Here is a 135,009-nt window from a genome sequence, read left to right on the forward strand (position 1 = left end):
GTTTTGCCTCGCGGTTGTACTATATGCCTCTATCAAGTTGCAGTTTACAGCCACGCCTGTTCAAAATGCCATCACTTCATCATTTTATCCTGAAATTGTCATGATTAGCACGTGAATTGTTGCGTTATTTGCTGAAAAAACATGTTTTATGAGGTCCCGTTAAACCTTTGAACACCAAAATCTATCAAACGTGAGGTAAAGGTGCTCGTTCCCGAGATGTTGCATTCACGAGAATGGGAATGACGTGAGGTCACTGTTCTTGAGGACCAAATTCGAATCAGTTCATCCTTAAGGGGAAGCGGATGTTTGTGCCAAATTTGAAAAAGTTCCCTCCAGGTGTTCCTGAGATTATCATGCTAATGAGAATGGACCAGATGGACAACCCCAAAAACACAATACCTCTGGCGGATACTGAAAGCTGTATACTACTCAAAGAAACGTTCAGCTTCTGCAACTCCAAGGTAGTAGTATAAATACAAACTTGACCAACCTTTACACTGAGTTTACTGCAACAATTTCCAGTTTGAAACCAATTGAAGGGAGCACGTTTGGGCTGTGGGGCTACATCTACCAAAAAGGGTCGGGAACCATTGGCTCAAACCATGCTCGGCTACTACAGAGCATATACACAGCTTGTCAGTAACCTGCTTGTGACCAAATTCCCTGAATAAAATAGAGTAAGGGAGTATTTTTTCTCTGACAGCAGCTTTTCATGACTGACAAAGCAGGCGGGACCTCCTGGGGTTTCATTTCTCAACATGAAAAGGCCACTTCTCGCTGCCTTTTAACAGGGCCCGGTTTCATTCCGATGTGCAGCCGTGTTTAGGATTCCACAACCACTTCAATATATTTAGCTAACGGCAGATCCACGCTGGAGATAAAGGGCTCTCATTACCGCACGTGAGGAAATATGAACAAGCTCCTGGCCCTTTTGCGCCGAACAATTTCCGAGCCCTCCGTATAAAAGATTTGCGGGAAAGTCAATCGCTATGAGAGAGGCTGTGAGTCTTTCCTGATTAGAAATTGATCAGGTCATTCAAATTCCACCCTGGAGGGGAGCAAAGAGGATTGGAGTTAAGACTGAGAAAGACTACGCTGCAAACACAGCGTCGCTGTTGATTTCATTCTCCTTATCAGAGCAGACAAACAAACCGTGCAGCCGCTTATCAGCAGCACTGACACAGCCCGGTGCACAGGGAGGCTTACGAGGGATCCCGGCTGCCGCTCGCATAGCCGTAATTCTCGCGGCGGATTTGCATGCAGACCCGAGGTTGGTAATTGTCTCAGGCAGCAAGGTTGACAAGTATACCTGGGGGCACTTATAAGAGACACTTCAATGAATAGGCCCACTTCTCTGCAGAAGGCTGTTGACTCAATCAGTTTGAGGCCCCCCCTCTTGGTATTCAGGGTTCAGGTGAGGGCGAGCAGAATGTGTCCTCGAACAGGTGGCGACTCCCCACTTTTTGACACGCGGCGGCCGTCATCTCGTATCCCGCGACCTTGTCCGAGTGAAGGCTGGCAACCCTCTCGCTGATCAAAAGTTCGCTAAGCTGAGACAGCAAAGCGTGTGTTCACACTTCAAAGGGGGGAGGAAGAGAGGGGGTGGCGAGCAGCAGTGTGTGAAGCTGTGATTTTCACCCTAATCTTCAGTTTTGAGAAGTCATCAACTTTGCAGGGTGTAGTTACAGTGAGGCTTTTTTTTTTTTTTTCTTCTTCTCCTGTTGTGTGGAAATTGTTTTTTCTGCTCGGCTTAGGTGTGCTTCTTGTGAGCAATTTAAGAAATAACATTCTGCAGTTTTGAAGACTCCTATGTAACCGCATTATACACTTAAATAAAAAGTTATCTCTGCCGAGCCGAGAGAGCATGCTCTCTGAGGAAATAACGCCGACACTTGACACAAACATGCCCCTCAGTGCATGCAAACATACATACGTGTGACGGCGATTCAAACATGTCAGCGTCACGTCAGAGTCATTTTCGCTTAAAAGTCACGACGGCTGCAGAAAGGTAAAACATGCACAGAGAGAAACTCTAGAACACTATATTAAAGTCCCAATTATCATCTATATACTAAAATCACTAATGCACCACAGAGCACATGGAGTGAGCACATTTTAAGTTGAGGAGGATGATATTTCCATGGTGGATGGGTCTATGCAAAAGATTGTTCCCTTGTGGAAAGCAAAAGAGGTAAAAACAGAGAACAAAAAGGTAAAAAGAGACCTTGCATGACTAATAATCAGACCAACTGTCTTCCCCCTTTTTACTTAAATGGTCATTCGTGGATGAATTTTGGAATATCAAGAAAGATACTTTACATACAGCATGTGAGCAAACGAGAGTCCCAGTTTAAAGTCAAGCCAAGGCTTGTGCACTGGTGTACTTTATTAAATAGACTGCGAAATGTAAAAAGAAAAGAAGAAGAAAAAAGACATCACCAAACACATGAAGCCAGACATGTTAAATATTCTGCGTCAACAAAATTGCTTTAGAAACCATTAATGTCAAAATAAAAGGAAAATTAACGGTCCTCTTTCTTAACATGAAGATAATAATGTCAAAGAATCTCTTTCATCGTCAACATTCAAGAGCTGAGACTGCACCAGACGGGATGAATAAGGAAGAGATGTTAAAGGGAACGCAGACGAAATCCAGAGGGATTTTCTGTGAAATTTCCGCTCCATAACTAAAAATATCACTCGGGGAATAAAAAATGAAAAAGCTCCAGATTTCACATTCGATGGCATCACATCTGTGAGTGTTCGTGCTCTGGTCTCTGGCTTTGACGGAGGGTAATTCATTTTCACAGATATTGACTTTCAGTTCTTGCTCGAGCACATAAAGAGGATTCGAGGCTCATTGAGAGATTGAAAGATGGGCGAGGTCTTCTTCTCACAAGATTTTAATACATGGAGGAATGAATTTCTCAAGTCAGTTCACAGACAATACCAGGTCAGTCCTTAGATGTAGTTCATCAAACTAAAGGTGGATTATATGAAGAAGAAAAAACAAGCGTTATAACCACCAGGACTTTTTGTGCTCTTAAAAATTGACTGCAAAAGAAAATCCCAACAAACTTCAGACATTTGATTTTTATGCTTTTTTTTATGAGGGACAAAATAGGAGATGCAGAGTGGTCACATTTGAAATGCGGCTGTTTCTCTGTGTCCTGACATTTCAAAGGTGAAAGGGTTCATTTTTCCCCGGCAGCAATGTGTTATTTATATGTTTCTTAAAAAAAAAAAAAATGGCATGCTGTGCTTTTTTAGCTATTGATGTTTATACATTCTGATTTGAGTATGTGACCGGCATCCTCACACAGGTCATCCCGAGAGAACAAACTGCCCGATCATCAAAAACAACGACTTTACAAAAGGGACCTTTAGCTTTTGTTGTGATTGACATGAAGGCTGGAAACCACTGCAGGCACTCTCACGCTCTATTTGTGGAAGAGTAAGATATTTTTCTTATTGTCAATAAATCCCCTGAGAAGACCAAACAGCAGTATTGTCTAGATTTAAGCTGCATGCTAACGCTCGCTTGCAACATGCTGATAATGACAATGAGTCAATACAGTAAGGTCAATAAGACATGTTCATTCGTTATGATGAATATACACATTATATAATTTATGATTTGTAATATAATTGATGGTCCATTTTCAAGGTGTATGTCTGTAATATGGGTATTGAGAGACCCATTTCAGAAGAAAAAAAAGTCTGATTACTCCATTTCCACACAAAAAACGTTAACACGGAGCTGATTTAAAAGCAGCTCTTTATGCAGGAAAAAAAATAAACAGTTACAGGAGAGTAGGTAGGTAATTGCGGCTGTAATTAATAGGGTGGGAGTGAAAGATGACCCACATTTGTGCTCCGGACAGGATTCAAATCACTGACCAGCGCGGATAACGTCATAATCAGCCCACCTTCCCTATCCAGTTCGAATGAAGCCCTCAAGCACAGCGCTACACTCTGAGCTCAACGCTAGCATGCTAACATGCAGATGCTAAGAAGGTGTAATGTTTACCACGCACACCATCTTCACAAAAGTCATTAAAATTCATCACTATGGGGAACTTGAACGTGTGTGTCATTTGGATGTCATGATTTCAAATCATGCGTGGCCGTAGCATGTGTTAGACATGCAATCTCCTGTGGATCTTTGATGAAGTTAGTATGCTATGTTAGCATGCTAGTGCACGGCAACATGTGTGGGGGAAGAAATGCTCTCCGCGTCCTCGTTCCTTCCTATTTATGACAGATTTTCTTTCCACGTACATCGTCTCCTGCCTCTTTTATGCACTTGTTGCTGTTAGCTGTTCTGTTATGAACATAGCTCTAATGGACCTTTACTGATTTGCCCCGGCTCAGCAGCTTATTATCTATAACTTTGTTATTGCTAAATTGTATTATCCACCCACTTAGACGTTCGCTCATCATACTTCCACTGATTACTGCAGACTCCTATTCGTCACGTCTGTCAAACCCATCCTTGTACACGTTGTTGCCGGGAGCAATAAAGTGTAACTCCCCCGCAAGGCGGCTTATTCACTTCAGGCTGGAGTCCCTGAATGCGAGCAGAGAGCCCTGCAGTCTGAGATGAACCTTCACAATACGGTGCCGAACAATCCCCCCCCAGCTCTGACTCACTATCAAATCAAAAGGGATCAAAGTGAACAAAGCTACAGGGCCAGATGGGATGTGTGGAAGGACATTAGGAGACTATGCTGATGATCTGAGTGATGCATTTCAAAGACTATTCCAGCTCTCCTTAGACTCTGAGGAAGAATTTTAACATCATTCCAATACCAAAGATCAGTACAGTAAAATCCTCAATGACTCGCGGCCCATTGCGTTAACATCACCAGTAATGAAAACTCTGCGTAAAATAGTTAAATCAAAAATGATGGATGTAACCGAAACCAGTTCTCACAATTTGCGTATCAGCTATTTCATTTTGAACTTTGTACAAAACAGCACACTTGCAGGATTACTTTTTGTTGCCTTCTGATCAGCATTTAATTCAATGCAACCTCTCATGCAAAGATCTTATTTCCATTTAGATTATCAACTCATCAGAATGATGGATTAGTATATTTATCACTAGCAGAACTCAGACAGGAGTAATAAATAGTTGAGCATCTGAATACATTTGTAGTTCTGGCTCATTGCAGGAGAATATTTTCTCTAAGAATCAACACATTGTAAAATTATTAGCTTGTCATGTCTCTTCTCAGTCATTCTTGCAGCCATAATGCAAGAATTTGAGTAAATTTTTGGATGTGCATGTACAGTATGATAGCAATGGCGATGATCTCACTCATTCATAGCACAGATTGAAATTCAGTGCAAAATACAGATGTCATCGTGAAGATAAGCAGGTAGCTCGGCAGTTGAGGAGTGTAAATGTTGGAAACTCCGAGTTAAACTTTCAGCACGTCGCATCGCTGTTTCAAGCTTATCACCCTGAACGCTTCGTGGTGCAGTTTGTCTGCAGAGCTGTCAAACGTGTCATTAGGTACTTTTATTATGGAGGAAACCGTTGCTCCCATCTCATATTTTATGGCTGTGTGATACTATGTTTTTTTTAGGGGTTGGAAAAATTCATCTTACAGTGATAAGAGGATTTTTTACCCAACAGCTGGTTATGCTGTGCAATGATCCATACATATATACTATAAACGTATACTCTATAAGCACTACACTTTCCTCTCTTTTAATTATTCTCTCTGTTTAACGCTAATGTTCATTATCATTACTGTTAACAGTTATGTGTTTTTGTTATTGCCGGTACTGTTATCATATTTCTTTTTATATTACAGGAGCTCAAAAGACTAAGAGAGGGGCGGTTCATGATTGGAACAGTCGTACACTGTTCACTGTGAAGTTTCATGATGATTCGTCAAATATAACATAGGTTTATTAAAAATAAAAAAATATATGATTTTGTCGTCAGCCAGATATCAAAGCATTTTAGACGCGAGTTACTTTCTTAATAAATATAACACCACTTCTGGTTGTCATGTTATATATGAATATTACTGAGTATACCCCTAATGATATATATTTAAGGTGACCTAATTTGGTTAATTAAAAATTAAATGGCGAGTTTTCCATGCAATATATTTAATCTGAAGAAGAGCTTGTGATAATATTTGGTTAAAATCATATCATGCTCAATACAATGCTGACTACAACTACAGGCCTAAATCATAAAAAATTTAAAGTGAAAAGGCAAGATCCGGCCCGAGAAGAAAAAATCAAAGTTAGATATTTTCCTTAAATTGTTTTGGTCTACAGCAAAAAAAAACATAAAAAACATGAATATGGTAATGAAAGCAACAGGCATGCATCAAGGAAAACGGCACAGTTTGCACAAGCCAATTGCTCTTCCCAGCTCCGTCTCAGATTTCCAGATAGGTAACGTCCCTGATGTAATACAACCAAACTAAAGGTAGCTGCGGCTCCGGCCTCCCCTGGAAATTGGTTTTGATGTTTACTTTCCGAATGAAAAAACCTCCGCCCATTCTGCATGAAGTCAAATGTTTTTTTTCTCTCCCTGCATTTGCACGGATAGCAAGGTGAACAGAATGTTAAGCAGCTCTGATTATTGATGTGTGTTGTCGGGCACGTTCCCCGTCCAAAATGAGACGTCTGTCCCATCAATCATTAACAAAAGCGGAAGATGCCTCCGAAGAAATGAAATGGGGAAGTCCATCTGGGCATTCGTCAACAGAGAATACATGTTTCCACGATGCCGGCGATTCAATTTGTCTCTTCGGTTTCTTATGTCTTTGTCTCCATTTTTTGATAAGGTCATTTTCCATGCAGACGAATCTTTTTTTCCTGCACTTCCACTGATAGCTAGATGTAGCCAGGAAGGGAATGTAAAACAGGTCTTATAGTATTAATGTGTTTTGTCGGGGAAGTTTTCCATCCAAAAGGCAGAGTCGGTCCCATTAATCACGAGGTGGTGAGAAGCCGCGAATGAAATAAAACCTCCCATTAGCATTTTGTCGACATAAATATGTCTACCGTGATGCCGATGCTTCTTTACGTTCAGTTTTTTTTGCAGCAGTTTTTACACCTGAGCGACACGTGAAAATATGAGCCACGAATGGAGATCAGAGGGCAAGGCAGCGAGAAAAATGAAGGTTGACTACACGTGGCAACGAAATGTCCTTCAGTGGAAAAAGAATCCTCCGAGGATTTCAGATATTTGGCACACAGCGAGAAGACAGAGACGTTTCCTTGAGCAAGCGGTCCTATTCAACTGCACGACGTAAGGACACTCTCTTTGTTTAATTTCTGACAATCTTTATGCAGACATCAGCCGGCATGGCGGATCTGTCACTACAGCACATCATTCTTTCTGCTGCGCTGAATGAATTTCCCACAAATGTCAGACAGATCCACCGAGGAGTTCAGTCTCTATCTGATCTTGTTCCAGATCCACTTCTGCATTTGAAAAAGAAAGAAAACCCCATACTTCTGTCAAGTAGAACATGAAAAGCACACTGTCCTCTCCCGAGAGCGCCGGCATTGGTTGTTTGTTCCAACTTAAAAAGGACCTGTGTTTACATGCAGTGCTGCGCCGCAGCAGGAAGTGGTGCGATGTCCTTAAAGTGGAAGGATAATTAAGCGTGTCTGGATCTCGGCGGATGGTACAAAGTGTTTAACTCTGACTCAGAACACCGCAATTTGCATCAAGTCTTGTCCAAAACGCGCATTAATGGCGTCCTTGAACCGTGACCAGGACGTTTTGGTTTCCTAAACGTAGCCAAAGCCGAACTGCACGGACAGCAGATCAGAAGGAAAAAGACTATTTTGTTGTCTGTACAAGCTTATTAGAAAGCCAAACTCGAAACGCTTCACCTGACAGTTACAGATACAATCGGCCCCTCGGACTATAATATCTGCAGGGTATTGATATCTTCGCTGATCGATACCAATGACTGGACAACGCTGACATTTCTGGCTTTCGCTGCTGACTTTCTTCGAGCGTGTGCTCTGTTCTGGAACAAAGACTCCCTGCCCCCCGATGAACCCAATCTTCTCTCCCGACCCGCACGCATCTCCGCAGTGGAAGACGGTGGCAGAAGTGAGCAACGCATCGGGAGCCGTAATGGTGAAAGATCTACCTTTTATATTGATATTGAATCATGCAATGTGAAAGGGTTGCTAATACCACTGAACCCAATTACCCAGCTCCAATCTGCGCCTCTGCAGCTTTCAGCCACGCTTTCGACCTTTGATTTGTTATTTTTCCCAGCCCCGCTAGAGGTGTGGCTCTGGGGCGGCCGAGCCGTAGGTCGGTCCACCTCGTTGATCCAGACTGAAATATTGACTATTATGTGCTTGAGGAAATACAGGCTGGCCGAGTATAAACGTTGGTGATTAAATAAGGGAATAAATGACATCTATTGCGCTTCTGCCCATCCTGGAGAGCAGATCCTGAGGTGTCTTTCCACCCTCCACTCCCTATGTTAACATACTTTTCGGGGAGTTTTTCCTCACCCAATGTAGAGGATGTCGTACGTTGACAGATTATGAAGCCCTCTGAGGCAAATTTGTGATTTGTGATTATCGGGCTGTTCGAATAAAATGGAAAATTGACACTGAAAGCTGCATTTGCGTTTTAACACGCAATGTTTTGCCTCATGAATTCCAATTTTGCCATAATGTATCAATGTCTAGCTGCAACGCTTCCTGCGGGTATTTCACAACAAAAGACCAGGGAAAGCATTCTAACAGCTGAACAGATTTTAATGTGAAACAGATGAGTTTGCATTAGCGACAACATTGTCAAATTAAAGTGCATTAAAAGGCCAGTTTCTCAAGAATGCGTTGGTTTTGGTGAACATCCACAAGTTCACATGTAGCGAGCTGCTTCTGAACATCACTGACTTCCTTGTTACTTATGGATTTGTAGAAGTGTAGAAATATAGATGTGTCTCTTAAAAAACAAAAATGCAAATGCCATCACAGTCGCAGTACTTTGCATGCTGTTGGCTAGAACTTTCGGCCCGTTAACTGGCGTTTCCTCATCTCCGTAATGAAAATGCGACATGTGTGCCAGCAGCAGAGGAGGGAGGGATGGGGGAGACAGTGGAGAGGCTTGTGTGGGAGGAGATATTTACAATCAGTGCTGGTACCCAAGAGAAATTGATAAGAAAAAAAGAAAAAGAAAAACATACAATGCCAATTAAGATATACTATATGTCTTGAGAAATCACGTCCTTGCTTATTCTCTAAAGAGGCACACTTTTCACTCTCCCCTTCAAAATGACCTCAATAGCGTTTTTAAAAGTTCCAGAACTTAACACATTGAAAAAGTATAAGAAGTATATGTGTGTAGGGAGCAGATGGACTTTTTTGGCCGACTTCACGGTGAGAGTGTGTGGGATTAAGACAGGCTGCATTAAATAACGTGAGCCTCCTCTGCAAGAACAGCCATCACTGGCCAGTCTAATCTATCGCTGCAGTGTTATCGGACCGCTGCAGGTTGTTAATAATGTGAACAGTAGTCGTGGCCGGGGCCACCATGTGGACTGTTGGACGGACTCGGAGCCGTCTGGCGCTGTCTGAAATGAACCAACAGCTAGTTTGTTTCAGAGCCGGCATGGCGGCGGTGCTGCTGGGAGCAGTAAGTGGTGGGATCTGTCTGCGTCAGTAAAGTAATACAGTCTGCTAGTCGGGATGTGATGAACAATGCATTAACATCCAGTGTGACGTTTTTATCGACCAGTTCAAATCACAGTAACAATATTATATCTTACCCCCCCCTTTGGTTTGAGGAGGAAGCAAACAAGCTGGCATTATTGTTGCAGTGGCATTTCACTGTTACAGCACTGTGATGTGTGCAAAGGATTGAACTTTTAACGTCAATAAATGTGTCTAGATAATAAGATGTCAAGAATGTTGTATAAACACTTCATATTTCCTACCTCGTATGTGCAATAAAAAAAGAAAAAGAAACTAGTTACACGTTCCTAGTTACTTCTGAAAATTGTAACTAGATTATTTTACTAGTTACTGCATTTGAAAAGTAACTTCACTACTAGTTACTTCACTTTCCATTTTTTTTAAGCAAATGTCCAAATGAACTGCAAAGATACATGGACAAACATCATGGCCCTTTCATCACTTTATTTTCAATTTTCAATAATAATTTATTATTATTAATTAATATAGCAGCGCTAGCTAGCAGCTTGTTGCTATTGTTCATGCAGGAAGTGTCGTGTGACTCGCGCGCCACTAAAAGTCTTTTACTTTTTGGACTGGTAAAAATGGCTTGGGTAACGCAGGAAAGCGCGTTCCTGAGGTCTAGTAAAGTAGTGTAGTTACCAATATTTTGAGTGTAATCCGTTACTTTGTAACTCGTTACCCCCAACACTGGCAATAATGTGTATTCTACCACTCAGTCTGATTATATTGTATTTGAGTTTTTGTTGTTTTTAACTGTGTAAGGACATTTGATTATTATTATACTTTTAAAATTATGTTTTAATACGTTTTTGTTTTGTTTTCGACTGATGTCTGTTGTTGCATTATCCACTTTGCTGCTGTAATCCTGCAAATATCCTCACTGTGGGACTAATAAAGGATTATCTCATTTTATCTGATGTTGATAATGTAGCCATTGGAATAAAAGGTAATCTGAAAAATAAAAATCTCCAATATATATATATAAATAAAAAAACTACAAAAACTCCTGGATTTCGTTGACATACTAATATAATATATAAACAGATCATACACAGCGACAAATGATACCCATTGAAAATGTCGAGGAAAACACAATGAAGTTAAAGGATAATTTATTTCTGTTGTGTTCCGCTAATTCATTCTAACGCCACAGCACTTTCACATCTGCACTATTTATTTCTCCCCCGAGGCCTGCGTGATAACTCATTTCACACTAATGTGAGTCTGACGTACTTCCACATTCACATACCTGTCAGAGGGGGGAAGCCAAACATCTCTGCTTTCTGAGTAAAACAATGCTTATTTTTCCACAGCAGTAATGGTGATACATGCATTACCTGGCAGATCAGTCTATAAAAATAACCTGTTGATATTAATCAATAAATGTAATAACCCACAACAGACATGTTATGTTCATTGTATACTATAGAGGAGCGCATAGGTAAACACTGGACGGTGAATGATCGGAAAGATTTATCATCAGTGGCTTATGCTACAGGCACTTGCATGTAAATGCTAATGTTTTCTTATTATTGCTATCAAGAATTTCACGTGTTATTAATAAAGATATGAGCAACAAACAAATCTCGACACTGGCACTTGCAGAATGTACTGGAATAGCCTTCATTGATTTGCACATTGCAAAATACAAGACGACACTCCAAACTCACCTCTCTTCACCTCAGCTGAAAACCATTTTGTGCTCACAAATATGAAATTCATAAAGGCTCACCAGGTATTTGGCAATCAAACTCAAAATTCTGACACATCAAAAATGTCCTCAAATGGATACAATAAAAAGTGATTCTGCCTGCGAACCACAGTTACAGTACAATTAGATTTGATTGGATTATTTGCTGTTAAGGGAGGACCTGTTGCAACATGTGTAATAAGTGCGTTAATTATTACTCTGCTGCATGTGTAAGACTAAAAGATTAAAGTGGATAATGAGCATGATTTCCTCTGTGGGTTGGGTACATGTTGAAGCTGACCTGCAGACGCATCTTTTAACTACTAGCTCTTTAACTCGGACCGGGGGGGGGTAATTACTAAGCCTGTCAGAAATGACCCTGAGTGGCTTCTGTGTCTCTACAATTTTACAAAAGCCGGAGGGCTATTAAATAAGACCTGATGCCGGGCTGCGTCAGACACTTGTTGCACACAAAATAACATTGCTGCTGAACTTGGAATATTGGTTGGAATGATTAATTTAAAGTGCCTACTGTGCACAGGCCCAGGGGCCCGTGGGGTTAGTGGGTCACTGGGCTGTTGAACAGTTGTTGAAGGAAAGAGCTCAGTTAAAAAGCTAAAACAGACCCCAAAGAGACCACTGAGATTTGAAAAAGATGTGAAACGCCTGCAAAGACACGGGAAACAAACACAAAGAGACACAACACTAACAAAAAGGGAAAGAAAAAAAAACGTCAAGAAGAAACAGCTGATAAACCGACAAAAAAACGGTGATGCAAAAATATAACACAAAAGGTACACACAACACATACAAAGAGAAAGAAAACAATCACAACGAGAAATAAAACAACCACAAAGGTACACACAACAACCACAAAGGTACACACAACAACCACAAAGGTACACACAACAACCACAAAGGTACACACAACAACCACAAAGGTACACACAACAACTACAAAGGTAAAGAAAACAACTACAAAGAGAAACAAAACTCATACAAAGAGAAATCAAACATCTAAAAAGGGACACAAAACAACCACAAAAGGTAAAAAAAAAACAACCACAAAGAAAAAAATAAGACACAAGAAGACATCTTAAAAAGAGACTCAAGACACATGGGGAAAAAACAAACACACAAAGAGAAACAAAACAACAAAACTGGAACTGCAAGTCTGTATTGATCCTGAAGGCGATACTGAAACGTTTAAACTCCCCTGACGAGATTATTGCTGTTCGCAGGTATTATTGCTGCATCAATCATAACGTATTGGACTCCAGCATGAGGTCACTGATGGAGAAGTAAAGTCATGTGAAGATAACACATCTTAGTTTGTGTTGTGTGAACGGAGGGCTTTTATAAAGCAACTTAATGGTATGAAACATTTTGTATTTGCTGCAGTGTTCTTTATTGCCACTTTATTCACTATTGCTTTCTCCCTCCACGTACATCTGATACAACTGCAGATTCTACACCTGCTTTCGTAAAATTGGCTGAAAACACTCTGATACATTTACCCACTGTTGATATGTTGTGCCTCTGAATAAGAATGCCTCAAAATATATATCGGAAGCGCAGTTTTCGATGCCGAAAAACCTCCCTGTGGTCCTCAAGTAAATAAGGACAAATGCAATTTGATGCTTCATTGGCCACAAAAAAGGGCATCAGATTCAAAGTAAATACTCCCCTATGTATGCACGTCAGGCTGGAGCTGTGACATCCTCTGTCTGTTGCTTACAATGCTGCTTCTAGGCAACTCAAATATTTGAGGAAGAAGTCACTTCAAACATGTTCTCATTCATTCGGAGACGTGGTGCTAAATGCAGAGGATTCCCACCTGACGCCAGCCTTTAAGACGCCAGTCAAACAATTAATTCCCGCTTCACCGGATTGGTTTAAACTTGACATCTTGACAAACCTGGATGGTTAATATGAATCAACACAGATGTCACTTAAAGCCACCCGGTGTTCTCGTCACTGTCGAATCCTGTCTGTGAGGCTTCACCGGAGTCTGCCTTTTAAGGTGGGACGAGCAGATAAGAAGACAAAAAAGAGAGACAGCGGCCCTTGGAACGGTGCCAACCGTTGGCAAGCTAGCCTGTAATTCAGCTCACCGCAGGAACATCCGCCTGCATCGCCCACGGCTTGGTGCCGTTCGAGGCACAGGGAGAAATAGAAATGATCCGTGCGGCGCTATCACAGTCATCGTAATGGGAGGAAGACCTGTGGAGCAACTGGGCGATGGCATCATTCGCCGGGGGGGACGAGCCTGGAAGGCCACCTGACGGGAGGGGGGGGGGGGGGGGGGGGGAGTCCCAGAGAAATGCACCACTATTCTACAGTCACTGAGTGGATTTTCACACACACTCAAATAATCAATGCTAACCAGATGAAGGAAACGCAGCAATGCTATATGTCGATGTCTTCAACTGATTAGCTTCATTAGAGAAAGGATTCCATTATAATTAGAGATGTGCCGATACCGCTATCAGATCAAAAAACTGACTCATATAGCTGGATCGGGTACAGGTGATAATCGGTCTATCTGGTTCCAGATACCATCACTTAAATAAATAACCATTCAGTGCATGTATGTCTATGCATTTGTAAGATTTTGTTTCAACAAAGTAAAGAAAGTAGGACGCTGGTATTGGCACACTGTGTAGGCTCAGGTATCTGTAAAGTCATATTGATGCATCCCTAATTATATTCACACATCAATGCAATATTTTTTCTTATTATTTGATTTATACAACTCTATAACAACACTATACGAACAACACAAATAGTGTGGCGTCATCTGCTCACACAAGGATCCGATACACATTTGTGATAAAAGAAGATGAAGTCCCTGGAAAGCTGCTTCAGCTGCTTCGTCCTTTTACATCAATTACATGAACGCATTAGAGAACCAAGTCAATGGATTACAAAATCTCATTGATCACACTGATTACCACTAATCCAATGCTGTGTTTGTATAAATCCAGTGAAGGACTCCATGCAGCTCTCTGGCACATTGTTGCATATCTCTGTTTACATCACAAAGGTTCACAACCATTAAGTCTCCTGGACTTTTTTATTTTGTTCCAATACATTGATGTTTCATTCCCCAGCTTTCCCTCTGTACAGCTTTGCAATTGAGATAAATTATAGCTCCTTTTCCACTTCAGGAACCTGCACGTGGAGCCACTTTCCACGTGTATTATTGGTACTATAAAGCAGAAACATCCCATAATTCAACCCGTACGACTGGTACTATAAAAGTAGAAACATCCCATAATTGTGAGTGATGTCGGATAGTAGAAAAAGGTATTGGGGTGCTTCCCATGGGAGATCCCTCCCCACACGGCTCATGCATCAACCACAAGGTGCTAGCAACCTTATGCATGAGTGGTTCTCTACTGTGCGTAAAGAACATGGACCAGAAGATCAGAGGGAGCGGCAACATTTTCGTTTTTGTCCTCAGTTGGTGTAGTTTAGCTTGCCTGCTGCTGCCAGAATTAGCTTGTACAGCGCCATGCAAAGTCACCCCAGGAGCAAAGAGAAGGCCCAGGTCTGCTCTTTGCTTCTGGGGTGACCCACACGGCTCATGCATCAACCACAAGGTGCTAGCAACCTTGTGGTTGATGAGTGGTTCTCTACTGTGCGTAAAAAACATGGACCAGACGATCAGAGGGAGTGGCAGCATTTTCTGTGTTTGTTTCTATGGTTTTCCACTCGCCTTGGAGACGGGTTCCAGGACCTACAGTCAGCTCTCGGTATTTTCACTGGCTACCTGCACTGCTGTGCATCCTCAAGCTCATGCATTGTCATCACAAAGACAGCTACAACACACACATGTTGAGAGCTGAACCTACAAATTCAAAAGGATTCAAAATCGATGAAACTCATTACTGGATATTGCAGGTGGGCGTGGCAGAGGGTCATCAGGAGAGTGGGAACACCTGGGTTAATTAGCAGCACTGGCAACACATGGGGCTTGTTAACAGGCCCTCTGGTCTCAGCTGGTCTGAGACACCCACTTGGCTCTTTGGTAAAGATTATGGTTTGTCTCTACACTATACAACATTACATACACACCTCCACTACTGAACGTACCCACGCCACTATTAGACTAAGTTGTGTTTTATACCTAAGTTAAATAAACCCTTGCTTGTGTGTATCCCCCTTTTTTTGTCATGACCGTGCGGCCCGGTTCGAGATAAATAAGCGACAATAAGAAATGTCACACTTTTTAATGAACACATACAAAATTCGCAAATCTAAAAAAAGGAGCCGGTGTGACATTTCATATCAGGAAAAGGTGGAAGCAATTCTGGTACTACGAAGCACTTATCAATAACTATCGATTAGAAGAATAACCGCTAAGTGCCACAAAGTGAGACTCCTTCTCCCATGTGGAGAGGAGGAATATTTCTGCCTTCACTTTTCTCAAAAATTTCCTAAAAAACACCAGTCAGCTCAGATGGACTATTTTGCATAAATGTCAAACCAAAAGTCAAATAAATGTATTTCATTCAGCAGCACAAAGAAATGTGCAAACGGAAGACTTTTTTTTCGCGGCTGAGTATGTGGGACTGAAAGAGGAGGTTACAGGATACATTTACACTCGTTTGATTTCTCCAGAGCTCTTTTTTATTTTGGCATATGCATCTCTCCTAAAATGGGAGATCAGGACAGGGCTGATGCATTAAAAAAAAGGGGCAGTCATTTAAATTTTTCATGTGCTGAAGACCAGCGTGCTTTTTACACACTCCTGTCCAACACACTCCTTTTTACTTATTTCACAAATGTCCCATTACTTTGGCTCACAAAATTATTCATGACGCACAGGCGAGTTTGCTTGCGTCACCTGGTTTTGACTAAGTAATATACGTCTGCTTTTATATAAATGTCCTGGATTCTCTTTACTCGTTCTTTCACATTTTAAAGTGCAGAGTTTTATGATGACACTGTACTTTTTACTCAAAGGAAGAAGAAAAAATCTTCCATCCAGATGTCAGGGTGTTCTGTTCTGTATGCTTATTAAAGTGGAGAAATAATTGGGAAAGGTTATAAATCCACTGCATATTCAAATTGTGCTAATAATAAAAGTATTGAATTGCTATGATGAACTTGCTAATACTGGACTGGCTGTAAATGTCAATCAAAATCCATCAATCAACACCCTTTTACATCTATAAACAGGCACATTTCTGCCATCCAAACATGACAACCACTTGTAAAAGCCAACAAACAAGCACGTACATAAATAAATTACACGTGTCTGTTATTTACAATAACTACAATACTGCCTTCAATCCCCATGTCTTATCAAAAAGACAAATAAGCACGGCTCTAGTCCCTCTGGATAATTACCTTCTTGTGCTCCAAATTCTGTGGACATGTTGTCCTCGTCAACTTGGATTGTGTGCATGTGTGGAACGCATTCATGACAGCAGTGTTGACCTCACATGGCAGTTTTTATTTAGCTTTTCCTCCAGCCCCAGATATCAAACAATACTCCTGTGAATACTAGCTGTGCATTAGTACAGCCTCACAGACCCAAACTGTAAAATGTCCCACATGATCTTGGAGACCAAATAAACCAATGCAAGGAAACCGGATCATCACATGTCTTGTGTTACTGTAAAAGAAGAAGAATGAATATCAGCCAATGTATCATTATTGGAGTTAGCTTAAAAAAATATAGCATCAAACATAAACTTCAGATAAATCGTGTACTGGAGCCCGATGTCACATCTAGTTTTAAATGGTTGAACATTGGTATATGTCTTACATTGTGATGTAGTAAACCTATGGCTAGCTATGAGCTAAACGCTAATGTCAGTATGCTAACATGCTATTGCCGTGTTATCGCGCCGCGTCCACCATGGCAGTTTACTCGCGAGTGAAACGAGGGTGTTCACACCAAACACGAAAAAACGCGGTGCGAAGGGGGCGTGGCTTAGCTTCATCGCTTGTCTCTGTGAGAGACAAGCGACGAAGCTTTAATTTCCGCTATCGACCATGGAATAAATAACCACTAGTTCTGCTTTATATTTGTTGTGGAAGTCCCAAACATGTCGGAACATGAAACGCCCTCGTATTTGGGTTCAAAACATCATCCGTAGCCGCACACAGCTCGGTGAATTTCACCGACTCCTCCAGGAACTGCGTCTTGCGTATCTCCGTAAAACGATACCGATAATGCCATCCACCATGGAAATAACCACCAGTTCTGCTTTATACTTTTTGTGTAAACTCCACATATGTCGGAACATCAAACTCCATGGTGTCTGGGTTCACAATATTATCCGTAGTCCCACAACAGCGTCTCAATGAAGCCGCTGTCAGCGCTGGTTCTGGCGGAGCAACAGCAGATTCATTCAGGAACGTCAGGACGGAGGTGGTGACGGGCGGAGCTTCTCAACACTGATTGGCTGCCGCAACTTTGCGTCACACGATTTCTCCGCCGGAGTTGGGAGAATTCAACTCACGCGAATTCGCGCCGCGTCCCTCGCTTTGTTCGCCCCAGGTCAAACGTTCTAATTAGCAGTTAACACAAATTACAGTAGATTACAGTAGTAAATTATTTTGAATAATTTTTTGCATGTACTTGACCTTATGTTGCAACATGAAAAGTTAATTTTTTTCAAAGTTTTATGATGACCTTGCACGTCTACATGTAAAACAAACAAGTTCGTAAAGTATATAAACAGGCTAGACTAATTGCACAATTAGAGGCTGGTAATTGATGGCAGGTGTGGATAATCAAAGAGGCGGGAAACACACAAAGATCGGAAGTAAAAAACACGAGGAGTGAAGCTACAAAATAAAACAGGAAATGGACTTAACATAAATGAATAACATGATAAAAGGAAGAAAAAAACCCACAACAAACAGATAAACCCAAACAAAACTCTAGATAACTGATAACATAAAAAACAAAGACAGATAAAAACCACTAAAAGATGATAATGCCTGATAGTCGTAAAGTCTGAGGGCTCTAAACATAGTTAGAAAGTGAAGCCGGGGGACAAGCAGACGAACGCGCCAAGAGATTGTCAGCTGCTGCATCCTGTCCTTGAGATAAATGTAGAGCACAGAGTGGGAGGCGGTCTTTGTTTTGATTCGTCAGTCTGTGCCGTGCCTGCAGGGGGTGCTGTTCTACATGAATATTATATAATATACCTTTGAGCTGAACAGTGGAATTTCTGGGGATTTCTTTTTTCCCCGCGACAAAAATATCAGCTCCAGATGCAGGTCTCGCCCTCTGGAGAAGAAAGTTTTAATATTTACCAGGAAGTGTATTCATTTTCTGTTCGGCAATCTCTGTTCGGCATACCCGTACCTTCCTGGAGCTCATATTCTGAGTCAACGGACCCCTCGGCGTACTCTAAATAAGTATACAGTGCTTTTAGGGCACTTCAAAGGTTTTCTTGGGGGCCTCTGAAGGTTCCAACAGGAACTCTCTGAGGCTCCAGTTTTTTGAAGAATATTCTGCCTCTCAGCTTACCTTTCCACTCGCATTAACTTTTAACACAGCTCCAAAAGTCTACTGTTTGTTTGTGTGTGTATAGGTTTTCACCCTCGGCTTCACAGTGACACATGCTGGTGTGAAGAAGTCAAACATAAAATATGTACCTTGTCAGAAATAATGTCCTCCTAAAATATTAACCGCGATGACGTTTCCTGTGATTTCACATTGGGAATCAGCAACAGCACTGCTGCCACTCGCACACACGGCACTTCAACCCACTCTGTGTGTGCAGCCATGCACATCCCGTACCGCTGATCAATAAGTAGACACGGGGCCAAAGGGAGCATTTGACAGGCTTTGATCCCGATGCGATGTTTGTGGTCATGCCTCGCGCGTGGGAAAATAGAGGATCAAAACGGCGGTGCGTCTCTGCCTTGCGAGCAGCGGCGACGGGAACATTTGAGACGTTCTGATGGATGAATGCACCGTTCATTAGTTAGACACGCTGTAGTAATGAGAATGTGTAGAAGCAATTTATTATCTGGCCAAGTAAGTTAATCAATTATATTTTAGTTCTCCAACATCAAGGATGAAGAGGTTGAATCTTGATGAGTGCTTCTCGCTCTCGCCTGAACAACCACTTGATGTGCTTGTTTTAAATTACACACTATGCATTTTAGCATTGAAAACAAAGAAAACACAACCTCTGTGCAGGCGCTTTTATTCGTCTTATACATGAGACAATTTGGTGATATTCTATATATAAAAGGCACAAAAAATTAAAACTATTTATGGGTGCTACTAACAAGTATTGTGTGTGCATCCAAAACCTTATTCCTGTGCCAGAGCAACATTTTTGCCCCAAAACTTTTACAATGAGCGACAATAATAATAATACAATAATTACCATGAACACACAGCCCTATGTAGTATATTCAGTATATATGTCGAGCTGGTTTAGTACATAAAGACACCCAATATATATTTGTGAATATATGCTGGGTGGGAAACAATGGGCTTTGGACCGAGAGCCAAAGGCATGCTGGGAGAGTCAGGCAAGTATTGGCAAAAAAGACAATGTTAGTTTTTGTTGTTGTGTAGTAATGATGAAATATGAAATGAATGAATATTGCCAGCCTCATCATTTGACTCTCATTACACGTTTCTGCAAGGGGAAACTATGATAATTATTCTTGCTTGTATTGTACTGATCGACGTACACATGGAACTACTGATTTTGTGCATTGATTATTCAACAAAAAAACACTGTTGAGACAGAGAAGAGCACTGACATCCTATTATGGACGGAATCCTAAAGGGAAAAAGACAACTATGGACCTAAAAGAAGTTGGACAGACACAGAGGATGAAGTCCATTCTGCAGCCAGTCTAGTTGTATTTGTATCACAGCATGTCAGTCTGAACATGTGTAAGGACGCATGTGAAATCCAATGATATTCATAGGAGCTCAGTGGTTTATCATGCGCATCATGCACATCTATCTTTTTTACGCTGACGTCCCACCAAGTTATGGATTTATTTTAAAGATTTTGTTTTCACATACAGAGGAAACTGTCTCTGACCTGCTGGATCCATAAATCACCAGCAGGTCACTTCGGGCTTCCCGGTCGAGCCTCGAGAGCTCAACTGGAAATGAAACGTGCCTTTGAAGTGGTGGCTCCGACACTGTGGAACGCTTTCTAGAGACATTCGATATGCGGCCTCACTTTTTAAAGCTGGCCTTTGCGTCGGGTTTGCTGCGTGTTTTCATGGGCTGTTGTTGCTTATGTGTTATTGTTTGCTTCTTTAACTGTTTTACGGTCGGCTCCTTTTCATCCCCGGTGTCTGAGGGAGAGGCGCCGTCCTTCCTCCCTGCTGCTGCTGTCAGACTACACAACAAACTGAGCTAAACACTAAACACTAAAATCACTTTTTGGTCACTTGAACCATTTTAACTGGTGCAGTATAAATATATATATATATATATATATATATATATATATATATATATATATATATATATATATATATATATTGTATTCTGTCTGTAAATATAATAGTGCTATTGTGGATTATTTTTTACTGTTGTATTACATTTATACTGCTAACTATTATATTTATTGCGTGTTTCTTGTTTTACTACTATCTCTGCTGTAATCCTGCAATTTCCCCACTAATAAAGTATTATCACTTTTGGATCTGGCTCTACGAAAGGTGCTATACTTAATTAACTTTACTTACTCACTTACAACCATCTGGCAAGACGAAAACGTTGGCTAAGGCATGGCAATTAGAGTCATTAAGATAAATACAGTTTGGCAACTAGAACCCCTGATTAAGGGAATAATGTGGCTACAATTCAAAATAACAGTGGCCATGTGGCAAATCATATTGCACAACTACTCAGACTTCAGGACAGCTGACCCAAATATCTGACCTTGACTTTGAAATTCCTGCCCCTCGAACGCACCAGGGTCCGACAAATATCTGCCTCCAATGACTCTCATGCAATTGTTTTAGATTTTTGTTTCCAGTAATTAGATGATATTGATGCAGGAAGTGCAGTTAGTGACAGTGTGGGCACAGCGGAGAGGCGGGGCTTAGCCAAGGGTCAATTCTTTGTCCAAACCTTTCTTGCCAGTGTCTAAACATACTGTATGATCAATGCTGTTTTTCTTTACTAGTGAGGGACAGCTTAGTTTTGTATTAGCTTTGCATATTGTTTTGATAGTAAAGATTACAATCAGCATTTTAGGAGTCAATCACAGAAAGGGGATTAATCAAATGTGGGGAATTTAAGATTTAAAAGAGGGGAACCCTGATGGGAGCAGAAGATAATAGAATATAAGCACACATGTCGTAGAGACTTTTATTTATCCACTATCACTGTGCGAGTAAAATACGTCCCACTTTTCAAGGATTTTTAATCTGCAATGAACTCAAGAAATTCCAGTCTTTTCAAGCCTCATACATCTTCTGCATGTCCATGCGGGACTGCTTCCATCAAGGTCAATGGATTAATTGTCACAGTTATTATTTATATAAATATATATATCATGAAACAGCAACTCACCCTCAGGTCACATTGAAATGGAAGACAATCTTTCACGAGGGGGAGTTGGGAATATCAGCGCTGACCGACTGGTAATTTCTATTTTGCTTACTTTCATCACAAATCACTCTGGTTGACACGCACTGAATATTTTGTCTCCACAGTGTCTTTTGATGGACTCGGGAGGCAATAATAACAATAATATAAATTCAACTGCAGAGAAGGAAAACGTCAATGACGGTGGCATTATCCCGTAAAGAGATTATAGCCCCTATGAGATGGCGAGGCCTAATCTGACATAGGGTTTGTGTGTTTACTTGAATGATGACAACATGATGTGTATAATTCACATCTTTACTGGATGCAACAGCAAAGAAACGGTTTTCTCTCCAAAGGGCTCGGGTCATTCGATTACCTGGAGGTGAGGACGTGTCTGTTTCATTTCCTTCACTCTGTGTTCTCGTCGGCAGCGCCGCTTTGATAGCTACATCTGTGACACGAGCTTCACGCACATCTAGCTGTTTGATCAATGAAAATGAAAACTAGTCTGAAAGGCACTTTTTTGCTTCCATTTGTTAGAAACGAGATGAAGTCCTTCGCGCCGGGAAGCTCAGTGGACGAGTCTGGCGCAAACGGGCGAATCAAAGGTGGAGGAACGCCACCAGCTGCACATTGAACTCTTCACTCGCTGGATTCAGGTTTTATGGTGAAAACCGGACTTCCAACAGGCTTCTCAATCTCCACACATCGAGCCTTGGGTTTAAAAAGAGACGTGGTTGCATTATGCAAAACCTCTCTCCGAGTATTGATTCCACATCTGATTCTGATTTCCTGTGAGCAACTTAAATGCTCAGCAGAGTCTTTGGAACGGACTTCATTTGTTTGTGTCCAGAACAAATAAATAAAATGTCGATTGTTTCTGGGGAAATATTTGCACCACTATGAACCACAATATCGACTAAAGCAAGTCCTGCGTAATTACCTAATGCTTTGTCTGTAAATTACCGTGTGCCGGAATATTGGAGTTATGAAAGGGGACTTTAATACACATTGTTCTGTTTAAGGTGGGGGGTCAGAAGTGGGCCAACAGTGCCTTTGGCGTCCTGTGTAGAACCGGACAGAGCGCTGAAGCTGCTACTCTTTAGCTAACGTGCTGCTTTCAGTTTACGCTAGCTGTGTCGACATTGAGTGAAAGGGCAACTCCTTCTCACTCCCAACCCATCAAAACCTTGTGTTCTGAGAATCCCCACAGCGTCAGGCTGGCGGTTGGTTGATTTGCGCCCAGCTGGATATAATTAAGGGTCTGTGTTTGCTTCTTGCCTCAGACGCTTCGGTACCAAACGTTCAGGAAGTCTCAAGATTTCCTTCATGGTGAAGCTCATTGTGCTGCATTTCTTGTGTGAAAGGTGCAATAGAACGAAAGTTCTTGATTATTATCAGTATTATTAAAAACGGCTCTTGGTCAGCACCCCTTGGTGGAGGATCGGTCAAACAAACGCAAGACCTTTGTGTCTAAAAGTCAACCTTAGTCACGTGACTCGTTAAATTGAGGTAAAGTCAAATATATTCAAATCAAGACCTGGTTCTTAGGCAAGTTAGGGAAGGTGAGGTAAATAATTGGCACGCAGTATTTCAGACTGCAGTACTTCCCAATCTTATACCCCAAAACTACATTATTGTACAATTAAATATATTTAAAACATTAAAGCAGTAGCCAAGGCTTCATGTTGTGTTCCCTGTAAACGTTACTCTAGTCATTTAGCAGGTACCCTGCGCAAAGAAAAGCACAATTGCTATTTTATTGTGATTATATGGTCGGTATCTGGGGATGAGAAACATTTTATAGGTCTCTCTTATTCACCCAGGTACTGATAGTGTCATGTACCTCTAAATGCACTGTATCTCTTCTTTGCTTTTATCTAAATGTTTTTTTACTGGGGCTCATCAGTAATCTTTAAAGTACACCAAAACTACACTGTAATTTGTGGTTCTTGATATAAACTGTTGGACCTACATACGTGAATCAAGTATAGCCGTCATACATCTTAAATATTCTACTATTTAAAAGGCTGAGCTTGAAAGAAGAAAATAAGAAGATTCCCAGTCAGTTAAGCCTGAAACCCAATGAACACTATAATCACACACTGGAGGTGATACAGCAGCAGGATCTCAGCAGGATCAGGAGGTTGGTGTGAGATGAATGACTGCAGAGAGCGGCTCATCGGGGAAGCAAAGAGGCCGGCAGCAATATTAACAACCGCAGTACGCGCTGCCTGCTGGAGTCCTCCCGCCTCTGTGGATATAGAAGCTCATTTATATGTTTGCATGGCTTCTGGGCTGTGCGGTCAGGTGGAAAACCAGACACCACATTCCCTACAAATAAAATCCACTTCATCTTAATTATGAAAGAAGGTGCACTCGGCGTCTCGAAATGACGAGGAGAGGCGCGTCAGGGTCGGACATGTTTGAACTTTTTGCTCTTAATTATGAAGGATTTGATATGGAGCGAATATTGCGATTTTTCTATATTATACTGTATAATTCTAATACTATTATTATATTAAACTTGTCCATTGTTTGTTGTATACATAGTATGAGTATAAGATACTTTATTATATATTGATATTTCGCACCATGCAAAATGCAGCAGCCGGCTTGCTTAGCTTAGCATAAAGACTGGAAAGAGTTAGCCTGGTTCTGTCGCAAGGCAACGCACATATTATAAATAATAGAGCTTATGCTGCACAATTAGCTGTTTTTGGTTATGTTTTGTCATCTCACATAATTCATGTTAATTGACTTTGTCTGCACACATTTACAAGTGACGGTGAAATCAACAGTTGTTGTTTAAAGCTTTCATTTTCTACAGGTTGTTGTGACACTATTGGCTTTTTAATGATGACAGTCAACATTAAAATAGCTGCTTTTCAAATCCAGATTTTTATAGAAATGCAATTTATTGCTCAGCCCTAGGGCAGAAGCTACTGCATAATGAAAAATGAGGAAATGTTTAAACAAGAACACACAATGACACACACACACACACACACACACACACACACACACACACACACACACTCGGCACAGCTCAGCAGCGCTGCACGGAGGAGCTGAGTGAGTGTGGCATGAAGACGTTTCAATGCCTAATGGCCCCCGAGGACACACTCATAGCAGAGCGACTGAATAGGTGGATTGGCAAACAAATGAACGGTTATATGCCGAACTACTAGACATTCTCAAATAGCATGCATTATCGGGGGTAATAAAAGTCACCAGCAATCGATCAATAGCTGTAAATTACACTGGTTTTGCTTTAAGCGTGCCGGTGCTGTGTCATGCTGGGCAGGTGAGGATAGCGGGCAAGACAAATGGCTTCAAATACCAAGATATTTTGGGGAAAAAATCCACTGCCCTCTGGAGTAAAAACACAATGTTCAAGTCAAAGAAGAATTCCAATCTTTCAACTTGACAGCAAACCGAAGCCCACGGCCGAATCAACCAGCAGCTGAGTCGAAGGTTTATCCTGCAGATGTTCTGATACTATTCTTTCCTTCCCGATATCGATTTCAATAGCTGAATTTGTGCAATGAAAACAAAAATAAAATATTTGACCTCATTGTAATGTGGCCTGGCTAAGGTTAAAAACCCTTTGCAAAACATGAACAAATAGATACAGAGAATGAATGCCTTTGAACTTTCTTTTCACCTAAATTGCCAGATTGCTGACATTTTGCTGACGTTGCACTTTCCGCTAACAGCTTCCCGATCAGCACTGCGCACGTGCAACCGCCTCGCTTCTTATCTCGTGTCTGTCGAGAGTTGCACGTGTGCAGTAGCGATCGGGGCTGGATGAAATAATCTGGTGACACATGTTGTTCCTGTGCAGCAATGAGCAGACACATGACAAGATAACGTGATATCAGATCGGCGCATGCATTGACTCGTGTAATCGCCCACACCCGGTATTTTAGAACGTATTGGAGGTATTTCCAGATACTGGTGTTGGTATCTGAACAATTCTACTTTATCCTGGACTTTTACATGAGTCCAAACTCTGTGCATTGATTCCAGGAGAAGTGTGCCTAGACAGATCCTAGATCCAGATGTACTCGTAGAAAAGTTATCCAATGAGGTCACAGATGTCACCGAAGCAGAACGCGAGGGGAGTTTTTTTGTTTTTGAATTTTAATACATTGTCGGAAATTAGCGCGCTTGTCATTTTTACCTTTTGCTCATTACTTTGGCATATCCAAATGAAAATGAAAAAAATAATTGTTTTAATCAGCTTTGATTTAATAGGTTTTCATTTCAGCCTTCAAGGCAATAAAAAGTAGAAAATTAGACGGAGCCTGCAGACTTCTGATACTGGTGGTGTCTCCACACAGAGACGACCAGCCAGATGTACTTCCAATGCTGATTACAGAATTACTGAAGACAGTAATTATTCATAACCATTATGGAAGCCAGCGAGCATGTGTGTGTAGCGCTGATGAAGACGTACGTGCGTTCTGATGAGAGACAGAAACACTGTGCAGCGAACTCAGAGGATCCAGTGTAGTAGTTCAGAGCAGCAATTAATTAACAGTATTATAATCACCTGGGAATGCGTCTTCGGGAAATATGTTATATCCTTTTTTTTTTTCTAAGAATGAAATGAAAAAACTCAAAAACCGTGGAAACAGTGGATCGCATCACAGTTCCTCTCAGCTCCACTGAGCATTATAGCTTCTTTCAGCTCACTGATTTGGTTTTATTTCTCTTAACTTGGTTCATTCTCACAAGTTAAGGAGTTAAGAAGTTACAAACGGAGCAGCCTTATAAAGTTATTTAACACAATTCATTTTATTTGTTTAATTGTTTAATCTGTTTTTTTTTATTATTGTGATTCTACCCTGCAAGTTGCTGGTTACAATCAGTAAGCAACGGTAGTGTATTTTTGTTGTATAGCCATCTTCATACAGTCGTTAGTATAACTGTGTATGAGTCAACATTGACTTCTGGTTTCACACGGGACTGTGATCAGCATTAAGGAAGCAGTGCAGTCACTATCTCACCAAAACATTCCTCCAAAGCATAACTCACTCTGAAACCACAAGTTGTCAGTTTTATTTGACGGTTCATGTCAGTTACAAGATACAACGTGGCCATTTAACTGTCCATTTTAGAGAAGTTCACTTTAGAAGCAAAGGGGCAACAGCGTACTTGACAACATATGAGAAAAAAACTATTTAAAACTATGGTAATTCCAATTCTTTTGAACTTAACTCTTGACTCTCCACCTCGGGGTAACCTGTTTGCTTCCTGCCGGCCACCCGAGGCTGTTTCCTCATGCACATCGAGATCATGGAGACCTGGACGCTGCCAGAAAATGAGCCAACGAGATGCAGCAGCGAAAACTTGGCCGTTCCTCAGACTACCTCGGGTCGTCTCCTCAAACAGTGGGAAACAGTCACGGCTGCTTGTGGAAGGAAAACAAAGGTGCGAAGGCAAAAAAACAAAACAGCGGTTGGAGTCGACCTCAAGCTGATTGATAAAGGCCGGTCATGTAATGTCCTCTTAACTGGGCTCTATGTGGGTAACAATAAGAGTCATTTGAAAACCTTTTGAAACAGTCCACAAAGTCAGGAAATGGCGAATCTGTCCGATACATGTATATCCATGTAATACAGGTTCAAGTTTTTTTTTATTTGCCATTTGTGCATTGGCCAACAGTCCAGAATAACAGAAAAAGTCGGAATAATACATCTACATATCTCAAGGTAATATGCATGAGAAATAGAGAAAAAGAAAAGATAGAAAAGTGATGCGCTTATAGCGATCAACCCGGTAAGCGGCTTCCGTCGTAGTTCAGAAAAAATGAAATTATCTTTTTAACTGGTAAGCCGATTTAGGTTTCCGAACTTGTTGGAATTTCCCCCAAAAAGCTAAATTGAAGGCAACATTTAGCAAGAACTCTCTCATAAAAGAGAATAAATGTTTTCTTTCGACAAAGCTATACCAGCCTCTCCCGTCCCCCCCCCCGTTCCCGCTCATATGAAAATAAGCAGCTCATTATGTGGCTGCATCTCATATTCGGCTTGTCTAAGCAGTTGAGCAAAGAGGAGTATTTACATTTCGCCCGCTCATTATTCCTGCAATGACCTCCAGAGCAAAATTAAGCTACACTCCTTGGGTCCAGTCAAGGAGAAGTCCTCTTCACAGAGCGGAGCTGCTGTTTTCCATACTATATTTAATTAATGAACTGTTATTAACGATGGTAGTGTAGCAGTGGCGCATTAGGGAAAGTAATGATTCTACTGTCAGTAATTATAGCCGTGATAGGTCTGTTTATTATGATTAGTCTGTAAAAGACAGTTCATTTTGTTGTTTTTCCTCTGGGCCTCTCTATTGTTCCGTATATTTCTCAATTGTCATTTGCAAATTGGTTATTACTTATCGTCGCTGCTGCCGATTTGCTTTGCTCTGCCGCAACACATTGTGCCCGAGGCCCTGAACACAACACTGGTACGCAGCGTTTTAAAGCGCTCCGATCTGCTCTACCCATCCAGACGTAGTACAGTCTGAACCCGCGTTACATTTTTAAATATCCCATTGTTGATTAGACAACAAAATGGACGACACATTTGGGACTCGGTGTGAACTTTACATGCTGGAGCGGGCGAGACACAACAACCCTGAAGACGGTTGTTTGTGCCTTTTAACACGGCCCAAAACATTTTGATTCCCATGCTCTCGGTCCATATTTACGAGGGCCACGGGTGAATTTGTAGACACAACAGGACCCGTAATCACGTACGTGTGGAAGAATCTCACACTGTTCAGGTTACTCCCGGCGTAGTGAAAAGCAGCTGCGCTATCTCTTGATTAAATCACTGCCTTTTCTCTCACTGCACTGCAGAACAGACTTAATGTGGATTTTGTTTTAGGGGGGGAAAACATTTAGTTTAAAAAAAAAAATCCATTTTAACATTCACGAACGGCAAAACAGACTTGACGTGATTGTCCCATCATCCTTCATTATCCTCGTATTGGCAGATGCTGAAAGAAGCACTAAAAGCCTTTTTTGATACCGTTCCTAGTCCATGCCCTAAAACCTATTTCCACCCCACAACACACAGGTAAACAAACCCGCCACCACACATCCCCCGAGGTAATACAACTCTGAGACAAAGAGGCGTGATGTGCGGTGACGTGCGTTTCAAAAGATTACACTAATTTCCCAGAACCTTTTTTTTCATTCTTATTTTGTTTACGCCTGCTTCAAAAAGACTTGTTCGCCTACAAAGCATGAAATAACCTTAAACTGTTGTTTTGCAGCTCCGCCATTCGAGCAAAATTGGCCGGCACACGTTGCGTCTTTTCTTCTATTTTCCTACCGCTGGCTCCCTCTCGCCGTCTGTCTTCTTTTATGAGGCCGTACTCACAAAATGCCAAGGCCGGCGTTTTTTTTGTGTGTTTTTTTGTTGTTGTGGTGGTTTTGTCGCTGGGAGGGAGCACCTGGTGAGTTAAAGGCTAGGCCAGGTGGCACACAGCTTTGACTGCCAATTAGAGCGGTGACCATGTGAGAGCTGCCCAAGATAACTTCTAATTAACAATGGACCTCCGAAGCATAACAATTAGCCTTTCCTTCAAATAAACCCACATGTCAAACCTACTGACAACACATTTTTTTCCTCCTTTTTTGAGTCTGCAAATAATACAGAGAGGAAGTAACACTAATCCTCAGCAAAGCATTGTAGAGTGATAGCCTATGTACAGCATACATAATGTATAGGTGAGTCTCTACATGGAATGAAGACGTTTCTCCTGACAAGGTCGTATATGCTGCCAGCTTGTCAACAGGAATATAAGCAGAATGAAAGATTTAGAAGGCACTTTACATTGATGATGACTGAGGGAGCGATGCACACACACACACACACACACACACACACACATTCTCGGCCTAACTGATTGCACCGGGAAACAAATGGGACAGCGAGGGAGCGGCGGCTCGGCTTCACAGCGACTCGCCTGTCCATCGAAATGCAAACAAAAAGAGTGGAAGCTCGCGCGTTATTTAGATGTGTGGTCGTGTAGCCGAGCTAGCCACCAAGAGGAGGAAACATCTGCTGCACAGTACAGTATGGTTTTACATAATGCATCTATCCCTCTTGAAAAAGCACCAGCTGTGGACTCCCTTCCCCTGCTCCTCCAAAAGGCACCTGCCAATAAGCATTATCAAGCCGGCAGTCGCGGATCAAAAAAGCCACGCGGTAATTTGACGAGCCTAATTGCAGGAGTGATGTGTCGCCTCCGAGCGCTGATTGCGGGCAATCACAGGACGCCTTTTTTTGTTGTCGCGGAAGCGATGTCGTTTTGTGACGATCGTCTCCGATAACCTCGCGCCAGTGGGTGAAACGCAGCGAGGTGTCACATGGAGTGACCGCCATGTTATTCGCCACGTGTGTTCAGTGTGTGAGAAGTCTGCTCGTGCTTTAGAGAAAGAGAGGGGGGGGGGGGGGGGGGGGAAAACGAATGGTGCTGAGGTGTTTTTTGGAAAACAGCCAGGACTGTTAAGTGGAAACAGAGGGCAAATCAAAAAGCAAAAGGAGAAGTCCAAGGGGAAAACTGTGAAGGGAAAAAGACAGTCTGTGACGGAGCCCAGAGGCCTGAACAAAAGACACTAAGTATTAGTGAAATGTACTTGTACATGCTGCAGACGCATGCCGACCGCCACCCGAGGGACTGGAAACATTTCTGCTGCTGCTGCTGCTGCTGCTGCGGTCTCGGTCCCAGACCTTGTTGTAGAGCAGTGTGCACTTAAAGGGTCTGATTGGGTCTGTGGCGAGCCACGGGGACTCCTCTGTCTGGAGCTGGGAGTCTGAATGCCGGAGCAGAATAACTGATTGCCACGGCGGCTAAAAACCGGGGGGGGAAATACCTCGCAGGAGAGATCTTAAAAACCCAAAGTTGGATTCGTTAGAAGGAACTTGCACAAACTTTTGAGCGAGAAGTTGTGGCTGCGATACGTTTCCGTTCACCGTGACTGCAGTTTCCTCGAGACTTTTCCTTGCAGCGTGTCTTCATCTGGCTCCCAGCTGGTGAGAGTTGCCGGGATTCAGGGTGACTCATTGCTTGCTCCATTGTGAAAAAGGAGCCCACGATGGAGTTCCTCTCACAGGAATCACACGGACCTTTTTAAATGGCAATGTATACACGGATGAGGAAGTTTAGCCGTGAAGACTGACTGAAGTGCACATTATTGGGATGACACATTTCTATCAACCTCCTCTCTCTTTTACAGAGCAACAAACAGCAATCGCTTACGGCAACTGCAATTCCCAGATGTAATTGGGTTCCTTCGTAATGGACCCCATCTCTCCCAGCCTCCTCTCTAAATGCTTGCAGACCGGTCCCCCCCCCCAAGGTCACGCCATCCAATCAAGATCGGAGACGTGACGAGGGACCGGCTGCGCTAATGTGTCCCATTTTCTTATTATTTATAATGGTCGAAGAGAGGTTTCAGTGGGGAAATTAACCAGCGGCGCCGCAAGACGCCTTCATTAGTGAGTGAGGTGTGTTTCTCGTGCAAAAAAATACACAACAGAGGGCGATCATTACAGAATGCGTGACCCATAAACCTGGAGTTTACTCACGATGAGGTGTTACGGTGACAGTGGAACACACAGTGATGAATGTTTACAACTAATTAAAAGGATTTCTGTCAGACGGAAGTGTTGTTTTGTTTAATGAGGCCCTGCTTCCTGGACACCAAACACACCTACTAATGTGTACAGCACATATCTCTCCTCTGCATATCTGATGTGTGTTCAACAGTTGCTTTAAGTCCACACAGTGGACGGAACAGAGTCTTGCAGCCCACCAGCACCACATAAGCCAATAAAGCCAAGAAATGAGAAACCAGCTCCTCAGAAAGAAGAAGTTGCTTTTTTTTTCTCATTATGACTACATCATGTTATGGGTCATCGCAGACAATAAAGAGACATGCGCACAAACATGCTGATAACGAGACCTGGAAAGCAGGGGGTATGAATTATGGAATGAAATATGACCACGCATAACTATTCTCGTGAATCTGAAGCTGTTTAAAAAAAAAAGCTGTCGCTTTTCTATTAGACGCGATAGTATTTTTTGTACATTTCTTTGGCAGGAGAAAGTTCCAGTGCAACACCTGGTCAGCGGCACTTTAATAATACTTTAATCCTTCACGCGCGCTGCTGCGTTCACGGCACACTCGCGATTATAGCATCTTTAAATTAGAACACACCGGCGCGGTTAAGAAGCATGCATTGTGTCTCCACACTCACCCAAAGTGGAGCCGGGGGCTGCGAGCGGAGGAGTCCCGTTATGTCCGTGCGGTGTGGCGGCAAGCAGCTCCGCGGAAAGCCGAAAGAAACGCGAGCAGAGCGCCAGTCAACGCTCGGAGGGTCCAATTTAAAGGGTCGGTGGGGGTAAGACGCTCCAAACTGGCAACCTCACACCGTTACCTTCTTTTTTTTTCTTTTTTTTTATTATCAGAAAGCACAGGGAGGTTTTTGACTCTCCTCCTTGCACATGCACGCTCGTGCGTTATTCTGCGAAGGAGGAGGATGCGAACAGTCTACTGTTACTCGCTCCATGGATATGAGAAGCATGCATTTTAATTCCTGCGCGCTGACCATGAGGGGCTTCAACACTGCTACGCCCCTCACAGCATCCACACACACACACACACACACACACACACACACACACACACACACACACACACACACACACACACACACACACACAATCTTTTTTGGCATGCGTGATCAGGTCCTGCTGTTATCCTCCAGCTTATTGCTGCAGGATTGACCGATACGCTTACAAATAAAGCATCCATCCACCTCTGCCTCTTTAGCGTAATTGCAGATGGTCACATATCATTACACATTAATAAGGGACTGTTACTAATTGATCAAGTCTTAATATTCTCCATGCATTATCACCGTGGGTAAAATGTCCCATCGTTGGATCCATACAATGACTATATATGTGCAGACTGGCCTTCTAAATTTACTTCCAGGATCACTTCAGCTTGTTGCCATAAGTGCAGCACACTAATAGGATGATGGAGGTGACTGCTATAGATTAACTGCAGTGAGTCTATAAGCACCCACGCTGAAGTCCTATCTGCCATAATAGCCTGCGGCCTGCAGAGACCTGTTGGTCAGATCTATTCCATCAGTGAGGTGACTATTTACTCCCCTTACACTAAAACCCCAGACAGCCATTGATTTAAAATGTCTGTGAATAATCATTTATGTCAGCTTGTCATCCTTGGAAAAAAAGCAGACCAAATGGCTGTTAAAGGGGTTTAAACGGCTTTGTCGCTGAGTGTAAAGAACAGACGTATTCTTGTGTCTTTACACAGCTGGAGTCTATGTGAGTGAAGTTGACTGGCAAATTAAAAAAAATTAAAAAAAACACACACCAAACATGACATGCAGTTCCTTCAATAAACAAACAAACCTGCAGCGAGAGATATTTTCTGACTGCACGCAGGAACAAAATAGATTAACCCCTGTTAGTCATTTAAATCTATTACCATAATAAAAAAAAACATTCTGCTGTTGGATGAAAATAGCAATACATTAAGTTGAAAGGAAGTGCATAGTTTCTCTTTACCAAGGGCAAGGCTGCATCTTGCATCAGCGCTAAGCTACTTTGCATTGCAGGGGAGATGCACACACATGCATTTTTTTGCAGCATGCCCCAGGGCCCCGGACCCCCAGAGGCCCCTGAGAGCCGCTCTTTGCATGCAGATAAATTCATCGTTTGATAGAACATTTCCTCTCTGGTTGAGATTTGCATGCTGTCTTAGGTTCAACAGATGGGTGGGCACTTGGCTGGATGGGGACTTGACAGGCCAGCTGAACATACAGGGTGGAATGACGGCTGCTGGCAACGTGCGCGAGTGTGTGGGCTGGAGCTTGTATTATTCATGTTGTGGGGACATAACGCTGTTTACACAATCATGTTGTGGGGACTTTCCTTCCTTTTGGGGACAAAATCTCCAAAAAGGTAATCCTTAGGTTTCAAGTAGAGGTTATGGTGAGGGGAACGTCCCCAGGAAATTAATTTAAGCCAAAGTTATGTCCTCTAAACTGATAGGAACATGACTGTGTGTGTGTGTGTGTGTGTGTGTGTGTGTGTGTGTGTGTGTGTGTGTGTGTGTGTGGGGGGGGGGGTCTGGTGGGAATGGAGTGTGTGAGAGTGTGTGATGAGCTACAGCCAGCGTGTTTAACCTGGGAGCAGGGTGATGGAAGTGGAGCTTGAATTAGAGTGATGGTCTGTGCCGGTGATGTTTGTGTTGAACGTGGTGGCATGCTTTGCCATGGCGTTTTGCACCAAATATAGCCACTGGCTCATGATATTGTGTTTGAAATATTAAATGCACTCGTTATGGTTTCTTGTATTTTCTCTACCTTCAATTTGACAGGCAATTCATGTGATAAGCTAAACACAATAAGAGAGGAAATAGAAACGCTTACTTGGTAGGACACAACACAGCTGATTTGTCTATAATTCAAATCAACATTTAATGATGTTTTGCAATTTGCAAAGGACTGTTTATTAAGCACATTTCCTTTTCAAAGCTTTCGTGGCACACATGCAGTTCACAATGAAAACTGAGGCATATTTAGCACGTGGAATTGTTTTCTAGTTAAAAAAAGAAGAAGGTTGATGTCAGACAAGGATGAGAAAAAGCAGGATTCTTATTTATAACCAGCTTTAATTTAGCTTTCTGAAATTAGCTGTAGCTAGCGAGCTAATTAAGGTAACGTTAGCTGCATAGACTGGTTAAAAACTGACATTTTAATGTGTCCAGCCCACTGAAGCAAATCTTACAAAGTGGTCACATGGTGGAATTACAATTAGTTTTTGGTGCTACTGGGTCCAACATGAGGTCTTCCCATAGACTTTCATTGGGAAAGAGACATTCTATCATAATAGAGTATTATACCTTTTGAGGTAAATCAACTTTCCAGTACAAACACTTGAAAACCCCTAACTTCAATAATTGAGTCCTACAAGTTGTAAAATTCACTGATAGCTGAATCCATTCAATTCATGGGAATAAGACTGGACCCAGGATTCAGGGGTCAAAGGAAACACTAGTGCGCTTATTACTCTATTGGCCCCATTGATGCGTCAAACATTTTTTGCATGCAACTTTTAGGGGAATGAATGTGGCGCCGGCTCCAACGCTGTATCCAGTTCTCTTTATCTATATATAAAATCTATTTATATATCCATGTATGTCCCAGAAAAACAGTTAGCATTAGCATCATCACCAGTTGATGAGCCACAGAGAAGATAATTCTTCTTTTATCGCAGGGTAGAGATAGGAAGTTGTACAATAAATGAATTGTAAGATTAAACTCTTCATTCTAACATTACATTAACCCTGTTGGGCTCCTCAGCTTACTTGTTCGTAAACAATCAATTGTAAGTTACACGCGAAAAGACCTTTTGACGTTAGCGTAGCCTCATCTTTATCTGCAACTGTGCAGAAATGTCTTCAAACAAAAGGACTATCAAGCAAGAGAAAGAGCTGCATTCAAATGTCAACATTGTACATTAATCTTCAAAGCTTGCAACAAGCAGAGCGAACATGACCATCATCTTAGTATCTAAATAATGCACCCTTTACATAGCAGGGAAAGTCTGTGCCAAAGACCAGGTTTTTGTTGGTCAATGGCGGAGTTGCTCTCTGCTGCCTCCAGAAATAATTGTGACAACAATGTGCCAACCCAAGGGCGTTCATAAGGGTGCTGTTTGACAGACCCCCGCCATGCCTGCAGTTGATCCGCTACATGATTGGACAGTCGCTGTACAAGGACCGGGTTTAGTGAACCGTCAGTGAAGACTTTATTTGTATGGCAAAGTTGCTTTGGAGGATACTTTCCCAGAAGTCTTTTGGAATTTAGATTAACGGCTTCGTTCTTCGATTGACATCCTTGGCTGATTTATTTTTCAGTGGCATGCCTTTGTCCCCTGGTCATGAAATTTTAATGTCGGGGATAATGTCAGCGCGTAATTACAAAATAAAAAAAGGGGGGCAAGATTGGATTTGTGCAGCGGTGCCAACGTTACTCTGAAGGCCCGGTACAGGCCAATCAATACTGTGAGCATTAACAATTCTCTCCAAATGCTAGCCTGGAGATGTTCAATTAACAATGAATGGAAGATAGATTCTGCGGTCATTTTGTTGTCAAGATGTGTACCTTCAAATTATTTTATATTACACCTATCAGTTGTGAATTACGGAAACGGCCCAGCTTGCAGTCAGCACTTTCATACTTTTGTTTTGCCATCAGACATCATGGATTAGAAGCCGAGGAAATATTTGTACTCTTGTCTGAAGTCACTAATGCGGACCAAAGTGTCCCAAGGCTCAGGAACATATCACATCGGCAATGTGTTGGTGTTGCAATGAGTTCAGTGTACTGGATCCCTGTGTGCCTATCCTTAGGAAAGCTGGATATATATTAATAATAACACATACAGAAAAAAATGGGTGTTTCAGGTATTCAGTAGATTTCATATTGCTTTGGGGTTGGTAGTGATTGGCATATGAGATGAGGTAAGTTAATTAATTTCCATATCTGGGGCTGAGATTTTGGGCTCATTTTTGAGCATCCTCACAGTGGAGAGGGATAACAGATGGAAAATGATTATTTCCACTGACATAATATTCAGTATCCTATTAAAGAATGTTAAAAGACTCTCACATGAAGGTTTTATTCGTTATTTTTTTTTTTACAAGAGTGCGTAGTATGTGATTACATGCTGGGCTTCAACTGCAGTATCTGTGCACTAAATAGCAATATCTCCCAGCGTGAGGCGTTCAGCCCTCTGGCAATCTCCTTCTCACACAGATCCAAGGTCACTCGGCTAACTACAGTATCTCATCTCACAATGCAAGAGGATTGCCGGTTTGTTGGGCCGCTCTCCGGTGGGGAAGCTTTCCTCGCTATCGCTGCACTTCAACAGACCCTCCATCGTGAAGGGCCGTCGTCTCCGAAGGTTGTGTTCCCTTTGATATTCGGTGTGTAAAGTGTTGTTCTCATTCTCACTGTTTTCTCAGATGCACACCTGATTACACAGTGACCCGGGATGCTTCTCGGCTCTACTCCAAAGACGGGTCTTTCACCTCCTCCCACTCCTCCTTTATCCTCCTTCAAGTGTCGAAGGAGAGAAATCCACATGGCAACCTCATCCAGAGATTATTGTGGAGGCAAGAAAATCCTTGTTGTCATAACAGTGCAGCATCACATCAGGGATTCGGGCAGAAAAACTCACTTTTTCGAGTGAGCCTCACAGCGGCAAACTACTCACGATGTGTGGATACTGTAACAAATAAATTGAAGTTTGTGCCATATAATTAATTGCCTTATTGGCATGTTGCTGTTTTGTAGCTCTCCAGCCGTGGGCAATTAGGATTAGATAGAGCGAGATACGGAGAATTGAGCGTTACGGACCTGAATTCTGCCTCGACCAATTCAGCAGCGGCTCCAGATGAGAGCGAAGACCCCCAGGAGTATTTTGCAGAGCGGATTATCAATTCACCACTGCCAGGAGAAAAACTATCTCTCCAGTGGGAGATGCCGTTATTTAAAAATCTTTGTCCAATTATATTACGCTTGCGGGGGCAGCTTGTGTGTACATGCAAGACATGCAGGTTGATTGGTCATACGCAAGAGGAGGGCTACTGGGGATGCAATCAAAAGTAGTGAGTGTTTGCAGTCAGTAAAAGTAGTTGAAGAGGTGCATGGCTTCTAAAGGGGGGCGGGGAGGGAATGAGGAGCATGGGTCTCCAAAGGAGGGCGTTAGAGTGGCTCTCGTTGATGGAAATACATAATCAAAAGCATTAAGAGTGCTGAGGGTGAAGACAAAAAATGCAGCCTGTAGAGTCCAACAGCTGGCCTCTTGTTAAAATTGATACTGCGAAACCCCCCCTTTGATCTCGGGAGTAGTTTTTGTTCCCGTGTTGTCAATTTGTGAAAGTGCCTCAGCATCGGATCTCAGCGTGGGCATCAGAAGGGTTACTGGCATGTTATGACACTTGCCAGCGTCTGAGCCTCCCTGAGTCCAAATTGATCGTGCGGCGTGTTTTTATTATAGTGGAGAGCAAAGTTCATGGAAACTTTGCAGAGACGTGTTTGAAAGAAAGCAAGGTTGAAATGAAACGAGATTCAAAGACTAAAAAAACCCGCTAATAGCCGAGTAGAAGGGAGGCCGTGATGCGTTAGCGTTAGCGGGGCTAAAAATGTGATGTTTGTCCTTCAGGATGAAGCCAAAGTAAAGACCGTGGCCTCATTAAAATCAAAAGCATTTCTGCCCTTGGGAGCGTGAGTGTTCTCGCAGAACGCCACGGTAATCTGCTGTTATGACATGATTACGAGAGAGGGGGGACATTTTACGACTTGTGGTGCTAGAGGAAAGCTCATTGACTTTCCCGAAGTGGAAAAAGGGTCCATCCGTGTTGAAGAGGGATGAGAAGAAAAAAAGTCAACAGCCATACAGTGTGAGGCTGTAATTAGACACAGTAGAGCTTTGAGCTAAATGCTAACGTCGACATGCTAACAGTGACAATGCAACACGTTGACGTTAGCATGTTGTTTTTGACTTGATGATGGCGCCATAAAAAATAATCAGGGGGTCGTCGAGATTATCCGAATTAATCCTGACGTGACACTGATGTCTGGAACACATTTTGTGGCAACCCACGGGCTAAATGTTGAGAACTTTGACCTGCTGGTGGCGCTAGAGGAAAGGTCACAGGATCACCGAGTTAATGCCTTGAAGTGAAAATAATGTAAGGCAATGCGATTTACGATTACGGGTGGAGTTACTTTTTGTGTTTGACATTTACGATCATTCCTGATCTTGAAAACAGTTTGCAGAGCTCCGTCCGCACAAGGTAAAGATGAAAAATTAAGAACAATAAAAAGTTGGGGGCGACCCAGGTCATGTTAAAAGCAGGTGGACCCCGGTCGATAGCACCCAACCTGTTTAACTTAACTGGGTTTGATCAGGTTTTATGAGAAATTTGAAACAATACGAGCTTGTTATGAGTTTGGACAACATAGTTGTGTATTTCATCACAATATGATTCCAGGGAAAGACGACGCATTATAATATTGAATTATAACCCAGTCCATTTTTCAGGCCTGTCGTATGCCATATTGCTTTCCATTTCCGATTCTAGACAATCGTCATCACATTAACTCGGCTGCCTCCTGGTAGTTTACCCCACTGTTACTTTGACAGTAGACAGAATGTAGAGCGCAAGAAGCTGCAGAGATGGAACAAAACCAAACCGCTGGGACACACACACACACACGCACACACACACACACACACACACACACACACACGTACCTGAGGATCAAAACAACTTTGTGGGGATTCTGGGACCAGATATTCCCATCAACCTCCCACCACCCGAGTCTCCTCTTCTTCCCGTGTGTGTTTCTTTTTCTTTCCCCGTCTTTTCATTCTTTCTTTTTTTTCCCAGCCCGTTTTCCTTTCAGACTCTCAACTTCTCAGCCGGAGTGCAGCCGTGTTGCCGAGGTACTAACGGGCTCTTTTGCCAGATTGCTCAGAACTTCAAAGTGTGTTTGACATGCACACTCGGGAGGCCCACACTGGGAGTGAGTGCGTCTCGAGCCGAGACCCGAGGACAGGTTTTAAAACGCGCCGTGTGTATCTACACTATTAACATTCAAAGGAGCTGGCACTTTGCTGACTCTTTCATGACTACTTTGAATTAAATATGCGTCATCACTGTCACAGCAGCTCCAGTAATAAAGCTTTTACTGCAACCTCTGACTGACGAGGACTGTTGAGACAAAGGTTGCGTGGCCTACATTTCAATGAAGGAACTCTTTCTGGCATTTCATTTGACATTTGACACACTGGAGGCACGTCTTTGTCCCAGCTGCCATGTTTGTGTCTGTCCTTTTTTAATTTGTAGTGCCTTTGCTTTTCGGGAGATGCATTGAGAGAGCAAGTGAATGTTTAAAAGAGGGGATGCCTTTTCAGTATTTAATTTAGCACTTCTTCCAAAAAAACAAGACGAGTCTGCATTGAAAGAAGCTTTCAATCGTCTCAGTGCACTCGAGATCTTTTCATTTCATCATGATACGCCAGGGATTTCTGTCTTGTCTTTTTATCTATGCAGCCCCCACGCTGACGAGTCGCAACTCTCAATTTAAGACAAAGCTCAAGAGGACTTTAAGATATAAAAACTGCAGAGAAATGGATTATGATGGAGACAAAACACGAATGAGTAGTAAATTAACTGAACATGGAGATATTACTTGAGAAAAAATACATCAAGAAATCGCTCCTCTAATCTTGTTTCATATACACTGAAGATGGGGAGTTTTTTTATCTCATAAATGACAATTTTGATTCGCTCAGTTCACTTTAAAGGTTTGTTCGTACATGTACTGAACATCTGTAGCGGCCACCTGATGAAAATTAATCCAAGGTTCTCTCCTTTTACCTCCGTGTTGGATTCCAGGAATGCCTGAGAAAAATGCTGCAAAAATAGCTGTTAATGCTCCACAGTGTTTACTAGCTAGTCGCTAACTTTCTTTGCCCACGGTTTGGTGCTAGAGCAGTGGGGTTAGGAGAGCTTTTTGTCCTGAAAACAGAAACCTGCTGCAGCTGAAAACGAGGCAGATGAGCGCAATGAGACTGAACCAAAACCGAAAGGTTGCAGATTAAATAAAAACAAAACAATGAGCTGAAAGACTCTAAAAATGTCGTGACAGCGGAGGTGAACTGCAACGTCCGGGGATTATGCAATACAAGTGACCTCTTTCACATTACACATTATCCATTGATATCAAAATATTGACTAGTGCAGCTTCAATAATCTTGCAGTTTCCATGCAAAAAGATTGTCAAAATGTATTTTTTTTGCGTTGAAGAAAAACATTGCATTCTGTTTTGTCGAGCCAATTTCAAACTTCTGCCTGATGACAGGGTTGAATTTAGTTTCAATGCTTTCACAATTCTCTGCAACTGTGTTGCCATTGCCAATGTACAGCATGTCCCATCCTTCATGTATGTTGAGCGTCAGTCTTTAATAAACGTGAAGTCACTCGAGGCTGCTGTGAATGTGTTTTGTGAGCACGTCCTTGGAAGCAGAGCACTCTTGCTTTAGCTCTTTTCTGGCTTTAGCCACTGCTCAGTATTGTTCTCATGTTGAACAACGGACTCTGGAGGAAAAACACTGCAGGAAGAAATGATCAATAGGCTATGTTGCTTGATCCGCTGCTCATCCTCCTAAACTAACAAAGTAATAAGATGGAGGCTTTGGGCAAAGCATTTAATAGAGGGATTATCGCAGGTATCAGTCAACAACGGCCATCACTTTGTTTGTTCATGAAGCAATGTCAAACATTATTGCCCATTTATGTGATTTTACACGATTAATAGGTATATAGTATATATATCATGAATATTTTCAGTCTCAAAATAGAAAATGCCTAGACATTTCATTCGAAAAACATGTGTAAAATATTCATTTTCTGTGATATTGTTATCTATTATTTTGACATAGACTATATAAGGCTTCAGGCTATGGTTCCATTGTGTTTTCAAGTCCATAAGTCCCATTTATAGTCATCTACAGGCATCTATTTGCAAAGAAATGTTCAGGCGGAAATAAAAACCTTATACTTCAGTGTGTTCAAACTTATATAACTCAGTGTCAGCAGCACTTAAAGTGACTATTGAGGGAAAAAAGCTTCAGATTGTTACCTTTCAAAAGAGACTAAGACCATGCATTTACTCCAAATAGTTCAAGTACAGCTTGCAATTTACTTTGGGTATACCTGGATAGGCGTTTTTCATCAAATTTTACAGGAACGCTAAGAGGTAAAAAACAGGGTTGAAATCCTTCAAACATCCAGTCAAACGTGTGAAGTAATGCAGTCTTGGTAGATTCACACTCGTGGAAGCTTAGTGGATTCTTGTTGAGGTCTACTGTATGTTTGCCATCGTAAAGGGGTTTGTGGAAAGGCGCAGATTAAGATGTCCATGTGCAGTAAGCGCAGTCTCCAGTGAGGAGGGCCGGCCTGGTCCCTGCTTACCTTCTTCTGCAGGATGAGATTTGCATGGAAGCTAACGATGTGTGCATCCCCCGGGTGTCTCATGCTGTCCTAATAGCATTACAGAGGGGATTGGGCTACCTGATGGCTGCTGATCATAATGGGTTTGGACCAGTGTGTCAGTGTGACCACCTCCCACCTAACAAGATCTGGAAAACCAGCAGGGGGAAAAGCACAGATTCCCTCACTGAGTGAGGAGTTCTTCCAGAACTATTCCACTAAAGAAACATTCTCATTTAACAATGGGGGATTTTCACGACGTATTGTAAAGGATGTGGCACCGAGTCCAATGAAAAGACAAAGATAACATTGTATTGATTCTACTAACAAGTGTTGCAAAGCCTGATTTATGTTATTCCTCTGGGTGATCCATTGTTGTCCGAAAACTATTAAGAACACATCAATGAGCCACATTGTTGCCCTGGTCCTTCATCACATTATATGCAACAATGCATAGTGCACTTTATGCACTCAGTGAAACTTATTGTGCAATACTATTCTTATACTATGAGCATTTATATCACTTTTTTTAATAAGCTTTTCATTGTACGGAGTATCTCTGTTGTCTAAGTTAACCTCTTGTAGTTTATTTTTGATTCAGTGCCACATTCACCATTCCGCTGCAGTAAATCTTTGATCTTCATGCAAAGGTTTTTGCGGTCTTTTTACTTCCTGCTTCATGATTACTTGGATTACAATTGATTTAGTTGGATATGTACAAATATCAGCGCATTCATTTTCGTAGGTAAAGCAATGAACGCTGAACGAGAACAACCAGAGTAAATAAATACATGCAGTAGAAATAGTCCTGAAGAATTGTATTTAGATCATCTACTCTTGTTTTAGTTATCTTTGTCAAAAACTGCAGTTCTCAGCTTTTATTTTTATAGTTGGGCACTGTGGAATTATATTTTAACCGGTTTTTAAAGATTTACGTCTTCAGTAGGAAGCACTGGACTTTCAGGTGCCACAGTGGGAAAGTTTTGAAATATTGGGATACAGATTTACTCATTTTTGCTTTTGGGGAAAGAAAAAAACACAGAATAATGCCAAACTCATCTTTAAATTATGGCATTTTGTCGCAAAGAAAGCAAAAGGTATGCTCTTTCTTGAATTATTCATATGCAGTAAAGCAATGCTGCAGCTCTAAACCCCTCAAGTACTTTGTTAGAGACTCAAAAGCATTATTGTTCTGTTGATTGATTCAGATAGGATAGTTTATAAAACTATTTTTTAGGGTTACAAGTGTGAATTACATTTATTTTCTTCTTTATATCGAATTACATATCTGATTTAATTGATGATAATTTAGGATAGGAATATACAGTATACGCATTATGCTTCTACCTATACTTTTTAAGTCTTTCTTTTTTTGTGTATTAGATTTTACTTATTGTATTGTATTTAATAATTGACTAAATAAAACACATACATTCCCCACCTTGGTCCAGTTGGAAATATCTCAACAGGTTTGCTGTGATATTTCTTGAAGAAATTCATGGTTCCCAGAGGATGAATCCGAATGACTCCTCCTCTACCACCATCAGGTTGAAATTTGGGTTTTTTACTGGACTGCCCTGAAAGTTAGTAGCAATATTTATGCTCCCCTCAGTAGTGTCAGGACTCCTTTGCTTTTCATCTCGGGTCATCAGCAGGTCAGGTTCATTTAATGAATTTGCTCAGTCTCTGTTTCGTAATCAAATTCCTGCAAAACTAATCACACCCATCAGCCGCGGCGGTACTGAACCAGAGGTTCTCAACATGGAGGTCAGAGCCCCCAAGGGGGTTGTGAGATAATTACCGGTAACCATCTTCCGTAAAAAAAACATTATCACAGAAACCAGAGGGCCTTATGCGCCATGAGGCACGACACAGATAGATAACAGGTAAACACCAGCATGCAAGCACTGCCATTGCTAGAATATATTTACTTTCACAAGCTGTCAACTCAAAATATAGAATTTGCTGTATTCCAAAAACAATTTTTCTACTACAAATGAGCGAATCAATCCGATTCACCTCGGGGTCAATATTTCACCACATTCATTTCCAGTTTGGCACTAACAGAGAGAGTTGGTGAGAGAGATGTCATGACCCCGGACACATTGTTTGATTGACGAGCGATTTCTGGGGAAGTGCCGAGCAAGAATGCATCAACACAAAAGTGCTGATAAGAAATAGAAAATAATACAAAACAATACACTTTAACGCTTCAATTTCCCACCACAGCTGAGCTGCTTTTCTTGCTCCACCTCGGAAGTGTCTTTTTGTAAACACTGTTACACAGCTACAGTAATTACAACAGGCTTTGGGCGGATTGAAGGCACTCCCTCCTCAGATGGTTCCATCGCTTGCGTGCCCATTAGAGGTAATTGGATTATTGCTACTCTGTTTATCTCTTAATTCCCCGCATCTGTAGTTGGAGGGGGATGCAGATTGGATGGAGGAGCACAGGATCTCACCAAGGGGTTATGGGAGTGTTCCCACAGCGGGATCTCATCCCTGCCCGTCGGTCTCCAGGGAACCAGCAACTGAACATGTGAAATTAAAACCCGGCGAGAGGAGGAAAGACAAGAGCTTATCCGTCCGCTATTGTGGGGACATGAGTTAAAGCCAGCGTTTCATTATTTTTGACATAACACATTATCACCCGCAGATCTGACCAGAGATTCAAATGTTTGTATCTCAGACATGAGGCAGCAGATCAATAAAGTTTGTATTGTGAGAGAACGCAATCCAAAGCCATTGATTTTTTTAAAAAAAATTTTCCAGTGTGAGATTGATTTTACAGGCTAAAAATAGATTTAGCTTTAGCATATCGCAGCAAAAAAAAAAAAGGATTTTCTTTCTGTGACATTCATGTTAGGGCCGTTCCTGATAGGATAAATGTGTTTTTCTTCTTTTTTTTTTTTCATTCATTTCTTTTGAAATAAATCTGCATATTTCAGCTTCAGGTCCACAAGTGTGAAAAGCAATCCGCTGGAAGCGTGTAGCGCTGTCACGCTGCTTGACTCCCCTCTTCACTGGATGAACACTATGAAGCAAGACCTCGGCCTGCGAATAAATTGTGGCAGAAAAATACATTGACACACTCTGCCGGAGAGACGCTCACCTTCCTCCCTCTCCTCCCTCTCCTCCCCCTTTTTCCACTATTTGACTTCAATGCTGTTTATACATTCTTTGTCTCTCATTAGTCGAAAAATTTCCTCCAGTGCTCCAATGCTGCTGATTAATTATGCATTTAGACACAGACAGTGCAAAAGCAGCCTCTACATCACAATAATGAATTAATGATCTGCGTTTGCAAGATTGTCATGTGCGACCTACATTTGTCTCGGAATTGTTTCTTCTCTATTTGAAGCTTGCGGGAATAATTACGCTCCAGAAGTCTGTTCTTACGTTAAAATCGATCCTCGGTGTGTGATGTGCAGAGAGGCGGCGGCGCTGTGCTTCAAGGCTTGTTGCAAACATCCTTACATAACTTAAACACAACATTCCTTTCATACAACAGTGACATCAGTCAATACTTCCCCCTCTGCCTCTTCCATCCATTTACTTTGACCCTCATACTAAAGATCCAGATCTGTGCACATCAGAGATTTGCTTTCCTTTGACCTTTCCTCAAAGTGTGAGACAAATTCAACGCTGCGCGGTTTTTGCATGCAGCGCCCATCTGCCCATTCGTAATACTGAAATTAAAGGAGATTGCAAGGTTATGCCCATTGTCAAGAGGGACAAAGACGTCTTACATTGACTACATCTTTATCTTTCAACCTTGGCAGACCTTGAAGCGTTATCCCTGCACGACTGGCGGCAAGGAAACCGTCTTTGGTATAAGATGACGGTCTCAAAGAGATGTGAAAGTGGGTGGTATTTCTTCTCCGGGATCCCTTTTTTTTTGTAAATGCCCTGCGACACATTGTTCATTCAGGGGTAAACACAAATCTGCTTTCATGCAGTTTGTGTTTACAAACAAAAGTTTTTTTGGGTTTTATCTTTTGATGATATAACTGCGGCCCAGGGCCACATGCTGCACCTCAGAGAAGGCACAGCTCTCAGAGAGAAGCCAATCAAACTCTGTCATGTCATTCTCACTTATTATAAATAGCGTCTTCATCGCTTCACCAGTCAACTGATTGTATGAATTACATTCCCAGGAGCTAAAAAGTCATTTGCATCGCCCTGGTTTACACAGTGAAGAGGGACGACCATTCTCTCTCTCTCTCTTGCTCTCTCTGTGTGTGGCTCTCTATGTGTGTGTGTGTGTGTGTGTGTCTCTCTGTCTCTCTCGGTCTCTATGTGTGTCTCTGTATCTCTCTCTCTCTATGTGTGTGTGTGTGTGTGTCTCTCTCTCTCTCTCTCTGTCTCTGTAGCTCTCTCTCTCTCTTTCTCTCTGTGTGCCTCTGTATCTCTCTCTGTGTCTCTGTCACTCTCTCTCTCTCTCTGTGTCTCTGTTCTCTGTGTCTCTCTCTCTCTTGCTCTCTCTGTGTGTGTCTCTCTCTCTCTCTCTCTCTCTCTCTCTCTCTCTCTCGCTGTGTGTGTCTCTGTATCTCTCTCTCTCTCTGTGTCTGTGTCTGTGTCACTCTCTCTGTCTGTGTGTGTGTGAATCTTTCTCTCCCTCCCTCCCCCCCTCCCCCCTCTCTCCCGTCGTGGTGAACTGCCTCAGAATTTCCCATCAGCCCCAGCTCCATCCTCCGGCGCCACAGCCGTCCCCGTCCCCACTTCCACTTAGTCAAAACGATCATTCCACACCCGACATTTGCCGATGCGGTCTGCCTCCTCACCCGTCCCCTGTACCCGCCCGACCTGATGAAACCTCATTAGCGATCTCTACGCTCCATAAACAACGTGGAACATAATCCCGTCCTATCCGATTTGTGCAGCTCTGGCTGTGTTTTTCTATTCGCTCCTGAAATGGTTTTCCACAGATGGAGAGCGCCGGGGTGCCTCCCCGACTGCCTTTGAGTTTTCAGTGTCAGTGCTGGAATAAATGTATGACTGCAGGCGAAAGGTGAGCCAGACAACCAGAACTGTCAGCATATCCAATTTCATGTATAGTGTTTGTGGGTGTGAAAGAAATATATAATTCACGGTATTTATTAAGACGGGCAGTTGCACACCTGTATTGTCTTTTTCTGTGTGATATAAATGATATATTTATCTCTCTCTGTGTGTGTGTGTGTGTGTGTGTATGCATACATACATTTCAGAGCACATTTCATAATGGAGAAAGTAAAACATAAAAAAAAAGGAAATCGCTCTGCTTCATGTTTATTAATTATAGGCAATACGCCTTCGAGCTCGCAGGGGAAAAAAACAAAAAAAACACCACAATTTGCTGCACCACAGGACAAGAAATTCATCCTTGGGTGTTGTGGTCTCAGGCTTGTTTGTGGATTCAACGTGTCTTTCATTTTTACAGAGAGAGAGAGAGATAGAGCCAGGAGGGAGGAGGATCTGAGATTCAATTTACGGACAAGATGGAAAGCCAACACAGATGTCAGGAGTGAAAAATAGTTTCCATCGACAAGTGAAGGAAGTGTACGATGTTGGGCTACGGTGCATCTGGCAGACGGGCGTCCGGCCAACGTGTTGCAGCTGACATGCAAGGCCGAGGCTGCAGAAATCCTGCATCTCAAGATTGTTTATACATACATACACAGTAAACAGTCTTGAGATGAGATTTTCCTTCCAACAGGTTGGAGGGACAAGAGGAATAATTGATGTGTAGCATAATGCATAATTTATTTCCCAGCCATCGTGATCAAAGTGCCGTGCTGTTCTGGTGACGAACGTCCTGCACACCTGTAACGGCAGATTCTGTGACTGACATAGGAGCCTCTAATCCGAGTGGAGAATCACCGCCTGGGATTCACTGATATTCAAAGATATTGCATAATCAGCGCTTGCTCAGCAGGAAATGAATAGAGAGGCTTTTTCCATTTCAGTGGAACCAAATAGGCCTTGAACGATTTCCATAAATGAAACAAACATTCTTCGGCATTCGGTCCCCCCCCCTCCCCCAACCACTCACATTTTATATTCTTCCCCGTCAAGGTTTGTTTATTTTTAATCTTCTTTGTTAGCCGTCATTTAACCCTCCCTCTCTCCCTCGAGGTGGATTTAGTAACTCATTTGCTCACCTGAGAATACGACGGAGTGACAGGCAGCATCGGCCGCCAGCTGCCTGTGATACATGAATATGTCGAAAGGAGAGTGCCTCTTTGAGGACAAAACCAATTACTTGAGCACATTTGGAGTCAAACAATGGACACAGGTCATTTCATATAATTTCACGCCAATTTTCTGGGAAATATACCTTATAATATAGAATACAGACACTTTGGGGGAAGGCACTCACCATAGCAGCTTGAGGAGAGACAAAGGCAGAGGGAACATAAAGCATGCACTAGCATGACATGAGCCTATTTAATTTTTTATGGATTCTCCGGGATCAATGAATGCAGAACAATCCAAACCCCCATTCTTGTTTTTGTGTCTAAAACACAACCGACAGCGGGGTTGCTGTTCAGGATTATGGTACATTTCTGTTGTACCTCTGACGGTGGAAAATGGGGATGATAAATGAAACCAAGGGTCTAAACGTTACCAAATGGAAAACAAGTCTAGTGCTGCTGCTAGCTCCCCGCTCCCGCTGATAGCTCCCCGCTCCCGCTGCTAGCTCCCCGCTCCCGCTGTTAGCTCCCCGCTCCCGCTGTTAGCTCCCCGCTCCCGCTGCTAGCTCCCCGCTCCCGCTGTTAGCTCCTCGCTCCAGCTGCTAGCTCCCCGCTCCCGCTGCTAGCTCCCCGCTGCTGCTGCTACTGCCCGCGTCCCCTTTGCCCAAGTCGGGTGTCAAGCCGGGGCTGGTCCCGCTACCTTCGGTGGTTGTTGGGGAGCTAGCGGAGAGCTAGCGGAAGTTAGCGCGGAACTAACATGAGCGCCAGCTGGCTACAGCGGGGAGCAAAAAGGGGACACTGACCGAAGGTAGTAGCGCGTGTAACCCGACTTTTACGGTAGTTTGATATGTTTGTGAGTATCTTGATGATTCCCGAACTTTAAAGTTCATTTTGATCTCATTTTCAGATTTTAATCTTTTTTCTCTCCCAGTTGCTATTATATTTTTGCATGCTTTCATACTTGTCCTTCTAGTGATTTTGTGTAAACAACAAACACTTATTTACACACCCAGCGGATACACGGTGAGGAACAGGTGGATTTGAGTCCAATATTCACTCTTTCACTCGTTCTCTATCTCCGTTTCCATCACTTCACACATAGTTTTGATACTTCGTGGATAGAAACGTGTTGATTATCGGCGCTTTAAAAGAGAGCAACTTCTGGCATATTTATCACGTTGTTATGTCGAATACTCTTTGCATTAAGCAGACATGGAGCCACATTAGCATTCATATGGAGCTGTGTGTCTGATGAATGTAAGTTCAATATCCACTCTCTTTTCAGCGCGGTTTATTTCTCCAGCAGCGCCTGAGAAATAATGGCTTGCTGACTGCCACAGTTTCTAATTCCTTCTCCAGCTGGTAGCTAACTTTGTCTTTGCAGTGTGGCGCTATAGACAGGCCTCTACAGCGGGTTCATCACTACTGTTCTCGTTGAAAAAGATGCATGCTGCAGCGGGAAATATTGGATTAATGAGAGCAGAGGTTTGGGGGAAGAGAAAGCCAAACAATAAGATACAAGAGGATAAAAAGCTCCGTAAGGCAGAACAATACATGCTGTGCTCATTAGCTGTTGATTTGACCCAACAAGTGACTCCAACATGTTTACAAACCACGTTCAGGCTGCTAAATACCAGATTGGTTTCTGTTGCCTTTCACTGACTCAACATGGGGATGGCTGAGCCGACGGCTTGCAGCTAGCAATGCATATTAATGTAATTCACTGTATCTCATAATTTCAACTTTTTATCTCATAATTTCGACTTTCTATCTCATAATTTCAACTTTCGACTCTAATAATTATGACTTTCTATCTCAGAATTGTGACTTTTTTATCTCATAATTTTGACTTTCTACCTCATACTTTCGACTGTCTACCTAATAATTATGACTTTCTATCTCATAATTTCAACATTCATATCTCAGAATTTCGACTTTCTATCTCAGAATTTCGACTTTCTATCTCGTAATGATGACTTTTTATCTCATAATATTTTTCTTTTACTGGCGGAAATGGGCTTCCGTAACACATCAACCATTATTATAAATACAATTTCTTCTTTACATAGCAAATAGCTCTGAATATCAAATGCATCACTTAACATAAAGATCAGCAGTTCACCTTTGGGCGTTTCTATTGAGTGACGCATGTTGCTGCTTACATACAGGACACATAACCCCTGATGGTGTTAAACACATGCACAGTGCCGCTGTGCATTGATACCACAACCTATATGTTATTGGGCTTTGACCTTCACTGTCTTAAGTGATAGAGTCACTATGCAGACGGCCCCATTCTGGCAAAGCAAGTCAGAGGACCATTACTCATCTTATCAAAGGGGACTTGGCTGGTGTATGAGGTATAAAAGCCCACAGAAAGTGGGTGAAACAAATTCATTTCATTTCATTTCATCAGAGCGTATTCCAGTAAGTACGGTGCTCTGTTTTCTGCAATGTGAAAGTCACATCACATGTGTTCAGTATCCTGGAGCTGTTTGATGGTCTTTGGCTACGACATGCTGTGCAGCTATTACATTTTTCATAATTTCACATGAACGTGACAAATGGTTTCTTTGAAAAGAAAAACAAAATATATATATATATATATATATATTTGGTGTGTACTTCTAAAAGAGCAAATGTTCAATTAAACACTTCACAGTCTGGAGAATTTCACAATTCACTGTTATGGACTCCAATTTGCAGCCGAGACAACTGTATATTTCCCTCAGCGATGATTGAGCTTTGTTATAAAACAAAGCGTGTTGCACTAGAAAATGCGCAGCATTTAAATTTGAAAGCATGTTTGTACTCATAACTCTGTTCCAGGGTCCAAGAGACATCAGCTACAATGCATTTGTTTTTCTTCTTCTCATATTTGATTGATGTAGAATCAGAAAGAAAAAAAAAAATCCACCTTCAGAAGCCAATAAGTTCACGCAATGTAAGGGTGAGCTTCATAAAAAATTAAGAACCAGTATTGAAGTGTAAATTCACCCTTGAAACTCCATCTGATATGTAATGTGGATGATATGTGAGCGTTAATTTTAAGAGTTTGGTTATAAATAATAAGACAGGAGCTCTTTAAGTGTCCCTTGAGCGTGGAATTAAACTTGCCCTCTTATAACCTGATGAGTAACACTTTTACAAGGCTCCTTGCAGCTATATGGCGCATTCATAAACACTGATTTATGACTCGTGCCGGCCGCATTACACATGAAATGATCGTTTGTGACGGGCCACGGAACAATGTGTCAAAAGGGTTTGGCTAAATGAAAAGGAGGAAAGGTCCTTCTGTCACTTAACATTTCCTGCAGAAAAAAACACGGCAGAGGATTATCTCTTCTTTATCAACTGCTGCTCTTCTTGTCCTCTTTCCTGGTATCAGACTGGTCCTTAGACTGGTCCTTAGACTGGTCCTCAGACTGGTCCTCAGACTGGTCCTCAGACCGGTCTCAAACCGGTCTCAAACCAGTCTCAGACCGGTCTCAAACCAGTCTCAGACCGGTCTCAGACCGGTCTCAGACCGGTCTCAAACCAGTCTCAGACCGGTCTCAGACCAGTCTCAGACCGGGCTCAGACCGGTCTCAGACCGATCTCAGACTTGTCCTCAGACTGGTCTCAGACTGGTCTTCAGACCGGTCCTCAGACTGGTGGTGGATTGGCCATAGGGAGTACCGGGAGTTTTCCCGGTGGCCGGTCAGTAATGGGCCGGCAGTGGCTGACCTTTTTTTTTTTTGTATGTAAAGACGCATAAGAGGCCCAGTGGCCCTATGATAGGCCCAGTCGTCCCGCCCACGCATTTTCCAGACCCCCCCCTCGTCCAATCACCTTTAATGATGAGCTAATGACACATCATTAGCAATCTGTGAGAGAGAAGAGAAAGCAGAAATGGAGAAAAAACGAAAAGGCGGTGCAGAAAAACTGAGGGAAAAGAAGAAAAAAAGCTCTCGCAACTGATGCTGCTGAGAGCAGAAATATAATAAACATGTCTGCTGCTGCGGGGCCGGCGGCGGCGGCGTAGCCTTCGGCTCCGGGGCTTTGGCTGCGCCGGGCGCACCGGGTCCCTCTCAGGTGTTGTCGGACAGTGAAAGTGAGGCTCCCGCTGCCATGGTGGCACAGTGTCATGAAGGGGAGCTTCTAATGAGGACCAATACACGTCTGTATGAACGGAATCCCTCTACTGGTGAACTGCAGTATTACAACTGTTAAAGCATTGAGAACGCGCTCTTGCACCCGACATGTATATATTTTCCACACGTAACATTCAACATTAGTTAGCGTCAACAAGCACGTATCATTGTACTTTCTGCCTTCAAAGTAAAAGCACTTCTTGTTTCCATGCTCTTCACAATAAGAGTAAATCATGTAATAAAACAAGTTACAACATACAGGAGGGGGAGGAGGAGATTGGTGGCAGGTGAGTGTGCTAGCTAACATTGTAGATAATGTTAGCTAGCACACTCACCAGCTATCACCTCCACCAATGTTGTGGATAAACACTCATTCACTAAATGTTCAGAAACGTTGTCTATGAACTTTACTTGACATAATAGATAGTGTGTGGTGTAAATCTAGTTCTAAAGTGTTGGAAAATAATATACTATCCTGATCCATTATAATTAATTATAATTACAAATCAGGTCACCAGAGTTATAGTGTTTTAAGTGTTTCTGTCAGTGTTTATGGTTTTTGTCCTTGCTTTTCTTTTTTTTGAACACTTATTTATGGACATTTTCAGATTAAATTACATCAAATAAGAGACAAGGAGACAATGACCCATTCCAGTATAGTAGTGTTATTAAGGGCTTGTGTGATTATATGTACAGAACATCAACGGACCAGTTGGCACAGAATCTGCGCGCGGATTGTGGTGGGTCAGTCTGGACCAAAAAGTCCAGGGTCGAATTTTTGTCCCAGTTCAGGCCTGTCTCAGACTGGTCTCAGACTGGTCTCAGACTGGTCTTCAGACTGGTCCTCAGACTGGTCTCAGACTGGTCTTCAGACTGGTTTCAGACTGGTCTCAGACCGGTTCTCAGACTGGTCCTCAGACTGGTCCTCAGACTGGTCTTCAGACTGGTCTTCAGACTGGTCTCAGACTGGTCTCAGACTGGTCCTCAGACTGGTCCTCAGACTGGTCTCAGACTGGTCCTCAGACTGGTCTCAGACTGGTCCTCAGACTCGTCCTCAGACTGGTCTTCAGACTGGTCTTCAGACTGGTCTTCAGACTAGTCCTCAGACTGGTCTCAGACTGGTCTCAGACTAGTCCTCAGACTGGTCTTAGACTGGTCTTCAGACCGGTCTCAGACTGGTCTCAGACTGGTCTTCAGACTGGTCTCAGACTCTGAGTTGCCTTAACTCTGCAACGGAGCGTGTGCTCACAAACGTGTGTTGTTCAGTCGAAAAGAGGAACAAATCGATTTCTCGTCAATCTCCCTCAATGACGTGACATTTTAGTTTTTGCCATTGAAAGTGGGATGAACATGAAAATGAGGCGCTTTCCATTTCAACGCATTCAGGTCATTAAAGATACTCACACATGTGATGCATAATTTGATTTGTGTCAATGTGACCTCTGTCTGAATCATGGAACCTGCTATTTGAAACAGAATGAGTACAAAGTAGCCCTCGACATCCTGCAATTCTGAATTCATTCCGTTTCTGTGACGCCATTGACGTGGCGAACACAACACTCCTGGCTCTGACCTTGCATCAAGTGCCTCTCTGCACAGAAACTAGCCTCCACAGCTGCACAGTTATTAAAATCTTGGCTCTCTCTTTTGCCTTTTCAGACTCAATAACCTTCATAGCGCGTGGACATAAATGTACAGATGACACAGCATGCAGCGGCAGTAATCAAAGCGGACTCATTTTAATTTCCTTAAATATGCATGACTGTGCTGAGTTTACCGTCTTTGTTATTGTTCTCTTCCATATGTGAAGAGAGATGGGTTGTACTGGATATTGGTGACATTTAAAGGAGCAGTGTGTCATGTAAGGGCATCCATTGGCAGAAATGGATTATCGATAAGTATTATTTAATATATACTATTAACAGTATAGTTTTCTATTGTGTATAATCATCTGAAAATAAGAATTGTGTGGTTTTCTTTACCGTTTCTCCTCACAGGGCCAGTCACCACCGCCCAGATGGGACAAACCAAACATTGGCTTTACATGAACTCCCATTAATTATTATCAAACTCTCTCTGCAATGCCCAACACACATTTTAAACCATTGCTCCTAAACTTTAAACTTTAGCAGGCAAAAGAAAAAACAGCAAGTACATTTACTTTTTGGATTGAACCTGCAACCTGTATGTGCTGTCATGTGACGCAAGGACCCTTTGTCATGTTCCCATTAGGTGCCGTATACATCTGGGGAACCTAGGACCGTGGGAATATAGCAGTGGCGGGCCGTGGATTTTCTACCTGCGAGTTCAGTGCAGTCATAGTCTCGATCAGCTGTTTTATTTAACTTTGTGATTCTGTTTAGGCAGAGAAGGCTTAGCAGGCCCTGATGGCCCGCCACTGGAATATAGGGAAGGATCCCATGCTGAAATGCTGGCATATAGCAGCTCAGTTTAGTGTGTTAACCTGCGAACATTTGCTATGTATTGATGGTAATGTCATCAGTTTATTCATTTATAAACCACCCAGATATCGGAGAAATTAGAAGTTTGGTTTGACGACGGCACCAAATGAAAGGAAGACCAAAGTCATTGCAAGTATTCCTGTGAGAATATGAGCGTCTGTACCAAACTGAATGACAATGTTGAGATAATACCTGAGCGAGAGGAAAAGTCAAAGGGGGGGGGGGTCGAGATTCAGAATTCAAAATACGTTTCGTCTCTCATATACGTAATGCTAGAAAATTGTCTTTGGAGCTCAAAACTTAGACGCACAGCCACGAGACACATTTAAATACATTAAAAGACGAACAAATCCAGGAATGAATTAGAGCCGCTGTGCCCCACCGTGTATCAGAGGAGTGACGGTCTCTTTGGCATGGTGTAAAATGGATGTTGCATTTGGATTGAGAGCGTTTGTAAGCTTGTCTGTTCGGCCAGAGGTGCTCCAGAGCAGCTGCCTGATGGGAGCAGCCGAAAAGGGGGTGAAGGGGGTGAAGGGTCCTCAGCGATGAAGTCTGCCGGTTGGAGTGGTGCCGTTGATTTCGGTCGCATGCTTGACAATTCCTGTGCTCGTCATGAAAGTCATTAGGATTCATGGGCTGTGACTTGTGGATATCTGTGCAACATCTTTTCTAATCCATCCAACGGTTCAGATATTTCTATCCGGAACAAAGCGGTGGTTCAACCGCATGACCGACTAACCCTAACCCCTAAAACATGCAGTAGCGGCCCGAAGGCTCTCATCGTTTCAGCTGATATCATGTTTTAGTTGCGCTAACTCCCTCGCAAAATGTGCAATTAATCAAATTAACGCATGCTAATTGCAATCGGATGAACCTGGGGACTTTGATGCCCTGGAGGTGTTTGAGCCGCCGCAGGCATTTACCTGCTTTGCCTGATTAATTATCCAACCTTGTCAGCAATAAAAAAAATATACATGTGCTTTTACGCAGCTGGTGAGATCTCCCTGGATTTCAGTCAGTTTATCACGGGAGCAGTATTATATATTCAATTAAATAAAAGTATGAGGATGAGCACCACAGCTCACACACAAAGAAGTTGCCCTTCTCTAGTGTATAGATGTCCACCACGAACATGTTGAGATTTTTTTTTATGAATATGATTAGCCTTACAAGAGACTCTCAGTTAAATTAGATTACATTTGGCGAGTGTTCAATCAGAACCATGAAATCAGCCCTGCAAACTGAATTAGACGGACACCTACACACACGCACACGCACACACACACACACACACACACACACACACACACACACACACATACACACATACACACATACACACACACACACACACACACGCAAGTCCCCTTGATTGTTCGCTTGATTGTTACTTCATAAAACCGGAAGGAGGAGGAAGAAGCAGCCTTTCTAATCATTTTCATGTATTTCTTTTTTTATACCCGTCTCTGCTCGTCATCACCTTGACGACAAAAGAAGAAAAAAGATATTCGACATAACTGTGATGAGTTCCTGACCGCTATTTAATTAAACACATCCAGAGTTTAAGCGGAGACTTGCTCTTTAAATGGCAAAGTTAAAGTTCCAATGCTTTGTAATTCTCAGACAACACTATCGGCGCTGCCTCACTCTGCTTTAATTATAAATTTAACTCCTTTCATGCCACAGATAGCTCACCTGTTTATAGACGTCAAGCTTCCTGTGCATAAATGAACACTACCTGCATTATTGTGACCATTTTGTGTGTGACAGTGATGATAAAGATGAACAATGAGAGCAAGAGAAGGGCCGAGTGTTCACAAACAAGTCTTTGAACCCTCAGCTATGTGAGTTAAGCGTCTCTGAACCTTTAGCTGTCACACAAATTAAACATTTCCTGCTCTGACATTATGGCGTCCTGCAGAAGAGCTCCTCCACTCCAGAGAGCAGTGGTTGACATTTGGAATGTAAATAACCTTTAAAATGTCATAAATCGTATGTGCATCCAGCCTCCCCAGTGAAAAGACACAGATTATTAAAGATGTGAGAATAAGTGTGCGGGAAGAAAAAAAAAGCCACCCGGAGAAAAGTGTCATGATTAATTGTGTTTACCCAGAGAGTCTTTTAAGAAGAGGTGGGAACGATTAGAGGCAGTCTGGCCTTACAAAGCTGTGTACACAAATGTAGCTTGTATGAACAATTATTGGAATACTTCATTAAAAAAAATGACCTTTCACTTATCATACTGTTTTAACATATTTAATATTTGCAACTTAAATAGCCCTTCGTTTATTGTAGTATTTGCAGTTGCAGCAACATTTGCACCAATAAACATGCTATATAACAGCATTAGCATCATTATACAGTGTACATTTTGTACATATTAGAGTTGACTGATTGTCATGACCCGTCTTATCACGAAATTAACGTATTTCTCTGAAGTTTCTAGCGGATAATGTGATACGATGCGTTTTATTTTCATTTCCTACGAGGGAAAAACAACACAAATCTAACAAGAATAGCAACAAATCTAAGTGAATGAAAGAAAGACGACAATAAATAAGGAGAATTAACAAAACTGTCAGTCTGACTAAACCTGTGTGAGCATGTTTATAGCGGAATATGCTGTGGATACGTTTTTGTTTATTTTTTTGTCCTGTAGTAGCAGATGATGTGTTTACATTTTCAATATGAACGCTACAAATACACGTCTCGTCAATACCGAACTTCAAGACCCATCCGGTGTGAGACACATCTACATCTCTACGTTCCTATAAAAAGCTTCCCGCGTATACGACTTCATCCCGGAGGCATTTATTGCTCCACAGCCAACGGGAACACGGAGCGCCCGGGGAGTGAGGTATTTTCTACCTGCGGTACGCCGGAGCCTCACGGTGCACTGACAGTTCAGCGCCCCAGAAAACAGTCTGAATGAACTGTGAGACAACCGTGATCTTTACTCCGTAATTAGACTCGGCGGAAGCGACGCACTTCTGCTCGTCTTCTATAGCCGACGCTTTCTGCAGTTCAGGAATTATCGACAGAGCAGAGAGCTTTATTTTTTCTTTTTGACGACGTGCCGGTGTTTGAGAATTATTGGTAAAATTTGTAAGATAAAGAAGAAGAAGAAAAACAATCGTTATTATTTGTGCTGTGCTACATACTGAGCTGCGACACCAAATCCGAGATACAGATATTTTGTGTACACAATGTGTTCAGCCAGGCGTTGTCCGTACTTAAGCTCCTTCAGGTCAGTCATTAAAATACACTTTGATATTTGTTGTGTTTGTAGGGAACTAAACCCACAACACGTTTTCCTCTGTTGAGCTGATTTTATCTGCCGGCCTTCAGGGAGTTCGTTTCTGATGTTTATTCAGCTTTTTCTCCACCGGTGGAACGGAAAGTATAAGCTTCGCTGCTTTTATATTGTTTTTTTTTTCCATTGTAGTTGCTTGACATCAGATAACTGCTCTCAAACACTTTGGAGGGAAAACCTCACCTATTGCCTAGAAAGTGGTTGCTCCACTTTATCAGTTTATGACAGCAGACCAGAAGAAACTAAACCCATCACTTTATCTGTTTATCACGGAGCCACAAGCGCTGCTACACAGAATGATAAAGGAGTGACTCGGGAGGCCAAAGCACCACTCAGTGGGGTTGATGGAGACTGAGCTGCTTGGAGCTAGACTCTGAATTAGGATGCATGTCCATGTTGAATGGTGAGGAATGACAAATGATTGCTGTTGCACCGCGGAGTCACATGTCATGTGGAGCAGCCCATGGTCATAACCAGAGGTGTAACACCTGCTTAAATAAACAGTATTCAGGGTTGAATTGGCTCGTCCTCATGCTCAACACGTAAAGCCAATGACACCATTGATAATGAAAATGTAAGAATACAGGAAATTAAAAATAAGACGACGAAGGATTCTTTTTGCCGTCTACTAATAATTCGGGCATTGATGTCCATGTTAGTCCCTATTTTTGGTTGAGATAACAAAAGGATACACTCAGTACTCCTGCATATCAACCTTTAATGTGTTCCTTCAATCATCTTTGGATTAAATGCGGAATCTAATGAATGCAACATCCACAAAAACCTGCGCAAACCAGCCTGTGAGATATTCAAATAGAAACTGTGAGCAGCTTTGTGAGATGAGAGGGTACAAGGCAATCACAGGGCAATTATTGCCACAAATGGACTTCGCTGGGATTGGAGAGTAATTAGCCACAACTTCCCTTAACCAGACCCATGCTGTCTAATTCCTTCATCCACAGAGAGCACAACTGGTGAAGCAGCCTAATTTTAAAAGCAATCTCCCGTTCCCATCATAAGCCTGGGATTTTCATTAACATCTTGTTACTGCTCAACAGCAGCGCAATTACCTCTTAATTGGAGCTCATTCTGCTCTTATTTATGGAATACAGTAATCATCTGCATGCCACTGAGACTAGAATTAGGTGAAAATGGATACATATTTGAATGCCAGCCGTTGACTGAGCCTCTGCCAGGCATGTCATTACCGCATTTGAACCAATGAGTCACGCTTACGCCGTGATTTTGGTAAAATATTAATTTCATGATGACACATGAAAGCCTCAGACCAAGACACAACAGTTTTTTTTTCTCTCCAATTAATTTCTTAAAAATGAACACTTTTGGGCATACAAGGTTTTCCACTTGATAGCGATACACACACACACACACACACACACACACACACACACACACACACACACACGCAAACAAGCTTGGACTACTGTACACATACAGTGTGTTCATTTCAGAAAATGCCCAGGAATGTCATCCTTTATTTATTTAATTATTTTAGGTTCACAATTAACAAAACCATCACATTGGACTTAAAAAGTGCTCTGAGCACAAAGAGATTTCTGCTGTCCGAAACTGAGATGTGCTGTGGAGCCGGTTCTTTGTCCACCAAAAGGAGGATTTTTTTTTTAAGTTTTAAATTGTATTCTAATTAGAAAAGTACAGCTGAGGCTCTATGTCATTAGTTTTGCAGATATTTCTAAGGGGTTGGATAAAAAGTCAGGGAATCTCTAAAGTTGTGACAATTCATCCTGTGGTGGACATGAATATCAGTAACAGTTTATGCTGTAATATACTGTAAAAACAAAGAAGTATGCACTTGAAAGGTGGCACTTGATAGATAGATAGATAGATAGATAGATAGATAGATAGATAGATATATGCTTTATTAATCTCCAAGGGGAAATTTGTTGTCGTAGTAGCGCCTGACAACTTACAGATACAAATAAACACACAAGATAAAATATATAAAGAAGCAACAGGGATGAAAGTTATATACAAAATAAAATTAAAATAAAGTAAAATATATACCTAAGTCAGTCGGATTCATCCTCTGGGAGTATCCTTGTGTGCATCACATGTGAATCGTACTGAATACTCTACAGGCACTTCAGGCTGAGCTGATTGTGTGTGACAATAAATGCCAACATGGAAATATCAATCTCACCCTGATTGTCACAAAAAAAGCTCTCAGCGAGGGATTTTCCAACCTTCCAAACACGACACAAAACTGTTAAAATAATAATGCAGCCATATTGATGCACTTAGCAAGGCAGAAAGAAATGAGTATAGGCCTTCGCATGGGCTCTGTTCTAAATGCATCCCATAGATCAGGTAGACGCAGCTAGAGCCAGGACTAATTGAGCAAGGCGGGCTCTCCTGCAGGACTTGGGCGATCCCCCCCCTCCATGACTGATGATGTGTCTCAGAAGACGAGCAGGGCCCTTCTGCTACGATCACACTTCCTAATAATATCTCTATGATCACACTCTCAATGTATTAATATGAAAAATAACGAGGTGTAGTTCTGTTGAGGGGTGAAGCACACGGTAAGGTGCTCATATACTGTAATTATTTCACCAAAGAAAAGCTTAAATCTCTTCCTTGTTTGCCTCCTGTGAATGTTTAACTGCTGAGACAGCAGGAAGTCCTTGATAAGAAAAACATTAACAGTTCTGCAGTTTCATCCACTGACTAAATATGAATTAACTCAGCCATAATTACAAATATGTCTTCACGGTGCCCAAAGATGCCTAATTCATGTGTATCTGCTTGGACAGAATACGCTATACAGGCACTATCTGGACAAGGTGTTAAAAGAGAATCGTGGAAGCTGCTAAACTTAAGCCTGTAGTAGAACAAATGGCTGTCTGCACAACTAAATATCAGCATGGCAAGACGTTACCAACGATGCCATTTAGCATGGGCATTTCTTACTTTAGCGTGCTAGCAACAAAGCACAAAGTACAACTGAGACTGATGGGGAAAGTCATGTTTCTGTATTCTGTATCTTGTTGTGTATTGTGTTTCCCCCGCTTACCCAAATCCTGACCATACATTTTTTCCCCGTTCCTCTCTTAATTGGATCCAGGAGTTTGTATGGAAGAGGCGCTCTTGCAATCCTCTCAAGACGTTTGACTCATAACTGACTCTCGGCCCTCACAACGGACGCATTGGCCTCAAGCACATTTATGTATAGGCCACCATGCCTCATGGGTAATTACAATCAGATGCAAAGGTAGGGCAAAAAATATGGGCTAACATTAGCTAACGTTACATTTGCCACGGACGACCAACCAACAGACCTTTTTCTTGAATTCATTCTTTCAAAATAAATCTTTCTTTTTGAAAATATCCTCCCTTGAGTCAGCCTGCCCTCTACCCTAACAATATTATTAGCGCAATACCTTTTGTGAATCGGACCTTGAGGCGGAGCGGTTAGCGGTTACAGGGTGCTACCAGCAGCTGGAATCCATCCTTTGTGAATTCACCGCAAAATGTACAATGTCGAACCATAAAATCTGCCAAGGACAAAATGTTGAATATATATCGTGTGTGTGTTGGCAGAAATCCCCTCAAGATGGCCTGTGGTTTGAGACCCTCCCTCTGAGCCAGATCAAATATCCGTCTGTGCAGTTGTGCAGCAACACAAAGCATAACGTGGACATCTTGAACTGATGACTACCAGATGTTGAGTTCCGACTCCCTCGAAACCTGGGAAGCCGCGAGGTCCGACATACACAGGCATTGAAATGTAGTCGGCTCAAAGTAGGGTAAATAAAGAGCTATATGAGCTACACGGAATACCTTACAGTATATATGGTATGATTATTATCATGCAAAACAACATACAACATGTGAAATGTGATTATTTCATGTCAGCAGCACACACAAACCACCCAATGTTTAGTTTTGGTTCAGTCTCACTGATCATATCGACCACAATTCCAGCAGCAAAACTGTGTGCAACCTGCTCAGCAGCACACAGCCGTCAAAGTAAGCGACTATAGCTGATGGACATATGGAGCTTTTTGCATTTAGCAGCAAAAAAGAGTCAATGTTGTACTTATGATCGTAACTTGAACAAGAACGTGACCTCAACAAGATTTAAATGTATTAAAATAATCCATCCTAGACCTAATTAATCAAATTTGACTACCTATATTCTAGAGAAGATGGAAGTGTGACTAGAGTTATATGGCAAAGGGATAGGTATAGATAAACTCATATTATTCAAACTTCATCCCACCATTTGTTTTATCCCATTCCATTATCCGGACCGCTTAACCTCATTCAGGGTTGTTCTTTTGCCATCAATACCACATGAACATTGAGACTCTGTGTTGTGCCAGCAAACAAAAGAGCAATTAACGCTCAGTCACTCTACAAGCACAGCACCCAAAGCGTCCCTCATCAGTGTGTCACCCTGCTCACAACACACCCGTCACCCACCCGCTTTGGCTGTCGGGTTTGCAATGTACACTTTGAAAGTCTTCATAACGCTGGAATGTTCTGCGGATCACAGCCCTTTTGTGAAGGGACATTTAGCCGGATAGCTGGCTTTATAGAACTTAAAGGAGACGTATTGCACTCATATTCAGGTTCATACTTTAACTTTTTGGGGGTATATTCTATTTATTTAGCTCTTCATTTTCATGAAATGTCATGAAAATCTAATGTTTGAAATGTGTTCTTTTTTTCTGAGGTGTTAAAACGTTCATTCATTGTAATCATCTCGGCTAACGTTCTTCCCAAGTGCATCTTCTTCCCAATATTTGTGTCATGAAAACAAAACACCTTTGAGCTCGTCAGTAGCTGTGAGTCCGTGTTTAACCCGTTGGCATACGAGGCCTCACTTGTCATGAAACACTGGTACTGCTAGCCCCTTTAGCTGTGTGCGGCATTCTTGTACATTTCTGCGTTAGCATGCAGACTGAGGTGGTCCTCCATGGCCAATTAAGAATTCCAGACAAGTACAAAAGGCTTTCGTGGAGTCACCGTTTACCCTGCATGTCTGTTTTGCTGCTGTAGCTCCGCGGTCTTTCCTCTTTCGCACCGAGCCGATCGAACAACACCAGACTCTACCGAGTCAGGAATTGGCTCACCCGTGACGTGATCGGCACGTGATCTGTTTCTGTTGTTCGATCAGATCTAGGAACTGTAGGAGTCCAGCGCTGATAGCGCTGTACGGAGAAGAACCAATTCAAGCCAATAGACAGGACTTCCTGGCTTATACGGGACAGTTGGCCGCCCTAACTTGCACTGAACCCAGATTCTTCTGGACACGTATATGGCTTGCTTTTTGGACATCATTGATTACGCAATTTAGATGTATGGGAATGTTATTTTGTAGGAGACGAGGGCTCAATCCCAATGTCCCCCCTAAGGCCTTAAACCCTGAACCCTCAGGGACTTTACTGAACCCACTGGTACATGCTCAAGTTTGAGAGGCGTCAAGGGCTTGAAATTGTAGAAATACAAATTGGACAGCACTATCCATATCATGTTTTCACGGCGATGTCAAAAATTGTTTTTCTTCTATTGTTTTTCTTTTTTGACTGGGTGATTTAAACCTCTTCCAGGCTCTTGACTGAGGTAAATGTCAAATAATCAATTTACTTCAATATGCTGAATTAAAAGAAATGGCCCATGAATAATACAGCCTCTGCTTCCATGTGCTTTTTATGTCCCATCTTTAATTCTTTATGGTAATGGTTCTGTGTAAATATATTATGCCAGGATGCCCTTTATATAGGTTGTTGTTGCCTCTTGGCTTCCCCCGGCATCCCTATGTTTAATGTCACAAAGCGATGCGTTGTGGGTAATTTCCTGCAGGAATGCAGTCTTACAAAACGTTTGCATAAAGGGCTCGAAATGTTTGCGAAAGAGGCCTCGCACACTTGATCATCTCACAGTAGAACAGCCCTAAAGCCTCACCTTCACCTCCAAGTCTGAGTCCACGACTTTAGTTATCGGGTCATGATCGGGTCAGTATGTGCAGCCCCAAGCCTCTGGGCTGTGGAAAGCTTGTCTATCATGTTGGACAACCTGTCATTTTGGTGTGAATCTCTGATCAACGTGGAGCCCTGACTACCAGCTTCAACACCAAGAAGGTCCTTATATGGTGTCAGAGAACACAAACCTAAAGCCCCGGACACAGCTCATGGCTGTGAGGCCCTGCGGTGAGAAGTCGAGGATGGGCCAGGAAGGTTTGATTCTCTTTACAGGGTAAAAACGATGGGTGTGTGTTTTATTTTCCTTAATATAATCTATAATACTATAATCTAGTGATGCTCCAGGTCAACGAGAACGAGTCTGAGTGAGACCGTGATCCACTTTTGCATAAGAGTACGGTATACTGGGGAGATACTCTTGACATATAATCAATGCTTGGCAAGTGTTAAATATGAATTTAGAGAAAATTAAACTATGGTGCCTTTTCAGTGACCTTTGTATTAAAGTGATGATAAAAGGTTGATTTGTAACATGCTATTCTATCTTTGGTAAAATAAATATTGATTGATATCAAAGTTGAAATCAAGTCAGCGCGTTCGTAGCTCATTTCTTTGATTTCCTCAATTCTTGGCACCGAGCCATCAGAGAGCCAGAGGCAGAGCTCCACGTCGACCCGCCCCGGCAGCCCCCGAGGCAAGCATGAGGTTCATCCATCACGGCTACACTCACTGATAAAGATACAGGACACACTTACATCACAGCCATTTGTTGTAATGAACTAGAGAGAGAGTTACGGTGACTGGTTGACCTCTGACTGTCCGCTGGACCCTGCTGGGTGTCTGCGGGTAGAGAGCGGGTTTAATAAGTATTAAATCCCCTTGTAAGAGTTTGTCATAAATTTATTTAGAGGTTTATTCTGCTTGCGGCTGGACCCTCCACGGTGTCCCGCTGGCTCGCCGCGCACCTGTCCCTTGTCGAGCCTGGATTCGAGCTTCTCTCTCTCTTTCTATCCCTCATGTGAATTAAATCTTGAAAGCATTTGATTTGATTTGTATATTAAACGTGCAGGACTAACACTTACACTGCAGTGATACAGAGCCCACCAGCCTAAACTGTTTAATAATCACCTCGTAAAAAGTTGTCATTTAATGTCTGTGAGGAATGGCCGCCGCTGCGCCGGCTCGACAGGTGGCCGCGTTCACTAATCCACGCCGACAACTCCATCAGTCGTTGCCATCGCATCACCATCCATCAGTGGAGAACAATCGCGTTATAATTCATCTCGCCGAAAGAAATGTCATCACCGCTCATTCGGGGAGAAGCTCATCAGTTTGTCGTCCATAACCATGACCTGCCTCTCACACTGCAGGCCACGACACCTTCAACCTCTGGTCTTTTCTCAATGAATGAAAAAGTTTTGGGATGTCACGAACCCTGAAGGATGAAATACTAACTTTTTTTTTTCTTTTTTAATAAAAAAATGTTTTGACACTGACATTATTCCGTTAATGTGGACGAACGACCAGCTGAATCCATTTCTCTCTTTTTTTCGGGGCCTCGAATAAGTTCATCTCATCATCATCATCTCATCTGTTTCAGTCCAAGTTTCATCAAATGAAAAACAAAGGATGACGTTACCTTCATAAGAACATTACTTCCAGTCTTTTCAAATACTGACACATTTTTTATTTTCTTCTCGCAAATGTATATTGAATCGATTCAGGAGCCTATTTGGTTGCTTTAACATAAAAGTGAAAATGACTGTCAGTCACAGCTGTTCCGAGGTGATAAGCCAGTAAGTGATGGGTGCAGAAAGCCCAGCATCAGATCAGTACGACTTGTCAGTGAGCCTCTTTGTTTGAAATCGTCCTGAGGCGGAATTCCATCTCCACCTTTCAGCGGAGCTGCGACACCCAGGACTCAGAGGCCAAAAGCAGTTGAAAGCAATCAATCATTCATGGTGATCAACGTTCAGCGTCAGTCAGTGAGGACATACCGCGCTGGGGAACGGGTGCATGGAGATCGAGGGCTGGTGCATATATGCAGGATGAGATAATGCCGGGAAACGGGGATCAGGTGTGTTCGGATAGATGGGAACACACTGAGGGCCACTACAGGGCAGAAGGGGAACAGCAGGCATCTGCAACGACAGGAGAGGACAATGACTGATAAAAAAGTCTATCAATTGACCTGCAAGGAGGTCAGCGTCAGAGTTTGTCGCACTCCGGCTCATGAGGTCTTTCTTTGGGTGTGCATAGAGTCCACTGTAAGGCTCCCAGCTCACCACAATAGATTCAGCATAACGGGAAGTGCATCAGAGTGTGAATAAAGAAGTGTTGCTGTAGCCACCTGCTCCTAAATAGACTCGTGAAAATACATAATTGAATCTACTGACACGCATATGAAACATTGTCCCAAAAATACCAACCATGAGGGGAAAATGCAGTGTACATAAAGCCTGTAGTCTATGCCGCCCCCTAGGGTGAATACAGTGATAAATAGGATGATTAAACAACACATTTATTATTAATTTATTGTGACATATTGGTACGACAATAATGCACATTACTGCAGCACTACTGGGTCGATGTTACAATATTTCCACACACAAATAAAGTGTGGAAAACAAGTCAATATAATAAAAAGTACACAAACACAATGTTTAAAACAGATGTGTAATGACTCCCGTGATCGAATCAGCTTCTGTGTAACCAATCTGAGACTTCAGGAGGATCTCCCATCAGGATAATCTATCCCATCTCAACCCCAGAGGGTTTAATCATTCCTCAAATAAACACATATCATACAAATAAATAAGTTGTTTTTCATGTCTTTCCCAAACACTGATCTCCTGTAAAATATAGTTTGACAGAAATATATGTTTTCTTATTTTGTATTATCCTGTGACCGTTAATTACCTCATCTGAATGCGCCCAGGTCGCGTTGGTATTTAACAGCTGATTATGCTTTACGCGCGTTTGGATCGAGGACACAGAGAGAGAGAGCGCGAGGGAGGGAGGGAGGGAGGGAGGTGGAGGGAGAGGAAGGTGCAGGTGCAGGTGAGTGGCCAGTAATTGATCATGCAAAATAAATCAAATCAACGCCTGGCACGACACAAGGAGTGCACTCCTGGCGATCTACCACACTTTCAAGATGGATAAAACCATTTTTTATTTTCCTTTCGGTTGAAACACTTCTACTTGTCTAAACTTGTTTAAACGTCTAAAACCCAACATTAGTTTTGAAAAAAAAAGTCGAGCACCCCAGGCCTTCCATAGCCTGCGCTATCCACACCGAGCACCTTTTCTTTATCAAATAGGCCAGACGTTTCCCATGCAGCAGGGCTCTCGAGTGTCACGCATTTCGGTCTTCCCGCCACACATCGTATTTCTCATGCTGAAAAAAAACCTCTAGGCTATTTAATGTGGCGCAGCGCGCAAACATGACCTGGTCGCGCTGCCCTCACCATGGAGGAATCAAGCACGTCTCCCGGGGTGAGGGGTCTGGTCTGTGGGCATACGGCGGGGGCGGGGATATGTCACTCTTACCTGTCTTCAAAACTTGAGCGCCCTGCATGCAGTGTGAGACTCGGTGCATATTGGTGACTCTGCTGCTTCTTGTCCAATCAGCAGCGCCATCTGACTGAAAGGATGGGCGTGAATTGGCTGCCTGTGAATGCCTCCCGCGTCTCATGACACTACTTTAGTTGGGTTTGGAGTTATTGTTGTCACGGTCTCGAGCGAGGGGACGATGATAAGGACCTGGAGCTGCTGGTATATGACATTTTTAATCTTCTCACTCAGATTATTGTCAAAACGCTACAATTTACACTCATATTTATATATCTGTTTCATGTTTTTGTTGGGTCATGTCTTGAACAATATTTGATCTAATCAGACAAAAACAGACAACTTTACACTTCTTTAAGTCTTTTATGTACAATGTTTAAACTTATTTTTGAAGGACCAAATATATTCATATAATGAACACACTTGCGCAGAAAATGTTTTCTCAATATTAATGCGAAAACAATTATTTATGAATGAAAACAATAAATCCAGGCGACAAAAAAATAATGGAGCTTGTCTTACTTATGCTCATGTTCAGAACTTTTTGCATGCTACCTAAAAGTTAAATTCACCACTAAAACACTGTTTTTTTGGCCCAGTAAATGACAGAATTTGCTCAAATATTCGCAGAGACAATTTGTTCTCTTGAAATGTTGATGCAACCACAGACTAACGCCCTCGACCACAACCGTCTGCTACTCCTCAGATAACCGTTTCTTGGGGTTGTGGTCTGACTGTATTCTCAGTAGAAGCGACTTTGCTCTCTGTGGTAGGACGACAAACGTTTTTATTCATAAATATCCTCAGTGAAACGATGCATATGGTGAAATTCCTTTTGTAATGGGAGCTCATGTATTTGCCTGAAGTAAAGACAAGTTGATATGAATGGAGTTCAGGGATTGAGCTCTCCACTGCCAAGTTGCCTTATTTGTTTTTAAGAATTATGTTTAAATAACCAACATTTTTCAGTTTGAGAGATTCCCTAATTTATGAAGTTGTGAAAGATGCATTCAGATTTACAAATTCAGATTCACATTTATTCAACTAAAAGCAGCAATACTGAAAATACTCAGTTAAACTCCTGCATGGGAAATATAAGAACAAGTTACATTGTAGTGCAGTATTTAAACTCATGATTAGATATCGTGAATATAAAATTAGGGAAAAAACAGAATACCTTAGGTTCCTTTTAGAAAGAACAAAGTTCAGATTAAGGGAACACGCCTGAATCAATGTACTTGGAGTGGATGAACACTTGCATTACATGCATTCATAAATAAGTTTAACGTTACAAATGCTAAAGAAGTCAAACAAATGTGGGCTTTTCCGGTATGTATTGTAAATATTCCTGATAGCTGTTTCTGCCATGCGATGCCTTTATACAATCACACATTATAAAATGCTTCCACATCATATTGTTCTTTATCACTGTGTGTTGTGTCTATCTCCCTTTTCTAGATAACTTGTGTTAGCTTTGAGGCACTGCTGGTGGCCTTTCAATGTCATTCATAAATGTGTTGTAAAGCATAGATAGTCCTCACTTTAGATGAGGCCACAGAACATACTTAACTAATACTTAGCTAATGACCAGTAACCACCTGAATTAATCATGAATTGCAGTATTAAAACACGTTTTTAAAGCACATGTTCACCATTAGTGCATGATCTATACATCCTTAATGGTTGGTTTGCAATATATATATTACTCAATTTACAAATGGGGAATCCATCATTTATAATAATTTATTTGTCTTTCATTTTTGTTCTGTTTGTCATTGTCTCTTGTCCATAATGTAAAGCATCTTTGTGCATCTAGAAAAGCGCGATATAAATTGAAATAATTATTATTATTATAAAGTATGAAAACCCAATCATGAAACGCATAATAGTGAAGCTTATTAATCAAGAATAAAACGGTTATAACTGTTTATGAATTGCATACTAATGAGTTACTAATGAGTGTTCATGTTGGAACAATGCTTTATAAATGATGAATTAAGTGTGTACTCATGCTTCATTAACGCTAAATAGTGTAATTACTATAAAGTCGTCTGCTTCATATAGATGAGCGTGTCGCCACTCTAACAGCTGCACAAAAAAGGGTGATGCGTTCGGGGGAGGGGGGGGGGAGAAGCCTTTCAAGGTTGCTGAGTAGAAAGTACAATATCTCCTGTTAAAGTAGACTAGAAGTATAAAATAGCATTCCACCACTGAATACACTCTCGTCTATTTCATCACACACTTTGTCTACAGATTGCTTCCCATTCACAGACGTCACACCTCCAAGATGATTTCAAAAGGGAGAGTGTTCATTTTCCTGCTGTGTGTGACGGGCAGCTGTGTGTTTTGGAGAGGAGACATCTCATCATACTTCCCGCCTCGGCATAAGAGACCCTGCTCTTGTGACCGATGTTTAAACAACGGCTCGTTGTTTATGCAGCGTTTTTGCAAATTTGCTGAACCCTTTTTGTCCGTAAACTACAATCTCTCAGAGAATAATTTCACCTGGTGGAAGGTAAGTTGTGACCTTGCAAGATAACAAACAGCCTCTCAACCTCCATTTTGAGAAAGTCGCTGCAACCACAAGAGGTCCTTGAGCATGCAGCCATAACTGGGCACACAAAATAATACGCAGTTTGATGCAACACAATGAGCATTGGGGATGAGAAATTCCTTACAAACAAATTATTTCAAAATATCTTTTGGCATGCAAACACTGTGGTGACGGTGACCAACAATTTGTTTATTAAGTACAATTCCTGCGGTCTAATGTCAGTAATGTTTGGTCTTCCTGACAGGACTTACAGGATAACAGGCAGCGCTTCGGTGCCTACAAAGAAACGGTGAAAAAGATGTTTCAGATGATCCCGATCAGCGCTGAGGTTGAAGCGTCCAGCCCCGACCGCTGCAGGACTTGTGCTGTGGTGGGCAATTCTGTTAATTTGAAGAAATCACATTTTGGGCCTCTCATAGATTTCCAGGACGTCGTCATAAGGTAAATGGGTTGAGACATTTGGAGGAACATTGATGTGTTTTTCTCCTCAATGTCAGAAAGTAAAAGTGGAAATTCACGCCCTGTTGTTCCTGAAAAAGACGTTGACATATGAAATATATCCCTTTGTGCTGTGTAGAATGAACCAAGGTCGTACCAAAGGCTATGAAGCAGATGTTGGGACCAGAACTACTCATCATGTCATGTATCCAGAGAGCGCTGTGGATTTAGACAACACCACTCGTCTTGTGCTGTTTCCATTCAAGATACTGGATCTGGAGTGGGTTACAAAGGCCCTCAGCACAGGATTTTCTGGAAGGTGAGTCATGTTTTTCGTTGCATTTCAAGAGCCGTTGCTACGGCCCGTCCTCTGAAGTCACCCGGTGGAAGGGAGTGAGGCGGACGGACCGCGGGGTGAATTTCATGTTTCATGTGTGTTCTGATGAACAGTAGATCCACCAACTCCGGTTCCCCATGTCACTATTCTCCGAGCTCGATGGCTGTTTACTGCCTACTTTAGACCGTGTTTTCATCTATCAGCCCTTTGCCACTTCTGTTTGCATTTATCTAAATGATGCAGCAGGTGGATTTACATTGAATTTGTTTAAAGTGTAACTCTCAACCTAACACTACCACAACTATACTGCTCTAAAAACTACTAAACAAAGGTTAATTCAGTAACATCGCTGCTGAGGAGGCTTTGCATTGGGTTTTTACTACTGCTCTGATTGAGGGCATTAACTCCAAACATGGCAGCAGAATCATTTCCATCAATGCTACTAACCTGGCACATTCCTCCGCATCCCCACCACCACTGTTGTGGTCATGAGCATTATAGTATGAGCATTCTCCCTGAAGCGCTCTGTATACCTGCAGGGGCAAAGCCACTAAAAGTGTCACACAATGAACGCCAGTTGCTCAAAGCGTGCGTCAGTAAGCAGCATCATTTACATGAGATGCAAACACTGGGCGCCAGTGTAGGTGGTCGGTAATCCTTAATGTCGGCAAGGGCGACATGCAAATGCATTGTGTAAATTCATGGCTTATCATTTTACAAACATAGCATCATTTGTTGTTGAGTTTGACATGTCATGCTTTTTTCAACAGGTCATATGCACCAATGAGATCAAAAATCAAGGCCAACAAGGATTTGGTGAGTATTATTTTTTTAATGCATTCATCAATCAACTTTACTTGCTTTAAAGGTATTGGTTCATGAAGTACTTTTAAAGACTAATTCTGATTCCTAACAGGTGATGGTCCTTAATCCATCGCTCATGAGGTATGTTCATGAAGTGTGGCTGCAGAAGAAAGGCCGTTATCCATCCACTGGCTTCATGGCGTTGGTCCTTGCTCTGCATATCTGTGACGAGGTGGGTTTTATTTTAGATTGAGAGAATGTTGTAACACACTGATGATTGACAAGTGGATGCTAAAGATGACGAAGGAAAAAGTGTGCAATCTTGTGTTATTTAGTGAGATTTTATGAATGCTTTCACCACATTATCTGTTTCTAAATGTGTTTGCCTTTGTCTTCCCAGGTCCATGTGTTCGGTTATGGAGCAGACAGTGATGGAAACTGGAGTCATTACTGGGAAGAGCTCAGAAACAAAAAGTTAAAAACTGGAGGGCATCCTGGAGATGTAGAGTATGCAATGATTAAGGAGCTTGATCAGCATCAAATAATCACGTTTTATAGGGGGTGGTGATCTTTTTCTCAGCATTTCACGTATTCAAGCCTTGATAGTGAATCACGTAGAAAGCGAAACGAGACTAAGAAGCCTTCAAGACGGACACCCCTACTACACGCTAACCAAACAGCTGTTTTATTCTGCTGTGTCCGCGTTTTTCTCTGTGTGAATAAAGTAGTACGGTCAGGGAAAACAAATGAACACGAGAGCTTTTTACAATACAGAGCATCGATTGTTAGGTTTTTTTCATTGTTTATAATGTCTTCACGAAAAACAGACCATTATCTTTTTAACATTAAAGATCCATTTTAATTCATGAGATGTCAATTTTGAAGTAGTAAAGGATTGCTCGCCTGTGTTACGGATGGTATATATCTATGTATATGTATGATGTATAAATACCCTCATGAATGTGACCACAATATTCTTATAACTGAAGTAGTCTTAAAGGTTATGGATAAAAACGCGTGCCAAAATGTATGTTTACATGGAGCAAAACAGGTTGGGGTAATGGTGAAGTATACTCAACCTTATTTAATTATATTTAACTATTGTAATACAAAAGTTGTTGCCTTTTTTGGAGTGCTTTCCTTTATTTTCCTTATGGTATTATTCTTCAGTACGCGTTACTGCTGAGTGTCATATGATCCCATTATATTATTATAGACATCTCTATGGCTGCCATCTTCAAAAACCTGCACCAACACATTCTTGATTGTTAAATAGCACTACAGGTGAGAGGAGAAACATGTTTTCAAATAACGTCAATTCATGAATATGACTAGAAACCAAGAAACCCTCTTTGGAATCATGATTGTATGGAAAACCCTTTGATAGTTGAGACTTTAAAAGGCTATAGAAGCTATAAAAGACCGAATCATCTGCTTAGTCAAACCAGACTTGCATCGGTCGTTATGATCCCCAAACACCCTCTGATTTTTCACAAAATGTTACATTTATTCATCTATTTGTTCATGTTATGAATATGCTGTGGAACCCGTTTGGTTTTGGCAAGCAGCTTTCCCTGCAAGGCATTTTGTTTGTGAAGTCTTTGGCTCGCAGACGTCAAGTGAAATCCCCCCCAAAAACAAGACTGGAGCAGGTCCGGCTGAGTTTCCCCAGAACAGAGACATTGCTGTTGAGCCGAGGGCCATGTCATAATACATATATTGGAGAGAAGGGAGACGTCTCTATGGCTGTCGTCTCCAAAAACCCGGTAATTCGCACCAAAACATTCTTGGTTGTTGAATCAGAATCAGCTTTATTGGCCATGTGTGTTTACACATACATGGAATTTGACTCGCGTAGCTCTTCGTACTTATATAAGAAACAAGATCAATATAAAAAAGACATTAAAGACAACAGACACAAATACAATTAAAGACAACAGTAGTCAGAATAGGAGTAGGACAGGATCAGCAGCTCCTTGAGGCAAGTTGTACTTCAGGTGCACTACAGGCAGTGTTGGGGTAGTTACTCAGAAAAAGTAACCAGTTACACGTTACTAGTTACTTCTGAAAATTGTAACTAGATTACTTTACTAGTTACTGCATTTGAAAAGAAACGTCACTACTAGTTACTTTACTTTCCATTTTTTTAAGCAAATGTCCAAATTAACTGCAAAGATACATGGACAAACATCATGGCCCTTTCATCACTTTATTTTCAATAATAATTTATTATTATTAATTAATATAATTTCCAATAATAATAAGCGCGCGAGTCACACGACACTTCCTGCATGAACAATCTAACGTAAACGTCGGGTTACGAGCCGCTACTACCTTCGGTCAGAGTCCCCGTTAGCTCCTCGCTGTAGCCGGCTGGGGCTCCTGCTAGCGCTACGTCACTTCCCTGCTAACTTCCGCTAGCTCTCCGTTAACTTCCGCTAGCTCTCCGTTAACTTCCGCTAGCTCCCCGAAAACCACCGAAGGTAGCGGGACCAGGCTCGACACCCGACTTGGGCAGAGGGGTCGCGGGCAGTAGCAGCAGCAGCGCTAGCTAGCAGCTTGTTGCTATTGTTCATGCAGGAAGTGTCGTGTGACTCGCGCGCCACTAAAAGTCTTTTACTTTTCGGACTGATAAAAATGTCTTGGGTAACGCAGGAAAGCGCGTTCCTGAGGTCTAGTAAAGTAGTGTAGTTACCAATATTTTGAGTGTAACGCGATACTTTACTTCGTTACCTATAATAGTAATATCGTTACTGTAATCCGTTACTTTGTAACTCGTTACCCCCAACACTGACTACAGGTGCAATGTGTTTTTGATTCAAGGGGGAACTGTCCCTTTAAATAACTACAATTTATGAATACAACAAGAACAGTTACATTTGTATTCTTAGTTTAGCTTTGATGGGATTCACTATCACTTATTTGAAGCCTCGACCTATATAATATTTTACAAAATTGCAAACAAATTTGCATGAGATCACACGCTTTTTCCTTTGTCATCATTAGCATCCACTTGTCAATCATCAGTGTGTCATAACATTCCCTCAATTTAAAATAAAACCCACCTCGTCACAGATATGCAGAGCAAGGACCAACGCCATGAAGCCAGTGGATGGATAACGGCCTTTCCTCTGCAGCCACACTTCATGAAAGCATTAAAAGATATTACTGACCAAATATTCTTTGGCCAAGATTTTGGATTTAATTGACGCATGAGCTGTCAAACTCAACATTAAATCATGTCATGTTTATTGTCAGTACAATGATATACCAGGAATTTTCTTTTCGAGGAAAGAAAAGATGATTTTTTTAATTGTTTTTATTAACGCCTATCTCAGGAGTTTCATTTCACATCGAACTCTGTTGACATTTTAAATATATTTACAAGATGAAATTGCATGTTTCCCTTGCCTACTTGAAGGAACAACTACCACTTACATCAACTCAGTGTTTGCAGTTCATGTAAATCAGGGGTCTCAAACTCAATTTGGCTTGGGGCCACCCGCTGGTATTGTGATTGCGCAATATTTGTTTTTACATTCGTAACATATTTTCATCATAAAAAAGGCAACCAGCAGTTTCTATACATTTTTGTAGTTTTTAACAGTGCAAATATATATATATATATATATATATATATATATATATATATATATATTAATAACTTATTGACACTGCACCGAACCAACAAATGCAAAACCTGAATACATTTGTACTTTATTCTATTTCTAGCCAGACACCTGGCAGCGCTTTTGCTCACACAGCTGAGCCACATTGACCCAGATCCAGGTCACAGTGAAACCCTGATCCAGGTCACAGTGAAACCCTAATCCAGGTCACATTGACCCTGATCCAGGTCACAGTGAAACCCTAATCCAGGTCACATTGACCCTGATCCAGGTCACAGTGAAACCCTAATCCAGGTCACATTGACCCTGATCCAGGTCACAGTGAAACCCTAATCCAGGTCACATTGACCCTGATCCAGGTCACAGTGAAACCCTGATCCAGGTCACAGTGGAAACCCTAAGTACAGCTTCACGATGGGCATCACTAAGCCTGGACCTGTACTTGCATTTATTAAAGTTCATAGTCGAGAAAGGTTTCTCACAGATATATGCTTCCAAAAAGGTACATGACCCGACTGATCACTTTTGTCAGCTCAGGGAAGGATGGAGGCAATTCTCTCAGAAATGGTCCAGCATGCCTGGTTTTCCTTGTGCCTCTGAATTTAGCTTTTAGATCTCTGTTGCACTGCAAGTCAATAAGATCCATTTGCAACAGACTCGGGACTGAGAAATGACTTCATACTACACATCAAGCTTCATGGGGTGTGTGCACATGAAACATTAATATTACAACAGTTTTTGTTTTCAAACAAAATATTTACTATATATTTGATTCAAAAATATGTTCTATAGAAAAAGAAACTATTTACAATGTTTACACAATGTGCATTTTTCAATGTCGTTTTTTCAAGAACAGTTTTTAGAACAAGAACAACATGTGTACTCTATGTGTGTACTGTGTGTACATGAAGGTACACACTCACTCATGCACTCAGGCAATCACGCTGTTACCACCTCACACACACACACACACACACACACACACACACAGAGCGCGGCCGACCTTGATTCAACCAGCAGAAAATACAACATTCATGCTACATAAACAAATTATTTCAAAATATCTTTTGGCATACAAACACTGTGGTGGCAGTGATCAACAATTTGTTTATTTAGTACAATTCCTGTGGTCTAATCATTAACAAAGTGGTGGTCACTCTATGTGAGTAATGTTTGGTGTTCCTGACAGCGCTTACAGGTCAGAGGGCAGAGCTTCAGTACCTACAAAGAAACAATGAAATAAGTGTTTTAGATGTTCCCGACCAGCGCTAGTGTTGCCAACTCCTGCGATGGTAAAATATAGCATTGCTTAGGTTACAACAGGTTTTTAGAAGTTACATAGAGAAATTGTTTGTTTCTAATGAAAAAGCACTTCTGACGTGAACAGAAAGTGATTTGAAGGCTCACAGGCAAAGTGAAGACAATGGGACTCTGTCCTGAGACGGCCTGATGTTCTGGCAAACCTAACATTGATAAGAGTTGATTGTATTGTGATGTGAGAAAAATGCTTACTGGGCAGAAACCATATCTGGTTTAGACTAGTTCAACTAAAAAGGGGTGTTACTTTGTTGTATGCATAAATATACTGGTGACTTTTCATAGGTAGAAGAAATCTTGCTGCAGACTGCCTTGGTAGCTGTTTCTTGTTTCCTCCATTTTCTTGCAAGAAATAAACGGACAAAAGACAACTTTGATTCTTGAGACTTTACTCCTCCTTCACCGAGTGACAAAGAAAATCTTCCATCACACTCCTCAGCAAGAAAAGTCGCTATTGGCTGTCCTAAAAGTTGATAGAAGTTGCTAAATGACGTCATCACCTAATTTGAATAATTTAAATGGAAGCTGTAGGAGACAGGAATATGTACCACTTTGTTTTACTCATTAATGGCAGCTTGCTTTGGGTGGAACTATTATAAGGCTTTGCCTTTTGAGTATGTTTTTTAGTTGTCATGTGTTTTTTTATATCACAAAGTAGTAATAAAATAAGCGATAAGAAAATGACAAACACTAGAGATGTTCATAGATTCTGGAGTATTTTTGCATTGAGGTTAGATCAGTTAAATATAATTTAATAAGGTCCATACTTCACCATTACCCCAACCTGTTTGGTTCCATGCAAACATGAATACTTTAAATGTGTTTTCATCCATAACTTTTAGTCTACTTCAGTTATTAGAATAATGTTGTCAAAATCATGAAGGCACTTCTACAGTTGGCTATATATATATATATATATATATATATATATATATATATATATATATATATATATATATAGATCTTTTAATATAATTCCATAGTGTTTCTACCGTCAGTAACACAGGCAAGCAATCCATCACTACTTAAAAATGTACATCTCATAAATTAAAATCCCGAGACCTCACAGTTTACATGGGATTGGAAGATGTTTGTGGTTAATATCACTGAACCAGTTTGGTTGCGTGGTTAACGGCATCAGAGTCACGTCCACTCTATATGTAGTGACAGTTCCCTCTCAATTAGAGAAAGATCACCACCCCCTATAAAACGTGATTACTCGATGCTGATCAAGCTCCTTGATCATTGCATACTCTGTATCTCCAGGATGCCCTCCAGTTTTTAACTTTTTGTTTCTGAGCTCTTCCCAGTAATGACTCCAGTTTCCATCACTGTCTGCTCCATAACCGAACACATGGACCTGGGAAGACAAAGGCAAACACATTTAGAAACAGATAATGTGGTGAAAGCATTCATAAAATCTCACTAAATAACACAAGATTGCACACTTTTTCCTTTGTCATCTTTAGCATCCTCTTGTCAATCATCAGTGTGTTACAACATTCTCTCAATCTAAAATAAAACCCACCTCGTCACAGATATGCAGAGCAAGGACCAACGCCATGAAGCCAGTGGATGGATAACGGCTTTTCTTCTGCAGCCACACTTCATGAACATACCTCATGAAAACTGGATTAAGGACCATCACCTGTTAGGAATCAGAATTAGGTTTTAAAAGTTTTTTTATTACCTTTTGAGCCACGAAAGTGTATTGATGAATGCATTCAGAAGAATACTCACCAAGTCTGGGTTGGCCTTGAGTCGTCTTTCTTTATATGAGCTGTTGAAAATAGCATGAAATGATTGGATGGTTTTTCGTTGTCAATAAAATGATAAACCATGGAGCATTCTGAAAGAAAAGTAAAGCAACTCGACTTGAAGATGAACATTATTACTCACATTCCAGTGTTGAGGGCCTTTGTAATCCACTCCAGATCCAGTATCTTGAATGGAAACAGCACAAGACGAGTGGTGTTGTCTAAATCCACAGCGCTCTCTGGATACATGACATGATGAGTAGTTCTGGTCCCAACATCTGCTTCATAGCCTTTGGTACGACCTCTGTTCATTCTACACAGCAGAAAGGGATATATTTCATATGTCAACGTCTTTTTCAGGAACAACAGGGCGTGAATTTCCACGTTTTAGTTTCTGACATTGAGGAGAAAAAACATTCATGCTCGTCCCACTGCCTCCACCCATTTACCTTATGACGACGTCCTGGAAATCTATGAGAGGTCCGTAATGTGATTTCTTCAAATTAACAGAATTGCCCACCACAGCACAAGTCCTGCAGCGGTCGGGGCTGGACGCTTCAACTTCAGCGCTGATCGGGATCATCTGAAACATCTTTTTCACCGTTTCATTGTAGGCACTGAAGCGCTGCCTGTTATCCTGTAAGCCCTGTCAGGAAGACCAAACATTACTGACATGTGGAATCTGCTGAATAATCATTCATCAAACAGAATGAGATCCATGTGCTGGAACAAGAGCTGCACGGTGGTGTAGTGGCTACTGTCAACCACCTCACTGATGGCCAATGTTGAATGTGATTGTATTTCACTTTCTGATCCTGATTTGAACTGCAGGTTGAGAGACTGGTCACAACTTACCTTCCACCAGTTGAAATTATCCTCTGAGAGATTGTGGTTTATTGAATAAAACGGTTCATCAAATTTGCTAAAACGCTGCATAAACAACGGCTCATCTTCAGATAAACATCGGTCACAAGCGCAGGGTCTTTCATCCCGAGGCAGGAAGTATGAAGAGATGTCTCCTCTCCAAAACACACAGGTACCCGTCACACACAGCAGGAAAATGAGCACTTTCACTCGTGAAATCATCTCGGAGGTGGGACGCCTGTGAATGGGAAGCAGAATGGAGACAAAGTATGTGATGAAATATTGTATATTGTATATAAATTCATCTGGCTGTTTCAATCTTTTCTAAATAACCACCAATATATAATATTAGTAGTATATATAGTAATAATATAATAGTAGTATATATAGTATAATTATGTTTTTGTTTCTGCTAGCATTTAAATTACCCAACAAAATATAAAAAAATTAGCTTTTTTGGCCAATAATCTGAGTGAGAAGATTACATATTCATAGGATACCTCAAGCAGCTCCAGGTTATCTTCCTCGTCCCCCTTGTTCGAGACCGTGACAATAAAAAAAGTGAAAATAAATTCCCTATAACTCCACCGTATCGGCTACTAAACACAAGTTAAAAAGTGATCCACTCATGTAGGCTCGTGAAAGTCAACAGGACCAACAGCTTTGACCTCCCCCCTCCCTTCTCGCACAGATGTGGAGCGATCGTCCGAGAGCCGTCACTTTCTTTATTGACCCACTTTGCTTAAATACATAGTCATGCATTATACTGTGCAAGGTGAGGGGACAGGAGACACTGACGCTCGCATCTGGTCTGTGTACCAGTGCATGCTGTATCCGCCACTATGGATACACCATGAAGGAAATACATGAAGTTCACTGCAGTGATTTTACTAGTGGTGGCTGATGGCAATTTTTTATTGGTAAGGGCCATCTAATCAATTTCAACAAACATCCCTGCATACTCCTCCGAAAGATAGTCCTGCACATGATTTCAAATGCATTGATGAATTCCCAAAACCAACGTAAGATCTGTGTACAAAGGCATCTGACCTCCATGATAGCCACTCGGCTGGGTCTGGGAGAAGATCCTGTTCCTTATGAGTCCAGGCCGTTTGTATGTCTTTGGGTAAGGCTCCCGTTTAATTATATTTTACTGCCGATACAAGTTGTTATATTGGTTTCCTGTTTCCTGCTAGCGATAAAAAACGTGTGATCTCCCGGTCACCCATGCATCAATACCCCAGTGTCAGTTGGACCTGTGCCCCATATATAAACTACAATAAAATACACAGACATAACGAATGGCTTCTACACACCAAGGGCGTCTCTAGGATTTTGACACATCTGGGGCTTAGCCCAGATGAGTGAAGCAGCGAAATTTTTAGACATAGAAACACTCTCCACATACCCTACAGGTACCTGCTCTTCTGGACTGAATTGAGGCATTTCATGGTTACCAGTTAATACCAAATAGGCTAGCAATTTTCACAAACTTCCCTCAATAGCCCAGGCACAAAAATGCCCCATTCATCATGTTGAACATACCAACAGCAACCATTCAGCAACAGTACACATTGAGATGTTTAATGAACCATGCATCTTGTCATGTACAGTATTTACATCTGTTTATTGTACTTAACTTTTACTAATGTACTCTTTACATCTTTTTTCCTTGTTCATTTATCTTTAGTTTTATTTTAAACATTTGTCTTGTACAGTATATCTGTCTTAACTTGCACTCTACACTTGACTTTACTTCTTTCTTCAGTCATCATGTACAATTAAGTCGGAGAAAGAAAGAGGAAACGAGAGTGAGCATCAGACTGGGAAAAAAAGAGGAAATATGATGACAATTATCTGGGTCTGGGCTTCACTTGGATTGGCGATGCAGATTGCCCGAAGCCACAGTGCGTGTTGTGCAGTGAGGTTCTGGCTAACAGCTGTCTGAAGCTCTTATTTGCGCCGCCACCTGAACACCAAGCATGCCAGTGCAAGTCAGAAGCCCCTTACATCTTTTAGATCAAAATTGGAAAAGTTACAAAACAGCTAAAAACAATTGCAGTCTCATTCACGTAAGTCTCTCACTTTCTCCCTCTCCCTCTCTATCTCTCTTGCTGCGCTGCATGTGAAAATCCTCATGGACTCCTTTTTTATTTATATCTGTTTCTGAGCCTATGCATGTGCCACTCTTTGTTCTTTACGTGGCTTACTGTGTTTAAGTAAATACATGTGAAATGCAATCTGCTTCAGCCTGTGCGTGTGTCCTCGCCATCCAGTTTTTAGAACAAGAACAACATGTGTACTCTATGTGTGTACTGTGTGTACATGAAGGTACACACTCACTCATGCACTCAGGCAATCACGCTGTTACCACCTCACGCACACACACACACACACACACACACACACACACACACACAGAGCGCGGCCGACCTTGATTCAACCAGCAGAAAATACAACATTCATGCTACATAAACAAATTATTTCAAAATATCTTTTGGCATACAAACACTGTGGTGGCAGTGATCAACAATTTGTTTATTTAGTACAATTCCTGTGGTCTAATCATTAACAAAGTGGTGGTCACTCTATGTGAGTAATGTTTGGTGTTCCTGACAGCGCTTACAGGTCAGAGGGCAGAGCTTCAGTACCTACAAAGAAACAATGAAATAAGTGTTTTAGATGTTCCCGACCAGCGCTAGTGTTGCCAACTCCTGCGATGGTAAAATATAGCATTGCTTAGGTTACAACAGGTTTTTAGAAGTTACATAGAGAAATTGTTTGTTTCTAATGAAAAAGCACTTCTGACGTGAACAGAAAGTGATTTGAAGGCTCACAGGCAAAGTGAAGACAATGGGACTCTGTCCTGAGACGGCCTGATGTTCTGGCAAACCTAACATTGATAAGAGTTGATTGTATTGTGATGTGAGAAAAATGCTTACTGGGCAGAAACCATATCTGGTTTAGACTAGTTCAACTAAAAAGGGGTGTTACTTCGTTGTATGCATAAATATACTGGTGACTTTTCATAGGTAGAAGAAATCTTGCTGCAGACTGCCTTGGTAGCTGTTTCTTGTTTCCTCCATTTTCTTGCAAGAAATAAACGGACAAAAGACAACTTTGATTCTTGAGACTTTACTCCTCCTTCACCGAGTGACAAAGAAAATCTTCCATCACACTCCTCAGCAAGAAAAGTCGCTATTGGCTGTCCTAAAAGTTGATAGAAGTTGCTAAATGACATCATCACCTAATTTGAATAATTTAAATGGAAGCTGTAGGAGACAGGAATATGTACCACTTTGTTTTACTCATTAATGGCAGCTTGCTTTGGGTGGAACTATTATAAGGCTTTGCCTTTTGAGTATGTTTTTTAGTTGTCATGTGTTTTTTTATATCACAAAGTAATAATAAAATAAGCGATAAGAAAATGACAAACACTAGAGATGTTCATAGATTCTGGAGTATTTTTGCATTGAGGTTAGATCAGTTAAATATAATTTAACAAGGTCCATACTTCACCATTACCCCAACCTGCTTGGTTCCATGCAAACATGAATACTTTAAATGTGTTTTCATCCATAACTTTTAGTCTACTTCAGTTATTAGAATAATGTTGTCAAAATCATGAAGGCACTTCTACAGTTGGCTATATATATATATATATATATATATATATATATATATATATATATATATATATATATATATATATATATAGATCTTTTAATATAATTCCATAGTGTTTCTACCGTCAGTAACACAGGCAAGCAATCCATCACTACTTAAAAATGTACATCTCATAAATTAAAATCCCGAGACCTCACAGTTTACATGGGATTGGAAGATGTTTGTGGTTAATATCACTGAACCAGTTTGGTTGCGTGGTTAACGGCATCAGAGTCACGTCCACTCTATATGTAGTGACAGTTCCCTCTCAATTAGAGAAAGATCACCACCCCCTATGAAACGTGATTATTCGATGCTGATCAAGCTCCTTGATCATTGCATACTCTGTATCTCCAGGATGCCCTCCAGTTTTTAACTTTTTGTTTCTGAGCTGTTCCCAGTAATGACTCCAGTTTCCATCACTGTCTGCTCCATAACCGAACACATGGACCTGGGAAGACAAAGGCAAACACATTTAGAAACAGATAATGTGGTGAAAGCGTTCATAAAATCTCACTAAATAACACAAGATTGCACACTTTTTCCTTTGTCATCTTTAGCATCCACTTGTCAATCATCAGTGTGTTACAACATTCTCTCAATCTAAAATAAAACCCACCTCGTCACAGATATGCAGAGCAAGGACCAACGCCATGAAGCCAGTGGATGGATAACGGCCTTTCTTCTGCAGCCACACTTCATGAACATACCTCATGAAAACTGGATTAAGGACCATCACCTGTTAGGAATCAGAATTAGGTTTTAAAAGTTTTTTTATTACCTTTTGAGCCACGAAAGTGTATTGATGAATGCATTCAGAAGAATACTCACCAAGTCTGGGTTGGCCTTGAGTCGTCTTTCTTTATATGAGCTGTTGAAAATAGCATGAAATGATTGGATGGTTTTTCGTTGTCAATAAAATGATAAACCATGGAGCATTCTGAAAGAAAAGTAAAGCAACTCGACTTGAAGATGAACATTATTACTCACATTCCAGTGTTGAGGGCCTTTGTAATCCACTCCAGATCCAGTATCTTGAATGGAAACAGCACAAGACGAGTGGTGTTGTCTAAATCCACAGCGCTCTCTGGATACATGACATGATGAGTAGTTCTGGTCCCAACATCTGCTTCATAGCCTTTGGTACGACCTCTGTTCATTCTACACAGTACAAAGGGATATATTTCATATGTCAACGTCTTTTTCAGGAACAACAGGGCGTGAATTTCCACGTTTTAGTTTCTGACATTGAGGAGAAAAAACATTCATGCTCGTCCCACTGCCTCCACCCATTTACCTTATGACGACGTCCTGGAAATCTATGAGAGGTCCGTAATGTGATTTCTTCAAATTAACAGAATTGCCCACCACAGCACAAGTCCTGCAGCGGTCGGGGCTGGACGCTTCAACTTCAGCGCTGATCGGGATCATCTGAAACATCTTTTTCACCGTTTCATTGTAGGCACTGAAGCGCTGCCTGTTATCCTGTAAGCCCTGTCAGGAAGACCAAACATTACTGACATGTGGAATCTGCTGAATAATCATTCATCAAACAGAATGAGATCCATGTGCTGGAACAAGAGCTGCACGGTGGTGTAGTGGCTACTGTCAACCACCTCACTGATGGCCAATGTTGAATGTGATTGTATTTCACTTTCTGATCCTGATTTGAACTGCAGGTTGAGAGACTGGTCACAACTTACCTTCCACCAGTTGAAATTATCCTCTGAGAGATTGTGGTTTATTGAATAAAACGGTTCATCAAATTTGCTAAAACGCTGCATAAACAACGGCTCATCTTCAGATAAACATCGGTCACAAGCGCAGGGTCTTTCATCCCGAGGCAGGAAGTATGAAGAGATGTCTCCTCTCCAAAACACACAGGTACCCGTCACACACAGCAGGAAAATGAGCACTTTCACTCGTGAAATCATCTCGGAGGTGGGACGCCTGTGAATGGGAAGCAGAATGGAGACAAAGTATGTGATGAAATATTGTATATTGTATATAAATTCATCTGGCTGTTTCAATCTTTTCTAAATAACCACCAATATATAATATTAGTAGTATATATAGTAATAATATAATAGTAGTATATATAGTATAATTATGTTTTTGTTTCTGCTAGCATTTAAATTACCCAACAAAATCTAAAAAAATTAGCTTTTTTGGCCAATAATCTGAGTGAGAAGATTACATATTCATAGGATACCTCAAGCAGCTCCAGGTTATCTTCCTCGTCCCCCTTGTTCGAGACCGTGACAATAAAAAAAGTGAAAATAAATTCCCTATAACTCCACCGTTTCGGCTACTAAACACAAGTTAAAAAGTGATCCACTCATGTAGGCTCGTGAAAGTCAACAGGACCAACAGCTTTGACCTCCCCCCTCCCTTCTCGCACAGATGTGGAGCGATCGTCCGAGAGCCGTCACTTTCTTTATTGACCCACTTTGCTTAAATACATAGTCATGCATTATACTGTGCAAGGTGAGGGGACAGGAGACACTGACGCTCGCATCTGGTCTGTGTACCAGTGCATGCTGTATCCGCCACTATGGATACACCATGAAGGAAATACATGAAGTTCACTGCAGTGATTTTACTAGTGGTGGCTGATGGCAATTTTTTATTGGTAAGGGCCATCTAATCAATTTCAACAAACATCCCTGCATACTCCTCCGAAAGATAGTCCTGCACATGATTTCAAATGCATTGATGAATTCCCAAAACCAACGTAAGATCTGTGTACAAAGGCATCTGACCTCCATGATAGCCACTCGGCTGGGTCCGGGAGAAGATCCTGTTCCTTATGAGTCCAGGCCGTTTGTATGTCTTTGGGTAAGGCTCCCGTTTAATTATATTTTACTGCCGATACAAGTTGTTATATTGGTTTCTGTTTCCTGCTAGCGATAAAAAACGTGTGATCTCCCGGTCACCCATGCATCAATACCCCAGTGTCAGTTGGACCTGTGCCCCATATATAAACTACAATAAAATACACAGACATAACGAATGGCTTCTACACACCAGGGGCGTCTCTAGGATTTTGACACATCTGGGGCTTAGCCCAGATGAGTGAAGCAGCGAAATTTTTAGACATAGAAACACTCTCCACATACCCTGCAGGTACCTGCTCTTCTGGACTGAATTGAGGCATTTCATGGTTACCAGTTAATACCAAATAGGCTAGCAATTTTCACAAACTTCCCTCAATAGCCCAGGCACAAAAATGCCCCATTCATCATGTTGAACATACCAACAGCAACCATTCAGCAACAGTACACATTGAGATGTTTAATGAACCATGCATCTTGTCACGTACAGTATTTACATCTGTTTATTGTACTTAACTTTTACTAATGTACTCTTTACATCTTTTTTCCTTGTTCATTTATCTTTAGTTTTATTTTAAACATTTGTCTTGTACAGTATATCTGTCTTAACTTGCACTCTACACTTGACTTTACTTCTTTCTTCAGTCATCATGTACAATTAAGTCGGAGAAAGAAAGAGGAGACGAGAGTGAGCATCAGACTGGGAAAAAAAGAGGAAATATGATGACAATTATCTGGGTCTGGGCTTCACTTGGATTGGCGATGCAGATTGCCCGAAGCCACAGTGCGTGTTGTGCAGTGAGGTTCTGGCTAACAGCTGTCTGAAGCTCTTATTTGCGCCGCCACCTGAACACCAAGCATGCCAGTGCAAGTCAGAAGCCCCTTACATCTTTTAGATCAAAATTGGAAAAGTTACAAAACAGCTAAAAACAATTGCAGTCTCATTCACGTAAGTCTCTCACTTTCTCCCTCTCTATCTCTCTTGCTGCGCTGCATGTGAAAATCCTCATGGACTCCTCCTTTTTTATTTATATCTGTTTCTGAGCCTATGCATGTGCCACTCTTTGTTCTTTACGTGGCTTACTGTGTTTAAGTAAATACATGTGAAATGCAATCTGCTTCAGCCTGTAGAAATCGACCGGGAGCCGTACCATAGGAAAACAATGGTTTTGCTAGCGACGCGTTTTTGAGAGTCGCGTCTGGTGTGAACGGCCCCTTAATGCTCTTTAAAAGTGACGCCTTGTGTCACTGAAATGTATACAGCGGACTAAATCTATCTATAATGAGCAAACAGCTCTCGCATTGGTCCGATTTTATGCGGCTATAAATAGGCTCTGTTGCGTTTTTTTTAAGGTGTGGGGGATTGGGGTGCGTGAACCCGGTCGGAATGTAGAAGGGGGTGCGTGGCCTAAAAAGTTTGGGAACCGCTGTACTACACAAAGACAGCAGCTTGCTGTTGTCAAGTGCGCCTGCTGCCTGACTCCGCTGTTTTGGGTGAATGACGTCACGTGCGACCTGGAGGTGTTAATATTCGGGGCTAATTAAAAAACACCCGGGGCTAAAGCCTTTTTTAGTTTTAGCCTAGGGACGCCACTGCTACACACCCATAAAAACAAAAACAAGTCTGATTTGGTTTCCTCTCTCTTCGTCAGGTGTTATCACCGCGTGACCCAATGTTCGGTCATGACCTTTACACTGCGTCTTGAAGCAGAACGATCTTGGATATCGGCCACTCCAATTGTCCCGTCTTTGTCTTTAACTTCTGATTTCTCATAGAGAGGTTCCTCTGAACCTTTTCGCTGTTCCTTTACATTTATTGTTGTTTTTTTATTTTTGGGTTTGTCTCCTGGCCTGTCCTCAGTGTGACTCTCTGACCTTTCCAGGACTTCCTTGGAGTGTTTATCTTTCTTCTTGCTGCTGTCGAACCCGGGGTCCATGTCAGACCGATCCTCAGAAGAGCAGAGTCAGGACGGAGCCGCTGCTTGAAATCACTTTTCGCTGAGGTTCTCTCTCCTTTGTCCTTTCCCTTGCTCTTATCCTTATCTTCCTCCCTTTCCCTACTTGTGTCCTTCTCTGCTTTGACAGTCTTCACAGATGGAGCTTTTGACTTCTTGACAGTAGCATCTTTTGGACCCTCGTCTGCCACCCCTTCTGACAAAGACAACCTTCCTTCTCTTGGGGTTGCAGCCATTTTCTTCTCACTTTTAATCTGAAGTTTCTTCTCACATTTCTCTTCAGAGGTCACTTTAGCAGCGGCACCTTCCTTCTGCTGAGATGGCGCGTTCATCTGACAAGCTGCGTTCTTTCTCTTTGCGTTCTTTAAAGTGAAGTTCTTTACGGGGTAACCAAATGAGCTCTGTTTAAAGAGACGCTTGGGATCCAACTCCAGGATGAAGGAGTGAGTCCAGCCTTTATCAGAGAGCATTTTGGTTTCACTTCTGAGACGCTGCCGCTCAACCTTCTGTGCCTTTCATCAGACGATGCAAATTGGACATATTTCTTATCAATTTCGGTTGTGGGAGCTTTGAGGCTGTAGATTTCTCCAAGATTTCCATGCACCTTAGGTCCTCCATTGACTTTTCATTAAAATCCTGATTGTACTGGGAGACCAACAGCTCTTCCAGTCTGACCATGGATATCCTATTGGCATATATGATCCCCGCCCTCCACAGCAGGAGCTCGCTGTCATGCGATGCTGAAAGTATTGCTATATAGATATTGGACACAATAAGCCTGTGAGCTCCAGGAAGCTGTTATTAGAGCGGGACTTTCTGCAGTCACAGGTGGCGCTTGCTTTCCCGCCTCCTCCACATGAAGGCGTAATAATTCTTCTGCAGGGCAGGAATGTGCAGTGTGGTAAATGACAGTTGGCTGTAAAGCAGCAGGAATGTCGACCGGTGGAACCGTGAATGAGAGGTGGTGAAAGCGCAGTGGAATGATAACAATGTGACGACTCGTATCTCTCGCTCTCTCTCTCTCTCTCTCTCTCTCTCTCTCTCTCTCGCTCTCTCTCTCTCTCTCTCTCTCGCTCTCTCTCTCTCTCTCTCTCCCTCCAGATAGCACTGATGTCAGTTACAGTCTTTCCGGTGCGGCTGCTGCTGGTGTCCTTCTTCATGCTGCTGGGGTGGCCCTTCGCCTTCGCAGCCTCCCTGGGGAGATCTGACTACGCTATTGAGCCGCATTCGTGGTGGATGCCATGCTGCCATTTTCACACGTCTGTGTAATAATCCCATATCAGTGTTCATACACATTCTCACTAATGCATTTCCATGACTTTAAACCAAATTTCCATGACCAAACATTTTGTGAAATCTCAGTGTAAGCATGAACAAGTGAGAAAATGTAGTATTTAAACTAACAATGAGAATACAAAGCATACAGTAAACTTTAAATGACTCAAATGAATGAGACAATAGTTTGATTAAAATAATAAACATTTATATAGATGCCTGTATGTACGCCTGCTTATATTTTGAGCGTCTTTCTTTTAAAAGCATATTCATTATTTCAAACTCAGCGTAAATGAACGTCATGAACACATGAATATAACACATTTACATGACTTTTACTAAACTTTGGGGATTTTATTTTTTTCAAGGACTTTTCCAGGTTTTCCATGACCGTATGAATCCTGCATATGTTTTAGTAGCCCTTACACACTTTCCAAGACACAAATATTCCCCCACACACACACACACACACACACACACACACACACACACACACACACACACACACACACACACACACACACACACACACAGTGACCAACAATTTGTTTATTTAGTACAATTGCTGTGGTCTAATCATTAGACCACAGCAATTGTACTAAATAAACAAAGTGGTGGTCACTCTATGTGAGTAATGTTTGGTGTTCCTGACAGCGCTTACAGGTCAGAGGGCAGAGCTTCAGTACCTACAAAGAAATGATGAAATAAATGTTTTAGATGTTCCCGACCAGCGCTAGTGTTGCCAACTCCTGCGATGGTAAAGTATAGCATGTTTAAATCAGTAACGACGCTCAGTCCTGCAGTTCTCTGACGCGCATCGCCAGCTGCTCCACAGCAGTGTCGGCGCTGCGCTCCTCTGCGCTCCAGGGTGCAGACGTCTCTGCAGTCTGGCTTCAGTTCACCACCTCTGCGTCGCCAATTTCTCGGCGTCTCCCAAAAACGTTTGTGCGCATGGGTCAGAGTTTGCGGAAAGATTGCCACAAAATCCCCCCTGCGGAAGTTTGTTTTTATAGATCACAAGACTGTATGAAGGAAACGTTCGTGCGCAATTGTTTTGAGACCCGGATACCTCTTTCACCACTGTGCTTATTCATAAATGAGGGAATCTCTCATATTGGTTGTTTCAACATATAATCATCAAAAGCCAAATAAAGCAGTTGTGCAGTGCATGGCACAATTATTTGCATTATTGCCACCATCATCAATTGATACGTATTGATGTTTTAGTTTGGGACCTCATCAGACGGAGAATCCGCTTCTATTCTAAGAAAAAAAGACAGACTATAATTCCAGGAATAAGTATTGTCTAAGTTTAATTTAATTTCCTAAATTAATACTCTCTGCCCTGTACACATCTTTCATCCCAGCTATTTTTATTGTTATGTTTGTATATATCTTTCATCCCTGTTGTTTTTATATTTTATTTCATGTCTGTAAATTGCTACTCCGACAACACATTTCCCCTTGGGGATTAATAAAGTATGTATTCATTCATTCATTCATTCATTCATCAGCTACAGGTGCGCTCCACAGCTGAGCACGAGCTTCAGCAGCATCCGGTCCTGCGTTCACGATGAAGTGCGTCTTCAGCCCGCAGAAGGTGAATTCAACATGTGTGTGGACAGCACGCCACACAGCGGTGAGATGTAGGCTGTGAGAAGGGTTTCTGCTGCTGGGTTTAGAAATGCCCGGATGCAAACTTCAAGAGAATAAAGACACACAAGAGGAGGGACGAGTGAATACAGCAGACGTTGTGCTGACTCAGCAGAGAGAACGAATGGCGGGACTTCAGGAGAATACATAGTTGACAACTTGACAGCTATAAATGCCGAATGCAGTCAAACCAGCCCGCACGGATTATTTCGCCACGCGTATGCACTAACTAGGCATTACGGAGCGTGCGCTTCAAAATAAGAGCAGACTTTCGGTGAATGCAAACTGTATTCCAAGAACATTTTGTATTTCTCTTGTGTGAATACTTATACCTGATATCGACAGCATGCCACCTTGGAAGGTACCTCTTCCAATATCAGGACATTCGGATTTTGTTTTTCAAAATAAAAGCTCTAGAAAGTCACATTCATGAGCCAATGTGTCTCTAATTTCAGATTAGATTTGAAATGAAATAGTCCATTGTTAGAAACGTATTCCACTTCAGATTAATAGTAGACCTCTTCAAGATGTCTTTTCAATGAATTACAAAATAAAAGCCCTTCAAAATTTCCATGAGCTAACGTCAATTTAGGTCTAATTTCAGATTTCATTAGAAAGGAAATGACCCATAGTTACAAACTAATTCCACTTCAGATTAATAGACCACCGCAAGATGTCACTCAGAGACAATCAAGACATGCTGATGTTTAACTACAAAATAAAAGCTCTTCAAAATCTCCTTAATGAGCCGACTTCAAATCAGTCATGAGACAAATTACCTCTAATTTCAGATTATATTTTGAAGAAAACAGCCAATTTTTACAAACTGTTTTTCCATGACATTTAAGGTTTTTTAACTTAATGTGATGCCATATTCCACTGGTTCTCAACCTTGTTTCATTTTACAGGAGAATGCTTGTCTGTTGAATGACACTGAGTCTGTGGATGAAGACGGCGGAGAACACCAAACAATGCATTATACAATGCATACCAAGGACGTCAGGGTCTTAACCTCACAACCTGCAGTGAATCGAGGCGGAGCAATTCACCGTTACTTTCCACCTGCAACAAGTAGAGCGGACTGACCAGAGCGCGCTGAGGATTCTTTTCGCTTTGCTTCAGTAACTACATGAAGGTGAGTTTAAATTATGACTTTAAGTATTTTTTTAATTAATAGCATGTGAAATGTTAGTAATGTAACACAGTTATGTAGCTCGTGCTTTTCAATGGTCTGGAAAGGCTTAGATACTTTGTGGCTTTAATGTTTAGCTAGAACTTCTTCTAAGACAAATGGTTGACCTATTTTATCAGTTAATAAAACATAATTAATGTAGAAGTATAAGTTATTGGTTCATTTTTTTAAGTGACCACAATTTTCTTTCATTATGTCATGCTTCATTTAAGTTACGTTTTTCGCTCAACATCCCCCTCCCCCCTTTGTACACAGCTCTTACGTTGGTTTTGGGAATTCAGATGCGAGCGTCAGTGTCTCCTGTCCCCTCACCTTGCACAGTATACAGTATGCATGACTATTTTATTTAAGCAAGGTGGGTCAATAAAGAAAGTGACGGCTCTCGGACGATCGGAGGAGGTCAAAGCTGTTGGTCCTGTTGACTTTCACGAGCCTACATGAGTGGATCACTTTTTAACTTGTGTTTAGTAGCCGATACGGTGGAGTTATAGGGAATTTATTTTCACTTTTTTTATTGTCACGGTCTCGAACAAGGGGGATGAGGAAGATAACCTGGAGCTGCTTGAGGTATCCTATGAATATGTAATCTTCTCACTCAGATTATTGGCCAAAAAAGCTAATATTTTTATATTTTGTTGGGTAATTTAAATGCTAGCAGAAACAAAAACATAATTATACTATATATACTACTATTATATTATTACTATATATACTACTAATATTATATATTGGTGGTTATTTAGAAAAGATTGAAACAGCCAGATGAATTTATATACAATATACAATATTTCATCACATACTTTGTCTCCATTCTGCTTCCCATTCACAGGCGTCCCACCTCCGAGATGATTTCACGAGTGAAAGTGCTCATTTTCCTGCTGTGTGTGACGGGTACCTGTGTGTTTTGGAGAGGAGACATCTCTTCATACTTCCTGCCTCGGGATGAAAGACCCTGCGCTTGTGACCGATGTTTATCTGAAGATGAGCCGTTGTTTATGCAGCGTTTTAGCAAATTTGATGAACCGTTTTATTCAATAAACCACAATCTCTCAGAGGATAATTTCAACTGGTGGAAGGTAAGTTGTGACCAGTCTCTCAACCTGCAGTTCAAATCAGGATCAGAAAGTGAAATACAATCACATTCAACATTGGCCATCAGTGAGGTGGTTGACAGTAGCCACTACACCACCGTGCAGCTCTTGTTCCAGCACATGGATCTCATTCTGTTTGGTGACAGTGACTGACAATTTGGTTATTTTGGTCTAACGGTAAATAATGTTTGGTTTTCCTGACAGCGCATTCAGTCTAGAAATCCCACCTTCAGTGCTTACAAAAAAGCCGTGAAGGAGATGTTTCAGATGATCCCGATCAGCGCTGAAGTTGAAGCGTCCAGCCCCGACCGCTGCAGGACTTGTGCTGTGGTGGGCAATTCTGTTAATTTGAAGAAATCACATTACGGACCTCTAGTAGATTTTCAGGACGTCGTCATAAGGTAAATGGGTGGAGACATTTGGCGTCTCCTCAATGTCAGAAAGTAAAAGTGGAAATTCACGCCCTGTTTCCCTTGAAAAAGACGTTGACAAATGGGGAATCCATCATTTATAATAATTTATTTGTCTTTCATTTTTGTTCTGTTTGTCATTGTCTCTTGTCCATAATGTAAAGCATCTTTGTGCATCTAGAAAAGCGCGATATAAATTGAAATAATTATTATTATTATAAAGTATGAAAACCCAATCATGAAACGCATAATAGTGAAGCTTATTAATCAAGAATAAAACGGTTATAACTGTTTATGAATTGCATACTAATGAGTTACTAATGAGTGTTCATGTTGGAACAATGCTTTATAAATGATGAATTAAGTGTGTACTCATGCTTCATTAACGCTAAATAGTGTAATTACTATAAAGTCGTCTGCTTCATATAGATGAGCGTGTCGCCACTCTAACAGCTGCACAAAAAAGGGTGATGCGTTCGGGGGAGGGGGGGGGGGAGAAGCCTTTCAAGGTTGCTGAGTAGAAAGTACAATATCTCCTGTTAAAGTAGACTAGAAGTATAAAATAGCATTCCACCACTGAATACACTCTCGTCTATTTCATCACACACTTTGTCTACAGATTGCTTCCCATTCACAGACGTCACACCTCCAAGATGATTTCAAAAGGGAGAGTGTTCATTTTCCTGCTGTGTGTGACGGGCAGCTGTGTGTTTTGGAGAGGAGACATCTCATCATACTTCCCGCCTCGGCATAAGAGACCCTGCTCTTGTGACCGATGTTTAAACAACGGCTCGTTGTTTATGCAGCGTTTTTGCAAATTTGCTGAACCCTTTTTGTCCGTAAACTACAATCTCTCAGAGAATAATTTCACCTGGTGGAAGGTAAGTTGTGACCTTGCAAGATAACAAACAGCCTCTCAACCTCCATTTTGAGAAAGTCGCTGCAACCACAAGAGGTCCTTGAGCATGCAGCCATAACTGGGCACACAAAATAATACGCAGTTTGATGCAACACAATGAGCATTGGGGATGAGAAATTCCTTACAAACAAATTATTTCAAAATATCTTTTGGCATGCAAACACTGTGGTGACGGTGACCAACAATTTGTTTATTAAGTACAATTCCTGCGGTCTAATGTCAGTAATGTTTGGTCTTCCTGACAGCACTTACAGGATAACAGGCAGCGCTTCAGTGCCTACAAAGAAACGGTGAAAAAGATGTTTCAGATGATCCCGATCAGCGCTGAAGTTGAAGCGTCCAGCCCCGACCGCTGCAGGACTTGTGCTGTGGTGGGCAATTCTGTTAATTTGAAGAAATCACATTTTGGGCCTCTCATAGATTTCCAGGACGTCGTCATAAGGTAAATGGGTTGAGACATTTGGAGGAACATTGATGTGTTTTTCTCCTCAATGTCAGAAAGTAAAAGTGGAAATTCACGCCCTGTTGTTCCTGAAAAAGACGTTGACATATGAAATATATCCCTTTGTGCTGTGTAGAATGAACCAAGGTCGTACCAAAGGCTATGAAGCAGATGTTGGGACCAGAACTACTCATCATGTCATGTATCCAGAGAGCGCTGTGGATTTAGACAACACCACTCGTCTTGTGCTGTTTCCATTCAAGATACTGGATCTGGAGTGGGTTACAAAGGCCCTCAGCACAGGATTTTCTGGAAGGTGAGTCATGTTTTTCGTTGCATTTCAAGAGCCGTTGCTACGGCCCGTCCTCTGAAGTCACCCGGTGGAAGGGAGTGAGGCGGACGGACCGCGGGGTGAATTTCATGTTTCATTTGTGTTCTGATGAACAGTAGATCCACCAACTCCGGTTCCCCATGTCACTATTCTCCGAGCTCGATGGCTGTTTACTGCCTACTTTAGACCGTGTTTTCATCTATCAGCCCTTTGCCACTTCTGTTTGCATTTATCTAAATGATGCAGCAGGTGGATTTACATTGAATTTGTTTAAAGTGTAACTCTCAACCTAACACTACCACAACTATACTGCTCTAAAAACTACTAAACAAAGGTTAATTCAGTAACATCGCTGCTGAGGAGGCTTTGCATTGGGTTTTTACTACTGCTCTGATTGAGGGCATTAACTCCAAACATGGCAGCAGAATCATTTCCATCAATGCTACTAACCTGGCACATTCCTCCGCATCCCCACCACCACTGTTGTGGTCATGAGCATTATAGTATGAGCATTCTCCCTGAAGCGCTCTGTATACCTGCAGGGGCAAAGCCACTAAAAGTGTCACACAATGAACGCCAGTTGCTCAAAGCGTGCGTCAGCAAGCAGCATTATTTACATGAGATGCAAACACTGGGCGCCAGTGTAGGTGGTCGGTAATCCTTAATGTCGGCAAGGGCGACATGCAAATGCATTGTGTAAATTCATGGCTTATCATTTTACAAACATAGCATCATTTGTTGTTGAGTTTGACATGTCATGCTTTTTTCAACAGGTCATATGCACCAATGAGATCAAAAATCAAGGCCAACAAGGATTTGGTGAGTATTATTTTTTTAATGCATTCATCAATCAACTTTACTTGCTTTAAAGGTATTGGTTCATGAAGTACTTTTAAAGACTAATTCTGATTCCTAACAGGTGATGGTCCTTAATCCATCGCTCATGAGGTATGTTCATGAAGTGTGGCTGCAGAGGAAAGGCCGTTATCCATCCACTGGCTTCATGGCGTTGGTCCTTGCTCTGCATATCTGTGACGAGGTGGGTTTTATTTTAGATTGAGAGAATGTTGTAACACACTGATGATTGACAAGTGGATGCTAAAGATGACGAAGGAAAAAGTGTGCAATCTTGTGTTATTTAGTGAGATTTTATGAATGCTTTCACCACATTATCTGTTTCTAAATGTGTTTGCCTTTGTCTTCCCAGGTCCATGTGTTCGGTTATGGAGCAGACAGTGATGGAAACTGGAGTCATTACTGGGAAGAGCTCAGAAACAAAAAGTTAAAAACTGGAGGGCATCCTGGAGATACAGAGTATGCAATGATTAAGGAGCTTGATCAGCATCAAATAATCACGTTTTATAGGGGGTGGTGATCTTTTTCTCAGCATTTCACGTATTCAAGCCTTGATAGTGAATCACGTAGAAAGCGAAACGAGACTAAGAAGCCTTCAAGACGGACACCCCTACTACACGCTAACCAAACAGCTGTTTTATTCTGCTGTGTCCGCGTTTTTCTCTGTGTGAATAAAGTAGTACGGTCAGGGAAAACAAATGAACACGAGAGCTTTTTACAATACAGAGCATCGTTAGTTAGGTTTTTTTCATTGTTTATAATGTCTTCACGAAAAACAGACCATTATCTTTTTAACATTAAAGATCCATTTTAATTCATGAGATGTCAATTTTGAAGTAGTAAAGGATTGCTCGCCTGTGTTACGGATGGTATATATCTATGTATATGTATGATGTATAAATACCCTCATGAATGTGACCACAATATTCTTATAACTGAAGTAGTCTTAAAGGTTATGGATAAAAACGCGTGCCAAAATGTATGTTTACATGGAGCAAAACAGGTTGGGGTAATGGTGAAGTATACTCAACCTTATTTAATTATATTTAACTATTGTAATAAAAAAGTTGTTGCCTTTTTTGGAGTGCTTTCCTTTATTTTCCTTATGGTATTATTCTTCAGTACGCGTTACTGCTGAGTGTCATATGATCCCATTATATTATTATAGACATCTCTATGGCTGCCATCTTCAAAAACCTGCACCAACACATTCTTGATTGTTAAATAGCACTACAGGTGAGAGGAGAAACATGTTTTCAAATAACGTCAATTCATGAATATGACTAGAAACCAAGAAACCCTCTTTGGAATCATGATTGTATGGAAAACCCTTTGATAGTTGAGACTTTAAAAGGCTATAGAAGCTATAAAAGACCGAATCATCTGCTTAGTCAAACCAGACTTGCATCGGTCGTTATGATCCCCAAACACCCTCTGATTTTTCACAAAATGTTACATTTATTCATCTATTTGTTCATGTTATGAATATGCTGTGGAACCCGTTTGGTTTTGGCAAGCAGCTTTCCCTGCAAGGCATTTTGTTTGTGAAGTCTTTGGCTCGCAGACGTCAAGTGAAATCCCCCCCAAAAACAAGACTGGAGCAGGTCCGGCTGAGTTTCCCCAGAACAGAGACATTGCTGTTGAGCCGAGGGCCATGTCATAATACATATATTGGAGAGAAGGGAGACGTCTCTATGGCTGTCGTCTCCAAAAACCCGGTAATTCGCACCAAAACATTCTTGGTTGTTGAATCAGAATCAGCTTTATTGGCCATGTGTGTTTACACATACATGGAATTTGACTCGCGTAGCTCTTCGTACTTATATAAGAAACAAGATCAATATAAAAAAGACATTAAAGACAACAGACACAAATACAATTAAAGACAACAGTAGTCAGAATAGGAGTAGGACAGGATCAGCAGCTCCTTGAGGCAAGTTGTACTTCAGGTGCACTACAGGCAGTGTTGGGGTAGTTACTCAGAAAAAGTAACCAGTTACACGTTACTAGTTACTTCTGAAAATTGTTACTAGATTACTTTACTAGTTACTGCATTTGAAAAGAAACGTCACTACTAGTTACTTTACTTTCCATTTTTTTAAGCAAATGTCCAAATTAACTGCAAAGATACATGGACAAACATCATGGCCCTTTCATCACTTTATTTTCAATAATAATTTATTATTATTAATTAATATAATTTCCAATAATAATAAGCGCGCGAGTCACACGACACTTCCTGCATGAACAATCTAACGTAAACGTCGGGTTACGAGCCGCTACTACCTTCGGTCAGAGTCCCCGTTAGCTCCTCGCTGTAGCCGGCTGGGGCTCCTGCTAGCGCTACGTCACTTCCCTGCTAACTTCCGCTAGCTCTCCGTTAACTTCCGCTAGCTCTCCGTTAACTTCCGCTAGCTCCCCGAAAACCACCGAAGGTAGCGGGACCAGGCTCGACACCCGACTTGGGCAGAGGGGTCGCGGGCAGTAGCAGCAGCAGCGCTAGCTAGCAGCTTGTTGCTATTGTTCATGCAGGAAGTGTCGTGTGACTCGCGCGCCACTAAAAGTCTTTTACTTTTCGGACTGATAAAAATGTCTTGGGTAACGCAGGAAAGCGCGTTCCTGAGGTCTAGTAAAGTAGTGTAGTTACCAATATTTTGAGTGTAACGCGATACTTTACTTCGTTACCTATAATAGTAATATCGTTACTGTAATCCGTTACTTTGTAACTCGTTACCCCCAACACTGACTACAGGTGCAATGTGTTTTTGATTCAAGGGGGAACTGTCCCTTTAAATAACTACAATTTATGAATACAACAAGAACAGTTACATTTGTATTCTTAGTTTAGCTTTGATGGGATTCACTATCACTTATTTGAAGCCTCGACCTATATAATATTTTACAAAATTGCAAACAAATTTGCATGAGATCACACGCTTTTTCCTTTGTCATCATTAGCATCCACTTGTCAATCATCAGTGTGTCATAACATTCCCTCAATTTAAAATAAAACCCACCTCGTCACAGATATGCAGAGCAAGGACCAACGCCATGAAGCCAGTGGATGGATAACGGCCTTTCCTCTGCAGCCACACTTCATGAAAGCATTAAAAGATATTACTGACCAAATATTCTTTGGCCAAGATTTTGGATTTAATTGACGCATGAGCTGTCAAACTCAACATTAAATCATGTCATGTTTATTGTCAGTACAATGATATACCAGGAATTTTCTTTTCGAGGAAAGAAAAGATGATTTTTTTAATTGTTTTTATTAACGCCTATCTCAGGAGTTTCATTTCACATCGAACTCTGTTGACATTTTTAATATATTTACAAGATGAAATTGCATGTTTCCCTTGCCTACTTGAAGGAACAACTACCACTTACATCAACTCAGTGTTTGCAGTTCATGTAAATCAGGGGTCTCAAACTCAATTTGGCTTGGGGCCACCCGCTGGTATTGTGATTGCGCAATATTTGTTTTTACATTCGTAACATATTTTCATCATAAAAAAGGCAACCAGCAGTTTCTATACATTTTTGTAGTTTTTAACAGTGCAAATATATATATATATATATATATATATATATATATATATATATATATATATATATATATATATATTAATAACTTATTGACACTGCACCGAACCAACAAATGCAAAACCTGAATACATTTGTACTTTATTCTATTTCTAGCCAGACACGTGGCAGCGCTTTTGCTCACACAGCTGAGCCACATTGACCCAGATCCAGGTCACAGTGAAACCCAGATCCAGGTCACAGTGAAACCCTGATCCAGGTCACAGTGAAACCCTAATCCAGGTCACATTGACCCTGATCCAGGTCACAGTGAAACCCTAATCCAGGTCACATTGACCCTGATCCAGGTCACAGTGAAACCCCGATCCAGGTCACAGTGGAAACCCTAAGTACAGCTTCACGATGGGCATCACTAAGCCTGGACCTGTACTTGCATTTATTAAAGTTCATAGTCGAGAAAGGTTTCTCACAGATATATGCTTCCAAAAAGGTACATGACCCGACTGATCACTTTTGTCAGCTCAGGGAAGGATGGAGGCAATTCTCTCAGAAATGGTCCAGCATGTCTGGTTTTCCTTGTGCCTCTGAATTTAGCTTTTAGATCTCTGTTGCACTGCAAGTCAATAAGAACCATTTGCAACAGACTCGGGACTGAGAAATGACTTCATACTACACATCAAGCTTCATGGGGTGTGTGCACATGAAACATTAATATTACAACAGTTTTTGTTTTCAAACAAAATATTTACTATATATTTGATTCAAAAATATGTTCTATAGAAAAAGAAACTATTTACAATGTTTACACAATGTGCATTTTTCAATGTCGTTTTTTCAAGAACAGTTTTTAGAACAAGAACAACATGTGTACTCTATGTGTGTACTGTGTGTACATGAAGGTACACATTCACTCATGCACTCAGGCAATCACGCTGTTACCACCTCACACACACACACACACACACACACACACACACACACACACACACACACACACACACACACACACACACACACACACACACAGAGCGCGGCCGACCTTGATTCAACCAGCAGAAAATACAACATTCATGCTACATAAACAAATTATTTCAAAATATCTTTTGGCATACAAACACTGTGGTGGCAGTGATCAACAATTTGTTTATTTAGTACAATTCCTGTGGTCTAATCATTAACAAAGTGGTGGTCACTCTATGTGAGTAATGTTTGGTGTTCCTGACAGCGCTTACAGGTCAGAGGGCAGAGCTTCAGTACCTACAAAGAAACAATGAAATAAGTGTTTTAGATGTTCCCGACCAGCGCTAGTGTTGCCAACTCCTGCGATGGTAAAATATAGCATTGCTTAGGTTACAACAGGTTTTTAGAAGTTACATAGAGAAATTGTTTGTTTCTAATGAAAAAGCACTTCTGACGTGAACAGAAAGTGATTTGAAGGCTCACAGGCAAAGTGAAGACAATGGGACTCTGTCCTGAGACGGCCTGATGTTCTGGCAAACCTAACATTGATAAGAGTTGATTGTATTGTGATGTGAGAAAAATGCTTACTGGGCAGAAACCATATCTGGTTTAGACTAGTTCAACTAAAAAGGGGTGTTACTTTGTTGTATGCATAAATATACTGGTGACTTTTCATAGGTAGAAGAAATCTTGCTGCAGACTGCCTTGGTAGCTGTTTCTTGTTTCCTCCATTTTCTTGCAAGAAATAAACGGACAAAAGACAACTTTGATTCTTGAGACTTTACTCCTCCTTCACCGAGTGACAAAGAAAATCTTCCATCACACTCCTCAGCAAGAAAAGTCGCTATTGGCTGTCCTAAAAGTTGATAGAAGTTGCTAAATGACATCATCACCTAATTTGAATAATTTAAATGGAAGCTGTAGGAGACAGGAATATGTACCACTTTGTTTTACTCATTAATGGCAGCTTGCTTTGGGTGGAACTATTATAAGGCTTTGCCTTTTGAGTATGTTTTTTAGTTGTCATGTGTTTTTTTATATCACAAAGTAATAATAAAATAAGCGATAAGAAAATGACAAACACTAGAGATGTTCATAGATTCTGGAGTATTTTTGCATTGAGGTTAGATCAGTTAAATATAATTTAACAAGGTCCATACTTCACCATTACCCCAACCTGCTTGGTTCCATGCAAACATGAATACTTTAAATGTGTTTTCATCCATAACTTTTAGTCTACTTCAGTTATTAGAATAATGTTGTCAAAATCATGAAGGCACTTCTACAGTTGGCTATATATATATATATATATATATATATATATATATATATATATATATATATAGATCTTTTAATATAATTCCATAGTGTTTCTACCGTCAGTAACACAGGCAAGCAATCCATCACTACTTAAAAATGTACATCTCATAAATTAAAATCCCGAGACCTCACAGTTTACATGGGATTGGAAGATGTTTGTGGTTAATATCACTGAACCAGTTTGGTTGCGTGGTTAACGGCATCAGAGTCACGTCCACTCTATATGTAGTGACAGTTCCCTCTCAATTAGAGAAAGATCACCACCCCCTATAAAACGTGATTATTCGATGCTGATCAAGCTCCTTGATCATTGCATACTCTGTATCTCCAGGATGCCCTCCAGTTTTTAACTTTTTGTTTCTGAGCTCTTCCCAGTAATGACTCCAGTTTCCATCACTGTCTGCTCCATAACCGAACACATGGACCTGGGAAGACAAAGGCAAACACATTTAGAAACAGATAATGTGGTGAAAGCGTTCATAAAATCTCACTAAATAACACAAGATTGCACACTTTTTCCTTTGTCATCTTTAGCATCCACTTGTCAATCATCAGTGTGTTACAACATTCTCTCAATCTAAAATAAAACCCACCTCGTCACAGATATGCAGAGCAAGGACCAACGCCATGAAGCCAGTGGATGGATAACGGCCTTTCTTCTGCAGCCACACTTCATGAACATACCTCATGAAAACTGGATTAAGGACCATCACCTGTTAGGAATCAGAATTAGGTTTTAAAAGTTTTTTTATTACCTTTTGAGCCACGAAAGTGTATTGATGAATGCATTCAGAAGAATACTCACCAAGTCTGGGTTGGCCTTGAGTCGTCTTTCTTTATATGAGCTGTTGAAAATAGCATGAAATGATTGGATGGTTTTTCGTTGTCAATAAAATGATAAACCATGGAGCATTCTGAAAGAAAAGTAAAGCAACTCGACTTGAAGATGAACATTATTACTCACATTCCAGTGTTGAGGGCCTTTGTAACCCACTCCAGATCCAGTATCTTGAATGGAAACAGCACAAGACGAGTGGTGTTGTCTAAATCCACAGCGCTCTCTGGATACATGACATGATGAGTAGTTCTGGTCCCAACATCTGCTTCAAAGCCTTTGGTACGACCTTGGTTCATTCTACACAGCACAAAGGGATATATTTCATATGTCAACGTCTTTTTCAGGAACAACAGGGCGTGAATTTCCACGTTTTAGTTTCTGACATTGAGGAGAAAAAACATTCATGCTCGTCCCACTGCCTCCACCCATTTACCTTATGACGACGTCCTGGAAATCTATGAGAGGTCCGTAATGTGATTTCTTCAAATTAACAGAATTGCCCACCACAGCACAAGTCCTGCAGCGGTCGGGGCTGGACGCTTCAACTTCAGCGCTGATCGGGATCATCTGAAACATCTTTTTCACCGTTTCATTGTAGGCACTGAAGCGCTGCCTGTTATCCTGTAAGCCCTGTCAGGAAGACCAAACATTACTGACATGTGGAATCTGCTGAATAATCATTCATCAAACAGAATGAGATCCATGTGCTGGAACAAGAGCTGCACGGTGGTGTAGTGGCTACTGTCAACCACCTCACTGATGGCCAATGTTGAATGTGATTGTATTTCACTTTCTGATCCTGATTTGAACTGCAGGTTGAGAGACTGGTCACAACTTACCTTCCACCAGTTGAAATTGTCCTCTGAGAGATTGTGGTTTATTGAATAAAACGGTTCATCAAATTTGCTAAAACGCTGCATAAACAACGGCTCATCTTCAGATAAACATCGGTCACAAGCGCAGGGTCTTTCATCCCGAGGCAGGAAGTATGAAGAGATGTCTCCTCTCCAAAACACACAGGTACCCGTCACACACAGCAGGAAAATGAGCACTTTCACTCGTGAAATCATCTCGGAGGTGGGACGCCTGTGAATGGGAAGCAGAATGGAGACAAAGTATGTGATGAAATATTGTATATTGTATATAAATTCATCTGGCTGTTTCAATCTTTTCTAAATAACCACCAATATATAATATTAGTAGTATATATAGTAATAATATAATAGTAGTATATATAGTATAATTATGTTTTTGTTTCTGCTAGCATTTAAATTACCCAACAAAATATAAAAAAATTAGCTTTTTTGGCCAATAATCTGAGTGAGAAGATTACATATTCATAGGATACCTCAAGCAGTTCCAGGTTATCTTCCTCGTCCCCCTTGTTCGAGACCGTGACAATAAAAAAAGTGAAAATAAATTCCCTATAACTCCACCGTATCGGCTACTAAACACAAGTTAAAAAGTGATCCACTCATGTAGGCTCGTGAAAGTCAACAGGACCAACAGCTTTGACCTCCCCCCTCCCTTCTCGCACAGATGTGGAGCGATCGTCCGAGAGCCGTCACTTTCTTTATTGACCCACTTTGCTTAAATACATAGTCATGCATTATACTGTGCAAGGTGAGGGGACAGGAGACACTGACGCTCGCATCTGGTCTGTGTACCAGTGCATGCTGTATCCGCCACTATGGATACACCATGAAGGAAATACATGAAGTTCACTGCAGTGATTTTACTAGTGGTGGCTGATGGCAATTTTTTATTGGTAAGGGCCATCTAATCAATTTCAACAAACATCCCTGCATACTCCTCCGAAAGATAGTCCTGCACATGATTTCAAATGCATTGATGAATTCCCAAAACCAACGTAAGATCTGTGTACAAAGGCATCTGACCTCCATGATAGCCACTCGGCTGGGTCTGGGAGAAGATCCTGTTCCTTATGAGTCCAGGCCGTTTGTATGTCTTTGGGTAAGGCTCCCGTTTAATTATATTTTACTGCCGATACAAGTTGTTATATTGGTTTCCTGTTTCCTGCTAGCGATAAAAAACGTGTGATCTCCCGGTCACCCATGCATCAATACCCCAGTGTCAGTTGGACCTGTGCCCCATATATAAACTACAATAAAATACACAGACATAACGAATGGCTTCTACACACCAAGGGCGTCTCTAGGATTTTGACACATCTGGGGCTTAGCCCAGATGAGTGAAGCAGCGAAATTTTTAGACATAGAAACACTCTCCACATACCCTGCAGGTACCTGCTCTTCTGGACTGAATTGAGGCATTTCATGGTTACCAGTTAATACCAAATAGGCTAGCAATTTTCACAAACTTCCCTCAATAGCCCAGGCACAAAAATGCCCCATTCATCATGTTGAACATACCAACAGCAACCATTCAGCAACAGTACACATTGAGATGTTTAATGAACCATGCATCTTGTCATGTACAGTATTTACATCTGTTTATTGTACTTAACTTTTACTAATGTACTCTTTACATCTTTTTTCCTTGTTCATTTATCTTTAGTTTTATTTTAAACATTTGTCTTGTACAGTATATCTGTCTTAACTTGCACTCTACACTTGACTTTACTTCTTTCTTCAGTCATCATGTACAATTAAGTCGGAGAAAGAAAGAGGAGACGAGAGTGAGCATCAGACTGGGAAAAAAAGAGGAAATATGATGACAATTATCTGGGTCTGGGCTTCACTTGGATTGGCGATGCAGATTGCCCGAAGCCACAGTGCGTGTTGTGCAGTGGGGTTCTGGCAAACAGCTGTCTGAAGCTCTTATTTGCGCCGCCACCTGAACACCAAGCATGCCAGTGCAAGTCAGAAGCCCCTTACATCTTTTAGATCAAAATTGGAAAAGTTACAAAACAGCTAAAAACAATTGCAGTCTCATTCACGTAAGTCTCTCACTTTCTCCCTCTCTATCTCTCTTGCTGCGCTGCATGTGAAAATCCTCATGGACTCCTCCTTTTTTATTTATATCTGTTCCTGAGCCTATGCATGTGCCACTCTTTGTTCTTTACGTGGCTTACTGTGTTTAAGTAAATAAATGTGAAATGCAATCTGCTTCAGCCTGTGCGTGTGTCCTCGCCATCCAGGGAGCAGTGCGACTGAGCTGTGCGTTTGAGCTGTGCGACTCCGCGGAAGGCGCTTAAAGTTGAGAATATTTCAACTTGTAAGCGCGCCGAAAAAACGCTAGAAAAACGCGTCGCGCGGCATTTAAAGACCGGGAGAAGAAATCGACCGGGAGCCGTACCATAGGAAAACAATGGTTTTGCTAGCGACGCGTTTTTGAGAGTCGCGTCTGGTGTGAACGGCCCCTTAATGCTCTTTAAAAGTGACGCCTTGTGTCACTGAAATGTATACAGCGGACTAAATCTATCTATAATGAGCAAACAGCTCTCGCATTGGTCCGATTTTATGCGGCTATAAATAGGCTCTGTTGCGTTTTTTTTAAGGTGTGGGGGATTGGGGTGCGTGAACCCGGTCGGAATGTAGAAGGGGGTGCGTGGCCTAAAAAGTTTGGGAACCGCTGTACTACACAAAGACAGCAGCTTGCTGTTGTCAAGTGCGCCTGCTGCCTGACTCCGCTGTTTTGGGTGAATGACGTCACGTGCGACCTGGAGGTGTTAATATTCGGGGCTAATTAAAAAACACCCGGGGCTAAAGCCTTTTTTAGTTTTAGCCTAGGGACGCCACTGCTACACACCCATAAAAACAAAAACAAGTCTGATTTGGTTTCCTCTCTCTTCGTCAGGTGTTATCACCGCGTGACCCAATGTTCGGTCATGACCTTTACACTGCGTCTTGAAGCAGAACGATCTTGGATATCGGCCACTCCAATTGTCCCGTCTTTGTCTTTAACTTCTGATTTCTCATAGAGAGGTTCCTCTGAACCTTTTCGCTGTTCCTTTACATTTATTGTTGTTTTTTTATTTTTGGGTTTGTCTCCTGGCCTGTCCTCAGTGTGACTCTCTGACCTTTCCAGGACTTCCTTGGAGTGTTTATCTTTCTTCTTGCTGCTGTCGAACCCGGGGTCCATGTCAGACCGATCCTCAGAAGAGCAGAGTCAGGACGGAGCCGCTGCTTGAAATCACTTTTCGCTGAGGTTCTCTCTCCTTTGTCCTTTCCCTTGCTCTTATCCTTATCTTCCTCCCTTTCCCTACTTGTGTCCTTCTCTGCTTTGACAGTCTTCACAGATGGAGCTTTTGACTTCTTGACAGTAGCATCTTTTGGACCCTCGTCTGCCACCCCTTCTGACAAAGACAACCTTCCTTCTCTTGGGGTTGCAGCCATTTTCTTCTCACTTTTAATCTGAAGTTTCTTCTCACATTTCTCTTCAGAGGTCACTTTAGCAGCGGCACCTTCCTTCTGCTGAGATGGCGCGTTCATCTGACAAGCTGCGTTCTTTCTCTTTGCGTTCTTTAAAGTGAAGTTCTTTACGGGGTAACCAAATGAGCTCTGTTTAAAGAGACGCTTGGGATCCAACTCCAGGATGAAGGAGTGAGTCCAGCCTTTATCAGAGAGCATTTTGGTTTCACTTCTGAGACGCTGCCGCTCAACCTTCTGTGCCTTTCATCAGACGATGCAAATTGGACATATTTCTTATCAATTTTGGTTGTGGGAGCTTTGAGGCTGTAGATTTCTCCAAGATTTCCATGCACCTTAGGTCCTCCATTGACTTTTCATTAAAATCCTGATTGTACTGGGAGACCAACAGCTCTTCCAGTCTGACCATGGATATCCTATTGGCATATATGATCCCCGCCCTCCACAGCAGGAGCTCGCTGTCATGCGATGCTGAAAGTATTGCTATATAGATATTGGACACAATAAGCCTGTGAGCTCCAGGAAGCTGTTATTAGAGCGGGACTTTCTGCAGTCACAGGTGGCGCTTGCTTTCCCGCCTCCTCCACATGAAGGCGTAATATTCTTCTGCAGGGCAGGAATGTGCAGTGTGGTAAATGACAGTTGGCTGTAAAGCAGCAGGAATGTCGACCGGTGGAACCGTGAATGAGAGGTGGTGAAAGCGCAGTGGAATGATAACAATGTGACGACTCGTATCTCTCGCTCTCTCTCTCGCTCTCTCTCTCTCTCTCTCTCTCCCTCCAGATAGCACTGATGTCAGTTACAGTCTTTCCGGTGCGGCTGCTGCTGGTGTCCTTCTTCATGCTGCTGGGGTGGCCCTTCGCCTTCGCAGCCTCCCTGGGGAGATCTGACTACGCCATTGAGCCGCATTCGTGGTGGATGCCATGCTGCCATTTTCACACGTCTGTGTAATAATCCCATATCAGTGTTCATACACATTCTCACTAATGCATTTCCATGACTTTAAACCAAATTTCCATGACCAAACATTTTGTGAAATCTCAGTGTAAGCATGAACAAGTGAGAAAATGTAGTATTTAAACTAACAATGAGAATACAAAGCATACAGTAAACTTTAAATGACTCAAATGAATGAGACAATAGTTTGATTAAAATAATAAACATTTATATAGATGCCTGTATGTACGCCTGCTTATATTTTGAGCGTCTTTCTTTTAAAAGCATATTCATTATTTCAAACTCAGCGTAAATGAACGTCATGAACACATGAATATAACACATTTACATGACTTTTACTAAACTTTGGGGATTTTATTTTTTTCAAGGACTTTTCCAGGTTTTCCATGACCGTATGAATCCTGCATATGTTTTAGTAGACCTTACACACTTTCCAAGACACAAATATTGCCCACACACACACACACACACACACACACACACACACACACACACACACACACACACACAGTGACCAACAATTTGTTTATTTAGTACAATTGCTGTGGTCTAATCATTAGACCACAGCAATTGTACTAAATAAACAAAGTGGTGGTCACTCTATGTGAGTAATGTTTGGTGTTCCTGACAGCGCTTACAGGTCAGAGGGCAGAGCTTCAGTACCTACAAAGAAATGATGAAATAAATGTTTTAGATGTTCCCGACCAGCGCTAGTGTTGCCAACTCCTGCGATGGTAAAGTATAGCATGTTTAAATCAGTAACGACGCTCAGTCCTGCAGTTCTCTGACGCGCATCGCCAGCTGCTCCACAGCAGTGTCGGCGCTGCGCTCCTCTGCGCTCCAGGGTGCAGACGTCTCTGCAGTCTGGCTTCAGTTCACCACCTCTGCGTCGCCAATTTCTCGGCGTCTCCCAAAAACGTTTGTGCGCATGGGTCAGAGTTTGCGGAAAGATTGCCACAAAATCCCCCCTGCGGAAGTTTGTTTTTATAGATCACAAGACTGTATGAAGGAAACGTTCGTGCGCAATTGTTTTGAGACCCGGATACCTCTTTCACCACTGTGCTTATTCATAAATGAGGGAATCTCTCATATTGGTTGTTTCAACATATAATCATCAAAAGCCAAATAAAGCAGTTGTGCAGTGCATGGCACAATTATTTGCATTATTGCCACCATCATCAATTGATACGTATTGATGTTTTAGTTTGGGACCTCATCAGACGGAGAATCCGCTTCTATTCTAAGAAAAAAAGACAGACTATAATTCCAGGAATAAGTATTGTCTAAGTTTAATTTAATTTCCTAAATTAATACTCTCTGCCCTGTACACATCTTTCATCCCAGCTATTTTTATTGTTATGTTTGTATATATCTTTCATCCCTGTTGTTTTTATATTTTATTTCATGTCTGTAAATTGCTACTCCGACAACACATTTCCCCTTGGGGATTAATAAAGTATGTATTCATTCATTCATTCATTCATTCATCAGCTACAGGTGCGCTCCACAGCTGAGCACGAGCTTCAGCAGCATCCGGTCCTGCGTTCACGATGAAGTGCGTCTTCAGCCCGCAGAAGGTGAATTCAACATGTGTGTGGACAGCACGCCACACAGCGGTGAGATGTAGGCTGTGAGAAGGGTTTCTGCTGCTGGGTTTAGAAATGCCCGGATGCAAACTTCAAGAGAATAAAGACACACAAGAGGAGGGACGAGTGAATACAGCAGACGTTGTGCTGACTCAGCAGAGAGAACGAATGGCGGGACTTCAGGAGAATACATAGTTGACAACTTGACAGCTATAAATGCCGAATGCAGTCAAACCAGCCCGCACGGATTATTTCGCCACGCGTATGCACTAACTAGGCATTACGGAGCGTGCGCTTCAAAATAAGAGCAGACTTTCGGTGAATGCAAACTGTATTCCAAGAACATTTTGTATTTCTCTTGTGTGAATACTTATACCTGATATCGACAGCATGCCACCTTGGAAGGTACCTCTTCCAATATCAGGACATTCGGATTTTGTTTTTCAAAATAAAAGCTCTAGAAAGTCACATTCATGAGCCAATGTGTCTCTAATTTCAGATTAGATTTGAAATGAAATAGTCCATTGTTAGAAACGTATTCCACTTCAGATTAATAGTAGACCTCTTCAAGATGTCTTTTCAATGAATTACAAAATAAAAGCCCTTCAAAATTTCCATGAGCTAACGTCAATTTAGGTCTAATTTCAGATTTCATTAGAAAGGAAATGACCCATAGTTACAAACTAATTCCACTTCAGATTAATAGACCACCGCAAGATGTCACTCAGAGACAATCAAGACATGCTGATGTTTAACTACAAAATAAAAGCTCTTCAAAATCTCCTTAATGAGCCGACTTCAAATCAGTCATGAGACAAATTACCTCTAATTTCAGATTATATTTTGAAGAAAACAGCCAATTTTTACAAACTGTTTTTCCATGACATTTAAGGTTTTTTAACTTAATGTGATGCCATATTCCACTGGTTCTCAACCTTGTTTCATTTTACAGGAGAATGCTTGTCTGTTGAATGACACTGAGTCTGTGGATGAAGACGGCGGAGAACACCAAACAATGCATTATACAATGCATACCAAGGACGTCAGGGTCTTAACCTCACAACCTGCAGTGAATCGAGGCGGAGCAATTCACCGTTACTTTCCACCTGCAACAAGTAGAGCGGACTGACCAGAGCGCGCTGAGGATTCTTTTCGCTTTGCTTCAGTAACTACATGAAGGTGAGTTTAAATTATGACTTTAAGTATTTTTTTAATTAATAGCATGTGAAATGTTAGTAATGTAACACAGTTATGTAGCTCGTGCTTTTCAATGGTCTGGAAAGGCTTAGATACTTTGTGGCTTTAATGTTTAGCTAGAACTTCTTCTAAGACAAATGGTTGACCTATTTTATCAGTTAATAAAACATAATTAATGTAGAAGTATAAGTTATTGGTTCATTTTTTTAAGTGACCACAATTTTCTTTCATTATGTCATGCTTCATTTAAGTTACGTTTTTCGCTCAACATCCCCCTCCCCCCTTTGTACACAGCTCTTACGTTGGTTTTGGGAATTCAGATGCGAGCGTCAGTGTCTCCTGTCCCCTCACCTTGCACAGTATACAGTATGCATGACTATTTTATTTAAGCAAGGTGGGTCAATAAAGAAAGTGACGGCTCTCGGACGATCGGAGGAGGTCAAAGCTGTTGGTCCTGTTGACTTTCACGAGCCTACATGAGTGGATCACTTTTTAACTTGTGTTTAGTAGCCGATACGGTGGAGTTATAGGGAATTTATTTTCACTTTTTTTATTGTCACGGTCTCGAACAAGGGGGATGAGGAAGATAACCTGGAGCTGCTTGAGGTATCCTATGAATATGTAATCTTCTCACTCAGATTATTGGCCAAAAAAGCTAATATTTTTATATTTTGTTGGGTAATTTAAATGCTAGCAGAAACAAAAACATAATTATACTATATATACTACTATTATATTATTACTATATATACTACTAATATTATATATTGGTGGTTATTTAGAAAAGATTGAAACAGCCAGATGAATTTATATACAATATACAATATTTCATCACATACTTTGTCTCCATTCTGCTTCCCATTCACAGGCGTCCCACCTCCGAGATGATTTCACGAGTGAAAGTGCTCATTTTCCTGCTGTGTGTGACGGGTACCTGTGTGTTTTGGAGAGGAGACATCTCTTCATACTTCCTGCCTCGGGATGAAAGACCCTGCGCTTGTGACCGATGTTTATCTGAAGATGAGCCGTTGTTTATGCAGCGTTTTAGCAAATTTGATGAACCGTTTTATTCAATAAACCACAATCTCTCAGAGGATAATTTCAACTGGTGGAAGGTAAGTTGTGACCAGTCTCTCAACCTGCAGTTCAAATCAGGATCAGAAAGTGAAATACAATCACATTCAACATTGGCCATCAGTGAGGTGGTTGACAGTAGCCACTACACCACCGTGCAGCTCTTGTTCCAGCACATGGATCTCATTCTGTTTGGTGACAGTGACTGACAATTTGGTTATTTTGGTCTAACGGTAAATAATGTTTGGTTTTCCTGACAGCGCATTCAGTCTAGAAATCCCACCTTCAGTGCTTACAAAAAAGCCGTGAAGGAGATGTTTCAGATGATCCCGATCAGCGCTGAAGTTGAAGCGTCCAGCCCCGACCGCTGCAGGACTTGTGCTGTGGTGGGCAATTCTGTTAATTTGAAGAAATCACATTACGGACCTCTAGTAGATTTTCAGGACGTCGTCATAAGGTAAATGGGTGGAGACATTTGGCGTCTCCTCAATGTCAGAAAGTAAAAGTGGAAATTCACGCCCTGTTTCCCTTGAAAAAGACGTTGACATATGAAATATATCCCTTTGTGCTGTGTAGAATGAACCAAGGTCGTACCAAAGGCTTTGAAGCAGATGTTGGGACCAGAACTACTCATCATGTCATGTAGTCATGTTTTTCGTTGCATTTCAAGAGCCGTTGCTACGGCCCGTCCTCTGAAGTCACCCGGTGGAAGGGAGTGAGGCGGACGGACCGCGGGGTGAATTTCATGTTTCATTTGTGTTCTGATGAACAGTAGATCCACCAACTCCGGTTCCCCATGTCACTATTCTCCGAGCTCGATGGCTGTCATCAACTTTGGCTGTCATGTTTGTTGATGCTGAATTTTGGGTTTCGTCCTACTTTCGACTGTGGCTTCATCTATCAGCCCTTTGTCACTTCTATTTGCATTGATAAATGATGCAGCAGGTGGATTTAAATTAAATTTGTTCAAAGTGTAACTTCACCACCAGATCTCAACCAAACACTACCACAACTATACTGCTCTAAAAACATCGCTGCTGAGGAGGCTTTGCATTGGGTTTTTACTACTTCTCTGATAGAGGGCATTAACTCCAAACATGGCAGCAGAATCATTTCCATCAATACTTGCGTGCGTCAGTAAGCAGCATCATTTACATGAGATGCAAATACTGGGCGCCAGTGTAGGTGGTCGGTAATCCTTAATGTCGGCAAGGGAGACATGCAAATGCATTGTGTAAATTCATGGCTTGTCATTTTACAAACATAGCATCATTTGTTGTTGAGTTTGACTTTCATGCTTTTTTCAACAGGTCATATGCACCAATGAAATCAAAAATCAAGGCCAACAAGGATTTGGTGAGTATTAGTTTTTTAAATGCATTCATAGATAAACTTTACTTGCTTTAAAGGTATTGGTTCATGAAATACTTTTAAAGACTAATTCTGATTCCTAACAGGTGATGGTCCTTAATCCATCGTTCATGAGGTATGTTCATGAAGTGTGGCTGCAGAAGAAAGGCCTTTATCCATCCACTGGCTTCATGGCGTTGGTCCTTGCTCTGCATATCTGTGACGAGGTGGGTTTTATTTTAGATTGAGAGAATGTTGTAACACACTGATGATTGACAAGAGGATGTTAATGATGACGAAGGAAAAAGAGTGTAATCTCGTGTTATTTAGTGAGATTTTATGAACACTTCTACCACATTATCTGTTTCTAAATGTGTTTGCCTTTGTCTTCCCAGGTCCATGTGTTCGGTTATGGAGCAGACAGTGATGGAAACTGGAGTCATTACTGGGAAGAGCTCAGAAACAAAAAGTTAAAAACTGGAGGGCATCCTGGAGATACAGAGTATGCAATGATCAAGGAGCTTGATCAGCATCGAATAATCACGTTTTATAGGGGGTGGTGATCTTTCTCCATACCTACCTCCCCTATATATATATAAATGCCTGTATGATTGTGATAACAATGTTCTTATAACTGAAGTAGACTAAAATGGTGATGGATTGCTTGCCTGTGTTACTGATGGTAGAAACACTATGGAATTATATCAAAGACTTATATAAAGACTTAAGACTATATATATATATATATATATATATATATATATATATATATATATATATATATATATATATATATATACACTATATATATATAAATGCCTCTATGATTGTGATAACAATGTTCTTATAACTGAAGTAGACTAAAAGTTATGGATACAAACTTGCATTGAACAAAACGGTTTGGGGTTGTTGTGTTATTAAGTATAGACCTCATAAAATGTATTTAACTGATGTAATAAAAAAAAAATTGGTAACACTTACGTGCTCAATGGAATGAATTGTCTCATCTCAGAGCACATGCTAACGACCAGGGTGGGATATTTAATGACCATCTAAGTTTTACTGGGCAGGTAAAAGTCATGAGTCATTCATTTACTGTTACTCCCTCTATTTAGGCAATTTCCCATTGTAGTTGTCTCATCTTTTTCCGGTTCTCATCTATTTCAATCTTGCTTTATTTCCACTCTTCAATTCAGTTTATTTTGTATAGCCCAAAATCACAAATACAATTTTGCCTCGGAGGGCCCCAGGAGTCTAGGCCTATAGCAGCATATCTAGGGGCTGGACCAGGGCAAACCTGAGCCAGCCCTAACTGTAAGCCTGAGCCAGCCCTAATTATAAGCCTGAGTCAGCCCTAATTATAAGCCTGAGTCAGCCCTAACTGTAAGCCTGAGCCAGCCCTAACTGTAAGCCTGAGTCAGCCCTAATTATAAGCCTGAGTCAGCCCTAACTGTAAGCCTGAGTCAGCCCTAACTATAAGCCTGAGCCAGCCCTAACTGTAAGCCTGAGCCAGCCCTAACTATAAGCCTGAGCCAGCCCTAACTATAAGCCTGAGCCAGCCCTAACTATAAGCCTGAGTCAGCCCTAACTATAAGCCTGAGTCAACCCTAACTATAAACCTGAGTCAACCCTAACTATAAACCTGAGTCAGCCCTAACTATAAGCCTGAGTCAGCCCTAACTATAAGCCTGAGTCAACCCTAACTATAAACCTGAGTCAGCCCTAACTATAAGCCTGAGTCAGCCCTAACTATAAGCCTGAGTCAGCCCTAACTATAAGCCTGAGTCAACCCTAACTATAAGCCTGAGTCAACCCTAACTATAAGCCTGAGTCAACCCTAACTATAAGCCTGAGTCAACCCTAACTATAAGCCTGAGTCAGCCCTAACTATAAGCCTGAGTCAACCCTAACTATAAGCCTGAGTCAGCCCTAACTGTAAGCCTGAGCCAGCCCTAACTATAAGCCTGAGCCAGCCCTAACTGTAAGCCTGAGCCAGCCCTAACTATAAGCCTGAGTCAGCCCTAACTATAAGCCTGAGTCAACCCTAACTATAAGCCTGAGTCAACCCTAACTATAAGCCTGAGTCAGCCCTAACTATAAGCCTGAGTCAGCCCTAACTATAAGCCTGAAACAGCCCTAACTATAAGCCTGAGTCAACCCTAACTATAAGCCTGAGTCAGCCCTAACTATAAGCCTGAGTCAACCCTAACTATAAGCCTGAGTCAACCCTAACTATAAGCCTGAGTCAACCCTAACTATAAGCCTGAAACAGCCCTAACTATAAGCCTGAGTCAGCCCTAGCTATAAGCCTGAGTCAGCCCTAACTATAAGCCTGAGTCAACCCTAACTATAAGCCTGAAACAGCCCTAACTATAAGCCTGAGTCAGCCCTAGCTATAAGCCTGAGTCAGCCCTAACTATAAGCCTGAGTCAACCCTAACTATAAGCCTGAAACAGCCCTAACTATAAGCCTGAGTCAGCCCTAACTATAAGCCTGAGTCAGCCCTAACTATAAGCCTGAGTCAGCCCTAGCTATAAGAGCTATCAAAGAGAAAAGTTTTAAGTCTAGTCTTAAATGAGGTGACCGTGTCTGCCCCCCGGACTGAAAGTGGAAGCTGGTTCCACAGAAGAGGAGCTTGATAACTGAAGACTCTGGCCCCATCCTACTTTTTAAGACTCTGGGAACCACAAGTAGCCCATTCAGTGAGCGCAGCTCTCTAGTTGGGTAATATGGCACTCTAAGCTCCTGAAGATATGATGGTGCATCACCAGTTAAGGCTTTGTAGGTAAGAAGAAGGATTTTAAATGTTATTCTTGATCTTACAGGAAGCCAGTGGAGAACAGCTAATACAGGAGTAATGTGATCTCTCTTCCTAGTCCTCGTTAGTACACGAGCTGCAGCATTCTGGATCAACTGGAGAGACCCAAGAGACTTACCAGAGCAGCCGGATAATAAGGAGTTATGTGAACGAGGTGTGCATGATTTTTGAAACGTTACCTAGATGAACAAAGGCAGTCCTTGAGTTTTGTTTTAGATATAGGTCAAGATAAAGGACAAGTCCTGATCAAAGATAACTTAGTGCCAAACCTGTTTGATGGACCAGGGCTGATGCAAGACGGTATCGATGTATTCATGTTGTCTGTAAATGTATGTATCTCCCTTTGAATAACAATTTGCGTCCGAATGATGTTTTCCCCACAAAAAGAGCTCAGTTGTATAAACAAATCCAGAATCTATGAACATGTATTTAGTTTGGCATCAAAAGTTCATCTCTACGTCAGGTCAAGGAGCCACGTTGTTTGTTTTTTGGACTGCGCCCAAAGACTGGTTTCCCAAGTGATGTCCCTGGGTCACCAGGTGAGGACAAAGACAGTTTCCTTCTCAAGGAAGAGGATTCAAAAATATATTTATTTTTTTAACGCACAAACAAAAATCCATAACAGAGATTAAAATCGAGTTTGGATGTTAAACAAGCTTTAGTTGTTGTTTTGTTTTGGTGGGGCCATCTAATCCATTCCAGCAAACATCCCATGATTCAATGCAAGAAGAATGTATCAAATACGCATTACTACTTTGCAGTTAAATATTTAAAATGTATTCCAAATGCTCCACCGGAAGCAAAACAATATGCATGCCGTTTGGGCTTGTAAGCTAGGCTAACGCTACGGTTTGAAATGAATGAATGGTGAGCGCGATACGGCAAAATGAATGATAAGACGCTAATAAATGGAAAGTTTACTTTCAAAAAGTTGTCAGATGGTTCCCTTGACAAGACCAAAGTGGTATGTGCCATTTGTCATTGTGAACTGAGCTATCATCGTAGCCTATCAAGTCTGAAATACCACTTGATGGCCAAGCACACAGCTGATGCTAACTCTGCAGCCCCTCGTCATAGCCAGACAAGAATGGATGACTTCGGACAGAAACACATGGACACCACAACGAAGAACAAACTTATTATTATAATTTTATTTTGTATTCCCTTGTTTACCTGAAATGTGCACTTTATAATCTTATTTTGTACCGCCCTGTTTGGCAGTTGTTTTTCAATAAAATAAAACATTTGCATAAAGCAAGCCAATCCACCTTTTCATGTTGATAAGAGCATTAAAATGAAAGAAAAAAAAATTGCGATTAATTGCAATTAATCGCGAGTTAACTATGACATAAATGCGATTAATTATTTTAATTGTTTGACAGCACTAATATATATATGTTTATATATATATATATATATATATATATATATATATATATATATATATATATATATACACATATAGATCATGTAGCATACAGACATAAGTGGTCCTGCACTTGACTGATGATTTCAAATGTATTGATAAATGTATTGATAAATTCCCAAAACCAACGTAAGAGTTGTGTACAAAGGCACAAAAACGATAATTATGTTAGCTTACTCCTCGATTGCATTAATAGCACACACGCACACCCACACACACAAACACACACACACACACACACACACGCACACACGCCAATTTCCTTAAAACATACACAGCAACATATTACAACTTTAACTAACCTTGTGCCTCTTCGGGGGAGTGCTATTACCATTACTGTTTTCTAATTTGTATACAAAACTGACTATATTTTTCGTAGTTTTTCGACATTAAATCCGCACACAATGCGACTTCCTTTTAAACTCTGCAAGCCGCCTTCAAAATAAAAGCATCTCATCTCAAAACACACGAGAGACAAGAACAAGAGACGCTCTGTAACGGTGTGTTTACAGGTCATTCATCTTCAGTAGACTTGACTACTGTAACGGTGTGTTCACAGGCCTCTGTAAAAAGTAAATCAGAAAGCTGCAGCTGATACAGAACGCTGCAGTTTCTGTTTGTTTGCTGTCTGCGACCTCACCCTCAGATCTGCTGCCAGAATCCTACACACTGCCCCTTTAACAGAAGGAAATGTATTGATGGAACAGGGACAGGTGCATCGATACGCTGGGAGGCTTACAGGGAATGCATTGAAGTGAGATATTTTCCTTGCACAGAATATCAAGACTTTGAACAATTCTGTGATGTAAAGTTCAGTTCCCAACATGTTCTGCATTTCATATACAAGAAAGATTCCCAGTACTTTTGTAATGTGTCACATGGACTAAAGACGATGTGTGTGGCTGCAGTGTTTGTTATGCGTGAGGCACGATGAGGAGATGGAGGGCTTACATATCAGGCGAGAAATTCTCCATGTGAAGTTTTTATTGTCGCAGCCCGTTACTCAACACTGGCGGTGAGTTTAACGAAGTGCACTGCTGATGAAATAGAAGCACACGTCTGACATCTAGTGGTGAATCTGTGTGTTGCACTGAGAGTGCATGTAAATCATAACTTCAGCTTGTTGAACATATTTTACATGCTCAAATGTGTTAACTTAATAATGCAGACAGGGAATTTATTTTTAATATTCTATAAAAAAAAAGAAGATATATGAAAGATTTGCTTCGAGTCCAAAACACACACACACACACACATATATATATATATGTTTTTTACATAAACATTTTAAGGGAAACATTTTATGAATTAACGTATAATTGTCAGTTGGTCTATAGTACTTTAAAAAGTCCCAAAATAGAAATATTTTCAGACATTGAGTTGTGATATGCTCAGTTTTATTAATTTCACCATTTTTCAAGATACTTACATTTGTGCAAAAACATGAAATGTTAAATACGTTTTTACTAAATGTCTTAAAGCTGTACACAACTTACATATAATAAGTCACTGAACAATATCATTAATATGCAAGATATTTATGCTTACAAGCCTTTGACTTCTTTGTTGCAGTTGGCATGTGATGCCACAGATTATGGTAAAAATAAACTCTTTTTCTCACTAACCTACCTACTCTCACTGATAAATGGATGAATCCAGAAATTAGACTGTGGGGCCCTAGCTGGGCCGCTATTTTTAGAACTATGTTTAAGAGGTCAATTTGAAAGCAGGAAGAGGAATCTGATGGAGGTGAACTGCAGCTCATCCACTGAAAACAAACCGTGTCAATGATCTTTTATCTTCTTATCTTATCTATCTCCTGTGCTGATCTACCTACTTGTAGCGGTAACCTGCCCCATTAATTAAATATAAAACGGTGTTTCCATATCTTCCACACCTCTTATTTTAGGTGACTTCATGTCCAAACCACTTGTATTACATTGACAGAGGTGCAGCGTTTATACAAGACACCGTCTATCATCCAAGAACGCAAACAGACATCATGCCTTTAAGCTGGCGTGCAGCTTTCATGTTAACAGGCAGAAAAAGGCCTCGCTAGCATAAAAGCATTAACTCTGAAGCATCAAGGACACACGATAATGACCACACTTTTACATTTGTTCAATACTATTATTAAACTATTCATTAGGGCATTAATTCATGTCAAACCCAAAAAAATTCTCAAAGCCCACGATGGCATCTCAAATTCACGTTCATTTGTCAGATTTGCCCCAAAAGTCCTCCGATTGAAAAATAAAAAATAAAAAAAGAAGATAAGAACACAACTATAAGTTTGAGAGGTTGTGACAAACAAATGATTGGTAATTGTACTAAATTGCACATGCATTTTCATTGTTTATTGACTTAACCGTTGATGTATGACCTTGAAGTGGATGCCCTTCGCTCAGGCCCGCTTCATGTCCGTGTCACTTCCAGCCAGTTCAAGTAAACAACCTTCTCTCAGCCTCTGTTGCAGTTGATTACAGCTGAGTGTAGGATGTTTACATGAACTGAGTCTGAACAACAGATATTAAGGATACGGGTCACCAAAAAAAGATATGGTTCAAACGTGACCTACAGGGCCTGATTACAAACTACTACCATTAGAAATATAACCTTCACAGATAGATCTGATGAATATACACGGCACATTTAGCTTGCGCTTTCATTTCTGTGGCGCTGGAGGCAGTCGGCGGCAGCAAACATCGGACTGAAAGCTCTGCAGATAGACAGCTTCCAGTCGGGGATGTTTACAGCCCCGAACCACCTTGTGCCTTTAGTCACCTCGGTCACAGCCAGGGGACAAAGTCACACTGTTTACAAGTAATGTGACATCTAGACAGCAGGAGCATGACTTACAAGTTGAGGGCCTTCCCTCATCTTGTCCTAGATATCCCTATGAGGTATATGCTAAACACTGTCCTGAGCTTCTGAGGGCAGGAAACAGGATGGCTATCTGACCATGATGACACACTGACTGCCACTGTAGATGAGGTCATCCGTTGTGAATCCAGATTCCACTGTCAAAGGCATCATTGTCTTGCATTCTCCTAAAAAAAAAAAAAAAAAATGCAGAGGAGAAGTTCCCATCAACACCGTGTGAGTCTGACCGGCTTGAACGTGCTGATGCTGAGGACGACTTTCAATGACAACGCACCAAAGATATTCACCCGCACGCTCTCTGCCAAGTCTAACGATTTATGAGCAACTGCCACGTGTTTTCTATGAATTACGATAAATAAAACAAACAAGAAAAACTTTGTCGAGCTGGACTTATTCCCACTGCTTTTGCAATAAAGATTACACCGGCTAGCTCGCTGTGGGGTATGAACTTTGGGAGAACGCGGGCTAATGGTGACTTTCGTTAACACCACGGTGCAGGTAAGACAGGTGATTAGACTTTAGTGTCGCGGTCTAACGGGGACGTTACTGTCACGGTACACAGCTGGGAAGCGTTTCCCTGCCGCAAGGCCAGCTGCTGTGTCCTATCCTGCAACACCGAGGGGAGGAGGAGGGGGGAAGCTAACTTAAATAGCTCTGCAGCCTGAGGTGAAACGCGTCTATTGCTATTTAAGTGCGTTTGTTTCGCTCGCGAGCCGCTTAAAGTAACTTTATCTCCCCGCAAACAGGCAGCCTGCCAACGCAAACAACGTGCTGCGGCGAGCTCGCGCTCCTGGTAGCCAACGACCTAGGCTTCAGCTAGCTCGCGCAGCTAGCTTAGCGTTAGCTTGCCTGTGACCCTAACCTTCTGCTGTCTGACGTTTCCTTACCGGGCGGAAAGGGAAGAACAAAAAAACAACCACAAAAACACGATTATTCCCCCGGACCGCGTCGGGTAGTTTTTGAAGTTCGAGTTGGAGGTTTTTTCGGCGATTGTTCTGTCCGTTTCGGTGCCGCCTGTTAAGTTTCCTTCCGTTTTTCATTCACTTGTCTTTTATTTTGACCTTTGGTTACTCGACACCAACGCTGACGTCATCGTCATGGCAACAGAGCCCCCGCCCACCCCGCGAGTCATGGACCTGTGGATGTGGGTTTAACCTTGTGCTGCGTGTGGTGGACAGAGACGTGACATTCAGCCATTTTAATACAGTGTTTTTACAGCTATACATGTGTACATATAAATATATGTAAAGTTCAAATCAAATCCACGTGACACGAGGCCTATTCCTCAGGTTAGAGTGACGCAACCAGTTGACTGTTGAGGAAGTAAACGTGCAAATGCAATAATGGCAACAAGAAAGAAAGAAGCAATCCAATGTTTTTTTTAAGTAGAAGTAAAAGTATTGAAGTATGTACAAAATAAGTAGATCTGTTAGAAGTATAAGTAGTCTAAGTGTTATATGCCTGTATCATAGCCTGCTACTGATTAGCATGTTAATGCAGCATCTAATGTAATAACTTTTTTTTTTCCAATTCTACATTTGTTATTGTGTTTATTTGGTACTTTTATATTGTTATTTCATGATCTCTTCGTTGCAGCTGATTGGTAATAATAAGTGTTCTTGGTGGAGACAGTGACAATGACGCTCTCTTGAATATGTTATAGACTGATCATATATTTAGTTTTTTAAATCGTAATCCACACGTAGTTTAAGCAGTGGCTGCTGCTGTCAGAGAAATAGGCGAATGATTTATTTATTCATAGTTTATTTACAATTGCTATTCATGTGAAATGCATTTATCATCAGCAATTGGGATTGGGATATTACTTATATGATAAAACACCACACAACATGATATTTATCTTTTTTTGGCATACAGGTTTCTTTATAATTATTTGTAAAATGTTGCTTATGTTGCATTATTTAACTCTAATATAGCTGTATCTTGTTTTAATCTCATATTCAAGCTTCATCTTCGGCTTTTTTGTGTAATCTAACATGTTTGATAATATATATGATGATTTATTAAAGGCTGTGTTGAATGACCACCACAATGAGCTCATCAAGACAAGTTCAAATGAACTCACAGTTGGAGTTAACACATATTGTTAAGTCAGCTCCTCAACTGGAAATAAATAAACGGCTATTTTAATAACCAATTGCAGATCTCATTTATTAGTTGGAATATCAAAAAAGGGCAAGTAACAGTTCCTGATTATTGTGATTTGTTATGTGACACAGGAAACAGCTCAAGTGTATTCATAGTTTCATGGGAAGCGATACACAGTGATACATATACAGTAATATTGCTGGCCTCGCCTCTGCTTTAGCTTCCAGAGTCCACTGTCTGGTTCAATCGGCGCTTCAGGGAAACAGACAGTCCAACACGGTTATGTGCTCTGTCAATAACCGGCTGCCATCACTAAAAATTAACATCACTGTGACGTGGCACCTGGGAGAGATTTGACAAACATCTTGTATAGCTTTGAGCATTTGACGTTCATGTACCGCTGGGTTATGGGTCCATGTCCCTCACAACAAGTATGCTGATGTATTTAATAAGAAGTGCACTCATTATCTTAATACAGGTCTTCAACTTGATACGTCAGACACTTTGATTCTCTTCTTTTTTGCATGTTTCTTTATACTTCACAATAAAGGGCCACTATTCTGAGCTTCAATTGTACCATCCACGGAACATGCAGGGGTTAAGTGCCTTGCTCAAGGACATATTGTCAAAGGGTTGAGATTGAGGGCAAAACAAGTGGAATTTAACCTTGTGATATAATCAGAGAAATAAGCAAAGCGGCAAACCTTTATATGCTGCAGTTTTTGTCAACTGCTGTGTTCGGTATCCTCCACATGAGGTCAGGCTGGATCCATCTACTCTCCGTCTGCGCTTTCCTCAGCCGAGCCAAGTTAACTGTGAACTTGTGATGGATTACAGGACATTTATTCACTATTTAATATGCAGTGTGCTGCGAGATAACTCAGAGTGCCCATTTTTTTCTTCTTTTTTTTTCGGGGGGCGGGGGGGGGTCTGAAATGTAAAGCAAGATCAGCAAATGCAAATTTCCGAAATTCTCTCTGAATGTATAATAATAACAATATTCATTAGGTTTCAGAAAAGTCGTGTAGCGCTCAGTGTGTAACACTGCTGAAGATTTCTTAATAATTCATATAACATATCTCAGTTATTTCTTATGAAAGGACCCAGCGAAGAAAATCCATCTATAACCTAACCAGGAAAATTGATTCCCTTGTCATTCTGTGTGGTCTGAAATTGCCCAGAGCTATTATGAGAGAGACTGATTTTCTCTGTGCAGTGGAGTGGAACAGTCTCCTTTTTGAGATGTGAACAGATTCATAAGCAACAGCACTGTTAAAGATATATATATATATATATATATATATATATATATATATATATATAGAAGATGTTTTCCAAAACGATTATATTATAAAGTATGATATGAATACAATATATTGTAGGAACATTTAAAAAGAGAATGTTTGAAAATAACTTTGTTAATAAAATGTTTGCTGACCTATTGAAGGAAATGTGTTTTTGGCCAAAGCAAGTGGGTTAGAATACAACCACAAAGAAAAAAAGAGAACAATGCACTGCAAAAGTATATTCATGATTATATGAAGAAACCATCAATGAAACAGTCAACATCAAAGACAATAAAAATGTAATCTTGCTCTCTTGCATTTTGCTAAAAATAACTGTACATATATGACATTACATTATTGTGAGAAAAACTAGAACAGATTTCTGGATATTATCACAAAATATGATTTACAAACTAAACACATTATGTGGGGCGATTTCAGCAACACATGTTCCTTTTGTGAACAACAATCGATACAAAAAGTTCCCGTGAAAAGTGCATCTGGATGGTTCTACTGGGCCTGAGACTGTTTGTGTGTCTCATTGACAGACTTGATCACTTGCTCGATCCCTTTACCCATTGCCAAAATATGGATTTGTTTAGGTTCTGGGCATTATTCTACCATGATGTAGCAATCAAACTGTGTAAAGAAAAACGAATAGGGTCATCTAAGGTTATAGACATTGGTTTTTAGAAAGTTTGGAGTGGATAAGTTGTGTTCGCTGCAGCTCAGAGCACATCGGAGCGCATTCAGTGTGCATTTTCATCTCTGTGGGCGAATCCTCACTGGGAGAACTGAAATCTAAGCCCTCAGTTTTTCTGCCCTTAATTCATACATTAAATATTAATTTTGAGACGAAAGCTTTTATTGTATGCCAATGATTTATAACAGTTGCTTTGAGCTGAACAGACACAATTCATTTTGTACTGAGTTGGGAAATAGACGTGCATAATGCAACATAGCATGCAGGCAATGTTTGTTCTAAACAAAGTGCTTTCTAAACAGAAACACCAGCACGGCACTGGTTTCCAACTGGGAACGCCGAGGGCATAGTCACACTAGCATTTACAATGTTGACGCGATTTCCACTCATTCCACTCATTCTAATGGATTGAACAAAGAGCTGCAGAGTCCACAATGGAGGAGGCAATCATTGCTCATTATCCACTTTTATTTACCCTCCTGTGAGCGAGTAGAGTCACGGAGGAGACACATATTTATTTGGATTCATTTTACTGTGCAACTTCCTGTTGTTAACTCACGTACAGCTTATTAGAGGCATCTTCCACTCTGGACCCTGGAAAGCCTTTAAAAAAAAAATTGAACTAAAGCTGTGTTCTTGCATGTTTGCATGGAGGGTTTGTGCACTGTTTTCCTTTATACAAGTGTAATCATTGGCAATGTTGTAAGGACTTTGTTATAATAATTCACAAGAGCCAATAAATGATTAAAGCCAGTTAACAATTCCTGGCTTTTACAAGTTCCAGGCTTTTCTATCTTTTATCTATGAATGCCCATGATGTGTGTGTTTGTTCAGTAATATAACCTTTTTGCTCTTCTTGGCTTTAAGTTGATGTCCAGTTGGAATACATAACTATAGGTTTACGTCATGTAATACAGTGTTTTTCAACCTTTTTTGAGCCGCGGCACATTTTCTACAATAAAAAAATCCTGCGGCACACCAACAACCCAAAAAGTTACAAAATGTCACATTGTAGCATAATACAGCATATATGGTAGGTAATTATTATTAATGTCCCATTGTAACATAATACAGCATATTGTAGGTAATAATTGCACTACCTACTGGCATGGAAGAGTATTCAGTGTTTCAAGTAAACCAGATCACTTTGTTAGAAAAATGAAAATAAAGTTATGCAAAAAATAACTAATATTTAGTTACTACTAAATAGCGTATTGTGGAAAACAATAAGCTATTTTTTTGCAAAACAAAACAGAATGAGTGCAAATGTGTGAGCATCACGTTGTATCAGTATTAGTGGCTGCAGTGAGCTACTTTCCTCTACAACTCTATTATAAACAAGGTTGTAGATTTGATATGGACACTCTCAATTCATGCTCCATGTTGAGAGACACAACAGCAGAAAGCCGACTTCACGGAGATCTCATAAAGATCGGCTCGTGGCGAAATGACAAGAATCGGCGACTTGCGCATGCGCAAGCGTAACCTATTACGGCGGACGGTGAACATTTAAAATCAGCATTTCCTCTTGCGCCCCACCTGGAATAAATACCTCCCCAGTTTGATAAATACTGACTTACAGGAAATATGGTGTTCATTTATTTCAATGACAACCACAAAGTGTGCAGGCTTTGTTACTGCAGTGTGTTTTTCGGGCTTTTGAAGGATATTTCCAGAGCCTCTCGGTATTCAAAGTCAGAAACGTCATTGATGGAGCTCCAGGCTGCAGGCTGTTGGATGTTTGTCTTTACCTGCAAACACATGCTAGCCACTATATTGCAGCTCAGACGCTCAACAATGGAAAATCATTTGCGGCAACTAAATAGTTTTTTTTTGGACCAATTAAGTGAAATTGGACATTTTCCTACGGCACACCTGACGATCTCTCACGGCACACTGGTTGACAATCACTGATGTAGTAGAATATTGCACGATGAATACAGTGGGCCTGGTGCTGGAGGCGATATACGAACAAACTTCCTCATATTTTTGCATCCACAATTTGTTCTAATTTTGTGAATACCCATTATCTGAGAATGAGTTCTCATTTTTGGGTGGTCGAGAGCACTCTGAACAAGATGCAAATAATGCATCGAGTTTTCACCAGGTTTTGAAGATTATTTGAAATGGGAAGTTGTAATTTCCGATTCCCCAAATCGGAAATTGCAACTGAAATGGCTCCTGCAATCGGATTTTCAACGGAAGGTCGGATGAACCCCACAAACCACAACCTCAAAATCCAAGATGGCTGCTAGTCAAACAAGTGGCTGCTAGATTTGCTTCACTAAACCAGTCAAAAAAAACCACAATGGTAATCTATTGAGTGTTTGGTAAACTTCGTAATAAAAAAGTTAATATCCAACCCTGTTCTCACGGTCCACAAACTTTCCAAAGCAAGGAAACTGTTTTAAATATGAGGAATATAAAAAGCACGAACATCATTTAATACAATTTAGATTTTTATATCTTTTAGAGTAATTACAATGATTCTATTATAACCCTTCCCTTGAATGAAATTGCGTGCGTTCAGCTTCTGAATGCTTGACATGGTTGCTAGGTGTTTGATTTCCTGTAATTTATTATACACTTTATTATAGTGGCACTTCTCCAATTCCAGAGTATTTACACACAGCATAACACCGAGCAATTTTAGATGGTTCAGAATGTTTGATGCATCGGGAGTTGACCGTTTCACATCTTTTTCTCACAACAGTAAATTAAGAGAAAATATCAGAGAAAATTTAAGAAAATGTTGCTGCATGAGGTCTGTTGGGTTGTTGCATGCCGCCACACAGCAGGGACCCTGATAATGCTGATCCTGCAAATAACTTACAAATCTGCAATAACCCTTTGTTCTCCGGTCTTTCATACACATTGATTGTTTACGTGCTCCTTTGTATTTTCTCGTCTTGTCTTCGAAAGAAAGGTAGAGTTTCCTTCCTGGAAATAGAAATTGAGTGGCGTGGCCAATTTTGACCACGTTACTCAAATTTTTCCACTGTTTTTTTTAAAATTGTTTTTATAGTTAAAGTGCTATTCAATAATGTCTGAAAAATGACTACATCGTTCAACCCTCCTCTACGCATCATGCTCAGTGTGTCGGGTGATGTTGCCCGTTCCAGCATGCACCGAGCAAAAAGGAAAACACAAACATACAAAGAGACGAATGGAGCGCATTCTTACCTATGGACCATTCAATTTAGCTGCCGTGCTCGTCATTGGAAACTGGAGACACGCGCATATAGAGAGCCAGGACTTTATGCTGTGAGGGAACAATGCCGACTACTCCGGCAGCAAACACCGTTATGTATCTTATCTGTTTTTATCATGCCGCACTACGCGTCTGTCACATGTTAAACACCACTGCACGTACAATGGAAACATTCTTGTGTTCATCCTAAAGTCTGAGTTACTAGGCAACAACATTTTTTTTAGTATACCATAATTGGTTGATTGCCATCCTGGCCGCATTGTGAACAACACCAACACACAATCACGCGTCACACAAGGAGAGCTTTTTATACAATGGGGCAATATAACCATCACATTTGATTGGATAACATACAGTTTACATACCAGCCGAGATGTTCTTCCCCTTTCAGCGTTGGGTCCTCTTCACTCTCCTTCAAAGAAAATGGGTTACAGCTACAGTATGTTTTCACTCCCGTCGTAACCATTAAAACAATGGCTTCCAGGCCTTGTGATCCAGCAGAGAGGTGCACAGAGGCCTCGTGAACGGCAGGAGTTCGGTGGAGCAAAGGTTGCTGGTATGAAGTGCTTCTCCTCAACGGTTTCATTTTCAAGTCATGGTGTGTACTGCTTTTGGCGACTAGCACAGCACCGTGCAGTCTGAGAGGCACAAGAGACACAACGTTCACCTTCTCATCCTCAGGTTTTGCAGAACACGAAGCTTAAATGCCAGCGATCCCGTTAGCTGTGTGCTAACTTCGTCTGCTGTTTGATGATCAGAGCTGTTTCACTGAAAACTGCTGCAAAAAAAGCCGTGAAAGTTCGACTTGACTCCCTTGCAGGTGATAGCAGCTCCTGTACATACGTACTGCTGTCCACACTTCCTGCACAGGCCCAACTACCTTCACGACAAAGCGTATTAAAGACTCTGGTTGGGGTTTTGGGGCAGATATGTAGAATAATGTCTTGTTAGCATGTGGATATTACTCCTGGCTACCTGTGTGAAGTGTTAAGACTCATTACTGCAGTTTGGTTAATAGTTAAACTATGTGTGGTGCATGGTAGTGCTGACAATTGTTTTTCCATTATGCATTTGAATATTAGCCTTGTCTCCTTAAAATTACCTTCTCTATGCTACGGAATTTACACTTCAAGGGAAATGGATTATTTCCTGGATTACATATGTTTTTTGACGTGTCACAAGTGTGTTTCTAATAGAAGTCACAAGGAGGAGGTCAGAGTGGATGGATGGTGAAACAAAAACAAGACTTTAACCAAGGAGATCGCTATTCGTGTCCCGTGTGAAACTAAAAGTCAACAATCACGAGATTTTTGTTCTTTTTGTTTAAATTTATAACGTAAAGCAAATGGTTAAAAGTTCAACTGTAAATTTCCCATGAAATGTAATTGGAAGAACTCTTTATTTGTATGAGAACATCATTTTTATAGGAGACAGGGTTGTGAAATTACTTTATATCATCTTTATATATTTCATATGTAATCTCTTGACTCAACATGAAAACACTTTTGGTAGATTTTGCTTTTTTATTCATTGGAAAAATAATGCATGATTAGAATCAACACACTAATGTTTGCATGTAGCCATGTGTGGGGGAAACTTGGGAAGTGATGGACCTACAGGGAGCTCTCTTTTCCTTTGGTCTGAGCACAAGTTTAAAATAGATCAGTCTTATAAGTCCCGTTACAGCACACCAAAGCCTGTCAAATCCAAAAGTTCAAAGTGGGTTTAGATGGCGTAAAGGTAGCATATTGGACAGCCCCTTTGAATGATTAAGTGGATTATGACCCAAGTTTTAGGTACGGGGCACCTTTGATGAACTTAATGACTGTGATATTTTTACCAGCAATATGATAATGTGTCCGGTAGTTGTGAGGAACAGGTGGTTTACCCGGTGCGTTCCTAAATTTGGAGTCTTTTTAATGGCAAATTGCGACAGGGTGTCACCCGCCAAACTATCTGTAGCTTGTTTGCTCACGTGCTTTTTTATTTTTACATGCTCGTGTGCCTCTTCTTTCATGTTGGGTGGAAAATGCGCTGCAACCTCCATCATTTTTACAAGTTTGATGGTCGTTTGATGGTCGCGTTCCACACTGAACCGTTTGACCTTTATGGGTGCACCATCCGGGTACTGCTGCACTGCAGTTTGACATGCTTGTCAGTGTGAGAGCATTCATGCACTCCAAAAAATAGCAAGGGTAAAGTACGGCGGAAGGAAAATAGAGACACAGCACGGGGGCAATTTCACCACTTTTCTTCCCCATCATGTGGATAATGAATAGGCTAAAACATTCAATCATAAAGTGAAGGCTCCATTTTAAAACATTTTCATTTAATTGTTTTGCTTTCAAGCTTTTAATCTAGTCAATAAAAAAAAAGATTCCATGACTTTGAGGGGAAAATTGCCGCACTTTTCCTCACTAAATGATGTTTGCCACTTTACTGTTCAATTGTCAAAAAAGCAAAACAAACGCTGAATAAAAACAACCTTCTAAAATAGTCCTGTATCTATTCAACCCTGTGGTTTTATGATGATATTATGTGGAAATAAATAAGTTAAACCGGTCTTACAGTGCCTGTGGTATTATTCACATAAATTAAAGCAGGCGAACTTTACTAAAAGCTTGATATAATTCACTGCCCATACCGCTCCTCTTCCATAGCCTTGGAGGATTTATGTTTTGTGTTAAGTAAGGCTGAAGCTACTCATGTTATCTCACTCCATCAATAGCAAATACATTAACAATATCTAGTCACTGCAAGCACACTATTAATTTACCACGACCTGTCCCTACAGGGGCCGAATGATTGTTGGAGGCAACGAGGTGGATCTGCTTACCCTTCCCTGGGACACGGTGTCGCTGCTGGGGGGATCAATGTCCACTGAGCTCAGAGGAAGAGGGGCAGGCAGGCAGCCAAGCAGTCGGCTGGAGGAAGCCCTCAACCTCAGCTCGAGTGACGCCGTCACCTAAGAGGTCCCAGCAGGCCCCGCAGAGACAGAGAGGGATGTGCCGCCTGATGCCGGAGCCATGTCCTCTCACACGGAAACACGGGCCTTCGTCCCTCAAAGGTTGAAGAGGACAGAGGTAACGGATATCGTGAGCTCCGGTTCTTGACAAGAACAACCCCGGACCGCCTTTGACAGGTAATCGTCAGTCAGACATTGTGACATTTATCATTTGGAGACCCGCGGTAGCTCTCGATTAAAGCAGGAACAACTGGAAGAAGATTGAACAGATTCTTATGTACTAAGAATAAAAACTTGAATTCATAAGCGATAAAAATGCATTCTCGCTGGAGTCAATAAAGCCTTTGTAACCTTACCTTACTACTTAAGTGAGATTTAGACAATGAAAGATTGTGGTCTGGGTTAAAATAGGTAACTTTGTCACGTAAAGTAACTACGATTATTACGAAACTGGCCTTAGTAAAGTAGTGAAGTTACAAAAAAACAGTAAAATAACACAGGACATGAGCAGCAGCCTCTTGGGTAAACGTCCTGTGTTGGTTTGACCCGTCCAACCTCTCCTCTCACTGGACTTATGTGCACTTTGTCAATATTTAAACAAAACCAATTGCTCTGTCGTAGTAGTTGAAACCCTGGTGTGTCTCAAACAAGCAGGTGCGGCTGTAAACGGGGAGCCGGCGGCTGTAGCTCATGGGGAAACCACAAGGTAGCCGGTTCGATCTCCAGTCTCCCCATAGTTCCCATGTGGAAGCGTCCTTGAGCAAGACGCTGAACCGCCCCGGGCGTTTCACAGCAGCCCACTGCTCTTTAGGATGGGCTAAATGCAGAGACCAAATTTCATGTACCGTAAAAGTCGGGTTATACGCCGCTACTACCTTCGGTCATTGTCTCCATTTGCACCCCGCTGTATCCAGCAGGCGCTCATTCTAGTTCCGCGCTAACTTCCGCTAGCTCTCCGCTAACTTCCGCTAGCTCCCCGACAACCACCAAAGGCCCGGCTCTACACCCGACTTGGGCAGAGGGGACTCGGACAGTAGCAGCAGCAGCGGGGAGCTAGTAGCAGCGCTAGCTAGCACGGGCTAGCGCTGCTACTAGCTTGCTACAGCGGGACACTGACCGGAGGTAGTAGCGGCATATAACCCGACTTTTACGGTATGTATGAAACATATATGTATCTGACGAACGTATACGAATACAAACATTTAAAAATGTAAATAAAGGGTGCGTTGGTTCCACGGTACCAGATGCCGAGCTGCCCGAGCTTGACGTGTTGGGAGTGAGGCCGGATAGCGCACCAGCAAAGTAATAACATACATGGAATACAAGCTGCCCTATTAATGGCTCCCAACAAGTCAAAGAGTTCACGTTTTGTGTTAAAAACCACAGTTCAATTTGAAAACGGAAAAGAATATTTTAAAAGTAGCTTCCTGGCTCCGCTACACACAAAAACTCTCCTTCTGACCTCTCCAATTAAAAAAAAGAAAAAAAAGAAAAAAAAGAAAAGAAAACGCCGGTGCAAGTTTTCCACCCTGCTGCTGAATAAATAAGAGAGCGCATGTTGGAGCTCATAAACCCCTGGAGCAAAGCTATACCGCATCAGCGAGCTCCTCAACCTCACGACTGGTGCCCTCAGAGAGGGTCAAAGGTCAATAACAGAGCAGTACATGTAACAGTGGGCTTTGTGGGAGCGCCTGGGTTTGAGATTCACGCCGGGGAAGTGTGTAAATACAGGATGGAGAGAATGATACCAGGAAGAAGAAGATACAGAAAGTGGTCCTCTGCAGCGAGCTTCAGTGTGGACACATCGTTATTCCAGTGGGTGGTCAGCCCAGCAAATGGGTTTGACATTGGAATATCAGACAAGCAGAAAATTGAGTGTTTGATCCGTTCCGTCATGAGGGCTCACTCGGCCACGTCAGAATCGCGGCTCAGAGGATGTGACGTGAATGCAGGAGCAAACTGTGCAGATAGCAGCAGTCAAACTCAATGTGATTTTACGGTAATAAATTAACATTCCTTCATCTTTTCCTATCGAAACAGTCGGGCACGTTCCGTCAGGAAAAAAAAGGGACAATTTCTCGCTTTTGGCGTTTCCGGCTGCCAGCCCACCAAAAAAAAAGCTCTCAGAGGGCCTCACCGTGATGTGCCTTTGTCTTCTCTGTTGCTCTTGAGGGGATTGAAATTCCTCGTGTGTGATGATATTTGAAGTGATTAAAGAGAGCCATTCAGTGGAGCTGACAGTTCTAATGGAGAGCAGAAAGCGCTGGTCCGGCTCCTTGACAGCCGCTGGAGGAGCTCAGAAACGCCGAGAGGGATATCGTCTCTGATTTTATTTAGAAAAGACATTGTTTGTTTATTTGGTTATGCTGTGGGAGAGACAGAATCATGGAAACATATTGACAACGGAGCGAAGACGACAGTCTTATCTGGCACCACAAGCTGTAGAGATCTTGGAAGTCTTGGTGGTCCAACACACAACAACAGAAATGATTGTTTTTATCTTTTTGAATATGTTTTATTTATTATCTAATCTTCTGCTTCACAGGTCTGTTACAACCAGAGAGGATTTTTTGGGGACAAAAGATGTCCAACATTACCAAAAGAGTCCAGGAGTAGAGGGGAAAAACACCTTTTCATCAACTCAGCATCAACAGGCCAGACACAGTACAGAAAAAGAGACATATATATTCACACAGTTGGATGTGTTTTTTAAATATAACTGATTATATCGTCCTTGTGATTGGCCAGGATGTACACCGCCTCTCACCCAATGTCAGCTGGCCCCTCCCCCTCCAATAAGAATAAACTAGTGGAACTAATTGACGGCTGGATAATTTAAAACAGCAGATGGCGTTTTGAGACATTTTCAAGCATGAAATACCTTTTTTTTCGCTGAGAATACTCAATTTTTACACCATCCTTGATGTGTCTCATCATTTACAGCTTAACACACACGTTTAAGTGTGCAGTTACTCAGTATTTAATTAAAACAATGTCATACAGAAAAACCTGTTCTGTGTATAAATTAATGTCAGAATATGTCGCCACGTTATTAGGTTTAGGTTATTATAAACCCGATAGACGATCTCTGAAGTCTATCTTCTGGTTTAGTCGGTTCAGTAAAACGTTAATAATGCCAGAAAACAAATACGAGGCTACAGTGTATAAAAGAGAAATGTCTTTATACAATAATCAAAAGGCATTGCGTCGAATCGTATGTGGGAATGTCCTTGTGTTTTCGATGAGCAAACAAACTCTAAGGACTTAATCCTAAAAGTTTTTCCATCCATCTAACTCAATGCAATCTATCCAATCACAGTAATGATACAAAATAAATTAGACAATGCACAGGAAATTTAGTGATTTCCCCGAGGTTGTGGACTTGACCGATCTGTAAATAAAATCGTGAGACTGAGAATGATGCAGATCCCAAGCCTGGTCTCCATGGGATGCAGTGGAGTCTCCATCTGAGATGAAACAGAGCTTTCTTCCAGCAGATATGTGGACTTGTCAAACACAGGTGTGACTAATAACTCACTAATTAATGACGCTGCAGTCCTCTCAGACGAGCCTCAGCAGCCGTACTGCGAGTGTTGACTCACCGGCACAGCTCCATGTAACAGAGGCGTGATTAATGTTATTAGTTGCACCTGAGGTACGGTTCTCTTTGCCAGGTCCACACTGGATACAGGCTGCATACAATATGCACTTTGTATTTGCATGCTACGTATACCTTGTTGTAACTAATTTAGCTCATTTTTAGCTCCTCCGTTTGGCTTGTGCAGTGCACTGAGGGACATTACGACGACATCAACACTCAGAAATCAAGTGTTTTATTCAGTATGCATTGTAACATCTTTGATATGTACTTGTGAGTTTACAATGTGTGCCGTTAGAAAGGTCTATAACCCGGATTTACTGCGTGTTCTTAGTATTATCACCCTGTACACCTCATAACCTTTATGGGTTTGTACTTTTTGTAGTGTATTTGTTTCTCTCATTATTTAAATGTGTATTCTTCCTTTTTAACCTGTTTCATCAATATTTTATTTGCTTTTTACATTTTTTATCATTATTTGTTTTTTGTTGCAACTTTTTAATAATGAACTCTGCTTCCGCAGTTTGACGTTATTATGCCAATAACGGAGATTAATAAAATAAGCTTTAAGGCTGAGAATCATCCCAACTCATTCAATTGAACATTTTGAGTCGAATTGAAATTTACATTTAGCTGACGCTTTTATCCAAAGCGACTTACAATAAGTGCAATTCAACCACATACAAACTCAGAACAACAAGAATGAATCAATGAATGAATGATTATATACTTTATTAATCCCCAAGGGGAAATTTAGTGTTGAGTAGCAGCAATTTAAAGACATAAAATAAGATATATACAATAATAATGCT

General features: G+C 41.4%; 4 protein-coding genes across 4 annotated transcripts; 3 read left to right on the plus strand and 1 right to left on the minus strand.

Annotated features, from left to right (window-relative positions):
* Window positions 1-9,625: 9,625 nt before the first annotated feature.
* Window positions 9,626-72,955, plus strand: LOC306748701 (CMP-N-acetylneuraminate-beta-galactosamide-alpha-2,3-sialyltransferase 2-like; the record flags this gene model as incomplete). The annotated part of the gene is made up of 6 exons (XM_079231914.1): window positions 9,626-9,649; window positions 70,494-70,690; window positions 70,827-71,006; window positions 71,795-71,840; window positions 71,941-72,060; window positions 72,229-72,955. 6 exons carry the CDS (start codon window positions 9,626-9,628, stop codon window positions 72,394-72,396), a joined length of 735 nt encoding a protein of 244 aa, XP_079088040.1. The 3' UTR covers window positions 72,397-72,955.
* A 5,011-nt stretch (window positions 72,956-77,966) lies between these two features.
* On the minus strand, window positions 77,967-80,451 carry LOC306748702 (CMP-N-acetylneuraminate-beta-galactosamide-alpha-2,3-sialyltransferase 1-like; the record flags this gene model as incomplete). Its single annotated transcript, XM_079231915.1, has 6 exons — window positions 77,967-78,134; window positions 78,303-78,422; window positions 78,515-78,554; window positions 78,674-78,844; window positions 78,981-79,177; window positions 80,446-80,451. 6 exons carry the CDS (start codon window positions 80,449-80,451, stop codon window positions 77,967-77,969), a joined length of 702 nt encoding a protein of 233 aa, XP_079088041.1.
* A 10,247-nt stretch (window positions 80,452-90,698) lies between these two features.
* Window positions 90,699-97,096, plus strand: LOC306748703 (CMP-N-acetylneuraminate-beta-galactosamide-alpha-2,3-sialyltransferase 2-like; the record flags this gene model as incomplete). Its single annotated transcript, XM_079231916.1, has 6 exons — window positions 90,699-90,725; window positions 94,636-94,832; window positions 94,969-95,148; window positions 95,937-95,982; window positions 96,083-96,202; window positions 96,371-97,096. The coding sequence occupies 6 exons, from the start codon at window positions 90,699-90,701 to the stop codon at window positions 96,536-96,538; spliced, it is 738 nt and encodes a 245-aa protein (XP_079088042.1). The 3' UTR covers window positions 96,539-97,096.
* A 12,445-nt stretch (window positions 97,097-109,541) lies between these two features.
* Window positions 109,542-113,832, plus strand: LOC306748704 (CMP-N-acetylneuraminate-beta-galactosamide-alpha-2,3-sialyltransferase 2-like; the record flags this gene model as incomplete). The annotated part of the gene is made up of 6 exons (XM_079231917.1): window positions 109,542-109,568; window positions 112,109-112,305; window positions 112,425-112,490; window positions 113,159-113,204; window positions 113,306-113,425; window positions 113,594-113,832. 6 exons carry the CDS (start codon window positions 109,542-109,544, stop codon window positions 113,759-113,761), a joined length of 624 nt encoding a protein of 207 aa, XP_079088043.1. The 3' UTR covers window positions 113,762-113,832.
* Between the last annotated feature and the right edge of the window lie 21,177 nt (window positions 113,833-135,009).

The sequence above is a fragment of the Taurulus bubalis genome, assembly GCF_910589615.1.
Source record: "Taurulus bubalis genome assembly, chromosome: 16".
Taxonomy (NCBI): Eukaryota; Metazoa; Chordata; class Actinopteri; order Perciformes; family Cottidae; genus Taurulus; species Taurulus bubalis.